Genomic DNA, 139,593 nt, shown 5'->3' with positions numbered 1-139,593 from the left:
CTCTGTTTACGCCCACAGTACGATCTGTACTGTAGGCAAGCCACAAGAGGGAGACGCTCTTCATTTCACGCTGCCCGAAATTAAAATTTCTGAGCTATATTCCAATGGCGTTTCAGCAAGAGAAAAAGCATAAGCAGCTGTCGAGGATTTACACGGTCAAACCAACCTGTGTTAATAAAAAGTCGACTTTGTCTAGGCGATGTCCAGACTAAGCGTTCAATCAAAATCTTCAATACTCCACAGCGGAGTGAGCTCTGAACCAAGCGTTAAGTTATTTATTTTTTGAAGTCTTCGTTAGACATCGCATTCAGGATACCAGTGGTTGTTCCTGGCCACTTAAATTGCGCCAGTTTCGTCCTGGAATACGCACACTCCGCAAAACAATACCCTTTTCACTCTTCTCTTGCGACGCCCCCAATATAAAACAACCCAGAAGTCAACGAGACACCGTTCACAGCGCTGAAGACCTCCAGTGGCTCACCGGTTGGGGTCACCATGGTGACTGCCTTCCGTCCGTAGTTGCCGACGTCAATGGGACTTCCCGGGAGAACATCGACTACAGGAAACAAAAATTACAAGGTCTTGTTCTTTGGTGCGTTTTTAAAACTTATGTTGAATAAGAGAGTAATTGCAAATTAGCATCCACCAAAGCGAAGCCATACGGCTGCAAAGAAGAGCTATGCACCTGTAACAAAAACTTCGTAGAGAAGAAAAATTTTTCCTGTCAGAGGATCGAACCTGGGACCACCACTTGTCCGGGCAGCCGCTTTACCAACCGAGCTAACCAGGACGGCTAGCAGTTGCCTGGGCGACACCCAGTTGATCAAGATCTCGAAATGAGAACGGTGTTATTCCAACGTTCAGGAAAAACTTTTGGCTGTGTTGATGACCGTCCGGTAGGAAAAGACGTATTTACTGCTGAAAAAAGGAGGTTCACAGGGGCAACAGAAAATGAAATGGCGAATTACAGTTGAAGAAAAATTTCAACAGTTAAATTTAATTTCATTCGTTTCATTTATTAATACTGTCAACCTCCTTAAGGGGCTATAACAGGAGTGGAAAACAAAACGAAACTGAACAGAAAGATAAGTAACACAGAGCATGTTGAAAACCATAGTTACACATTAGTTAGTCAAACAATCGTCTCTGAAATACACGCACAAAGAAAACCAAGAATGCATTACAAAGAAATCAGAACAACAGCCATCTTACACAGCAGCAATCTGACCTCATCGCCACGTGCTAGTGCCATAAATGAAATTTTCTAAGTGGCGTAGAAATTCACCTAATGATGACGACCGAATAGCAGAATCTGGAAGAGAGTTCCAGTCTTTACAAGTTCGGAGGAAATAACTAAACGTGAAACAATTATTTTTTTTTATAGTCGGAAATCGGATAAACTTACTATGACGATGCCTTGATGTTTCGTTAGTTTTGATCTCAATGTAATCTGATTTATTTATTTTAAGATAATTATTGATAATGAGGTAAAGAGTTTTTAGTCTTTCACATCTGGTTCTGGTTTCTAAGATATTATGTTTCTGTTATCACCACTGAACGATTTAACGATTTGTGTCTGAAGTAGCATTTCTTCACGGACGAAATCATTCGTAAAGGACTCCAACTAACCACGTCGTGTCACAAGAGCAAGCAAGCGTTTCAGAATGCCTTTAACTAATCAAGTTTTGATCATTCCGGCAACGTGAGGTAAGTGTTGCACTCACCAGGGCTGAAGATGAGCACGCACACGCACAGCACCATGAGAGCCAGCGCAGAAACGAAGAACACGTACGGCAAGGACGGCAACCGTGCACTGCCCCCTTTCGACGCCCTGCGTGGCAAAGACGTATACGTGATGCGAAAAATGGCGCTTACGTCACCACTGCCTCTTCACACAACGAAATAGACTAAAACGCGATGATCCAGCTTCTTAAGACAAAGTCGTTCTTCATAACCAGCTTCGTCCAGTAAAGGTTCCCACGTTTAAACTCCCAGAAAGTAATTCTTAGGCCTTATCGTTGATTTAGCGCTAAAGGATCCCTGAAGTAAGCATGCAAGACGTTTGTTACACTCTAAACACGAATGCAGCTGTATCGGAGTAAAAAGGAAGTACAGCTAAGCTGTCCTACTCTCTTTTCACTCCTTTTTTGTTTAAGTGCGCAACTGAACCATGTCTGACTGGCTCAGTCTAGCGACCTTTCCTCTTCCAACGAACACAGCAATTCAGACCGCCCATCCACGCAGCCCGCATACTATGCAGACAAGTACAAATAGCCCGCCTACCCGCGGTACAAGATTTACTTGCTGATGTAATGGTCGCTCACAAGCATCCGCTTAAACATTTAACGCGATAGCGTTAAGGAGCCTGTGTCGCGGAAAAGCCGGTGTCGTCGTCGGTGTCGTTGGCCGTGAGGGAAAAATACCCGGAGAACCAACTTAGGTGGCAGGTGGCCAACTTGCCACCTAATCATGAGCAAACTGTACACCGTAACAGGTGGCAGTTATGTTAATAATTGGTCGTGATAGTTTGCTCGGGAAGAACAACCTGAATCTCGAGCGCCACCGGTGGTACCACCGGCCATCTCAGGGTAACGGCGCATCGCTTAACCGCTGCACCACTGCACCAAGAGAGTTGTGAGGACTCCCAGGGATGTGAATGTAAAATATAGAATGACTAATTCCGCATATACGAGCATTAACACCGTTAACACAATCGCATCATGCCCTTAAGGCTGCGCTTCTTAACCCTTAAGTTGCAAATTACAGTTTTTGTTCACGTAACATGCAGCGCAACATAGATGAAACATGCCACCACATTTAGCACCAATTGAGATGATGCTAGTTTCCTGCAAGGTTTTCACGGGGGGTCACTGACTCGCATTAAGATTTAAAGGTTAACAAGACACATTTACAATAATGGGCCACTTGCAAATAAGTGGCGTGACGCACTAGTACGAACAATTGGTCACATGACCGACAATGACGCAGAGTTCCTTGCAGGCCCACAATAATGACGCAATTCAATGAGGACAACCAGATCTCTTCACAACAAGACTTTAGCCCCCCAGCCCACTTGGACGAGTCAGGCTCGACATGAGCCGACTGTCATTTCTGGGTTGCGACGAGACCAGCATGTCGCGTGTTTCCTGTAACTCTGTGTCCGGTAATAGGCCAGTATAGCTTGTCTAAAGATTTTTTTTGTATGCCGACCGATGGCAACATGTGTAAATGACCATTTTAGAACCATGGTTAAAAAAGTGCCTGTTGGAGAGTTAATAGCTGACGCAGTAACGATATTCTTTGAAGGAAGAACTCACAGGAAGTTTTGGTCCGTGTCCCCGAAGACTGTCAGGCTTCCTCGAGATCCGGTGCCCACTGGTCCTCTGCTTTGTTCCTTGTTGGATCCGCAGCTGCCGTGGGGGCGCAGACTAGAGCCAGGGCTGGCTGCCTCGAGCAACGATGAGTGGAGGCTACCGTGCGACTGCTCCACACCACTATGAACAGGGGACTGGCCTGGGTTGTCCGGGAAGCGTCCGATGTTGTCGATGGAGTACGCCTCCGCACGACGCCCCTGGCCCGCCTCGCGTCTCGGAGGAGCGGAGCTGTGCACAGTGCTGAGGTCAGCAGTCGTGTCCACCTGAACGGCCGCGTCAGCGACCTCACAGCGCACCGTTAAAGGTGGCTGCTGGGCACAAGAGACTCCGCGGTTCCAAGTCGGTGGATCCAGGCCTGTTGTCAAGTTCACCTGGTCCACTATGGCGCCTGCAATCCTGGTTGTAAGCGAACACCAGGTGAACGTGTGAGAAGCCGCATTCAGTGTGTCAGGGGGTAAGATGAAAGGAACGATAAAGAGGCGTTATGAAGTATTAGGAAGGCCGGTGTAACTTGTTTTTTCTTGTGTTATTTTTTCTGTGACCAGGTGCAAGACCTTTTTAAAGAATTACGTTAGTGGCAGAATATGCTTGAGACATTTTATGTTTCTTTTGCAGATGTAGATCTCTGCTAGTTATAATGTTTTAAACTTATGGATTACGCTTATTTGCCACAAAACCCAACACAAAACAAATTTGTGGATTAGCTAGCAGCATCATTTTGCTGTCAATGTAACAGTACAAGCGCCAAAGAGCCTTGGAACCTGGGTAGGCTCCGCAATTCCCACTTTTTAATCAAATGGATGGTCCTGTAATAAACAAGTTGGAAGCATGGGATTTGCACACAAAAGCTTCTGGAAGCTCCAGTTGCTAGCTGTTAATCTCGCCGTTTCGGCTTGGATTTCCACAGCTGGTGGCATTTCTTACCTGGCGCCTGGAACAGCAGCGGCCGAAATCGCCTTTGGACTCCAGGGAGTGATGGCCTCTCGGCAGCCAAGACAGTAGCGCTGGCCGCTCAATCCCGTCGGCCTTACCGGCGCACGCGCGTGCATGAGTCGACGAGACAGCCCGAGCGACGCTGATGGCAGTACTGGGCGCCTGATACGAGCCTGCGGGAGGATGGCTGTGCGGGTGGCTCGGTGAGGCACAGGGCACGCCGGGGTACGCCATCGTAGCGGCTGCGGCCGGGGCATGCCACGTGGTGTCGACGGAAGCCACGCTGGGTTCGGACTGCACTGGTATCCGGGAGGCACGAGGGGACGCTGTGAGCATTAGAGTAGATCGTGAGGGTACAATGAATGATGAGGAATAGAGTTAGAAAAACTAATTTTGAAGTCAGTACTAAAGCCCTGTGTAGAGAACTTTCGCTCCGCTCAGGCCCGATGGTGATCTACCGAGACCGTGTGCAGCCATTTACTCCAGGAGGCAAAGGGAGGGGAAATAATACATATTATGGTAGAGTTACAAGATCAAAGAACGTGTTCTGTGTCTGCCCTGATCTCTGGACAGTTGGATCAGTGAGATTTCTCAGGCCGTCCGGGGTTGCATGGGCATTAGTGGGGTGATGAGGCTGTTTGTCTCAACTTTCCACAGGGTGCGCGGTACTCGTACATTATGCGACGCCCCTGGAACGAAGATGCGAGAGCGACAGCTGCACCTTACACGTCGCGAGAGATTCCATCAGTGAATGCACTTTCCTCACATTTTCCCTGCCAAATCATGTATGTTCATTACGCAGCTCAGCGGAAACCAGATAACACCCCTAGATCTGCAGGTTAGTAATGAAGTTTTTCGAGAGGATCTACGACGTCATGAGCTTTAGCCCCAGAGAAAGTGCCTATACATCTAATAAATATATTGACAAAGCAACTCAATTGGCTCTGCGTCCAGGGCTAGGTCCCTGGGTATTTCAGTGTGCAGACTCAGTAGCAAAGTTAAATGAGAGACTAGCAGCTACACAAAGTGTGGACTCGGAATAATGCTCATGCTCATAGCCCCATCCGTAGCTTTTACGCAAATTAGGTGATAACAGTTCCATAACGCATCCAAACGTAAAGTCGAAGCATTCACAGAGTGAAAAAACTTCGATGGTAAGACGAAACTCTAGCGGCCAGCTCAAAACAGAGAGGATGGCTGATTCACCTCGCTACGGAATCCTGGTTACATGGATCCAAATTAGTGGTAATTTTTCCACAAGTGCCACACCATATCCGTTGAAATGGAGTAGAACCTTGGGCACAATTGCGCTTGTGACGAATACGTGAGGTCGAAAGCGACCAATTTGTTGGCAAAACATACCCTGAAAAACACGATGCCGAGCAGGCCCTTGAGCTTCTTCTTGGTCAAGGGAGTCCCGCGAGCAGGTTGGGCTTCCTTGGATTCCTCCTCATCTTTCCTGGTTTCGTCGTTGTTCTTGTCTTCATGATCTGTGAATTACAACCCAATGAAATGCATGAAACCCGCGTTAATTTCTGAATGCCAGATACTGTTACCAGAAGTTGGTCTAGATACCAGGCAGCTGTCTCGTTAACTGGTTTTTCAAGCCTGTTGCACATGAGTAAAATCTAACGCCTGATTTTTTTTTCTCGAAAACGTACACGGCGTAGCAGATGTTCTATATGAGAACATCCGTCTACCATTTACTTAATGGCTTAACGTATAATACAAGCATGTGAACGCATTCATTTACAGCATTACAACGCGGTATGGGGTAGCCGTTTTATAAAAATGGGAATTTTCTACAAGTTTTCCATTTCTGTCTTTCTTTTTTATTTGCAGAAACATGGCCCTTGATAATACAAAGCCCAGGCTTCGTACAAGTTTAAGCACCAGAAAAAAAAAACGCGACTTCAGCTGCTTCCCGAATTAAGTTTTTGCCACAAGGGCTCCCGATATTCGTCATTTCGATAGACACCCATTGTTTAAATTTTGATTTTTTTTTTCGGAACAGACGTAACTCAAGTCGTAGTGACGCCGCTGGCATTGACATGTAATGCTGATCACCTAGAAACTAAAACCTTTTCGAAAAGGCAGTTCGTTGCCTGCACGATTCGTTCTACCATAAAAATTTACTTTTCCAGTGAAACTAGTGTAGTACGTAAGGCTTCGCGGCACTTGCTATAGTTTTGATTACTCCATTAGAAAACTTCTTTATACAACTCGCGTGTACCAAAATCGGCTCACAGTGTGGTCTAGAGCTCAGACGTTATAACAAGTAATTGCAAAAGCAGCAGCAGACCCTAATTTGGTTTTAAGTTTTGATGTCTTATCAGTGCTACGCCTAAAATGTCTTTCCTTGGTTGTACAATCGAACGCCAAGGTCACTTAGCCAGCGAGACCAACTCGTACGGCGTCAGCTGCGATGCGTTGGAGATCCACATTTTCTTACATTGGTTCGTATCCATATTTCTTCGGTCGGCAGCGTAGAACGCACGGTGCGGCAGTTCTTGTTGAGCAGCTCGACCGCACGACACAGACAGGCTGCCCTTCTCCTTCTTCTTCCTCCTTTCTCGCTTGCACTGGTATTAGTTTTTCTCTTCATCTCCATTCGTATTCTGCTAAAATCTCGTACTTCTGTGCTCTTTTTCTCGTTCATGTTGAGCAGGAGGTACCCAATTAACTAATAAGATATGCTTAAGTGATGCCCTCGTAGTGTTCTTTGTTTTCATATCAAGCAAGGGGAAATTCTGGAGAGCCACTACTCACTTAGTCCACAACATGACCGCTTCCTTTGGGGCAAGAGTGGCTAACTGTAGAGGAGGAGATGGTACGAGTTGAAACAAAAGGGAATACTACAAATGGCACGCACCGGTCAATGAGGTAAATGTTGTAGCAAGTCAAAATATAAGAACGAGGAAGACAGCCGAGTACTAAGGAGGAGGCGGAGGAATAACAATTTATTGAAGAGGTTGTCAGAAAAAAATGAAGGAGACCCCTAATGTAGGGTCTCGTTGGCAGAGGCTGCAGCTGCGGCGCTGCGCTGCGCCAGCCATAGTGAGCGCTCCGGGCAGGTGTCCTACAGGGCAGCCCCCTCAAATTCCTCAGTGGAGGCGTGGAGCAGTGGTGGCAGAAAACGAGTGACCTAGCATGCCCACGCCACGAGGTAGAGAGCAGCACGCTCCCCACAGTACGGGCAGTTAGGGTGCCAAAGTACTGTGGCAGAGAAAAAAAAAGTCACAGGACAGTAGCCACGGTGCAATGAGAGACTCAGCGACAGCTTTTCCCGGTGCTGAACTTAATATTGATCATTCATAGGTAGTTGTCTTTTCTGCTGTAATGCGCGGGATGCCATCATGCTGTCTCTGGGGCCATCAGTCTAAGACTTCCCAGTGGGGCGCGTTGGTGCGACGTCATGCGCGACTCCGCAGCATGTAAATAAATCAGCGTGTTGCCAGGACGCGTTGAAGTGACGTCATGCGCGATTGTCACTGCACGCTGCTTACTCAGCGTAGCGCCCATAATGCGGAGGCCAAGTTTGCGAACTCGGCCGCTGGAGAAAGCCGGACACGCAGCCTGAGGGTCTGTGATAATGTGTGAGCCGCGCATATCTCCTGTGCTTTGATGGTTGCGATGGAAATAGTCTGCGCCTCTCCTGGGTCATAGGCCTCGAAGGATGCGGCAAGGTAGACTGAGGAGTGGTGGTCGTCCGCCGCGAAAGCATGTTTGGTAGTCCTTAAAACCCAGCTGTAGCTACGCCAGATTTGCGCGGACGCTGCATTAGCCTCAGCACATTCCTAATGTTTACTTCGTTGTTCGTTGTGCTAGCTGGCATTCAAGGGGCGCGCCCTACAATCATGGTATTCGCTTTGTTAGAAATCAAGATTATGGTAAGCTTAACGGCAGTTTCCTTATCTCAGTAACGTAATTCATCCCAATAACGTAATGCAACCAGATGGACTTGCCAAGAAGATCCCCCTCCTCCTTTCTCGCTCGCGCTGGTATTAGTTTTTCTCTTCATCTCCATTCGTATTCTTCTATCGGCAACACTATCAGAAATGCCGATAGTGTTGCCGATACTATCAACACTATCAGCAACGCCGATAGTGTTGATTTGGGCATTGGCGGGAGTCTGGGGTACCACTTATTAGTGCCACTGTATCCTATTCTTGAGCAGAACCAGGAACACAGCTTTGAGGGGAATAGAGGGTTTTCAGAATACAAGTCCCAGAACCTTGCAAGCGGCCAGTTTGAAGGACATTTACCGCGCGGCTTCTCGTTACACTCAACATAACTGTGCATAACGAAGATGCGCAAAGACAAGTGCAGGGCTAGTCTAAGGTTCCCGGTCCACAGGCTGTGCTTTTGAACATTCGCACGTCTCGCGCTTTGTGGGAGGTGGTTGCGTCAAAAGTAATAAACAGTTTAAACACGATGCAAAGCAGCAGTTGCCAGGATCTTGGCTTTTATATTCCCAGCGTGGTGGGCAAAGCAACTGGCGGCGCAGCCGGAGCCTGAGCCGCAGCCGCGGCAGCCGCCTCGCTGGCCTCCTTCCGAGTAACACTCAGGAAGATCTGCTCCAGCGATGTGTCAGTGATGAAGAAGTCCTGGAGCTTGAACTTCTTCTTGATCTTCGCCATGCGCGTGAACATCTCACTCCACAGCATGCGAACCCGAGACATCCGGAACTCCAGCTGACCCTGCGCAAAGTGACAGGTCTGGTCAGAACGAAGCGCTAACTGGACGACTGCCTTGCTATACATCTAGCAGAAGACAGTGCGAGTAGGGAACATTTAGTAAGCTTCCATTTACATGTTTGCTTTTCACAGCGCTTTGACATATGTATTTTATCCGAAGAGCAAATGCAAACCCTGGTCGCTGTCTCATATCACTGTTTCTACGTATGAATTTTTTCTAACTGAGCCAGGTACGGGTGATGACAGCTGCCTTGTAGAACCGTTAATGTGGAAGAATAGAAACGTCAGTTAACGGCTTCTAGCTAAGGTGACAGGACCAGGAGCACAGCATTGAGTGAAATAGAGCGTTTTATAGAAACCAACTGACATAACCTTGCAAGTGACGAGTTTCAAAGGCATTTACCGCGCTGCTTCTGGTTACACTCAGCATAACAGAGCTTAACGAAGGTGCTCAAAGACAAGTGCAGGGAGGTTTGTCAAAGGTTCCCGGGCCACAGGCTGTGCTTTTCAGTGGTGTACATGGTCACTTATGAGCTCAAATAGCTATGAAGGTTTTCAAGAGTGACGACCATATTGGGGATGTCACAAATGCATAACTGTAGGGCTTAAGTGTAGACCTTCTAGCCTAGGAACTTTTTGCCAACCCTGTACATGTTGGCGCCAGAGCGTGAGTCTGTCACGGACCTCATTTAATAAGTCGTGGTCTTTTCATCGCTCTAGCACTCATTAACAATAAAACAACTACATCAAAAGAACCAAAAATGCATGTATGAGTGCATTGTGGGGTTGGGGAGGCAAGTACCTCGTAGCTGTGTACAAGCTCAGCTTCTTTGAAGTTCTTGGCCACGTCCGCGGCCACCTCTTTCTGGTAGATGAAGTCTTGCTTGCGGTCGGGGTACGTCTTCACTGTGATGGTGTACCCCTTGCCGAATTTCTCCTTGAGGTGCGCCAGCGAGCCAAGGCACTGGAGACGGCCCGCGCCGAGGATGGCGATGCGGTTGCACAGGAACTCCACGTCGGCCATGCTGTGACGCGGTTTCATGGTTAAACGTGCTCAAAACAGGGAAAATGCGCTAAGAGTGTCTTCAAGCATTTACAGTGAAGCACCTGTAAACGATTCATTAACTTGTGGCATTCAGAAAGACCTTAAATAAACACACCATAAAAAGGTTAGATTTCGTGCTATGAAATTTTTTTAAAACTCACCTAAATATTCCCTAAAAACAATAGTTACAAAAAAAGAACCTAAAAAGAAACGTTCGCCACTTTGTTTCTAAATATTTAGTTCATTGTACGTTTTTCCCTCAGCCGCATTTAACTTACACATCCAGAACTACAATCCCTTACCTTTCAACACTTTTTTATTCAATAAGTGGACAACAAATTTATGCGAACCCCTTTTCTGCAGGTCCGGTTGTGTCCAGGTCACTACTGCTCTAGCCGCTGTGGTGGCTCACTGTGGTTATAGTGTTCGGCTGCCGATCCGCAATACACATGCAGGTTTGATCCCGGCCGCGGCGGTCGCATTTCGATGAAGGCAAAATTCTAGAGGTCCGTGTACTTTGCGATGTCAGGTTCAGGTGGTCGAACTTTTCCAGAGGCCTACACTACAGCGTTCTGATAGCCTGAGTCGCCTTGGGGCGTTCAACTCCACAAAACAAACAAGCTAACTACTTCTCTAGCTTCCGAAACCATTTCAGTGAGCTTGCCATCGTACGTAATGTCCACATTTATTTTAATTCAGTAAATGAACAACACAACTTTGCGAACTATTTTTGTCGTTACTGTTGCTACCGAAAACATTTCAGTGGAATAGGTATCATAGTTTATGAGCATAAGTTACAAGCACACAAAAAGAAACCATGCTTCGAGAAAACCGAAAGTCTGTGAAGAGTGATTGCTGCACTCGTCCTTTCGTTCTCTATTTCTCATCTTCAGTATTTGGATTCATCGTGGACCTGAACATGTAAGGGCATAGGTTCAGAGCAATTCAGAAGGAAGTCTGTTATTTCTTTTCTCCTCTATTTTAGCCCTCCCTCCAAGATCGCCAGTGATTCTTTGAATATTCAGATGGTTGCTGCTATAAGAGTGATACAAGCACCGGGATTCAACCAGTTCTTCGAGCGCAAATTTTGCAGCCTGTGCTGACTGCGCATGCGCATGTGCGTGCGTGTGCGCGCATTTGCGTGTGTGTTGTGCGCACGTACGCGCGCGTGCGAGATTTCTCAGGCTGATGCCACTGATAGCATTTGTACTCCAACTTGCATCGTCTATAAGTGTATCTTGCTTGACAGGCGCGTCAGAATGAATGCCTAACCGTACTCAAGTTGTCCCGGGCTCTCCGGCCGCATATTTTCCTTGTCACCAGCTGCCTCACCTGTGCGAGCTGAGCAAGATGGAGAACTTGGTGGTCCTCTGCAGCGCGCTGACGTAGCTGACGATGCGTTTGCGTGCAGTGGTGCCTATGCCGGCGTAGGGCTCGTCCAGAAGCAGCAGCCGGGGCACGCCCATCATGGCCACGCATAACGAGAGCTTGCGCCTGTTGCCAGCACTGCACGCAATTGAAGGTAATATGCAACTGAGAATACCCGAGAGCAGATAGTTTACGTTGCGTGAAGAGAGGCGCCGATGTGTTTTATTACCAAGTACCGTTAGCTCTAATGTAATCCAGAAGAGATTAAAAGTTTTTTAGTGATCCGCCCTTTGGGGACTAACTGCGCTGCGACAACTTTCAGTCCCTTAAAGAGCAGCCATTATTTCATGAAAAAATAAGCGTAAAAATGCAAGCGGACATTAACCAGATTTTGTTCCCACACGAACTAACCATCCTTAGAAATGGTTTGAGGGAGGTCTGAAGTCCGATTTTACGCATTTTGGCACAACTGAATGTTTTCGCGGACGTAAAGGCTTTGTGCAACTCGATCCAGGCAGAACCACGACCAGTACTCCCACATTCTAACTTTCTCGTGAACGAGGCTCTGTTCAGCATTTAAGGTGAGAGTGGCTGCGCTAGCTGTGTGTCTCATGCTGCACTAACGGCATTCAAAACTGCTCGCTAATATGCATGCTTATGTCACATCCCTTGTCGCTGAGTCGGCGATACGTGTACAAGCTGTGTCTTATCAGCTGCTCCCTCTAGATTCATCGAGATCGCCATCTATTCAAGAGGGTATCTGAAAGTAGAAACTTCCTAGGTTACTTTACGACGAAGAGAGCAACTGCAGGGGCTAGTTGGTGGTTCATCGTGTGGGAACCACGCTGGACTTAAGAAAACAAGACTCACTTAAAGGCCGACAGACGATGCGCGAACTTTGAAGTCAAGTTGAAAGAGTTGAAAGTTCCCGCTTCGTCTGTCGTCCTTAATGTGTGTCTTGTTTAAGTCCAGTGCGGTTCCCACACAACACTTTACGACAAGGCCTTCACAGCTCTCAATATGAAACGAAGAAAGTGGAGATGCAAGAGCACAAAAACCAAAAAAGTTACAGTTACTTATTCAACTAAAAAGCACGACAGCACTAAATAAAAGTGACAGCGATCAACCAATCTTCTTATCTGAAGAGAAAAAGCAAGTCCAACTACTAAGTCCACTGACCATAAAGAAGAAAAACCTGCAGCGCTGTAACGAGTACTGCGTGAGTTTTGAATGGGAATGAGTAAATAGACAGTTTTAGCTGTCCGTACGCAAGTGCTTGCGTACGCAAAGAGCTACGGCGCTGCGTGCGTTACGCTGTCTGCTCCGAAGTATAGTTTTAGCTGACCGTGCCGTAGCGTCCTTCAGGCGCACGTGGCGCCATCTAGTGACAAGAAGTCAAACCACATCAACGCTCGGTTGAAGAAATTAAATCCGTGATTACTGATAACTACTGTGAGTGCATTGGGAGCCTTTTTTGTTCCAAGAAGAAAAACTATGCAAACCGAAGAAAATGCAAGATCTGGCTAAAAGTTAGAAAACTGCTTCGCCAGGTGTCGTTGCTACGAGGTAAACACACTGAATATAGTTAGGCCTAGGAGCTTGAAGATTGCCAAATTATCTGAAAAACAGGCGCTAGTTATCGCTTATACCGCTACGTGTGGGCAAGATTAGGCGAAATAAAAGCGAACCGCTACCATTTGAGCGAGCTATTGCGTCGAAGAATCCAGCGGCGACATGTATTTATTCCGAAGCGGGCGAGCAGGGCGCCGCCATCTTGTCAAAGTTAGCGTACGCAAGCCACGCAAGCGCCGCAACGCAAACTCCGCTGGCTACCGTACGCAAGGCTACCGTACGCAAGACGCAAGGCTTGCGCTTGCGTTCTGCGCATGCGCACTACCGTCCCCGCAAACTCCTCGCGTACGCTAACTCTTTGCGTACGCACAGCTAAAACTGTCTAATGTGTCCATCATCTGACATTCTAGACTAAAATATAAGATATAACCACAGTGCGTTACCTTATCGTTACCAGAGCTAGACGCATCAGCTAAGCTAACGTATAATTTACCCACTTGTTTCGTCATTCACACCAACTGCGGTTCTCCTGAGTTCTTAAGAAATACCGCACCCACCTGAACGTGCAGATTAGTTGCTCCGCGAATTCACCGAGGTGGAAGATGTCCAGCAACACGCTGAGGTACTCGGCCGACATGGGGACACCCTTAAGCCGCCCGAACAGCACGAGCGTCTCGGTGCCTGTCAACATTTCCAGCAGGCCGTCCCGTTGAGGACAGTATCCCACGTAGCGCTGAGACTGCGGGTGTACGCATTCCATGTCAAGCTCACATTATTTATGTTGTCTGCTTTTCTTTTACCAATCAGTTGTGCCAACCGATATCATTGCGAATTACCAGTGTAGTTCCTACAGAGACAATACGAGTATTTCGTCAGTGTGTTGGCGAGAAACGTAGCACATTAATGTATTTTCTGCAAATCAGTTCAATGCACTCCCCGGGAAAATATACCGCGAGAGCTCTCCGTCATCATCTTGTTTGAGCCCTGCGTATGGGATAATGGTAAAAAGGACTCCGTGTGGTAAAGAAGATATATAGCGAAATCCGGGCGCTTCTTTTGTTTTCCGTGTGGTTTACATGTTAATTTTGTATGGTTTCCACGAGCTTTCCACATGATCGGCATGTTGTCAAGCGGAGTCCGCATGTATTTCAATTTTCCGGTATGCATCGCACATAGCGTCCTGGTGGAGTCCGTATATCCCGTATGGTTTCTATAGGAGGCATACGGAAAACGTACGGCATTGCGATAATTGTCGTACTGAGCGGTTTCATCACGCAGTGTCACGCAGACAACTGCGTGCGAAGATGAATGTCGCCTTCCAGTTTTTTAGAGCGATAGCTCTACCCAGCGCCTAAGTCGCTCACCATCCATGCCTGATTTGAACTTGGTTTAACCTTGAGAACTACAGTATTGCAACAGATTAACTTTGACGTATTGACCTTGGCCGATTTGGACCAAAACTGGTGTCCAACTGTAACTGAATATGCCAGACACAATAGCGACCTCGAAATTTTGCCCAAGTCATTTCCAAAAAATTGGCTCGGGCCACAACCCAAATTTGACCTTCTCCTATTTGTACCAAAATTGATGTGCAACTATAATTGACCATGCCCGACACGATGGCGACCTCCCAATTTGGCCCAGGCTATTACCAAAATGCTATCGCTCGATCTTTGGGTATAACCCTGGTTTCACCCTGCTTAACTTTTTATTCTTTCTGGTCGAAAGTTTCCTCCGAAACTTCGGATACGACGAAGGGCGAACGTGACTTTTTCTTCCCTGCAGTATTAGCAGGGTGTCGGCGTATACAAGATATTTACCTCTTATATCACCCCACTTGATCGCGTCTCACCTGCGCCGTGTTCCAGATGAGGGAAAATCCAGCCACGTAGGCGTCTCCTTCGTGCGGCAGCAGCTGACCCGTCAGGATCCGAAACGTCGTGGTCTTGCCCACACCGTTGACGCCCAGCAGGCCGAAGCACTCACCAGAGCGGACGGTGAAACTCAGTCCCTGCGCGCGACCTACTTTCACTGCGCGCCGCACAATGGTCTGCCTTGTATCAATTACGGGAGTTTGGAGTGCTCTATATGATGCTACTCATCTCGTTCGCAGGACTGTAGATGGCGCTAATCTGAGTGTGTACACACTCCGTCAGACATATATCGCATGCGGCCCCCCTGCACAACATTTTGCTCAGGCATTCGGTGGGATTTGAAGTCGCAACACTCAGCAACGCCGAGTCCATCGACCAAAGTCTTCTGTAACTGGCCGCTATTTTTTGGTGGTGTTTAAGGTTCATAATAGTAAACACTGATTCTTGAATATCGTTCACTTGTAAGCAATTTACCAGCCCGCCATTATCCCCAAAGCCTAAGAACGTGGACTACAGGACAAAGGCTTCTTTCATATCCCTTCAGTTAACAAAACTAACGCGTTACTAAAGAGCAAATCCAATGCTACGGCCATCCAGCCCTGTTCACTCTCTAAACGAATTTAACCAACACCCATTTATAAAATTAATCTCTCGAAGGCGAGATACGCTCGGTAAATACAGCAATCGACCAAGTCCAACATTGTTGGACAAAAATTTTGAATATTCCAAAATCGCAAGTATAGGTGTTATGAAAATCCACAAGTCAATGGTCCAATCTTTCGGTGTTTAGCTTAGGTGTTATGAAAATGCTCAAGTCAATGGTCCCATCTTCCGGTGTTTAGCTTAATGTTTTTCCATCGCTCGTACCGAACAGTTAAAAGTGCCATAAAAAACCAATGACAAACGCTTTCGACAATAGTAGAAACGTTGATAGCTAAAATGCAAACCTGCCGACCGGAGATCTGTCGATAAATTGATTTGTTACAGTAAAATCTTGCATTATATAAAGAAAAAATTGCGCTCATAAACTCTTTCCCGTTCAAAAATCCTTTTGTTCAGAATTGTTAGGAGCCACCGCGGTGGCTGAGTGGTTATGGCGCTCGGCTGCTGACCCGAAAGACGCGGGTTCGATCCCGGCCGCGGCGGTCGAATTTCGATGGAGGCGAAATTCTAGAGGCCCGTGTACTGTGCGATGTCAGTGCACGTTAAAGAACTCCAGGTGGTCGAAATTCCCGGAGCCCTTCACTACGGCATCTCTCATATCCTGGGTCTCTTTGAGAAGTTATACCCCCCTAAACCAAACGAGACCAGAATTGTTAGGTATGATTATAACAAGCCGGCCAGTCCCAAGAGCGCCCACCTGCAGAACAGAATTGCTGTCGATGTATCCGTAGGCCTTGTACAGGCGGTGCACGATCACGAAAGGCCGGACCTCGGCAGGCACTATCGCCTGTCCGGAGAGGAGGCCGTTTACGAGTTTGTCCTCCCGCATTACGTCCGTGTCCTCGTGCTGATCCGACGGCTGCAATGAGAATAGGGCGTAAGGTGCTTAGGCTTGACGCAGGCGTGCTTAAAGCGATTACTGAACACCATTAATTTGACCGCTTGACTGCCTTCCCTTTAGGTGGTCTATGGAGTACATACTTCTGATTGTATACTGGTCGTGAAATTGTGCCCTAAAAAATAAGAGATGTTTCTGGAATAGGTTGTTTATTTTGAAGAAAATGTTTCACAAATAAGGCACGAAAAAAAAAAAACCCTGAAACATAGGGAGAAACATATCCACGGCCGCAGAACTCGGCAAGCATATGCATGTTGTCTAATTGCTAGGAATGAAAATTAAATACAAACAATTTTGGAGGAACGTTACTAGCGATTTTAAATCGAAAGCTCTACTTCTCCCGTACAAAGCTGAAGGTCATGCGGCTATGAAATTTGACCTTCAAATCAGAAGGAGCAAAGGCTCGCCTCTGAAGATATGCCACGCCTCGCCACAGCTGCGCGCGTTGAACCAATGGCGCTCGCTGTCCTCGCAAATATCGAATCACGTGACTAGCTGCGCCGCGCCGCAGCTGCGTATGCGGAGCCGACGGCACTCTCGCAACTGCCGGATATCGCGTGACGCGCCGTTCGTTTTTTAAAAGCACGTGGCGTGTGCTTACCTTAACAGAGCTTTCGCTCGTCTTACTGAGGTTCATCCAGGTTGAACCACAGCTAATCTTTTTGTTTTACGATTAAACCGCAGTCCGTGCACGTGGTGTCAACTGTATCTGCGTTTCTGGACATGTGTACAGTTAAACTGCCCAGTGTTCATTTGTTCCTTGAAGAACCGATGTATCAAAACCATCTACAAAATCTGGCACTTGTAATCACCCAAAACAAAAAGCTAGCTTACAGTTGCATCACTTGCGGCAATCAGATGTGCTGCTTAAGGCTGCTAAATAGATCTGTTTGCCGGAGGAAGAGAAAACCGCAGCGCCACCAATAGATGGCAGTCCAACTAATAGGCGGCACCTCTATATTCCAACCTCACTAGTCTATGTTTCTTAACTAGTACAAATCAAGAGCTGTCGCTAGCCTAATAGAAGCTATAAAGGAGTGTTCATGCTGTACATTTAAGCTCTGCCATCAATGTGAATTCAGGGGAAAGCTGTTGTGCAAGAGAGAACTACAAGGTCCTTGCTAGACTACCACCCATTAATACACTCCAGGTTGGCCGGAAAATTCACGGAGTGCCAACATACAATAAGGGTTTTTGTGGAGATTTCGCGGTTAAGAACAGCACTCGGGATGAAAAAATTTAGAGCAGAACGCGTGCGGAAGATCTATAGGCCTCAATGTACATAAGTCTGATGCCGAGAACCAAAACAGGGCCGTAGCTACTGTGCTACCACTAATGTTTAGACGATGCTGGCCAATGACGTCACGGCACTCTCTACAGCTAGTTTTACCTCCTTTCACACTAGGATCTGCCCATGACAAAACGAAGCAATCAAAGCGGGACAAGCTTGCCTTCTTTGGTCCCCCGAGGCCCTGTCCGATGGGTGAGTGGATAGGCATGGGAGCGTACAAAGCGTCGTCCCGGTAGGCGGACGGCTCGAGCGAGCTCAGATAGCGGTCCAGCCGGGGCAGCCAATACTCGACGCAGAGCAGCAGTGCGAACACCGCCACGCCCTCCACGGAGAGGGTGAGCAGGTCGTAGAAGGCGGAGTAAGGATGCATGTCCAACGGCTGGATGGCGTAATCGTACGGGTCCGCAGAATCGGCGTCTATCACGCGTGCCGCAAGAAACACGGATTAATAAGTATACGCTGCAGCATGGCTGAGAGCAACGCTTGTAGTGCTATGAAGATTATTATTCAGTATGCTGCGGAGGTTTTATTGGTCCTCATCTTGGTTTGTTTAAGACTGACCATAGTCATCATCATAGTTAGGCAGGCTGCTTCAGTGAACAGGAAGAGCAAGGCCCCTGACGCTTATAGTTAGACCTGTCTTCAAGTTATATTAGCCGCATTTCCCGGCATTATCCCTTATCTCATATCATCAGCCGAGTTGAGTTTTGTTGTATGCTACAGGTGGGATTAGCCTTGCTTACTGCCGGATCATCAGTTGGCTCTCTGCCAGCGTAGTTGGGCCTTAACGTCCCCGGCGAGGAAGCAGCTCCGGAGCTCGAATTTAATCTCCCGTTCATGGTTAGCGCAGCAGCAAGATAACAGACATCTTTAGTATACCGGGTCACCGTTACCGTACCTCAGTGCCGGGAGCCCGCCCACCGCTGGTGACCACGTGATGATTGGTGCCGATGCTGTAGGCGCGCGCTCAGCTGCCGGGTACCTGGCGCCATCTGGAGCCGTCAAGGCGATTTGCGCATGCGCATTGGCTGCTCACGGGCTCCCTGTACTCCGCTACCAGTAACGGCAACACGGTACAAGGTATGCTTAAGGTGTCTAATAACTCTTTAGTCAAATGATTAATAATTCTTAACAGAATACTGCGCAGGGTCAGATGCCATGTGCAGCGTTTGATGCAAGCACCCCGAATCCTACAATGTGTGGCTCTCACGTTAACATGCCCTGGGCCAGTCTGGTTTTGCACGGTTTCGAGAATGCGTCCCATCTGCTATATTACCCTAAGGCACAAAGCGCCTAAGGACCGACCGGTGGCAAGGGAACAGTGCCCGAGTACACCAACTCACGCAGGCAGCATTCCCACAGCGACAGGTGGGCCTTGGCGTCACCGGCGTGACAGCGGCTCTGCAGCTCAATGCCGCCTCTGCGACAAAGGGCGTTCTCTTGGGCCAGCTGCAGGATCTTGGTCATGCCTCGTGAGTATGATTGCGAGGGCAGAAGCCGCAGGACCTGCAGCGCCACCTCGAGCACGGTGGTGAGGCCCGCACTCTCGATGTCGTCGCTGTAGTGCTCCTTGAACACCCATCCGACGCAGCCCGCGGACGCTACCGAAAGAGAGAAGGCAGGCCGTGCCATACGGAATCAATGTATTTCCCTGGAACTTCTATAATGACTTCGATAAACGGCAATAAGTTGCATAAATTCCATTCCATTCGAAAACGCGCTAACCAGTCAGCGCACGTTACAGAACTTTACTTCTCGTTACATTTTTATCTCTTTTGTAGGCTAGTATACGTATGGCAGGCAACCGAGTCAGTATTTCGTGTGTCTTTATTCTCTAAATTATTCCCGCACACAACTTGCTTATAATTTTCTATTTCGAGCTGCCACGTCCTAATCCAGCCTTGTCTAAATGCTGCTTTTCCTCCGTTATTTTTTTCCTGAAGGTCCTACGGTTCATCCATCGAGCAGGTACATCTATGCGAGTTCTGCAGCTATATTGCATAACAATGACAGGACAGGGTGTCACGTGCGCGGGCAAAATAGTATGTTACCCGTCTACTGCTAAACCGAAGTAAAGAAGCTACCATGAGTCAAGACGGACCAGGTGACAAGGCGACCGCCCTTACAAAATTTATTTAGCTAGTCTATAGACTGTCGATAAACTTCTGTCTAAGTATATAGACTTTCTATAGTCAAAACATACGGAGCAGTCTATAGGCAATACAAGTAGTATAGGTAGCCTACAGACAATCTGTAGCTTTACAGCCGTACACTTTTAGTAGACTGTCTATAGACAGTCCATAGACTATGAAAAGACAAAAAGAAATATCTATACGAAGGCAATAGAATCAATTAGAAGTCACTGTCTATATACCATTTTTATAAAAGCGCGCCCTGTGCCTTCGCAATTGACGCTCAAATTAACACATACAGTATTCCTGCATCGCTTTAATATATTCGATTCGATGCGAATTGTATTCTCATTCTCCTCGCCATCCGCCACTAGCTCCATATTAAACGTGGAACACAATCGAAGGAGAAAATATTATGACTGCCCTGAGGGCTCAGGCACGGCTCCTTCGTCATCGGCTGCCTGGTAGCTTTGCTGTACGCGTTATCAGCAGAGAAAGGTACTCACAGACGATGAAAGTGGAGATGGCAATCACTGAGAATCCGACTGTGGGACTGTCGAACAGGAAGGAGCACATGTAGATCATGGGGAGAGCCGCGTAGCCGTGGAGCAAGTTGAGCATGAAGATGAGCCCTGCGAAAGAAGATGCCGTTGGAAGCCCATGAATGGCGGTGCTCCATGCAATAGAATGTCAATACGTGTTTTCTCATTCATTCTTTTCGCATATAATGTTCCTTCATTCAGCTTCCTCCACATGCAAATATAATTGTACAAGTTTGTGTCTTGAAGCTGTTGTTTTGTTTCAATACGCCGTTAAAAATGAGGAGCTTACGAATGTCGCTGGCGGTGAGCTGGGTTTGCGGGATGTATGCCAGGGGCGGCAGAACCATCATGGCAGTACCGATGTAGAACATGAAGTCGAAGGCATAGTTTGTGAGCCAGTAGAGCAGCGGACCCATGCCCGAGATCATGTGCAGGTGCTTCACCTGCACACGTCATTCGCGAACCACTGAGCTCCCAAGCTTCAGCTTTTGTCAGCGAACACGGATCTCAATGGTGTAAAACGGCAGTGCTTTTCAATGACATGACAGTAGAACGAACATATTGTAGTGAGAGAATGTATAATGGGATGATCAAATGTTCAGAGACCTCACATTTGCAGAGGGCTGGTGACACTTAACTGGCTAGTAAAGGCGTAAATCAGAAGCTTGTGCTTCAGTAACCGTTACAAGACTTGTTTATCTTCAAACCATCATTTCTTGTTTGTTTTTAATCGCCAATGACTTCTTCATAACCTTCTGATCTATGCAGACGTGTAATTCCTTACTACGCTGGAATAAAAGCCGCTTCTCGGAAAGTAAGGCGCCCGATTTTTAACTGCTGAGAATAAACGAGCAAAATGCTCGTTTTTGAGGTACTTACACTACAAAAGTGGTTCCCATTACAGACGGAATTCTTCTGAAGATTAATGTCACAATATACTAATAGTTTCTTATAAATACCTCTTAGGAAACACTTGCCTGCAGTGCCCTCTCCGAGATGGGAAACAGGACGAAGTTGCTGCACATCAGGCTGGAGACGAGCGGGAAAAAGATGGAGCGCAGAATTTTAGGCACCAGCGTCCGGTACGTGTTCTGGCTGCGAATGCTTTCCGACTCCCTGCTGGCGTGCTCCACTGCTTCTCGCTCCTCCTCGATGCCTCGCGACGTGACGTCGAAGGTGAACTCGGCCGTCGTCACGTTAGTGATGTTCCGCAGGCGAGCCGTGTTGTACAGCCTTGTCACCAGGGGCGCCATGTGCTGTATCTCGCCGTTGTACCAGAGCACGTTCCTGCGAATGATTTGTTCCCAGAGAAGACCCGTTTTAGCCTCCAAAGCAAAAAAAAAAAAAAGATTACGCAGCGAGCCGCACTTCGCAGCTTCTGTTGCTAGTGATGCACGAAACATGGGGTGGAGAGCATTTGGCAGGTTCTCTCAGATCATGAATGGCAGTTTACCAAATAGCCCTCAAGAGAAGAGTATGAAACAGCTGTATCTTAGCGGTACTAGCCTATGGGGTAAAAGCGTGGAGGCTTACGAAAAGGGTTCCACTTCAAATTTGACGTATGATGCGCCTCCGGTCCGGACAGTTCAGCAGTTCGCAAAGACAGCGCAGTTCAGGACTGACGAAGGTGCAGTTTATCTACATGCCGAAAAATCACGATTCCAGACAACTTGCATTTTACTGTGCTTCAGTATTCACATGCTCAGCTTATAGATTTCATGTACCATAATTCTCATTCCGAATTGCATCGGCTGGCTGACCGACTGTCTTGTTTCTCCGGCTATAAGTATAATTTACCAGCTCAATTCCACAACTGGGGTTCTTGGCTCCTGAGTGCAAAGTACTGCATACTTTACGAGGGTGGCGCCTCGCGCTTGCGGCTTCTACTCTAGAGACACCGAAGGTTGTCCTCCAATCGCTATAGGGGCATCGAGTTGAAAGCCCTCACGTCACATACATCTAGGTGGAAACGATAGGTGGCCCTACCTGTTCAGCCGCACAGTGTCTGTTACGGCACCCGCTATGACGTTCACATATTGGAACAATGGCGCCGAGGCTCACCCAGCTTCCTCAGTCATCTGGAGGCCGAAGTGGGTGTTGAAGACGTAGGCGTAGAGAGACTCCTTGGATGCGCTCAGAAGAGCGGCCATGACGTCGACGCTCGTATCGAGCGACTTCATGTGAAAAGAGGAGTCCGACAGCGACTCGAACCACCGGTCGAAGAAATACTGCTGGGTGGAGTCTACCTGCAGGAAACCCTGCACCAGCACCAGGAATGTTCATCAGCACCATCGCAAGGAAACTTACTGTTCCTTTGCGATAGTAGTGTGATAGTGAGGTAGTGAGATATCTTACAGTAAGTAAGTGAGGTTTTCGGAATCGTTGGAGTGTATATACCATCGGGGGGGGGGGGGGGGGAGTAGCAGACCCTGCTCTTCCAAGTTCCGACTCACTCCACTCTGCGTAGGGGCGCCACCTGACAAAGCACTTCTGGTGTCGAAACGGGCCCACTGCGTGTGGTGCCCGCGTCCTATTTGGCCCGACCTCCCTACATCTCTAGCCGGACTTTCCTCCTTTTCCATTTCCTTGCCATTTCTCCGCTGGGCCCTGCTGCCGCTCCTTTAGCCTTTCAATCACCTTCCATTGCGCAGCTACTTGCGGTAAACCCTTTAAGGGAGAAGTTACAGGGCTGTGCAGTCCGTCCATTTCATTGACACCCAGCCCACTAGGACACTCCAGACAGTAATGATTTAACAAGAGAAAACTTACGTAAGCAGAACAAGGGTTAACAGCAGCAAATAGATGGGGGTCAGCAGTGGTAACAGAGTGGACATCAAAGCAAGTTAAAGCATCGTGGTTTACAGCGCTAGACACACGGACAGGGGACAGAAACAGAAAAGACGACGGCACAGGCGCTGATGTCCTGTACGTGTGTAAGCGCTGTAAACCACAATGGATCAGCACCAACTAGCCCGACAGCTCGTCCTATTCAAATTAAAACAGTCTGAAGCGGTGCAGAAGGTATACGAATGCCGGTTATGAAACTTTCAAGGAGAGTATGTTCAGCATTCTTGGAAAAAAAATTTAAAACTGCAGAACTGTAAGACGCAGTTATGACAATATTGAAGGTAATGGTCCATGCTTTCGATGTGTCGCAAAATATATTTTATCGTTTTTCTATAGCTCGCTTCGGGCAGTTAAGACTGCCATAGAAAACCAATGTGAATGATTTTGACGGTAGCAAAAACGATAATAGAAAACAAATGCAAGCCTTCCGACAAAAGCTCTATCGAGATATTGATTTTTATAGGGAAATCTTACAGTATATAAGAAATGGCGTTCGTAAACTCTTTCTAACTCAAAAATGTTTTCGTCCATAATGGTTGGGTATGCGCACGGCTGGCGCAGACTCTAGCGCTGACGGCACCATTTGCATACTAATGTGAAATGAATTTGTCTTGCTTTAAATGTACCGGTGCCCACAAATATTACGGGAACATGAAAATTTCTGCAGCGCAAAATATGAGAAGTTCCCGGGTTCGAACCCGACCGCGGAGGCTGGGTTTTTATGGAGGAAAAACGCTAAGGCGCCCGTGTGCTGTGCGATGGAAGTCCACGTTAAAGATCCCCAGGTGGTCGAAATTATTCCGGAGCCCTCCACTACGGCACCTCTCACTTCCTTTCTTCTTTCACTCCCTCCTTTCTCCCTTCTCTTACGGCGCGGTGCAGGTGTCCAACGATATATGAGGCAGATACAGCGCCATTTCCTTCCCCCAAAAACCAATTTAAAAAATGGCCAGGCTTAGCTTGGTTAAGCCAAGAATGCGTTGCATATCTCGATGGAGTTCCGTGCTGCTCCGTTGACTCGATAGGCTATTGACTCGATCGCCATTGAAACTGCCCGTGTAGCAGCGCTCGATCGCCTTTGAGTCGATAGACTATCGGTTCGAGGGCCCTCGAAATGCCCGTGTGACAGGGGTATAAGACTGTCTCGGCGAAGGAGCGCAACTCTTTTATACATATGCCGTGACGTCAATCATAGCGCAGCGCCCCTAGCGGGAGGAGCGGGAGTCAGGTGGTGGCTGCGGCCGCGCGCGACCGCGCGAGTTGGGGCCCAGCTTTTCCTCCGTGACGTCACGCGCCGGCGCAGCGCCCCTAGCGGGAGGAGCGGTAGTCAGGTGGTGGCTGCGGCCGCGCGCGACCGCGCGAGTTGGGGCCCAGCTTTTCCTCCGGCTGTCGTGACATCACGTCACGTGGTTTGGTGGCTGCCCGGCCGCGCCCAAGGGCTGAACTGAGTGATTGCAATATGCAACGCATAAAAATATGAGGGCATGGCGAGCGAGGAACACACAATACACCACGGGCGCAGGGTGTTCCTGGTTTCCTATGGCCTCATATTTTGCGCAGCTTTAACATTTCCGGAACTATGAACCAACCAGCCCACAAGAACGTCCTACTGAAAATTGCAAGGAAGCCTAACTGCTGAGCATCCTAAGCGTGCGGCCACGACCTAGAGGGTGCAGTTGCCTGCGCGGCCTGCACAATCTGCCCGCTGTACTTCTGATCGGCGAGAAAATCAAAGTTTTTCTTTATTTCTGTGTTTCGAGCACTTTCCTGGCCCCGGTACTTAGGCGATGATGATGGTTATTTAGTATACATGAGTGGTGCGGGCGAGGTCTTCTATCGATCTTAACCTATACAAGTAAAATGCTGACAACCTAAAACGGGGCCACTTTAAAGAAACTTTCCGGACAAAGCTACCGCAAGTAAACATTTAAAAAATCGAATTTAAAATGAATGGAACTAGTAAGATTTGTGTGGGCATACACTAAAGGTGTGGCATGGCGTAAATGAGATGATTTTGCTCACTTTAAGCCGCACAGTAATTCCCTCCAGAACCCAACACCGAAGACCGAGGTGATTCCCGCGTTGACGCCGTTGTTTCGTCCTTGGACACATACCGATTAGCTTACAGCTAAGTGGTACTCAAACAGCTTCCGCTACAAGAGTGCTATGCTGCGTAGCTTCACCTGAGGTTTGTCGACCACCTCCAGAAACTTGTACTGGAGCGTGGGACCCACGTGCTCCACGGCGCGACCGCTGCCTCTCAGGCTGACGTACTCGAGGAAAAACAGCAACGCCAGCAGCGTTTGTGGCATTATCCAGCTGAACAGCGGCATCTTCATCTGCCGCCACATGTAGATGGCGCGCTTGACGAGCAGGCCCCACACTTGCATAATCAAGGTTGGCTCGCTGGCCGTCGTGCTGGCCATTGTCTTCAGCAATGAACCTGCGCGGAGCGCAAAGCAATGAGTCGGATGTATTGATACCGGTTCCAAGGAAAAGCATCACCGTTTACTCAGGTCATGGCGCAGGAACATGGCTGGCAGAGCAACACTGTACGATATGAGGAAAGCCGAAGTGGAGAGTTCTGCAATGTCGACGACCTGAGGATATTCAAGTGGCTCCTAAATCTCACTACAAGAGAATTCACAACCGTAATGAAACCCCGGAAATTTCTTTATAGATATCTGTGGACAGGTGCAGCCTACCTCTTGCCTCCGCGCCATGGGAAAGAAGACATTCCATAATTTCATATGAACGCAACATCTCATTTCTTACGCTCTTAACTACAACCCAGGGAGCAAGACGTAGTGCGCCCTTCGTGGACGTAGTGTTGTGGGTATCCTACGACTGAACTGTTGGACCCGCAGGCATTCCACGCGTGGGGCACAGAAGGCTAAATGCTCGCAAATTTTCTGACTACCGCGCAACTTGCTTCAGCAATCGGCTGATGGGCAAAGCGACGGCCACTCAACCTTTTGTATCTATGAGCGACGCAACGTCGCTGGAAGCCTCCGGCAGCTTGTGGTGACGATGAATGTGATGGTCCTCGCCCACGCGAATCAGGACGTCCTCCAGGGAGGTCACCGTCAAGCCCACGGACGCGATGCCCAAGTCTTCGCTTCGCTGTTCGATGTCCTGCACAGGCAAAGCAGCGTTTAATTGAAGAAGCGTTCAGTGGGTCCCAACTCATCTCGGCTGTCGCGAGAACTTCGTTTCGCTTGAGCAAGAAGGGTAGATTACAACCGGTTTCCTCTAGAGCGTGAAGGTTATTCAGTTTGTTATGCGTAGGTTTAAAAGAGAACACTTGAATGCTGTCTTTTCAAGAGAACGGTAAAACTGAATGATCGAGCACTACAATTTCCTTTTCTTTTAAATCGGAAGGAGGAGTGTAAAGGAAAGTCAACAGCACACAGCGGAGACAAGTGTTAATAACATTGTGCAATACCTTTGCCTCCGTAATGTTTTCTGTGCCAGTGTTCACGTCGCCCGTGCATCTTCATTGAAGCTAGAAACGCAGAGTTATTTTAATCGGGCCCTGAAATATTTGTCCTCTTAGACCAGCTACTGTGTTTATTTCAACACGCTTCGACATTGACGTGTTGCGTCCGACTGGATTATATTAGGACACCAGCATAAAAAAAATACAACTGTTTTTTTTATTGGGTGAGCTGCATTAGCTTCATTGAAGCAGTAAACTCAGGCCGAAATTCTCGCGTTCATATGTTGGTGCATAAATTTACCTAGGTAGGATTGAAAGTGTGCTATGTGAAGGCCTGGTGTTCGCTCATCTGGGCTCACCATCAAGAGCCAAATGGGAACTGTGAAAAGCGTGATACCTGGTGTAAGGCCGCGCTTCACCAACGCGTACATTTTTTTTTATTCCCTTAGCTTGCGTTCACTGCGGGCCTCCGGTCTACGCGGAAAGCTCTCAGTGAAGCTCCGAGCTCCCCCCCCCCCCCCCTATCCGCGTGCCTTCCCCCCCCTCCTACCCCCGCAAGCAGTGGCAAAGGCGCAGAAGGCACTGGCTGCTTGACAGCACTGCTGTGACGGCCGGAGACACCTGGCTTTGTTAAGCGCGCCAAGAAAGCATGCGAGGCGCGCACAACGAGCACGTGGTGCCGCTTAGTCTTAGGCAGCATTACCACTGCGGCAGAATATGGACCACCTCGCAATCCGCGATGGGCCCTTTTTTCTTTTTTTTGCATTCTCGATGGCACCGAAGCGTCGCGGTTCTCCGCCGTCTGACATTCCTGCGGCGAGCCAGTGGATCAGTGGTCCCGCCATTTAGCTGAAAAAAACTTTTCATCCTTCGAGAGGCGACGCGCGGGTGCGGCAGGGAAGGGGAAAGCATCAAGCAATAAGATCGAGAACTCCCACCCGGGGAGAGGGTTTTCAGAATGTTTTCTGTGTGTGTGTTTCTTTTTTCTTTTCTTTTAGCCATGCCCCGGGCTCGAAGTTGGGTCCAACTTTCAGGGGCTGTGGCTACTACCTCCATTGGTTATCGAAGCTTAGTGCGGGCCTCGAAATACGCCCGTCCTAACTTCTTTGTTTAAAAAAGCTTTAAAATTGCATGTAAAATCATTGCAGGGCAGTCTTCTCTAGTTGAGCTAGAGGCTCCGTGCAGTGGCACTTAATTCTACAGACCTAGACTCTAACCTCGGGTCGATGAGTAAGGTCTTGTCGAGTTTCTCTGTGTGAGATAATCTCTTTTAAGTTAGTTTGTCTGTGTGACTCAACTTGTAACGCTGTTTGCCAATGTACATCCTGTAATATATTTTCTCTTTGTCTTCATCATCTGTCATCAATTATTGTCTGCTCCTCCAACACCATCGAATTCACGTTTAGAAAGGTCCTGTGGCCCTCCGAAGAAACGCTAAGAACCATCTTGAATTTACTCCTGGCATTCGAGAAGAGCTTGCGCATCGGCTAAAAAGGGTGCCTGAAAGTGTTGTATAAGTGGCTTACAATTTCAAGCGTTCCTAGAATGGCTGCGTTTGGCTCGGCCCTGTGACTTCTACCAGGCATGACATGATCACTGAAGAGGCACAGGACCCAGAGGGAGTTCGTCGAGCTTTGCTACAGCACCCCATGCTCCAGATTACTGGTCTATGCGGCTTCGCACTTGAGTGCCTAGATTCCCTGGGACTCAGTGGAAGTTAGCGGCCTCCAGCGGGACAGAATAGAAACAGTTATACTCAAAGCAAGCCCCTTGATTTTAAATTAAAAATACAACTGAAAGCATCTCGCGCCAAGGCCGGCTGTTGTGGTCATTCTTCTACTCGAAAGTTTTTCTCCCGCATTTAGAACCGAGCAGCGAGGCAGGGACATGCATGCAGAAGTAAGAGGGGACCTCACCTTGAACATCGTGACGATTTTCCGCGTGGCCACGATTTGGCCGAGGATAAAGACAGCCTCGTTGTCCGAGTCCGTCTGCCGCTTGGCTTTGGGCGCGTACTTCTTAAGCAGCAACTCGATGCCCAGGATGTCGCACTTTGGCAGCTTGTTGATCCGCATGTGGTAGCCGGTGCCGAAACGCTGCTTGAGGAAAGTGGGGGAGCCACCGCACCTGCAATGGGGAAGCCGCCAGAAACGTTTACCTCAGAACGTTCTGCACGAGCAGTTGCAGTTTCTATGTCGTTCGACTCATTAATTTCCCTCAGACATAACGCTGAAAAGAGCTTAATGTAGAGGCACATTCAAGGCTCCACGCAGATTGTGAACAGTCTTTTGCTGCGGTACTGTAGGAAGTTCCCTACTGAAAAGATCTATGCACAAAAATCCGTGTGCTTTCGGGATTCTATTCGCATGGTTTCTGCACTAAGTGCGCAAGGTTGTGTGTAGTCAAGGTGTATCGTCCTTGTAGCCCGTAGAGATTCCTTCAGCACCGTTTGAGTCGTGCAGGAAAAAAAAAACGAATTTCACGGTAGTGATCATGAATGTTGCATAAAATAAACAGATTTATGATAACTGCTTTAATCTATTCAATCTCTCTCTCCTTTTCATCTTTAACTTATTTCATTGTCTGTCTTTTGGTACTATGCTCCTTTTATCACCCGCGACAGATTAGCTTAGCGGTGCAGGCGAGGTATTCTTCTGTCGACCCCAGACTACACTGTCTCTCACATAGAACGTTTCGGTGGGAATACGTGTCCACTCGGCGTGGCCTACACAGCCACCGTCAGCGTGCCCTACCTGATGCGGCCGTTGGCCATGATGAATACGCGGTCCCCGAGCACGTCGGCCTCGTCCAGGTGCTGCGTCGTGAGGAAGACGGCGCAGCTGCGGCGAATCTTAAGCAGCAGCTCCCACATCTCTCGCCGACCGTCGGGGTCCATGTTGGACGTCGGCTCGTCCATGATGATAACCTGGGGGACGTTCGAGAATTGCGAACATCAGTCAATGTTAGCTGTCGGCACTAAGCATCCTGACAGCGTACAGCCCGCTTTATAGAAGATGTTGATTTTGAGCCAGTATTCCGAGTATTTGAGCCGAGATTTCCAGCAGTATTAAAATACGCAGTCCTTACTCTTTTCAGCAATGACGTAACGCAGGAAATAGTCGAAACGTTAATTAGTAGGTAATGTCTGATAGCTTAATTTTCAACTATAGCATGCGTCTCGTTAATAGAAGTTAGTACATTTGGATTCCTCCTGTTAAACTCATTAAAAAAATCGCTGAGGCTAAGCGGCCCACTGGAAGGGTTTATAAAAGTTGTATGGCTTTAGCAAACGCGTTAGACAGAAAGAGTGAGCCGACAATATTGCGCCCATCTTGAAATTAGATTTATCGGGAACAAACTTACAACGTATGTAACAAAACCCCAAACACGGGAGCAAAATTGAAGCCCGCTCCGCCCCACTTCTGTCTCCCCTGTCAGCTGAGCTTCGGCTTGAGTACCGGACACCCCTGAATTTCATATTTCACACAAATACGCGGTTCAATACATGCTGAAGAATTTTGCAGAATGCTACTCTCGGTGGACGCCAGAGCCGAGCTATGATGGGCGAGACGAAGGAACGATGTGAATGAAGACAGAGAAAAAAAGCACCTTAGCGAAGCACACGGCTTGGTTTTGATCACTTATACAGTCCAGCCTTCGTTATAAAGAAATGACGTACAGCAAAGCAATGAATATAACGAACGAATTATTACGCTTGGAAGCTCTCTCAACGCGGTCTATGAAGAAGTAATCGCCGGGAGTCTTCTATTTCGTTGTAACGGGGGCTCAACTGGAATTCCTAACGTGCACTTACGCAGCACAGCTCATGCATGTTTTTTTTTTGTTCGTTTTACACTTTTGCTCCATCAAAAAGCTACCATGGCCGGAATGCTACTTTTTCCCTCGTGTCGACTGGTATGCTAGTCTGTCATGCGCCACGCGTATGTAGTACGTGTGCATTCTGTACAAACCTATATGTCTCGTTCTTTGTACTCTGTCATGCGTACGTAGCACACACCTTCGGTTTTCCCAGGATGGCCAGAGCCGCGCACAGGCGCCGCTGGAGTCCCAGCGAGAGGTCCACGGATCGCACCTGGCGGTGATCCATGAGGTTCACGTCGTTGACCAGGGTGACCAGCTCGTAGCGAACCTTGTGCAGCGGTATGCCTTTCAGCTGCATTAGAACCGAACATGTGCCCTTTACTACACGATGAACACTGTGCATTTTCTCTGATGTTTTAGTATTAGAAGCACCATGATGAAGAAAAGGCGGCGTACGTCCGGCGGAGTGTTCTTCACAGGTGTACGCGGTTGGCAGGTGGTAAAGTGGAAAGAGCAGCGTCTCCCTCTCCACTTATATGGGAGAGGAATGAGAGCTCAGAAGGTGGCTGCCACGGAAAGGAATGACTTTGTGAAAATGATGCTAATTATTTTGTGAAAATGATAATGGCGGCAAAATGCTAAGGAGCCCGTGTGCTGCGCGATGTCAGTGCAGGTTAAAGATCCCCAGGCGGTCGACATTATTCCGGAGCCCACCACTACGGCATCTCTTTCCTCCTTTCTTCTTTCACTCTCTCCTTTATCCGTTCCCTTACGGCGCGGTTCAGGTGTCCAACGATATATGAGACAGATACTGCGCCATTTCCTTTCCCCAAAAACCAGCTATTTTTATATTAAAATGATAATAATAGCGAATAAAAATGACTCGATAAAAAATAAAAACTACGAGGAATAACTCAGCCAAGCGCAAAGCAAAGCTGCTCAGTAGTTTGCTCAGAAAGTTGAGCAAAGAACCTTTAATGAGCAAAGAAGTATATTGCAAAGTATCTAGCCACGCGGTTAGCTCACGGAATGGAACAAATCACTTTCGTGACTTGCGTCTGCCAAGAATTTCGGTCCTCGAATTGAGTGCAGCACCTCGCAGAAGTGACATGTATCGGCGCAGGACGGTTGTACTGCGTGAGCGGCGGGTAATGCGAGGACAAAAGGGGAGAGGAAGAAATAGAGAAAGAGGGAAGGGAATTAAGGCGTACTATTGCGAAGAACACAAGGTGCTCCTCGACGGTCATTTCGTCGATTAAGATGTTGTACTGGGCGCAGTAGCCGATGCTCTCGCGCGCTTCTCTGGTGCACCTCTTGATGTCGTAGCCGCCAACCAGAACGGCGCCCGAGCTGCAGTCCAGGAAGCCTGCGTCCAGGATGGAAGAGGCGAGGTGCGTTCAAGAGAGGCAATCGGAACATTTGTCAGAATCGCGTGGTCAAATGAAATAAAACGGTTTGTCCTAGCACTGAAGCCGCCCCTCTACTGAGGCTGTATATTTAGCGGCTGAAAGGTCGCACGGCTGCACTATGACAAGGCGCGCATTAGACCCCGTTAGATGCTGTTTTGCTTCACACACGGAGGCATCTGCTGGTGCGTATACTTCTAATATAGTAACTCCGTTTTTAACACACCATTCTGGGCATCTGTGTCCCACGTGAGTCGTTGGGGCTGGGGTTTCCCTTCTATTCTATGCGGAACTTGTGGGTAAGCCAAAATTTGGTTTGCCCCTATCGCGACTGCATCGAGCTAATCGACTCGCGAAATCAGCACTCGTACTCATGTGGTGACTAGAAGAATTCAAAATGGCACCGATGGGGAGCTCAGTGGGCTGCCGCCTTTGGCTTGCCTCAGTGTGTTGGCATTCAATTCCGGCTTCGCGCAGTTCATCAGTCCCTTTAAAGATTTTACTGTACTTTAACCAAATTATTGGAAATATCTGTCTAAACCCCAAAAAGGACCTCCTCACCGGTGATCAAGTTGAGCAAAGTCGTCTTTCCAGCGCCATTGTGACCCAGGAGTACGGTGATCTGGTTCTCGAAGACTCGCATGCTCACGTCCTGCACGGCCACCACGCCACTGTAGTCCTGCAACGCGAAAGCAGTCATTAGTGGTAACGAAAGCTGTGCTTACGTAAAGAAGGTGCCACTTGCGTACCGGTCAAAAGCTTAACCGGCAGCGTTTACAAGCGCGCACATGTGTAAGCTGTCACGACGGTGATGCCACGTGGAGTTGCATACGAAAGAGCATCCCAGTCTCTCGCTTCCTTGGACTATGTTTCGAGGCATGCATTTGTCAAGGTACAGCCTTGCGTATTTTTAATAGTATCGTGCAACTGTCCTTGGAAGGAATGTCAGCACCTTATAACAGCGACAAACAGAAATCTGCAGCCACTTAGAGCAAGCGCGTAAATTCCTCTCCAAAGCGAGCTCCATTTGCCACGCTCTTCTCATCAGGACACACGGCCTGTCACATTGCTGGCAAAAAACGCTATGAAGTAAGAGAGTTCTCTGAATCCTTCCCAATATAAGCCCAGGAATAATCTAGGCAACAGTGAGCTGCGATCAAGAGACGAGAAATGCCTCAATAGTTTCCTCCTTGGTCTTAACTTAAGGCGGTGGTGGTGGTGAAAAGCCTTTATTGAATGAAAGAGGTGAGGCTCTTTAAAGAGCCCCGCAATGTGTGAAGCCCTTATTCCGGGACCCCATTGGTCGAAGCCGCCAGCTTAGCCCTCTTGACTAAAGCCTTTTGGGCCCGAAGGTCCGAACAGCCAAGCAGGGCCGCCTCCCTTTCCTCTCTGGTATGGTTGGGGTTGGGGGAGAGAGCTGAGTTGCGCTGGCAAGCCCATACCATGTGGTAGGTGTCAGCCACCTCCCCACAATGTTTGCACCTGCCAGTGAAAAGCGGGATCGAAGAGTTTTAGTACTGCCGGGCACAGCATTGTGTTCGTGAATGATCGGAGTAAAATTTAAGGCGCAGCCTGTCATGATGGGTATGTACCGGCAAGCCCGGATCAATTGGCAGCTTGGATATAGGAGCCCGTACCTTGCTAACGTTCACAAGATCGATGGCGGCCAGTTCATTGGTGGGATCCGGTTCGAAATTTATCACTTCCAGGGCCGACCTTGCTGGTACAGGAACGAACGTCATAGACGGTATCCAGTAGCTGGCCTGTTGAGGACATGTGAAAGACGCAGATGAAGAAGTGATGAAAAAATAAAGAAAATATATCACTTTTGAAGCCGTTCACTGGTGTGAATTGACGCCAGTGCAAAATGACTCTCGGCAAACCGCGCCGTGGAATGCGTCATGATAAACTGTACATACTAGAAGGGTTCCGCTCAACAGGAGTTAACTCATGTGTGTTCATCGTGTTGTGTCTTCTGGTGCCGTTTTCTCGGGTGAACTTTCCTTCTGAGGGAGGGAGTAGAAGCCCTTCTTGAGGGAGCACTCACCTTGAAGGGGAACAGGAAGGACTTGGCTATTCCCGGGCCTATGGGCAGCACATTCTCCACGTACCACACGGCGGTCACGATGACGCAGTCGGTGAGTATGCCCACCAGGACAATCTCGGCCAGCGTCACGTTGTCCGGTGTGGCGGCGCGGTCATAGAAGTTCGTCCAGTTGGCGCCGTTCTCCACTGCGCAGGACGCCACGACCGGTGTTCTACACCCGATAGCTCACTCCAGGTGCAGTTTATAAAACGGCAATGCGATCACCGATGGAACTGATCTGACGATCAGTACTATCCTCGACAGTGACTGCTCTGACAGGATGGCTTGGCATCAATCTTGATTGGCTGGAGCTGTGCGCAGGGCGATCAGGATAACAAAAATGAAGGTGTGAAGACTGGTGTATGCGAACGCCCTCAGCGCATATAGTTTTACGGTTTCTCACACGGTGATTGGCTACCTGACAAATCGCTGGAACCTAAGCTAGTTGGTTCCGAATCATAATCTTGTCAGACAAGAAATGAGGCATACCTGGCAACTATAACCAAAACAAAACTGAGACTGTGCAGTCTTCGTTCACTTATTTAGTCTTCATTTCCCCACGCATGAGGATGCTCGCGTTTCGTCAAATTTTAGTTCGACCTCCAGAAATCAACCGCTCTCGCGTGATACCCACAACAGTTGTGTTAGATTTGTTAAGATACTAACAGTTCAAGAAAGACGTATTTTTTTATCTAACATCCCCTCAGGCCTCGGTTGTCTAATTCAATCGTGCTTCCTTCTAGATGACACAGTTCACGCAAACCATGTGTCCAGCTGTGGCCGTACCGAACTTCTCGAAGCGCTCGAGCACCCTGAAGCTCCAGTGGAGGCTCATGCCAGGAAAGATGGACGTCCACAGCTTGTGCTTGCGCTGGATGTAATGGTAGCCCTGGCCGCCGGCGTGCTCGAGCGTCAAGAAGGGCATGACGCAGCTGAAGGTCCAGTAGAGCATGGCGCCAGCCACGGCCGTGTGGGCTGCACCACGCAGGCATTGAAGCGTTGCATTAAGGCACTGCTCGTTAGTGCAGGCACCCTCACTACGAAGGCTACCACAAACGTTTAGATACCACGCTCCTATTCAGTCCCGGGCTTATACATGCCGGGCTGATAGGTATCCTTGCCAGGGCTATTATGGTCTCCTCGGCACTCGACCAACATTTCAGATTAAAGGTAGCAAGGTCGTCCAAACAGTGAGACTATAAAGGATACTGTGAGCCCGTTTAGAATCCGAAATTGACATTCGAGGACATATATACCTTACTGCAATGAAGAGGGCAGACGATCTCCTTTTCAAATAATTTGAAGTACGTCTACTAGTGCTAGTGTTGGCATAAGATTGGCCGGAAGACGTGTTATGGCATTGTTTGTCGACAGGAGCACAACAGAGGCTGCTGTCGGGCTCCATTTTATGTGCAAAGACTCATTGATGCTGTGCAGATCTATCGAGGCAGGCATGGCCGCTTCACGAGTTACGAAGCATTGAAACTTAAAAAAGCGTTTTAGAATAAGACAGGGTACGCGCTAGAATAGAAAAAAAAATATATTTTATTGAAGACATCACTATATACGAAGAGAAAATGTCGTGTGACAGTACAAGGCACATTGTCGGGAAAATTCTAAAAAAATACAAATATATACAGCGCGATTTCAGTAACTCAGCTGCAAGTAACGTCACGTTTCCAGGTTCTTCTCCTGTCCCTTGTCAAGTTTCGCGTTTTACCAGTGAATTATAGCTGCCCTCCTGATGTGTTGGACTTAATGAAGACTTTAAACAATATGTCAAAGACATCGCTTTTAAGTCACTGACTTCACACCAGCTTATCACCACAGTTGACATCATAGGACTCGCCCCATATTCTCCGCACCTGTAGTCATTGATGTGCTCAAGGCAGTACATGAAGGGGTACGCCATACGGTCTTAAAAACCAATGCCAGCGTCACAGATAGCAAACTTTTTCGGGTTATATGCTTGATCATCATATTTCCTGTCTGCATACTTTCGCACCCGATCAGCTGTAACATGAACAAAGCTGGTGCGTTTCTTAGCACAGTATCCAACAGCATCCAAGGGCGAATAAGCTGTGTGTTTAACCTTACCGGTCTCCTGTTAACCCAAGTCAAACCATTCACTGCGACAGGCTCTACTTTCTTGTCCATTAAGCATCTTCATAAGTCACGTCAGCTTTTGTCTCTTCGTGAAGAACACAATGACCACCAAGACGAAATCCAAAGCTTCAATTTTTGAGCGCACTGTGGTCGAAGCGTTTACTTTAGGTATACCGAGCATTTGTAACTGCGCAAACCATGCGAACAGTGTTCGTGCAAAAATACATTTCAGCGGCGCACGCCAGGGTGCGCCACTTACGGCTGGCGAAGAACAGGGAAAGGAATATGGCGTGCATGAGGCACGAGCTGCAGAACTCCATGAGGATGACGAAGAGTAGGGACGGGTCGCTGAACTGGATGAAGGCCCGTCCTTCTTCGTTCCTCTTGACGCTGACGAAGAGCATCATCAGCGTCACCGTGATGAGGTGCATGAAGAACCCGCTGACGTAGTGGCTGATCCAGTAGACCCAGTCATTGAGCCCCATCACCCGCAGCATCTCCTTCATCCCTGCGGGATAATCGGACATGCGAGTGAACACAGTGCTCCTGAAAAAAAAATTATGGGTACACTTAACTCTTCACAAGAGCGCCAAGCGATAGCATTGTGTTCTGGCTCCAATACAAAGACGTGTAACTGGAGCTCTCGGACGCACTTCGACACTCAACCAGCAGAAGCTGTTAACTGACGCAGGGACCAACATGCCTTGATTTCCCCTTAGCTATTGCGTTCAAATTGGCCGCGTTCAAATCTGTGCTTGCTCTTGCAGGTGCCCGCGTGCGCTTGGTTATGTACCTGCGCTCGGATGGAAGTTGATGGAGATGACACCTAAAGCACAGCGCGAGAGACTGGCAATTAAGCACGCGGGCTTTTCTGCTGCGGCGATGGTTACCGAAGGCGATGTGCTCTCGCCGCCGCGGATTCCAATCCTACTAGCGTTCATGAAGTGTTTTATTTATTTGTTTATTAAGCGACCCACCCACAATAAGGCTACCCAGCCCCCAACAAACGACGCCCCCTACTACGCTTGCCCTCTCTAGTAGCAATTTCGATACTGTCACTCCTCCGGTGGTGCTGCATTTTCGAATTGTGCGGAGCGCTGTTATTGGTCCTTTATAGCCACGGGACCACTGTGCCATCATCACTGTCTCAACTAAACAGGGAATTTTGTCACGGGCATCTGCGGGGTTTGTGTGTGACGGTAACATTAATGCTATCGAATCAATCTCTTTTCTCCTAGAAAACGTGTGAAAGATTCGGCGCCCGAAACATACTTCTAGTATTGTTCTAGTGTACTACACAGAGGACGAATTGGTCCTGCAGTGTACGTTACCTGGTTGATGACGATGGATTGGGAGGAGGTGCATCGCTCACTCACCCGTGGCCCTCTCATCGCTGAGCCTGGCGACGAACACCGAGAAGGGGATGAGCATGCCGATGCAGAAGCGGGTGAGCACCAGCGCGTAGTTCTTGGTGTCCCGGTACTCGAGGTACGTCGGGTACGGGAAGCGCTGCAGCTTCACCTTCTCCACCGGGTGCGGGTACGCAAAACGCTTGGCCTGCAGTTCCAGGTGGCGCTGCTGCAGCGCCCCCACTATGGGCAGCAGCGTGTTCATCTCCGCAAACTGCTCCTGGCGCACGGGGCCTTCGGGTTCCGAAATGAGAAACTGCGCGTAGCGCACCTGCGAGGAAGCGAGGAAAAGTCATGTTTCAATACGCACAGCCCGTGGAAATGAGCCACTAGTTCGCGTTCCTCTCACCAGGTGCCGCAAGTGGTTCCAACAAAGCAGACTGACAAAAATTTAACTCCAACAACAAATGCTTTCGCTCACACGCAGAGAACTGCACGAATTAAACCAAAGCGAAAACAGTGATGGTGCCCACAACCTTCATCAATCAATCTATCAATGTGTCTTTATTTCAGTTTGCGTACATATAAACTGGAGGCTCTGAGTTAGAAAATTGCTTTTTTCGCAATAGCATTGTCAGCCGTGTAGTACATCAGAATACAGTTACGACGTGCTAACTAGCATGCTGGTTAACTAATATTGAATACTTAACTTTGACTATTGCTGTTAAGCTTCTTAATTATTGAGAGGCGTGTAGCCCACCATAAGTAATACTCATACAAGTTTATTTTTTTGTTTTTTTTTAATTTCGAAAACGCACTTACTCTCGGCGCGGTTGTCCAGCAAATTTCGGTACATCGCGCCAAATACAACCGCTTTCGAGAAGCTGGCGAAGCAGCCTCTCCAGTGCACATAACTCGTCGAAATAGTCAAAATTTGCTGGGCCACAGCGCCGAGAGTAACCGCGTTTTCCAAATTCTAAAAACTGATATAGGCATTACTTACAGCCTCTCAATAATTAAGGAGCCTGACAGTAATAGTTAAAAAGTTAACTATTCAGTATTAGTCCATCAGCCTGCTAGTTAGCATGTCTTAGCTGTATTCTGATATACTACCACCGCTGAAAACTCTGTGACGAAAAAGCGCTCTTCTAACTCGAAATTTTTTTTTGCCGAAATACCCTGTATAAGAGACATGCGTGATAATACCTCCAGTGAAATGGCGGGTAAGGACAAAGTGTTGGTGAAGCAGCATGCAGTAAGTGATCAAACGCTTCGAAGAGACGCGCAGAAATAGAAGCTCTGTGATGCCACATGGAACAAGGAGGCAAATAAAGGAAAGAAACCTGCGATGCGAAAAGTCTGAACTCATACACAGTGAAACGTCCCGCATTGGTCCAGCTCTTCAAATCACCTGCCGCGAAGCGCAATACAGTGTGAAGTGCAGCGCGTCTTTCTCGCAGGTGTGTTACACGTGATGTATCAGGTACCATAATGGTGTCTCGAGCATAGCTTCCACAGTGCAGCTGGAAGAATGTGGCGATCAGAGGATCAGAAAAAACTCACAGGACAGTTACGACTGTGCAACACGATGTTCAGCGATAGCTGTTTAGGCGTTTAGTTTTGGGGGTATATTCCTGTCGCACTGGTGTGGTGGTCAAGCGATGCACCCCTGCACTGGCAGGCGGCTGTTCCTAACAGGGCCACCCGTAGGCCTATGCGACCCAGGTCGACCGTGACATAAGGTCACGTGGCATTAACGCACCCACCGGTTACGCCGACTACGACGCCCAAGCCAGGGATGGTCGCCTAACAGCTATCGCTGTAAAACAAGAAGGCTTCCGCTGTTCTAATGTCCTTAAAGATGGCGGCCACGGGTGCAGCCACCACGGGCGCCGTTGAGGTGCACCTGAAGGTCGAAGGGCAGGCGTCCCGCGAAGAGGGACACATGCAGGCTCACAGGCTCGTGGCTCGTGTTGTTGACGTCGACTCCAGAGTACAGCAGCGCCACCTGGCGGGCTGGCAGCGAACTATTGGCTGCTTTTCGCGCCGCATTCAGGAGCTGCTGTTCGGAGCCGACCGCCACCACGTTCTGGACGCCCAAGTCTGCCATCGCCGAGTGCGTGAGCTGGTCCAGGTACCTGTTCATAGGCGCGAAGAACACCTGTGCGCGAAGCAGGCTTGACGTTAGTGCTGTGAGGATTTGGGTTAGATGATGCACGTCGGTGTTCACTTTCAGGTTGCAATACTAAAAAAATGGCTGTGTTTTAGCTCTGGTTAAACCTGTAGTGACGCGATAGCTACAGCTGGCCGAGTGGACCTTGGTCACGTGACCAACCACGTGACGAACCAAGTGATCAGCTACGGCGCCGCCGGTAGCTGGTCCGCACCACGCCACCAACCACGTGACAGCGTGGCGGCGCCGCCACGCTAAAGGCTCAAAATGCTACCGTAATGTAGTTATCGCTAAAAAATCGTTTTCATGCGTAAACTAATCACACATTCACTAATCGCACAGGGCTTCCGACTGACTATCATCAGGTGCTGTCGGCACTGCGTTTGAATTTGTGTCGGTGCAGACGCGACTGCTCTTGAGGCCTTCCTTTCTCCTGCGTTCGTGAGCTGCTTCATACTCCTCGTTCATACTCCAGGCATCTCGACTTCGAGAAGCAGACACTCTGCCGGTGCCGAGAATGCGCACAAAAGTTTCTACTGAGCAGTAACACTGCCCGCACTACACTGAATCCGGAGTGCCGAACAGCTCTTGAGCACAAAATTAAAAAAATGCGCTCATGTTGTACCAGAACAAATCTGCCTAAGTGGTCGTAACAAGAACATTGCGCGTTTGGATCATCTTTGTAGCCTGCTTGCAAAAAACGGTGCATCCCTATGTATTTCTGCGTTCTGGTGTGCTTGGGTTCGTCTGTACGAAGCGCGTTCTTCAGCAGAGATGGTTTCGGAGCGAATCCGACGAAGTATTTTCAACTTTTGCGGAACTAAATAAGTTTGCCTAACTGAATACGGAGGGTACGACTATGTAGAACAGCAACGATCTATATTCAGTAGTGCTTTCTTGAATGAAATATATATCACGTGTATGCAGCGCAGTCGTGTGTACTATAGAGAATTAAGTGCATAATGCGTACTTAATCCGGCAGTCGTACATTTGCTGCAGGGTTTTCAAAGCAAGGCGGCAGAGAAGAGGGTCCGCCAGCGCCCTCTACGTTCTGTAAAGGAAGCGCCTCATTTTGATGACGTAAGCCCATTGATACCCAACTCCGCATCGTAAGTCATTGTTGGCACGGTTTCACTTTTCCTAGAGGAAAAAGCGGTTTAACCAGTAGTAATTGGGGCTAGACTACAGTCTTTGCAGAGAAGAAAGGCATGTAAGACCATCTGCAGGCTACTTGCGCATATATCGACCTATGCAGGACTGAACAGGCGGCGCTTGAGGGCGATCAGTGCGGAATTGCTGACTGCGCACGACTGTCCCACGTTATGGGTGTCTGTGTGACTAATTCTGACCCTCTGCATTAGGCTATTGAACTCGTTTCATTTCAAGGAGCGCTTAGATCTGCAACAGGCTGCAGGAATAGGTAACCATTTCATTAGAGTAACAGCTGCAATGCACAGGTTCCCAGGGCTTCACGTTCCAGTTGCAGCACAATACTCTGTCTCAACAGAACTTCCACTCTTATCGTACTGCTCCGTGGCGAAGAAGCTGCTGTGGTAGCTGTGCCACACCTCTCACATTTGCATGCGCCCGGATTGGAGTTACACGAAACAGTTGACCTCAAATCGCGTCACGTCCTCGGTAGTGCCATCTGCAAGGTACGTCGGAGCCGGCGGCGATGCCGCTTACGCCAGGGAATGTCCCGAATATTGCTATTTCTATAAAACTCGCTAACGTCACTATCATCGCCGCACACTCAAGTACTGACTGAAGATATACCACTACCGCCTTTGCCTGTTTAGAATGATAATTATTCAGCTATGTTCACGTGATACGGCGTGGCCCTCACAGCGTACCTCCTCAATGGAGGTTTTAAAAGGGGGTACAGATAATCCACTTTGTATCGCGTCGCCTTCATAAGCGCGCTTCGCGAGAGAGGGGTAGCCCACCGTGTCTATGCTGGCCGTGTCTCGCTGCGTGTTCCAGAACTCGGAGGTGCGGTGTGCCACGTACACGGTGTCCCCTCGGCGCAGGAAGGGTTCTCTGGACACCGAGTCCTCCTGGATACCCAGCAGCAGGACGACGTGCAGCGCCACCTCCAGCACCGTCGTCGGGTAGTGGCGGCACAGGCGCGTCACGTAGATGTTCTTCCACAGGATGATGTACAGCTGGCGCGCCCACAGGAAGGAGCGGCCGTCCTTTCCACGAGTCGCAGTGTCCACTGAAAAGGCACGATAAGCACCTACTTGCAAGAGGAGTCGTACGGATGATACAGGAAAGCACATTTCTCTGTTATATCATTCCAAGGTGAGGCTCCAATGAGACTCAACAACGTTGTGTGTAAAACTCACTCACGTAATTTAGTGCGGCAAACATAAGCATTGCCGTGCAATCGATTCATTTTCTGAACATCGATGATGACTTGAAGCGGTATACAGACGCTTGAATACCATAGCACACGACAAACCGATGATTTTCAAATGACATGAGCGGAGTTTTACGTCTCTGCAAATAGCTTGCGACCTTACAGCCGCACCCAATAAGGCTTTCAATGCGATGGTGGCAGCGAGATTGCGCGTTTGGAGTTCGTAGCTGTTGGTAAGCGCAGCAGCCGGTAGGAAACGCTAAGTGCATTTTCAATTCGCGGCTTACCACAAGGCTTACAGGCACTAACTGTCAGTTCACGGATAGCCTAACTTAAATTAGACCTGACACGCTGCAGACTATACTGCTCTTGACCAAGGACCAAATCACACTACTCTAAGTGGTCACGCAGCCGCTCTGAAATGCGCGTGCGATGCCTGGCGGTAGTCGCTATAGGTTCGATATCGTTTGGCCAAGGCTCCACTATTTAGAGTCTGCATGTGTTGGTGGCTGATCGAGACAGAGGACTGCGTGATTGGCTGGTCATGAGCGGCGAGGCTCAATCACTTCAAGACCATTTCCGCTAGGCTGTAACCACATCTTATTACCTCCTAATTGTCAGCGGTGCAAGACGGACTCGCGCAATGCGATACCACCGCGTAGTACAAGCGCACGTGTTTAGCATGCGAGACCGCCATTGAAAGCTGGCGCAGCGTTGACCAATTACAACTGCAAAACATACCCGCAAGTCACGCGGGCCTGCATCTTGGTCAGCCACAAATGCCGTATACATGATTTGGCACTATTGGTAAGCCGATCTCAAATGCCGCGGCTACCACCAGGAGCCGCGCGCGCAATTCGGAGTGGCCGGTTCAGAATGTGACCTGAGGTTGCGTCTTGGGTCCAGCAAGACTATTCAGTTATAGCATGCTCGCCCAGCCATCAATCGATTCTTCCATGGAATCCTTTCCTGTTCGCCGCTGTAATGCGGTTAGGCTTCGTAGTCGGCCATGGATTGATTCTCAAGCCCATATCCGACCCGCGAAGCTAGTCGCGTAAGCGTAGCTGAGTTCGCAAGTGCCGCTGGTGAAGGAGGCTACCAGAACAAGGGACGTGGGACCAGGACTCACTCTCTAGCTGTGTATGTTGGCGGCGGTTCCGCGGTTGAGGCTGCAGGTCTCGAACGAGAACAGCTTCGAATAGCGTCGAACGGGCGTCGGCTCTGGCGTTCTTCTCGTGACGGCGCTGCTCGTGGAGCTCGCACAAGCACGAGGCGTGGGTGGACGAAGAGCTCGCTTCGTCTTCGCACGAGGTGAATCGAAATAGCGGTTGTCTTTCTTTTTTTTCTACTATTTTCATGGGCCTCATTTTGGTGTATTTTAACCATGCAGTTTTAATTTCACATGAGCACCCAGTGTGTCATCTGTGTACGCAAAATTCAAACCGGAAGAGTTTTATTACGCTGTGGCAGGCGTACGCGCAGATGTTTTGGTATGATGCAGTTGCACTCGTATTGCGAGTTTTAGCACTTTGTGTGCGTCGTGTCCGAGCAGTAAGGACAAGGCGGGCTTAGACATAACTGGGTTTATTACATCGCAGCGCCGGGAAGCACGTCTTCTGCGTATCGGCGTCGGCCGTCGAGTCCCCTACGCGTTCCAGTCCCTTGCGCGTTGCGACTGCTCGCGCATGTGGCGCCATCTGTCAGTCCTGTCACTCACCACAGTGTGCGGCACTTAATTGCGGTTACGAACTGTCAGCGTCTGAAGGTGTTGCCTGTAGGTGAATTACAGTCGAGTGTGTGTTGACGTTAATACAACAACACCAACAAGAAATCCGGGCACATGGTAGAACAGGAACGAATTGATAGTATAAAGGGACGAAGTTTACGTTATTAAGATTGCACTGTACTTTTGTTTACCCTAAATTTCTATTTGTAACTTCCATTCGTTCCAGCTCTTTTCTCAATCTTTTAACTAAGAGACCTTCTAAACTTCTTTCGTCTCGCGTCACGTGGCTAATGCCTTCGATTTATTTTCGATTTATTCCTCGATTTGACCTCGATTTATTCTGTGCATTAAACATTTTCTCACTCACTCTCCCAGCCTAAATAGTGGCAGCACTGGGTCTTTTCTGCTCTATCGGTTATACGTAATGCCCGTTCTCGATACAACTGGAGACATTTTCTATAAAGACTTTTCTTAATCGCAATCTATTTATCGTATTATCGTAGTATTGTATTAGACGGCGATGTAGAAGAGGCCAGAACCGTTTCTCTACTCTTTTGGCATAATAACAACTTATTTTATATGTCTCGATGACTTCACTGGGTGTTAAAACAAAGAAGTATCAAAATACCTAAGGTCGAATAGACTTCATTCACTCATCAGGTTGTCTGTGTAAAAGTGGCAACATGTTTATAATCATTTCAGTATTGTTTGGATTGATTGCGAAGCAGGCTTTTCGATACCGGATTCCTCCGCCTGTAGTCCTGAAAACAGTCGTCATTCCCCTAACGAAACGAGGAATTGACATTTAATTACCGCACCTGAAACTCGGATTATTCCCCGCCTTCCTGTAGGGCTGAGCGAAGAGTCGTTGGCCTCACAAAAGATAGCACATAGCCACATTCGGGGATAAGCCAAGGATCGATAAGCTTAGATTGGTCTTCACCTGTACACTTACGGGGACTAAAGAAAGAAATGTTAATAAACAAACAAAATAAATAAAATCAACTGAACCGCACTAGGGAGTGCAGCACTGGTGGGTTCTAACGCAAGTAGGGCATAAAGTGAAAAGAAAAAGAGTTTGAATTAAAAGAAAAAGAAACTGAATAACTCAAAATGCACTAACACAAAAGAGGGAATCTATTGTGAGGTTCAGCAAGGCAGTCGAGACACCAGCAAGAAATTTTGAATTGCGGAACAAACAGGTTTTTGGCTGAACCCATGTGTGTTGGCAAGGGTGGTTAGTTGTTGATCATCGGCGATCGTTGACACTGAGGCCACAGCCCTCTAAATCGAGCATAATAGAAAAATGACCGCATCCAAGAAGTAAGGGGAGTTAAAATGACAGGTCACGTAAGTTTTGGGTAAGTGGTCACCAGAGGTCAACAGTCGACGAACTCGATACAGCAATACGCGGGCTGGAAAAAGTAATGCCTCACACAGATCGAAGGGTAACGGAGTAGATTCCAAGAGAAGGCAAGCGGAGCAGGGGTGGCAGATAGGTGGGCTGATGAGGTTAAGAAGTTTGTGGTGATAAGGAGGCCGCAGCTGGCAAAGGCCGTAGACTTGGATTGGATTGGATTTGGGGCTTATTGTATTGGATGGGATTGGATTTTGGGGCTTATTCCTTTGACGATGAAGAAGATGACCCGACCTAATCGAAGAAGAACAAGATGAGACAGCCGAACCGGTATCAAACATCGTTCCCCCTACAGTACCCCAGAAATCGGCCGGCTGGATCAGTACGGCCCACGCTCGCGTCCTACCCGGGTTTCTCGACGTACGGAGAACTTCGGAGTCCCACTTGGGCTTCGCGACCCGCTCCACCTATTGCGCCTCGGCCGGCTTATTACCCGGACGGAGCGTACAACCAACGCTGGCCTCCAACTCCCCGTGCTCAACAACCCGGGGACGCCGGTCCGCAGGGATGGCATGCTCTCGGAGGCAATGCGCCGGTCGATGTCGCGCTACCCGCCTACGGTGAGCCCGGACACCCTGTCCCCGAGTTCTTCGAGACAAGCCAGAACGAGACCAAGACGTTGTGAGTTTGGAAACGAAAGCTTCACTACGCTAGTTGTTAGTGGCTATTTATTAATAAAATAACAATGGAATGAGAAGATGTTGCTAGCCGCGGCATCTGCCATCGAAACCTGAAGCTCCTGAGCTGCGACTATTGGGAATAAAAGGACAGGGAGGGGGAAAAGAAAGGGGGGGAGTAACAGTGAGAAAAGGTAGTGCTAGGGGGTAGAAATACACTATGTACAAATACAAAATAAGAAGTAAACTACGCTAGGTAAAGCCGATTTCGGCCGTGCGCTGCCGATTGGCCTTCAAGTGAACCAGAGGTCAAGTGTGGCTATAGGCCTTACCATATGTGGTCTACCATGGTGTTGCACCACTTGAGCTTTGACATTTTACCTTTGATCTTTCGATTCGCTGACAGTAGGCGGTATAATAGGCCGTAGCGCTCATTGGGTGAGCAACCATTAACCTAACTGCCACCTGCCAGGGTGGCAGGGTGGGTGCGCTGTCTATACAGTGTACGGAACGCACTCAACGTTACAGACGCCAAGCCTCGCCTACTTGCCCGATACACCACAGCTTTCGCTCTGCGAACTGTGGTGCTCCGAATCAATAGAGAAGATATAAGTACACTAACATTAGCACAACTGAGTGTTCTGGGCTTTAAGATCATATGAAAGTGGCCGTATTTCGAACCTTACCTCCGTTCTGATCTGGCTTGCCTGTAATGGCTGCATTAAATATATTTACTGCTAAAATTCAGAAAAAGGCGAAATATAATAACTACCTGGGTTAACCAAAAGTTGCACGACGTAAGGCCCATCTTCAGGCACCAAGATTTGTTTCGCTGATGGCGCCAAAACTAACGTTTTAAATCCTGGGAGACCTTCCAGAAAAAAACATTTCCATAAGTTTTACGAAGAAATCTTTTCACGCGAACTTTTGCCTGGAAGAGATACTTCAAAAAAAATACTTAAGGCATGCCAACAATGTAACTGAACTAACACACAACCATTATAAACACGAACAGCATGCTGTACGTCCAAAGCATCATGCTTTGAGCACTGTTTGTAGCATGAGAGCCTTACTCCAATAAACCTAGCTGGCCAAGGTATTGGCCAACAATGAATCCAAAATATGTCCTGACTGATGGGAAAACAGACGAATCTAGGTTAATAACAGTGCTAAGTGCCTTTCCTTAAGACTTCTTCGTGAAGATCATGCTCAAAAAAAGAATTCTGCCCCATTCCTTTCAACAAGTGGTCCGCCAAACCTTTTGTTTCAACTTATTTGAAGGTCTGCTACAGAAGTTTTGCTGTCGTTATCAAAATGCATCATAGCTCTTTAGTTAGTACTCTCACTTACTCTCACCTTGGTGAACCGAAGCCGGATATCCACCTGAAGAATGCTTAGGGAACTTAGAATGCTTGTAAGTTGCAGAGTCAACGCAGTCACCCGAATTTCGAGGTTTCATGAGTTTAATAAAGTTCTGTTGGTTTCAGAGTGACGCGGTTTTGGGTCAGAGGATGAAAGCAAAACATTTTGATGTTTTAAATTCCTTTTCTCACCTGCAAGCTGAAGCCCTGTCTAGACTATTATAAGCGCCAAATTATGGACCTTTCGCTATAGTCATATTTTTACGCGCTGTTATAAACAAACAGGAGAAAAATGACTTCCTGTTTTGAAACATCACATTAGTCCTAAATTACAAGCCTACACCCATGCCAGGAATCCTACTGTAGCAGATGACACTGAATTATACCTGGCCAGCTGAGATCAATTTTTTTTTCCAGATTTTTCCAAAGAAGGGTGTCAATTTTTCAAGTATGGCAACTCTTCGTGATGTGGATGGCCGTTACTGGGGTGGTGGTATTCATCGCCAGCCTTATAGGCTTCCGGGAAGGTTAGTACTTACAGCATGAAAAAAATTGTTTTAACGCTAGTCCTCTTGTTCGATGACGATTACCACGAACTCGTTAAGGTTGTTAAAAGTATGTTTAAAATCACTGTTCACATAAACTATGCTTAAGCTGTCGTTTCGTTTCTTCATTTTACTTTCAGTTTTGATCAACCACATATACAGTAAGTAAATCAACTTACTCTTGAGACTATGGCGGCCGTCATTTTACGCTTTTCGGTCCTGTGCACAAACCGCAAAGTCCTAACCAGGCTATAGTATGCCATACCCCTGTCCGCATTTTAGTCTCCCCGTCGCCGTGATATGTTAAATGAGGAGTACAGATATCAAATTACTTCATCTCCTGCCGAACCGAACAACACTTTTGGTACTATCGTGACAAAACAATTATTTGTATACACTACTGCAGAGATTGGTTTCATAATTTATAATACCACCCTAAACTTCTAATTATTTAATACCCCATTTGACGGATTTATTTCATTCCTAAATAATGCTGAAAGCGGTACTGATAGTTTTCGTTCTCTATTTGTGTCCTGTAGAGTGCGTAAGTGCCAGAGGTTCTACCAGTAAGCTTGATTTAGCTTCAAATGTACTCCGCAGGCACTGCTACTAGCAGCCCTCGTTATACAAGAGGCATCAGTCCTTTTCGTAAGTACTGCATTTGACTTGCCTTTCTACTATTCGTGGGCTATGGATTAAGACCAACATTTCAGCTCATGTGCCCCTGCCGTGACAAAGGTGAAGACAGAAAAAACTCAACAGGAATTGAAAAATGCAAGTGTGCAGCATGTGAACAGGTCAGGCGCGACTTCTGTACGCCTTGTCTTACTCAGAGGGACCCACCCGAACCGCGCTGTAAGAGAAGAGGTGAAGGAAGGTTTAAAAGAGCGAGTGAAAAAGATCCGCTGCAATGGAAGGCTAAGAATAAATTTCGACCCCGTAAGATTATTTTATATTCAGTGACAATGATCGAAGCATTGGCGTCTGTTGCATTTCGTCTATCTAAAAAAGCGACTCGCAAGGCTGAGATTTCGATCCAAGCAAAATGTATAAAAAAAATTGCTCTTTCGTTGTCCGATGTCAGCGCACACTTTAATAGCGAAATGTGGACGACTAAAGCAAAGTTTTGGTCTAATAAAAAATTATTCTGTGGCTTTTGTCTGGCAGGAAACGGAGCATTCACTGAAGGAAAATGATTTGCATTTAAAAATTTTCATGCCACTCGATACAAACTCATGACGTTAAGACAGCAAAAAGACTGCGTAATCACCGTTTGGCGAAAGTAGCTGTGCAACCTAGCCTCAAGAATCCGCGCTGGAAAATCTGCACTGATCCACCGCACTTCACTGTGAAAACAGCCGTTGGTGGCGACCCCTGCATTTATTTTCTTTTACTATAAATAACCTATACCTGCAGGCAAACTTCGACTTGCGTTCGATGTCTCTTTGCAGCGAAAAATGTGAACGACACATGCGACGACTTCACTCCATGCCGGGGTGCGGCCAAGTGCGTGTTGGGCCGATGCATCTGCGAGGCTCCCGACTTCATCGTGATCGACGACGCCTGCATCGCCGCCAACGGCTGAGCCGGCAATACAAGCGCTCAAAACTGAGTTTAAGGCACCTGCTCATCAGGCTCAAATTTATCCTTTGCCGTTCGATTCGTTTTTTATGCGATGACATTTACTTTGTCGAGCATGTGCTAAGCGTGTACGCCACTGAGAAAACTGGGCGTCCGCAAAAGATCACCCAATTGACGTCACTACCCAGAGTGCACTTGGTAATGTCGCCACTCTCTTTCCTCCTTTCCCCCGTTACTCTTTTCGCTTGCACCACGCGCCATCTGCAGGTAGGTAGCGTCGGCTTATGACACACTCATGTGTGTGGCAGTAAGGTGTAACCACGTGAGGGGCAGACGGAGCTACTATATGCCCTCACGCCCTACAGTTTCACGGAGTGGTAGAAAAAGAAATCATTAAATAAATTGGTTTGTTTGCGATGTCAGTGCACGTTAAAGATCCCCAGGCGGTCGAAATTATTCCGGAGCCCTCCACTACGGCATCTCTTTCTTCCTTTCTTCTTTCACTCCCTCCTTTATCCCTTCCCTTACGGCGCGGTTCGGGTGTCCAACGATATATGAGACAGATACTGCGCCATTTCCTTTCCCCCAAAACCAATTATTATTATTATTAGGAAAGTTAACAGGCATTAACTGTCTTACACTGGGGTGGACACCACAAATGCGCTGTGGGGGAAGGAAGTAGGAAGGTATGTTGAAAGAATGAGAGGAGCGCTGCGGGTTAATTTTGACGACCCGGGATTCTTCAGCGCACGCGCGTCTTGTGCATTTCACTTTCAGAGAAGGGAATCGATCCCGCGACCTTTTATTTACAGACAACCAACCATAAGCACTGATGCACCGTAGCCGGTTAATAGAAAAAAAGACACAACATAGGACACACATTCAGTGTACTCAATGCGTCAGCATTCGAACTTGGGCCGAAAAATAACAGCACGTGTGAGCAGCACATGCGGCACCAAAAGAAAAAAATAAGCGCATTGTATCTTTCCTGCCTTGTACTGGCCCGCTTTCATATAAGGCGCGAAACTTTATGCGTAGTTTGACTGTATCCTCCATTTTAACGCCTATGCGCAGAAACACTTGAGAGAGTGTCTTGCAGCTCTGCCTCTTGAAGCAATGCCACATCTACCTGCACTTCACGGTGACCTCATTTTATCCGAAGCTGATGGCAGCAAGGGCGGCTTCTCTAGTGGCCCGTTGGACCAGCTTGGACGTATACGGACTGTTTCCCTCCTATCTCGGATCGCAAAGCGCATGCAATTACACGCGACACCCAACCAGAAGGAATTACCCGTCGCATTACTTCATAAAAACATAATAAACGCATGAAGACTTATTGAAATGGTATGGCATGGTGTGGCGTAAAATTTGTCTCTCAGATGCTGAGGCTTTAACCCTCTGCTGCTGCATATATATGCCGTTTTGAAATGCAATTCATACCGAATAGAAACTGGGCTGCCTTTGCGGTCTTGCACCGGTGAGTGACTCCGAGGACAGTGAAGCTTTGGTAGTGAATGTTCAGCCAAATTAAAAAGGCCGAGTGCCTGTACGGAAACAGTATTTGGCCAGCCTAGTGCGTAGTACTTGGCCGCCATCTTCTCTAGACACCGTTAAGTTAACCTTCGGCCCTCTGTCCCCGGCGACTGTTGGGCAACTGACAAGGGCGGCGGTCAAATCTATCCGGGGTTGCCGGGAGTTGCCGAATACGCTGCGATCTGCTAGGGGCGCTCATGGTGGATGCTTTCTATACACACACAGCAATCACTAAAAAACCAACACAGGCCACGGCTTCTTCGCCGAAGCGAGCAAACCTTGAAATACCACCTCAAACAAGGTTCGTGCTCGGTACTCCGTGAACAGTGAGTGAGTAAGAAGCGTCAGTGCTAAGATCGCATGCGGGAGGTGCGGGGTTCGATCCCCAGTACCGCCGGATACCAACCGGTGATACAATGAGTACCAGCTTCCCCTGGCCTGGTGCTCAGTTTAGTGAGGGTGAAATAGTTGGGAAATGGCTCTTTCCCCCCCCCCCTTGTGTAAACGAAAATATTTTATGCCATGGCGCTCTTTGGCCGCAGATGCCCTTGAGCCATAAAAATTCACTATCTTCGTCATGCGTTTGATCTGAGACCAGTCTGGGCTCTAGCCGAATTTTGTTAAACCGTAGCCTAGATTACCCGATCTTTTTTTTTCTCTAATTTCCCCAAAAGCTTTACTTCCACTCCATGCGGCCATGCACTCAGCATGGCATCTCCTGTAGATGCTCCGCTGCAGTCGTAAGTTGCAATCTGATGTGCGATTACAACAATGCCTGTGAAAGCAATTGCGAGCGTACACTTCGAGATGTCGCTACTGCTGTGCTAGAACGTGGTGTGTGGTGTGCACATTTGATACACTCCCACCTGTCGTTTATCTCGCTCCCCTTTGTGGCAAACGACACTATTAATTTCCTGGATGCACACTAATGCAAGGCGTAGCAAAGCGTTTTGCAGGTGAGAATTTTTCTGTGCGGGGTGTTCTTCGAGGGTAGGGCTGTCGTCGAAAATAGCGAATGTGCCAAAAAAAAAAAACGAATGCGGGGCCATTAGGGCAGGAAAAGGACCATCAAATTTCCTATTCAATTCGTCAATGCTTGGCAGAACAACTGCGGACGTGCGGTGTCGTGTCGATGTGGCAACAAGCGGTGAGCACCTGTTGGCCGCCTGCTGAATCTATGCACTGCCACCACTTTACTCTTTTCTTTGTTTTGCGCTACTCATTAGTACATCTACTTTAGGACAAAGACCCCTTCCATAACTGTCCAATGAGCCCAGTACTGCGACAATCGTGGCTACTTTATCCCAGCAAGCTTCCTAATCACATCAGCCCACCTGCCAATTTGCCACCCCCTGCAGTGATTGTCTTCTCCTAAAGAACACCTCGCTACTTTATTCCCTGCCAGTGCTCATTTCTTGATTTCAACTACGATATCATTCTCTCCACTTTTTCCCTGGTCAACTCTGCTCCTGTATTTTAACATACTCATGTAGTCCCTTTCCAGTGCTCGCCGCGTGGTCCTCATATATAGTAGTCGCCTTTTCATTCTGCCCCATAGCTGTTCACTGGCGAGAAGAAACTCTTATATAGTTCATAATAACTGTATTTATTAATCACCTGTATGCACAGTTTTCTTTCGTATCTATGTGAACGTATTCAAAACTAGCCTTTGGCTATGTATCCGCTCAACTCTGTGCATTGAAATATTGTTCCTACCAATGACAATAAATTGAAAATTGAAATTGATCACTGTGCATTTAAGCTTGTGGAATCTTTCCTCGCTTGAAAGCTTTTATAAAATATAAGTTAACTGTATCCTTCTATACAGCGCGAGGAGAGGACAGCGCAAAGGCAGATTAGTGTTTCACTACGGGACCAAGCTTCGTGCGGCCAGGCGATTTTCTTTTGTAGAGAGGGTTTTTTCTTTATTCATTTTAATAGGTTCTCATGCTTCTTGCCATTGTAGATGTTTACTTTGCAATTGAATACTAGGTGTCCTGTGTTCTCATGAAATAAAGGGTATTTGTTTACCACTCACCTAGTGATCTTCGTACACGCACAAATAAGCACACGGAATTTCCCTCACTTATAAATCTGCCGCTCCAAACACAAAAACATTGAATCCCAAACCAGATGGGACAATCGATATGAATCATTTTATGGGCCTCAACAGGCCACGAATAGCAGGGCGCCCGCCCATCGTTCGCCACATATACGCAATGGCGTGCCGCACGCAGCCTGCACCTATACTACTGCTACTGCAGCTTCATGCACGCGTCGTAGTCGCCGTCAGCGTTGAACTTCTCGTTGAAGAAGTGCAGCAGCTTCTTGAGGAAACGCAGCCGCGAGTACGACCCCTTGCCGCACACGTTGGCCGGGTCGTCCATGTCGGCGTCGTACGCGGCGATGCCGTACTTCTCTTTCACGATCTGCTTCTTGCCCTTGCATAGCTGCGTTCCAGCACGAAAAGGCGAAGAGACAGTTCACCCATCGTCAACATCATCATCGTCATCATCATCATCACAGCAACGACGTTCCCCGAAGAACAACGACGCAAGTCCAAGTGACCTTCCAAGTGGCTACCAGTTCGCCCTGTACTCTACCGTCTGCGAGCGCTCTATCACCCGTAAGAACATGTAAGAACTAAGTACGAACTAACTACAAACTACGGCGGAGATAAAAGTCTGCTTTGCTCCTCGAATTTCTTGCTCAGTTCTAATTTGTTGATAATGATTTCAATTAGGGAGTAATTACTCGATAATATTGACCCGATCGTAGCCATACGACTACTAGGGAACAAGAAGCTTCCCCGGAAGTTTCTGAGAAAGCTGTATAGCTTTCCTTTGCAGCCGTATGCCTGAGCACAGGTGGAGAATAAAGAGTTATTGCTCATTGATATCCACACCACATTCAGGGATTCTCCTAATTACTATGGGCTAATAATGACGCTCTAATTGCTGTTGTTCTGCTGCTGTCGTTACTGCAGCTGTTGCTGTTGTTGTTGCTGCCGCTATTTTCTTTCTCCTGGCGCCGAATAAAACACGTGCGCACCACGGAAAAAACAAGTGTCGAGTGGCAGATGGTAACTAGTCAACAAACAATTATGTTTACAAGAATAGCACCGCACAGACAAAAGACGACACATGTGCACAAGAAAATATACAGGCAGTCATGAACCTATCCAACAGCAAGCCTTGATTACAATGCAGTAAGGAAACTTTACGGAATAAATTCTTTAGTACGGAGAGCAGAATGTGTCGACACCTTCGCTTACGTGAACCCATTTGGAACCCTGCTGTAGAGAAAGATTTGCTGGACCATATTTTTTTTTCTAAGTGTGATCTCGCTAAAGTTCTGCCCCAAAACAGACTGGGGTCCTGAATGCCGTCTATTTGTGCTGGAAGACAGTGGAATAGGACCCTTTTGTTACATTCCAGGCTGAATCAGTCTGAACAGCTGCTCTGGCATAGCGAGCCTGCTTGTAGAGGGCTCTGAAGTATGTCCAGCCAGAAATATTAAACTCATATATTAGACCCCTCGAAAAAGGTGACCAAATGAACAGACCAGGCGGGGATTACTAAGATTCCTTTGCAAACATCAGCTCTCATGATGTAATCTAGGCTGAATTATTCATTAGGCCTTGCTTCGAATAAAGCTGTAAACTATATATACAGACAGGCCAGTTTTCCCCACTTTTTCACGGAGCTCCATTGTATACTGCACACAATAAGACAAGCACCCATCTAAAACAAACTTGCGGGTGTGCTGAGATAACACCACGAAACCGAAATACACGTGCTTATCAAAACCAAAGTGTGCAGGTTCTTCACACGTACACAACACTTCTGGATAAAAGCATTTTTGAATGGAAGGCAGTTTATGAACGCTATTTTTTCATCTATTTTAAGATTTCAATATAACAATCAATATATTCGCAGGTCTCCCGTCGGCAGGCTAGATTTTTTTACTACTAACGTTTTTGCTGTTGTCAAAAGCGCTTGCCTTAGGTTTCATATGGCAGCCTTAACTGCTCGATTCGAGTGATGGAAACTCTAAAAAAAAAGACTTTGCTACATATCGGAAGGATGAACCATTACCTTCAATATTTTCACAACAATACCTCACAGCATTTCAATATTCAAAATTTTTGCCAAGAATGTTGGACATGACACTTAGTGTGTCGCACTGCAATCGTCCACCTTCCAATTTGTAAGCCTAATTTTAGAGCGACGGTTCAGAAACGCTTACCTTCGCACGAAACGACTTCTGATCATCGTACGTCACCACCCTGTCGATCTTGCTGTTGTCGTAGTAGCCACCCATGGGGCTCTCTTCACGGTAGCCTGCCACCCAGTCTTTGTCCTTGCACACCTAGTGGCCCCCAAGGGAAGGCAAGAGAGTTGAGTCGTTGTGTCACCATACTTAAGTTACCATATCGGGGCCAACCCTTACAAAAACTTCCTTAGGCAGTCTATAGACTGTCCATAGACTTTTGTCTACAAAGTTTATAGGCTGCCTATAGACAAGTCTTAGAGAATAGTCTAAAGACAGTGCGTATCCTCTAGACAGTCTGTATCCTAGAAAATAGTCTAAAGACAGTGCGTATCCTCTAGACAGTCTGTATAAAAACTATAGATACACTTTTACTAAACTTTTGTCTATTGATAGTCTTCAGACTGTGAATATAAAAATAAAATATCTATAGGAAGGCACTAGAGTCTACAAGAAGTCTATAGACTGTCTATTGACCAATTTTACAAGTGAAGAGCGCATAGCCTCGGCGTATAATTAATACGCGTATACTTAAACAGAGACACTGAGTACAAACTTAAGTTCGCTTATATCGATAGACTATGGCATTCCAACGACAAGACCACTCTTTCCGAAAAGACAGCTTCGAAGTGCAAGAAAATATTAAAAAACTAAATATAGGTGACGCCATCACCTGCCGATCTCTCAAGTGAGCTGCATGCGTCAACACCGAATTTTCCTCTCGGATCCCGGAGGCCACGCTACACCAGATTTCATTTAGAAGTGGCGGCAACAGTGGACGTCACGAGTATGAGTCGAGCAGCGGGGAAATTAGTGAATTTAATTTGTTCAACCACCATTGCCTTTTTTACAGCCGGACAAGCGTTAACATATGAAGAAAGAGCCACGAGATAAATTTTTACTGGGAACAATAACTCGATACAGATGTCCTTATTGTCCCTTTAGGACAGTATTGTCGTTCGGCGCCTTCGCTCCCATTTCAATGGCTATACCGTGATCATCCAGCGCGCTGTCGGCGGCCAACCACGTACCAATACAACGGAGGGCAATACTCGTTAGCCCTGACAATAGTTTCCTCGTCGACTGCTTCATTGGAGTGACCGCCATGCAACGCCTAGCTGAGCCATACCGGGAAAACAGGAACTGCGTACTGTTAATTTAGCTGACCTGCTAGATCCACTATTCGCGCACTCTTGGTATACAACTGCGCTCAGTATAACCTGCAACACGGTGTGGTTTTGGCAAATAATGTGCTATGAAGCATAGCCAAGCATATTCCAGGACGCTACAAATGGGCGACTGTTCCTATCTCTTCCTATCGGTGACTTAATGTTTTTCTCTGCTTGCTTCTCAGAAACAGTGAAGTGAGCTCGAACCGAATGTATCATGTATCAAGTCGTGCTTCGGTGCTTAATTGCATGGAGTTTCGTTTACGTAGCCCATTTTACGTAGAACTCTTAACAAAAAGTTATCATGGTGTGGCCCCATGACTTAACCGCGAAATGAAACTGTGGTGCAAACTCGATCGATAACATGAGCTTAAAGAGGCGCACCGAATAAACTGAAGTCATCCTGTACCGGAGCTTTTACGAGCTAGAAAAGGTCTAAAAATAAAGCGCAGATTACGCCCCCACCGGCCGTTTTAACAAGCAACCTTCGCTGAAGTGAACCAATTTCTACAACACGAATCTCTGAGGCAAGATCGTACCGCTATCCACTTCCATTTGGCGATCACTGAGACCAGTTTCAACTCTTGCAAAAGAGGACCTTTTACTGGCGAACGAATCCACCGATCAAGCCAAAAATGGAACAATCTATATCTGCTAAGAGATGCCCTAACCTTAGAAGCACAGGGTATCGGCCCAACATTGGGAATATATTGGCAACTGATGGTACTTTGCAGGACCGCTCTTCGCCAATGTGTATCCAGCATTGGGCCGATGCTCTGTGCTGCATGGGAGTTTTTCTTTGACGGCGGGAATCTGGGTTTCTTCATGTGCTGGGCCCCGCCGCGGTGGCTCAGTGGTTAGGGCGCTCGACTACTGATCCGGAGTTCCCGGGTTCGAATCCGACCGCGGCGGCTGCGTTTTTATGGAGAAAAAACGCTAAGGCGCCCGTGTGCTGTGCGATGTCAGTGCACGTTAAAGATCCCCAGGTGGTCGAAATTATTCCGGAGCCCTCCACTACGGCACCTCTCTCTTCCTTTCTTCTTTCACTCCCTCCTTTACCCTTTCCTTACGGCGCGGTTCAGGTGTCCAAAGATATATGAGACAGATACTGCGCCATTTCCTTTCCCCCCAAAACCAATTATTATTATTATTATTATTCATGTGCTGGCATCATTTGCCGGCATCTGTGTCAGCTGCCCAAGATGGCCGCCTCACAGGGGCGGCAAGGTTTGTAACCAAGAGCGAATAGGGTAAAATGGGGTGGCGAGTAGCCCCCCACTCTTCAGTTACGACGCCGTATGGGAGATACGTCGACAGCACACCTTGCCAATGTCGATGAGCATCGGGTCTTTGGTGAGGTATCCGTTCTTGGCCAGGATCTCGTGCCTCTCGCCTTTGGTGGGCGTGTAGTAGCGGCCACCCAGCGATACCGACAGGAAGAACTGCGTGTAGGCCAGCTTCTTGTACGGCAGCTGGGAGAGCGCCTGGTGAGCCGTGTCCTGCGAATAATCGTGTGCAGCGTATAAATACGTACAAAGCATAAGCTGCCTCTGCGAGATGTCCCGCAGGCCCAGGAAATGATCGCCATTTATAGGACCTCAACGAGCTGTGTCTACGAAGATAAACACGAGGATCAGCATTAGCATACACAGGGTAAGTGCACCGAGTATGCAAAATGATAACAACAATAACGTCATACCGATCTTGATGCAGGAGACTTGGTATGAGACCAATGGAAGATATATAAAACGCGGCATGCATGTACTAAAAGGTGGTCATTTATTCTGAAGAGGCCAGGCAGTAAATAAATAAATATTGCAATAGTAATTTATTAATTCAGTGGTTGGAAGCACGCGCAGACTGTTGACATCTTAAGATTTTTGCTACTCCGTGGCCAAAATACGAGTATATTGTTAAAGCATTCCCGATGGCATGCTCATACCTAACAATTGTAGACAAAAGCATTTTTGAGCTGGAAACCTTTCATGAACGCAATTTTTTTTCATATAATGCAAGATTTAACTATAACAATCAATATATCCGGTGATCACCTGTCGGCAGTCTTGAATTTTTTTCTATTCACGTGTTTGCTATGGTCTTGGCGGAGTACTAGCACTGTCAAGGGTATTCACGTTCACTTTGTTTAAGGTCTTCCACTTAATCAAAGTCCGCATGCCGAAGTCTACCGAAAGGGAAGAATTTCTACCAAAGCACTTCAAATCCTCGCCGTAGCGGTAGCACTCCACATCCTAGACGCCTGTATCATATGGACTCCGGGAGACATCCACCTGGCATGAAACCAGCCTGCCAAAGCCTCAGCTCGAGGACAGGCTAACCGGGATTTCGGAAAACCCGGGATGTACCCAAGAAATATACAGTGATCCTCCTGTACTACAGACTTGTTAGATTAACATATTACCTACTCTGCCCGATACTATAACAAGACAAGAAGCAGTCACGTTCCGAAAAATCCAAACCAACACTCATGTCCACGGCACCTTACTACACAGAATCTCGCCCATCACCCACAGCTATGAATGCGCATTATGCAAAGTACCGAACATCCTAACACATATGGTGTGAGAATGCAAGCGACCGCATGGAATCATCGGTGCCAAAGATCTAGCTGAAGAGCAATGGGAGACTCAGCTGGCAAGCCCCAGCCTGGATGACCAGTGCTTGTCTGGTCGACCAGACTCGGGAGATGGCTCAGGCCCACTGTTTCCTGGACTGAGGAGGCTGCCCCCTAGCGCGAAGACTACTCGCCTGCTCTAAATAAAAGTCTATTGCTCTTTCTCTCTTTCCTTAATTTTTTTACGAAGGCGTATATACCCAGCAATTCTGGATAAAAGCACTTTTGAGAGGTAAAACGTTTATGAACGCAATTTTTTCACATAATGGAAGATTTGACTATAACAATAAATATATCCGCAGATCACCCGACGGAAGTCTTGCAATTTTTTCTTCTATTCACGGCTTTGCCATCGTCAAAAGCATTCGCCATTGGTTTTCTATGGTAGTCTTAATGCAATCGATGCGATCGATGGAAACACTTTAAAAGAAAGATTTCGCTACACGTCAGAATAATGGTTCATTACCTTCAATATTTCCACAAACGTGCCTTACAACTCAAGAAAGCTGGGCGTGGTTTGAAAATGCACACAGAACTAGTCACGGTTATCGCTGCGCCTTTTTCATCGCGAAGGACGGCGAAAGGTCTGCAGTTTTTCCCAACTTAATCCCCTGCGAAGAACTGTTCAGTAGCCTTCTGCCAGTAATGGTCTGTTCTGTGAAACTACTTTTTTTTTGTTTCACTAGCTAGCGATGATGGCGCATGGAAGGAGCGACGCTTACCAAATTATACTTGTAGACTTGCACGGCCTCTATGCTCGTCCAGTTCCAGAAGGACGGCGGCAGGATCTGGCCCGTACCACGGTCGTCTTCGATGAGGTGGCCGTACACGACGGCGCCATGGACGTGCATCCTTTCCCTATGGACAAACGGTTGGAGAGGAAAAAATCGTATAAAAATTACGGGAGCGTTTCGTTATCATTATTCGATGTCAATGTGTAAACATTAGGCCTTCTATGCGGTATTGATTGGTTCTCTTCTACTTCTTATCTTCTGGCTCTCAGTTTACCTCCTCTCGAAAAACGAAGAATGCTTTGTACTACATCAAGCCAGCTCATCGCATATTTCCACGCATTGATCACCAACTGAAAGTCGAACCCGTCTTTGCTAGAACTAATCTCTTCTTTCATTCCCCTCTCCTCCTCGCCATCCGTCAATGGAATATGCTCTCCGGCACCACTGCATCTCCCAATGATTCCGAAGCGTTTGTGACCGCCCCAAAAACCCCACTTCAAGCTGTAACCTTCATCCTTCCATTCTTTTTTTTTTGCATTCTTTTTCAAGCACTGCTTTCCAAGAAACTGGAATGTTTGTTGCCATGTGTATTTATATTTTGTGTGTTTGATGTGGTTTTCAACATAGTTTTCCCGGCTAAATAATTTTGTACTTACCGCAATTTTTTTTGCTGCTTTGTTTTCACTGTTGTTCTCCCTTATGTAATGCCGGCTCGGGCCTTTAGGGTATGTGAATAAATAAATAAATAAATAAATAAATAAATAAATAAATAAATAAATATTCCCTCAATACTTTTATTGCCAGGTATTTTTTTTTGCTCATTATATGTTATGCGCCTTACTTTTCTCATAAAACTACTGAGAAACTTTGCCGTGTTCGTTGTTGAGTAATTCGTAGCCATTTTAACTTTTGCTGCGTCCTACATAGCCGTTATTTATCCTCATCAGTTTTACCAAGCAATTTCCTTTTTGTTATTCCAGTTGCAGGCACCTTCCTGCTCTACCCAACAAATAGAGAGGGGTTTTGCCTTTCCACAACTTTGCCACCTTCCAGCCGTAGCAGGTGGTGGCAGGTGATTTTTGCCATTTGGCAGGTGGTGGGTGCCAAATGTGCACAATACGACACAGCCAGGCGATGCCGAACACTTTTTCTTCGCGATGGAGCTTCTAATTCTAACACATTAAAAAAGGATGCTTACTACTAAACTGCAGTTCAGACACTTCGCGAAGCCGATCATCGTTTTTGTGCCGATATCGAGCAGTCACTCCCAACAGCTTTCGTTGTCATGCGCGTTACGTAACAGCCCAAACAGGTTGATTCTAGTTCACTTAAAAGGAATGCAGTCAAAAATTTGGCACGGCGATTGCCTCTTCTATCGATGCCTCTGAGCAACCATTTCAAAAACAGGCTTCTAACCAAATCTCGAAAATCTCGTTCAAACCTGATAACCATTAGCGGCCAATTCTCTGAAGCCAGCCGGGTAGATCCCAGCAGTCTCACTGCATTTGATGCAGACGCTCCGCAACATTTTATTCGTTTCACGCTATAACTTTTAAAACCAAAAGGCTCCACTCTTCACGAACCTGCCGCCTGCACTAGTCATCATGATGGATTTTGAAAGACGCCTGCTATTGAAAGCCTCTATACATTGACCCGAGAAAAAAGGTTTGGGTAAAAGGGACCTGAAACAGTACCACAGCTCCTCTTCTCTATCTCTATAGCCCCCCCCCCCCCCCCTCTTCTTCTTTTCAGTGATGCAGCTCGCTTGGAGCTACCGAGGCATGTGTGGTGTCGTATAAGCTCTCATTTTTTTTTTTCAGTTTTCGAAAATATTCATGCGAATATTTTCTGATCCTCACTTACAATATCAGCCAAAGATGCTGTTGAAGAGAGGCAACATAGGCTACCTTAAGGAGATACGAGCCGTGGGCAAGAGAAATAAATGAATCCCAAGCTTATGCTAAGAATACTGTTTCACGGGTAAGAGGAGAGAGAGCGTTAAAATTTTTACTTCACGTAAACTCGCAAGAAGTAGAGAGTACGAAACTTCAGACTCACTAAGGACAAGCCACTTACCTGATATTATTAAATCCGTGATTCATCCAAGGTTCGGTAGAGAACGTCTCGGCGATAAGGAAGTAGCTCGGCCGTGCTGGCGCAGAATTTCGCTGAAGGATGTCTTTGACTTTCTGTGTGGCACATTTGCGTGGGGAAAAAAAAAGGTAAGTTAGATTGTGAGTCCAAGTACCTGCAAATGGGTTCTCCAAAGAGTGAGCCAACCAGTGGTCACCATCCGGACTGAGCAAATAGATTCCTAGGACGTCCCTGACGTACAAAATCATTGGTCTGTTGCGTAAACGTTTCAATTGAAGTGAATTTTCGTACCAGATATTTATACACAAACCGGCTTAAGGCAGAAGTAGATCTCAGGGTCACAAACAAGGGAGGGATATCCCATTAGTGCGACCGAAAAAACTGCAGTTCAGAGCACAACAGTGGCGGAGAAAGAAAAAATGAAGGGACACTTAATTACAGTATGTGTTGGCAATGTGATACCATCAGATGCTGTTCGTGCTTTTAAAGCAAGTGGTTTAACTTCCGGTCTGGTAACATCACTTTCTCCAGCCAATGGACAAACTTTATGACAGACACATTTTTTCCTTACGAGGCTTTCACTGATATCACATTAAAAAAAATTCAATGCATCTAAATAAAATAGAGAGAAATCTTAAATCCGAATTATGGCGTATTACAGATACAAGCAGGGAACAATCGAAATAACATAAAAAGCCGGCAGAAACACTTAAGACTGGTTACGTGTGATAGCTGGGCGTAAGCCCGCCGCTCACTTTGTGAACGCAGTCGCCGTGCTCTGCGGCGTGATGCAACCCGATGTCAAGCAGCTGGCAATTCTACCTCTGCATGGCTCTGCGTAGCAACCGCACCCCTTCTGATCTGAGCGCTAACTTCATAAAGGCAGCCGTCGCCGTACCGGCCCGCGCTCTGCGTTATAAGTATGACGCGATAGCTAATGGGATAATGTCAACATATGCAGAATTGGTCTTCCTGTCCTTAACATTCATAGATCCCTGGGGGTCCTCATACCACTCCTGGCGCAGTGGTGCATCAGTTAGGCGGTGCGCCACTATCCTGGGATGGCAAGTGCTGCCACCTGTGGGACTTGTACGATCCAGGTTGTTCCAGGCAACCTCGCTTGACCAACCATTAATTTAACCGCCACCTGCCAGGATTCATGAGGACGCCATCTTTAATGGGTTCCATCGAGTGTTCATACGCACACGCACGCGTTCTCGCTCAATGGGGCAAGTAATGCTTAGGACTTAAATAATCAGGATGCAAGGATATTTTACCGTTAATTAGAAAACAAACGCAGGCTGTTCCTAAAACTATAAATTTTTGCATTGTATTCGGTGACTTCTATTCAGTTCTTTTTTTTTTTGGAATGGTCAAAAACCTCGCAGGTTTACAGATTACAAACGCAGGCTGTTCCTAAAACTATAAACTGTTGCAAGTTTTCGGTGACTTCTATTCATTTTTTTTGGAATGGTCAAAAACCTCGCAGGTTTACAGATTACAAACGCAGGCTGTTCCTAAAACTATAAACTGTTGCAAGTTTTCGGTGACTTCTATTCATTTTTTTTGGAATGGTCAAAAACCTCGCAGGTTTACAGATTACAAACGCAGGCTGTTCCTAAAACTATAAACTGTTGCAAGTTTTCGGTGACTTCTATTCATTTTTTTTTTTGGAATGGTCAAAAACCTCGCAGGTTAACAGATTACAAACGCAGGCTGTTCCTAAAACTATAAACTGTTGCAAGTTTTCGGTGACTTCCATTCATTTTTTTTTGGAATGGTCAAAAACCTCGCAGGTTTACAGATTACAAACGCAGGCTGTTCCTAAAACTATAAACTGTTGCAAGTTTTCGGTGACTTCTATTCATTTTTTTTTGGAATGGTCAAAAACCTCGCAGGTTTACAGATTACAAACGCAGGCTGTTCCTAAAACTATAAACTGTTGCAAGTTTTCGGTGACTTCTATTCATTTTTTTTTTGGAATGGTCAAAAACCTCGCAGGTTTACAGATTACAAACGCAGGCTGTTCCTAAAACTATAAACTGTTGCAAGTTTTCGGTGACTTCTATTCATTTTTTTTTTGGAATGGTCAAAAACCTCGCAGGTTTACAGATTACAAACGCAGGCTGTTCCTAAAACTATAAACTGTTGCAATTTTTGTGACTTCTATTCATTTTTTTTTTGGAATGGTCAAAAACCTCGCAGGCTTACAGATTACAAACGCAGGCTGTTCCTAAAACTATAAACTGTTGCAAGTTTTCGGTGACTTCTATTCATTTTTTTTTTTTGGAATGGTCAAAAACCTCGCAGGTTTACAGATTACAAACGCAGGCTGTTCCTAAAACTATAAACTGTTGCAAGTTTTCGGTGACTTCTATTCATTTTTTTTTTTGGAATGGTCAAAAACCTCGCAGGTTTACAGATTACAAACGCAGGCTGTTCCTAAAACTATAAACTGTTGCAAGTTTTCGGTGACTTCTATTCATTTTTTTTTTGGAATGGTCAAAAACCTCGCAGGTTTACAGATTCTATAACCTAGTTTATTGCGAGAACTATCTCGTGCATACAGTAATTCGGCAGTGTTATTTCTATAAACACATGACAACTTTTATGTCCTCCTTTCGTCCCTTACGAGACTTGATATAGAGTTGTTAAACCTACGCTATGCAAACGTAGCCTGCCCGCGACCTCACCTGGAGGTTGTGGAATACTTTTCTGTATGATTTCACCTCCAGCGTAGAATACGAAAGCAGGAGGAAAGCGTAGTGGTATATTTTTTTCTTCCACAGATCATCCAGCGTCTTTCTGGCGACGTCTTCAGCGAGCAGTTTTTCCGTCGCTTCCATGTGGCTGAAATGATTAACGAACCGGAAAGTGTTTGAGTACGAATGAGTTGAACATAAACGTAAAATAATTGTAATCTTCATAAATATGCCACTCTGTAAGTTAGCGCCCTCTCTCGAGGGTGAAGAGGTTTAGGACGTTATCACAGAAGTTGTTGCACTGCAACGTCAATTCACTTTATCATGTCACACCTAATGTCTATCTTACCCCTGATATTCTCCGATCAACCAGGAGTCATCACAGCCCTAATGCTAAGCCATACTTCGCCTGTACTAATATTTTTTTTCAAACACGCTTTTTTCCTCGTACAATTTAGCATTGGAGCTTAAATTACTGGCATAATGCGGTTTCTTTCATTACACTCATATTTAACAGCTATCGGTGCCACATGATATTTTCTTTTGTTTTATGTTCATTGTGCATTGCTTCAGTTTGTTAGTTACAGCCTATCACATTGTTCGCGCTATCTATGCAAACATGTTAGATGTAGTTTTTTTGTATGTGTGTTTGTTGTACCTTGCTGTTTTCACGTGAATTGTTGACCCCACTCCTGCAATAGCCCCATTATGGGCTGCAGTATGTAAAAATAGATAAATACCCCTGCCCTGCCACCGTAAGTGTACCCTACCCACCAGTGTCTTCCTAGTTATCTATATCCAAAATGCTTCGGAGCTAGACTATCTAAGCTCAGCTAGACTAAAGTCATGCCTATATGGCTATCGCTAGCGTTGGCAGAGGATTTTTTTCTGCCACAACCCCTCGCTTGATCTTTCACCACGCCCGATCAAGCTTCCCAACCCTGGTATTCACACTTTCTTTCATATTATTGGCCGCATATAATTAACACATTACTCGAGCACCTGCAGTACCATCAAACATTTTTTCCTTAATCCATGCCTCCCTCCTCCTATCTCAGCAGTGCGAATAGGTGTGTCATCTAGTGTGACTAGAATGTTAGGGGTGTCCTGTTGTTTTAGGTCCATGACTAGGAGTTGAGATTTAGCCGCCGAGCAGCTTAGGCCAGTGCTGCTGGCACGCGTAGCAACAGTGTCAGCGGCCAGCTGGAGCTTGGATTCGATTTCACCATGGTTGCCGGTATTGACCCAGACGGTGATGTCATCCGCGTACAAGGAGTGGTAAACCGAAGAAATTTTGGCAATATCCTCACTTGGTTCCTTCATGAACCAATAAAGTTGTTACCTATCTACCCTCATCAGCAGTGGAAACTTCCCGCAGTTCGCTACGGTTGGTATACTAGAAATCCGCATGAAGAGATTGTTCCCCAACACTTGCGAGGGATCTGCAGGCGTACTCACAAGAAGTCGAAGCTGAGCCCGTATTCGGTCTTCGTGTGCTGAGCGGCCGCCTGGAAGATCAGTTCGAGGCTGGCGGCGAACGGACCCCCGGGACCCTTGAGGATGGCGTGCTCTGTCTCGTTCGCCTGGTAGAAGGCCAAATCACACAAACCGTCCTCCGGCAGCTCGGGCACTTTCTTCTGGCTCATGTTGGCGTTCAAGGTGCAGATCAGGGAGTTGTAAGGCATGGGCTTCACTGTGCGTAAACAAAAAAAAAAGCGGTGAGTTTAAGCTTTGACGACGCTCTTGTCAACCAGACGAAAATAAACAAAAGCGTGGGCAGTTTTGTGTAGGCCTTTAGTGAGCGGAGCAAGGTATTAGCTCGTGTGAAACACCTGGTCCTCCTAAGCTCTATACACCCGAGAATCCAGGTGCACTCACTTTGAATGAAATGCCTGCAGTGTGTGAACCCACCCCTTATGTAACACCCCATTAGGGGTCTTTTAGGAAAATAAAGTGACGTGTTGTGATGTGATGTGATGCGATAAGCACAAGCTAGGAGAGAGAGCGAAAACATTATTCCCGTTTATAGGCATGCGCATAAAAAAACAGCACTGTTGCGAATTACTGCGCTCCGGCAAGGCACTCGTTGCCGTAATACACTTTCGATAAAATAATGCACTCTCCGGTTGAGTGCAGGTAAGAAACAGCCTATGGCTGACCGTACGTGCACTGTTGGCGCTTACCAGTTGTCGTGGTTGTCGCTGAAAAGTGAAGCAAAAGTTAGGGTTAGGAGGATGAGTATATGGCGCAGGTACAGGATTATAATATTCCAAAGAATAAAACGACGACGTTGTAAACGAAGCACAAACAGACATCGGATATAGATGAGAGATAACTCTCCAAATGGAGAGCAAAGTCTCTCATCTGTATCCGAGTCTTTTTAAGCTTCATTTGTAGCATGAAACAGCAGTCATCTCTTCAAATCCTGATGTTTAACTTACGACTAGGATTTTCTTATTGTTTACGAATACTTGTTTACAAATGAGCCCGCTGTGGCAGGGATTCTATCCTTCGTCCTTGGGCTCAGCAGCTGGACGCTCTGGCCGCTGAGTCACCGCGGTGGAACGACTGGGGAGTATTCACTTCTGGACAACAACTTAGTTGATTGCTGTTCTTTCGACACCATTTCCTGGGCATTACAGGCGTTCTCAGAATATAAAGAATAACTTTATAGCTGATGAATCCATCCTGGTCTGGAACTCAAAGGTGTGGCTACCAAACGTTCAGATGCTTACAGATTAGATCAACAAAAAAGCGTGCCCACTAATTCTTGCAGCGTTTGGATTACACTGCCACCTGAAATAGAGTACGGCATTCCTTCGTGCAGTAGAATGCCACCTCCTTAATGGACTGCGAAATGAGTCCATGTATTTTTGGGACTGTCATCTACTCTCGCAAATACATAGGTGCTCCATTTCCATCCGAATGAGCTTAAAACCTTCCTGTAGAGTGAACTGAGACATCTAGCATGGCATATACGTATTAGCGTAGATGTATACAGGCTTACCAGAAGCCGGCTGCGTACGCGCAGTGGTCCCGCCTATCCACGCCCCTACCACTGCACGTGTGCAGCCGGCGTCCGGTAAGCCTGTATACGTTTATGCTAGTACGTCCCTGCAATGCTAAAGTTTATTTATTTATTATTATTATTATTCTTATTATTATTATTATTATTATTATTATTATTATTATTATTATTATTATTATTATTATTATTATTATTATTATTATTATTATTATTATTATTATTATTATTATTATTATTATTATTATTATTATTATTATTATTATTATTATTATTATTATTATTATTGCCTCTTTATTGATCAAATAACAAAGCAGCAAGGAAAAGATGTTAGCCTCGGCATCTGCCATCGAAACCTGAAGCACCTGACCTGCGGCTAGCATGAGAAAAAGAGAGGGAAAGGCAAAAAAATGGGAAGCGACAGAAAAAAATGATAAGAGTATTGCGTACACTGTGTAGAAATAAAGATGTACAAATTGGTAGAAGTCTCTAATCTCTCCTTTGAAGTCCACATATTTGCAGCATTGGCTGTATAAGGGACGTCGCTCCCTTTTATGTAGAGCGAGGCGAGGGTTAGTAGACTTTAGCGAAGGTGTGCACCCGTGTACCGGAGTGAACGGAGGCACAAACAAAACTAAGCGGAGTCAGGAGACCGGACAAGAAAAAGACGAGATGTAATCGTATAATGCAGTTCATGCATTAAACCTACAGCAGGAAGCTTATTATTCACAATGTACACGATCAAGCTACATAATAGGGAACATGCGAGTGTGTGTCGATTTCACCAAGTGGCGCGCGTCAGGAAATGAGGGCACGCTCGACGCCCTTCCAGTGGGTTAACCTCCGGGTTTATAAATATTTATAAATTTATAAATACTTACCATCCAGCTAAATCGCTAACGGTGGCTTTTTCCCATTCAAATAATTTGACCATGCTTCTTCAAGGGTTTGTTCGATTCATAGGAAATTGTAATTGGCAAGGTTTTCACTACTCACTCGTCTCTTCCAATGTGTCGGCCGTTGCCGTGGCTTTGGATGAACAAACAAACAAAAAACAAGCAGCAACGTGAGTAACGCACTTCGTTCAGAAGCGTCGTAGAGGCGGAAACTGCACAGTTCAGGCTGTTTGTGTATATCGAGGAGGGTTACCGTTTCCGGCTATGAGTGAACAATTTTTAGAGGTTTCAAACTTTGCTATCTCTAAATATTAATATAAATTAATATTTTTTTCAATCAATCTATCAGCTTCTTAAATGTCTGAATATAGATGTAAGCGTACAAAAAAAAATATCTTAATGTTCATAACTTCCATCCTGCGCTCCCATTGCATTGCCATGACAGTGTTACGTCGAGGTAAAGTTAAATATAGTTTACTATATCGATTTGTTGCCGGATTTCATTGATAGTCTACTGTGACTAAAAAGAGAGCTTTTAGAGGCTAGAAAAAAATATAACATATTTTTGACCATATCAGCCGTTTTCTGAAGAAAATTGCTTTGACGCTAATAATTATAATGTGAATCTCTAAGGCTAGACAGCACCATCATTCTCTTCCCACCAGCAATTACGGAGTCTATATAAGTCTGGATAGTCTGGATTTCATCATTCTGCTACGAAAAAGAACCGGATGAATTTGTGGCTTCTCTTTAACGTAGATTTGTCAGAACTATCTTCGCAAGATGCTCGCTCTATAACATCATGGTTTAAAACTGGGTCTGGCTGTTCCGGCGTTGGGGCCACGATAATACGTCTAAGAGATGTTCGGAACTCTGTCTTCTTTACTGTTAACGCGGACTAAAAAGCCGCAGACAAACTCGGTGAATACCTGTAGTCGCCACCGTCGTGGTGGTATTCGCTGTTGCAGGCGAACTTACTGCTGCAGGCGGAGTTGCTGCTGCTTTCGTTGCTGCAATGTGAAAAAGAAGCACCGAGTTATGTGACTTTGTCCATTGCACCGCATTGAAAACACCCCAATATGCGATACATGCGGAATATAGTTGGTGAGAAATCAGCCTTTTTAAAAAGAAGTGAAGCCTTCTAGGGAGTGTCGAAAATTCGTCTGCTATGGGAGGCGCGATGCGGTTCCGCGAGGAGCCAGCTGCGTGTTTGACAGCTCCTGCCATCTGTCGGACGCGCCTGTCGCTAACATGAGCTGCGCATGCGCAGTAGGAGCAGGTTGTTTCATTCGCAGCCAGTGGAGCTAGAGGAGAATAGACGCGCATGCGCAGAGGGGCCTTGTGAAAAGGGCGGATTGCAGGCGCTGCCACCGATCTTGCTTTTGCACGTTCGGCTATCTCTGCCAGCCTGAGGCCGATTGCCAGGAGTGCGTGGATAATGGCTTCGTGCTCTTTGACTTCTGTATGACCAATTTTCCGCTCTTATTTCCCTTAACTGAGCTACCGAGGCAATAGTCGTGCAAAGCTTGAGGAACTATCAGCAACAAATGAAACGCGATCCGCGAAATGACCTGCCGAGGTGGCTCAGTGGTCAGGGCGCTCGGCTAGTGAGCCGAAGTACCCGGTTTTGAACTCGACCACGGCTGCCGCGTTTTGATGGAGGCGAAACGCAATTGGCACCCGTGGACTGTGCGACGTCAGTGCACTCTCAAGAACCCCAGGAGGTCGAAATTATACCGGAGCCGTCCACTACTCTTTCTCTCTTTCTTCTTTTACTCCCACCTTCCTCCCTTCTCTTGCGGCGTAGTTCGGGTGTCCATCGAGATTTGTGAGCCAATTACTGCGTCATTTCCTTTCCTAAAGATATATATATATATATATATATATATATATATATATATATATATATATATATATATATATATATATATATATATATATATATATTCAAATACGCGAAATTAAATGCCAACACAAAAGCAAAAATATATTAGCTCCTTTACAGGCAATACAAGCGAGGTTGATTAATATTTCTTCATGACAGTCTCTGCTGCTTCAAATTGAAATTCATCTGCGCTATTTAGTGTTGAGATTCCCTGGGCTGAGAACTTCTCATTTTGAAGTTCGTGTTTAAATTGCCTTTTCGAATTTCATTTGTTGCTGACAGTACGCACTTTCTGACAAGAGCTTTGAGCATATTTGCAGTTGACCCTCTTCACGGCGGCTTTGGCATAGGTATCCGTGATTCCAAGCACAAATATTGTTCTCGCGTCTAGAAACTGGTTCCCTGACACAGCTTACCTTGCTGTAGTGACTGGCTGAGCCGCGAAAAGCTTTGTTGTGATAACAATGTCATTACCCAGCGTCGTCTTGACAGCGTATCACCGCACAATTGAAAAGGTGGCTTCGCCACGTTATATATAATTGTGCGACAAAGCCAACTTGATAAGCTAGTGGGAAACGGTTCGCAAGTTTCACGTAGCATGTATGCTGGTATAAAAACGTACTGCATAATGTTTTTAGAATAAAACCGGATTGCTGCTGCTAATCCTAGCAGTAGCCATCCGGTCTCAGTCAGTCGACGTGTTTATGAGTACTGTTATTAACTAGTGGCGTTAAGTACTGAGGTAACCAAAAGACGCAAAACTTTTCGGTTAGCAACAAACGGCAAAGAACACGTCTGGCGAAAAAAAAAAAAACGATTGCATTACAATCGCTCTCGACGTGTTGTAGGTTATGCTGAGCACGACTGTACACGACCTTTTCTGCAAGTTAAAGAAGTAGGAGGCACGCAGCCGAGGCTCGAGACGTGTCCGAAGCCCGGAAAAGGGTCATCAGCATGTGATTATTCATTTCACGCTATCCACAGAATTATTAAAAATTTGCGGCGTGAAGTGTTTAAAGGACGTTTTCATGTTGCAACCACAATCCTCGATGTTCCAAGCAGTGAAACACCAGATTCTTCAACTTACTCTCTTCTGTCTTCTTTTCCGTGTGCTCAGCTGTAGAACAAATTGTTTGTGATAATTAGTCATTTGCGGGAGGCGCTCATCAAGAAACAAGGAAAAATATTGTTTAATTTATTACGGCCACGTTTGACGTACTTCACGATAGCAGGCACGCTCATTGCATTTTTATTAGCTCTGCTTACACCCGGTTCTCTGGTCATATCAAAACAAGGCTTACATCTAAACTTCCTTATTTGTAACAACTTTTTTTTTCATGGCTGGAGTGTCTTGCGGCAATCATTCACTTCTAATGCACGCCGATTCACACGTAGCATCAATCGTGTCAGGATGGGTCGCGTTTGCGATTCAAAAACACCGGCATTGGTCTAGTTGCCACCGCGAAGCAGTTGGTCACAGCACGTAACATTGAGTACGGAGTTAACAGAGGACCCCACAACCCCTGAGCGAAGCAACCGTTATCGTGCGATGCCAGGAGACAAGAGCATCAGCACGAAAGAAAAATAACTCAATAGGGAGTGTCACGTGGTCATCTTGAAGCCTACCCATAAAAATGAACAGTAGCAAGTCGGCCTCACGTGACAGTCCGTGGCACGTTTTATTCGCCAGGGCCGAATCACAGACCTCGCATGGCGCCGGCTATGCATGGGAGGAGGAGGAGGAGGAGGAGGAGGAGGAGGAGGAGGAGGAGGAGGAGGAGGAGGAGGAGGAGGAGGAGGAGGAGGAGGAGGAGGAGGAGGAGGAGGAGGAGGAGGAGGAGGAGGAGGAATGATTTCAAGAGGGCTTGGCTTGCGGATGCAGGCCGCGCATGACGTAACTTTCCCTCCCACCTTCTCTTTCCTCGACTTTCGCGGTACTGTTCTTGGTTATTTTAATGAGAAGGAAAGACTCACCGGGTGGCTTAGTTTCCTCTTTCTTGGTGTGGTCTTCTCTCCCTTTGTCATCTCCTCTCGTCGTGCTCTTAGTCTTCTTTTTTTCACCTTCACCCGCACCTGAAATTTCCACGGCATGTTGAACTCCATGACAGCAGTCTACTTAGCGAGGAAGTTTTCCGAAACTACCACCGTGGCATGATTAGTAGTATCAGACAGTATTAAGCCGCAGTCAAAGCAGTATTAGGCTGCTTGTTCCGACCGATAAATTTCGGCGGATATTTCATAGCGCTGCTTATCGACTCATTACGATGCGAGTCGATGCGGATGATCATGTGCATGACGTATCAGAGATTTAAGTGCAGATTTAAAGCAGTACTGATAAATAATCTCGGCGCTCTAGATATCAGAACGCTTTAGGATCGTCGATCGGTAAGCACGCCAAAGACGGTAACTACGACCGTGCGGAAAATGTGGATCTGACAAGCATCTGGAACGGCGATTCAGCTAAGGCGCCCGTGTGCTGTGCGATGTCCGTGCACGTTAAAGATCCCCAGGTGGTCGAAATTAATCCGGAGCCCTCCACTACGGCACCTATTTCTTCCTTTCTTCTTTTACTCCCTCCCTTATCCCTTCCCATACGGCGCGGTTCAGGTGTCCAACGATATATGAGACAGATACTGCGCCATTTCCTTTCCCCCAAAAAACCAATTATTATTATTATTATTATATTATTATTATTATTATTATTATTATTATTATTATTATTATTATTATTATTATTTATATTATTATTATTATTATTATTATTATTATTATTATTATTATTATTATTATTATTATTATTATTATTATTATTATTATTATTATTATTATTATTATTATTATTATTATTATTATTATTATTATTATTATTATTACAAACGTCAACACGTGACGAAACGAGGCTACTCGGTGACCAGCGTGTGTTCATGACGTTCAGCAAGAATTGCTGACGTCATGCTGCGCACCTAGTGGGCAGTCGGATTGGCAAGTGGGCGCATTCGCCAAATGAAAGGCTTGTGCGCCGACGTGATCAATGTTTTTCTTTGCCTCAGAGCACTTCATGGAAGCGTACTGAGCACTCATGAAGCGCACACTGCAAAGCAGCCACTAAACACTGGACCATATGTAGGTTGTAGATTTTCTGCCACGTTCGCATAGAGTACTCCGGTTTTTGAGAAATTAAGTGCCCAAAAATAATCTATTCTAACTGATTATGCACTGCATTTTCCCCGCCTAGTGGGGTAAAAACGGTTTTAAGTTTTGTTCGAATCCTGAGATTCTTTCTTCTAGAAGGACGAGTCAAAAACTCACCAGACTCCGGAGTTAGGGATACTGGGTGTGGTTGATCTACGATCACGGTTAAAAAGAAACAGTTAGCAACCAAACATTCCTACAAGATCCAGCGCGTATTTGTGAAGTAAAAGCGTAAAAAAAACAAAGCCAAAATGATGAGAGTGGCAGCAGAGGTAATGCTACAATGAGAAAAGGGCGGCATGGTGGGCGTGGAACGTTAGAGGTTCTGTATTTCATTCTACCGAAAGGCCCGACACGTCGGTAGCATCAGTGGAACTAACATACAGTGACAACAGGATAAAAGGGAAGCGATATGCATATCATACTAATGAGCTTTTCAAATAACTATCCTTAGATTTCTTTCTTTTCTGCCCGGACGAAGGAGAGGGAAGTAGAGTGAGGGATTACGCTAAACAATGTCTTAATTACTCAGCATCACCGGTAGTTGACGCCGCGACAGAGAATGCTACTAGAAAACATTTGTAGGCTTTCAACGCCATTTTCGCTCGTCCTATTCTAGTTCCTACTCGAACTGCAACACCCAGGAGCGCGCAGCCTCCGACAACGCCATTCCCGGTCCTGTAAATTCAGCTCAACGAAACTGTCAGGCATGTCGAATGTTTCTTAGCTGGCGAAATCTTGACGCATGCTACGCATGTCATGCATCTTATGGCACAATGCGTCCCGGATGCAATAGCGCAAACTCGTCCTCAAGTTAAAACATGAAGACATGCATAGCTTCAGGCATGCGAATATGGATCGACCAGTCGTACAGAGGGAGAAACAATTCTTTTGAACGCCTGAACTGCGTTCTCCTAAAGTCGCTGCGCATTGATAACGTATAGCGACATTCCTCCTCTCCTGCCGATTTTCTCCTCCAACCGCACTGGTGGTTAAATTCACCACCTTTACTTAATATTGTTTGCAGCTCTCCCAACGAGGGTCGAAACCAAACATTTTCTAAATATTACTTAAATTCAGAAAATTTAAGGTCAAAACTTTTCTGTGGATTGCAAGAATTCGATGTTTTCACTCTTCTGCCACGATTACGATCAGTTGGCGTGAACGCTTGCACCAATGAGTGCGCAATCATTCGTACAGTCGCTCGCGAAATCAACTATTACACGCCCACGCCTGCACATGGACTTAAGTTTGGCCCCTTTTTCAAAGCAAAGTAAAATCCAAAGCTAGCCGTGCAATGCAACACATGGTCGCACTTGGCCGATCGCAGATGTGGAAGGCAAAGAAATTAATAATTAATTATAAATTAATTACAATTGTAAAAAGTGTAGAGATCGGTCTTGTATGGTGGCACGTACCTGCACATGCCCCCTGTCTCGAACCAGACGCCGTCGATAGATGTCGCGCGCAATCCGGAGCACTAAATTAGTGCGTTCTAAAAAAGTGTTGCGCTTTCTGTACCGTTCAAGCCTTGATCCTGCTCGCTGCCTCGGCAAAGCATTTTCTACGACTCACGCTAGTTCAACGAAGACCTTGCTGTGATTTATCTATGCGTAATGACAGGTCCGTGTTGGCAGTGACATTTCAATGCTTACGAGTAATACCAGCAGGTATTGTATAATGTGGAGGGAAGAAAAAAAAATTGCGGTATTTTTCCGACTACAAACGCAAAAAAAAGCTACGTGATCATTGTGGAAGGTTCGCAAAGCAATAAACCACTCACCTGTAATCTCTGGCTCCTCTGTAATTTTCTCATCTATAAAAAAACAACCACAAATACATTATTAAATTATCGAAGTCCTAAGGAACTCTTCGAAAACCAATTAGGGTAAAACATATGCATTATCCTGACAAAACTTGTTGGTCGTCTACTTAGTTTAGTTCATGTTTAGTAAATGTGTGCTGTTAAACGCAGTTCAGCCAGGCAGCTGGATGACGAGGAATTTAAATGGAAAATGCGTCGAAACCGGAGACAAACACGTAAGCAGGATGACAAGACATGATTCTTTTTCTCTTTCCGAACCCCTGCGAGCTCTGGAAAAAGGAAAGATAACAATCATCGGGCTATTTTGTCCTATCAAAAAAAAAAGAATGGCGTCGGAGGACAGTCAGATAAGAAGGACATTGGTTTTAGCCCGAGACGAAGGAGCGAAGCTTGAAATTTATATTTACATTCTGCTCTCTGTGTACGAAAAAGAAAAACAGGACATTTGCGAACAAAAAGAAAAAACATTGGTGCCGAGGAACATACGCCAAATAAAAGCGGGTAAGACCTGTAACCCGTGAATAGCCTTGCCTTTTATCCCCAGCCGAGTGCATGTGCGCGCGCAGGGGCATACACGGTGAGTTGGGATACAACAGTCCCGGGCACAGGTGTATTGTACAGTCGGGGATATAAGTATCTGGACCGCGTGATCTGCAAACGAAGCTGACAGCTGTATTATTAGTCGCCGTCTAGAGTGCACTCTTGGAGAGGTGAAGCTGAGGATTTGGACGTTCACCTCCGCAAGTGCGGTCTACAACCAGCGGCTAATAATAGAGCTATTGGTTTCGTTAGCGGATCACGCGGTCCAAAGACTTTTATCCCTGACTGTAACTACCAGCGCATGAGCGCTGTATTGTAGTGCACTTTTTGTCTGTCTAGTCGTGGGACGGTTCAGGTGTATGTACATAACACAGTTACAACGCCTATTTGTTCACAAATTGACAACTAGACAATCCCCGCATCCCCTTCCTCCGATTTCCTCGAACGGTGGAGGAGGAAGCTCCGAGGACTTAATACCCATTGTCCATTCTTCTCCTCTGCACCGGCGCGACGGCCCAGTGCGGTTACAGCGTTCGGTTTCTGGACCCGAAGATGCGGATAAAGCCCAGTCAGCGGCGACCGTGTTTCGTTGGAGGCGAAACGCAAAAGGTGCCCGTGTACCGTGCGATGCCAGTGTATGTTAAAGAACCGCTGATGTTTGAACTTAATCCAGAGTGCCCAACAACGGCGTACCCCGTAGCCCATGTTGCTTTGGGACGTTAACCCCATACCACATAACATACCATTCCATCCCGTCCTGCCACCTATCAACTGCTTAGATTAACATAACATGATCGCTAGTGCGACAACCCTGATCTCGTATTGGACTCGGATTGTTTTTGTGGAAGTAAAGGCACACGAACTGTGTCATTGTAGGTGGACACCTCAACAGCGACTTGGGGAAGGAATGTACGAGGGGGGTGAAAGAAGGAAATAAGTCCAGCTTTCACGGGCAAAAATTTTGAAAAATTGCTAATTGTAAGACACTGTTATGGAAATATTGAAAGTAATGGTCCATTATTCTGATATGTAGCAAAATCTTTCTTTTTAAGTGTTTCCAGCGATCGCATTGAGCAGTTAAGACTGCTATAAAAAACCAATGTTGAACGTTTTTGATGATAGCAAGGACTTGAACAGAAAAAAAAATACAAGACTGCCATCGGGTGATCTGCGGATATAATTTTTGTTATAGTGAAATCTTACATTATATGAAAAAAATGCGTTCATAAACGGTTTCCCGCTCAAAATTGCTTTTGTCCAGAATTGCTAGATATGAGTGAACAAGACTCCGTAGACGGAGAGCTTCCAATAAATCGCGACCATCAATTCTTTGACGTCCACCGACATCGCGCAACAGACGGGTGTGTTTTTTGTCTCGCCTCCATGAAACGCGTCCACCACGACCGCGGTTTCTCACGTACTCAGGCTCGACAGCCGGATGCTGTAACCACTGAGGCACCGTGGCGGGAGCGCTAAGAATTGGGAATTGTAACGACGCCCTGCCTTGGGCATTTCGAGATTAAGAAAAGCCTGCAAGAAAGACGTCGTATCCTTTATGAGGGTGGACGGTGCCGCCTTCATAGTTGACAGACTTGGCTGTGTCTGTGAACATCACATACCTCCTTCTTCGGTCGTTTTTCCGGCTTTGTCGCCGCTCGGTGGCGGAGTACCACTGCCCGTTGAGTTGGTGTCGCTCGCGTTGTGGACCACGACACTGGTGTTGATCAACGGCTCCTTCCGCGGGAGAGAATCTAGGAGCGCGCAAAGACAAACATGGTCTGAAAAACACGGTCACGTGTCGAAGAGTTAGTACTGCATTTTTTCCGGAAAACATCATCTAAGGGATACATGAAATTCCAAAATGTGATATACAATCTGGACCATTTTTCTGATGCGTGGTCATCCAGGGGCACAGTGGTGCTTGGATCACAGGACGTTTACATTTCCGTCAGAACTGCAACTCAAAATCCTGCTTACGCCCTAATCGTGGAAAACATTTCAATGCTTACCTCCCGTGGGCATCATAAGGATGGCCGCCACAAGGATTAAGAATGTGATGACGATGGCGATGCTGAAGATGGTGCAGAGCACGGCCCCGATCCTGGGCCTGCGATTGCCGTCAGGAAGCAAGAAAAGAAAACTTTCATTTGTACACTAAGCAAGCGAAGGTTACGTGAAATACTACTGCCAGTACTGGACTGCCCATGGGCTTGCGGCGCATGTGCAGTCGCAAGGACAGAGCGTTTCCTTGCCACTGCGCATGCACCAGGCTGGTGTGGCGTAAATCTACGCTAGTAAGTCTTCTCTATGCTAAAACCCTCCGTGATAGAAGAAACACCTGTAAATATTGCGAGGCACGTGCACAGGCCTTATGCCTTATACACAGGTCAACGGACTACATTTTTTTTGCATAAATAATAATAATAATTGGTTTTGGGGGAAAGGAAATGGCGCAGTATCTGTCTCATATATCGTTGGACACCTGAACCACGCCGTAAGGGAAGGGATAAATGAGGGAGTGAAAGAAGAAAGGAAGAAGAGGTGCCGTAGTGGAGGGCTCCGGAATAATTTCGACCACCTGGGGATCTTTAATGTGCACTGACATCGCACAGCACAGCGTTTTGCCTCCATAAAAACGCAGCCGCCGCGGTCGGGTTCGAACCCGGGAACTCCGGATCTGATGTTTAAAATGCCACGTTAGCATTTTTCTTGCGGTCGTTTAGGAGCCCGTGTAAGCGTAATTCCTATCGTTCTTATTCATTAAGAGCACCCCGGCCACTAGCGACCTGTTCCGAGGACCTTCGATTATGATGACGTCTTTTATATTCAAGCTCGTTGAATTTGCAGTTAACTTTAAGAACTTTTTTTAAAAGCAGGGCTGCGACATCAGCCAAGTCCACATGCAGCAAGAATGCAATTAGAATCGCGTGCGCTTACCTTTCATCGACGCCTACAAGGAATTGAGTTGATGTAGTTTAACACGAAACAAGCAGCTTGCGCAGTAGTTATAACGAATGTGGCTCAAGCTATTTTACCTTCATCTTCGGGTGTGGTCCCAGCTTCGGTTGCCTTTTTCGCTAAGGACGAATCATTCACAATAAGGCCGCGATATCACAAGAGAGGCTCGTGAAAAGGCACGTTCACTTGGCTTTTCAGTACTTACAACTGGGCTCCTCGCCTTCGAACGGGTGTTCCTCTTCGTCGTTTTCGTCACCTGAACAAGGCACGACCAATTCTGCAGCGTTACGTCGGTTTTCTTGATACGGGAACGTTTAAGCCTGGTATCATGGAGTGCTTCTTGGATCTTAGATGGTCTGAGCCTTTTGTTTCTATGCTCACAGCACATCAAACGACGATACTCTTAGTTAATATGCATTGTTGAGTTTGCGTTCCTCACTTGCAACTTGAGAAGGAAGCGTTTTTGTTCATTTTCTATTTCAGGTTTAGTGTTTTGCGTCAGACATGTGAGAGCGAAGGCTGTCAATAAGGGGCCGGTCCTGATGAGATTTGGTATAGTTCCTTTAAAAGATTTTAGGGTACGGTATTTGGGATTTACCGTCTTGAAGAGACATATGGGCTATGAGGGACGCCGTCGTGGAATGCTCAATGGTGCAATCCCCTTTGGACTCCGGCTTCTGCTGCACATTACACCACAGGGCCATCACCATAAGCTCAAGTTCCTGGCAGCAGGATGATCGATAGCTTTGAATTAGGTTGTCGGTGTGTCACGCAGTATCCGTAAAACGAAGAAAGGAAAGTGAAATCTGTTGAATAATAATAATAATAATAATAATAATAATAATAATAATTGATTTTTTGGGGAAAGGAAATGGCGCAGTATCTGTCTCATATATCGTTGGACACCTGAACCACGCCGTAAGGGAAGGGACAAAGGAGGGAGTGAAAGAAGAAAGGAAGAAGAGGTGCCGTAGTGGAGGGCTCCGGAATAATTTCGACCACCTGGGGATCTTTAACGTGCACTGACATCGCACAGCACACGGGTGCATTAGCGTTTTTCCTCCATAAAAACACAGCCGCCGCGGTCGCGTTCGAACCCGGGAACTTTGGATCAGTAGTCGAGCGCCCTAACCGAAATCTGTTGGGGCAAATAATAATAATTGGGTTTTGGGGAAAGGAAATGGCGCAGTGTATCATATATGCTTGGAAACCTGAACCGCGCCGTAAGGGAAGGAATAAAGGAGGGAGTGAAAGAAGGAAGAAAGAGGTGCCGTAGTGGAGGGCTCCCGAATAATTTCGACCACCTGGGGGTCTTTAACGTGCACTGACATCGCACAGCACACGGGCGCCTTAGCGTTTTGCCTCCATAAAAACGCAGCCGCTGCGGTCGGGTTCGATCCCGGGATCTCCGGATCAGTAGCCGAGCGCGCTAACCACTGAGCCACCGCGGCGGGTGTTCGGGCTGCTGCCAAGTGCGATGCTTGAATTTTTTTTTCCTGGTTTTTTGCAGCACATTTGGAACGTGTTTGCAAACATTAACCTCTAAAAAACCAATAAATGAACCAAATAAAGTCCAGCTAGTTTCAGTCGTTACCTGATTTGGTGCCGGAGCACAGATCCTCCCATGCACGGAAACGGACAACACGTGAGTGCGTTATCTCGATTTAGCTTATCCGGTTCGGGACCACAGCCACAAGGTGTGGCTGCCTTGCGGATATTCTTCAGAGTGCGGGTATATTTAGGGCCACTTAGAACATCGGGAGTAGTTAAATGTCACGTCTACGAAAAATGACGAATTTTTATGCGCTTAAGTCAGCATGTACTTTAAGTCACCATTTCAATCACCGGCGTTTTCCCCATGTGCACCGAAGTCCTAGTGAATGGGTGTTATTTCATTTCGCGCACATTAAGATATAGCAGCTGCGTCCGAGAGGTCAGTGAACCCGTGACCTTGGGCTGAGTAGCCGACCGCCATATCCTTTGACCCACCGTGAGGATTTGAGGGAAGAGAACCAATCTGACGATGATTCTTCAGCAAGTGCCGTTCCAAGCAGAGAATCCGATCAATACCTCGTAAAGGTCATTAGTTTCCCCACGTCCAAGTAATCAGAATTCCAGCTTGCGCGTATGGTCCCATCGCAGCGTTATCAGTATTAGTCATAGTTTCGAGTTGTCACCTTGATGGGTACTCACCCATAATACAGCTACGGCCGAGTATATGCGACGCAAGAAAAGACGGCGAGTGGAGCTTGGCCTATTGAGCAAACGATGATGCTTCTTCTTCCACGGGACCACGTGGCACGTTCGATCGCTCACCTCGTGCACTCCACAGGATCATGTTCGATGATGATAGACCACTGCGTCTGCTTCACTTCACCGTCCGGAAGTTTCTCGGATCAAACTGTATAGATCCTTATCGTGAACTGAGAGGGGAGCTTACTGCAGGTTTCAACTATCCGACCACTTCTGCGTCATGAAAGAAAAAGCTCAGGAGAAAAGCCAGAGGGCTTCTTGAATTAGGGTCCACCCAAACATTCTATGCATTAAACTTTTTTTTCTCTCTCTCTCCTGCAGAAGGACTCAGCCGCCAATTTTGACGTCATTCTTTCTCTCTTCGGGCACGCTAAAGTTGGCTTCACGTTAGGACTGAGATCCGACCCTGGGCAATGAAACGCACAGCAACCTAGTTACGTGGGAGCCAACTTCATCCTCTTCTATTATTTCTTTTTGTTATGCTTCAAAACTCTCACGTGATACTCGGTCCTGAGTTTTTCTTCCGTTTTCTGCTTTCTTATGAGTTGATGAGGACGTACGAGCGATGACAACACAAAATAAAAGCGAAGGTTCATATGTCATATTGCGCGCTAACAGAAGTGAGCGCCAATAAAAGGAAGTGACCACGCAACAACCGAAGTACTTGATGTTGGGCTAGTTGGTTCATCATAAAGTTGAATGGCGCATGGGAACGAACACAGGAAGACACAGAGACTGAAAGAGCACCTACTACCTTCAAGCAACAACCTCCTGAAAAGGCGTTTTTCTGTCGCAGTTTTCACATTTCTATACACAGATTCAGAAAACGAATGGGAGGAACACCCAGGATGATCGGCGTTACCACCCGCCCGTCATAGCTCGCCAAAATATCCAATCTATGGCACAATAGCGTATGTATTTTGAGGTGTCGTGAAAGGACCTCAGCCCTTTCTCGACACCTGGCAAAATAAATTTGCGTCACTACTTACATCGGCCATAGTGTAGACGGCTTACACTTGCGTCACAGGGGCCGAGATGTTGATCAGCAGGAGAGCAGCGAACATCAACGCTTTTTACAGCGAAAGCTGTTAACGTAACGTTTCCCCGTTCAGCGGCGTCGTTGGCGTAGCACGGAGTCCAAGGAGGATAGAGAGGGACAGCGAGGATCGTGCACCGCGCGCATGCTGTGACGTCATGTATGACGCCACTGCAACGCGAAGAGATCCCGACACTGTGAATCATGCATGACTGCATAATATGGCGCAATACACGCTCTACCAGAGGAGAAGACAAACAATATTATATTCGCATATAATGCTGCACAGCTATCGCTGAATCTCGCGTTGCTAAGTGGTGACCTTCCGGCGAGTTTTTTCTGGTCCTCGTGTTGCCACCTTCCCGCACTTGCGGTATATATGGAAGATATGCTTGATGCTCAAATATGACATCTATGACATCATGTTGTCACCGCCGCTGCAAACGGCGTTTTTCATATAATAACTATAATAAGTTTTATGATCACTAACAAGTGCATAGTTTCACAATGTGAATAGCAACAGAGCAGAACTGTCGTCCCCGCAGAATGCTTTTGTTCCCGGATTTCGCAAATGAAAAGAATCGCTTGGGCGCCCATTCTCAATCCTTTGGATTTTATATATTTGTACAGTGGTTAAAACCTTTCCTATATGGGCCTATACTTGGACTGCAGTATGCCCAAAATAAATAAATAAAAGCGTATCCTCACTCAGAATTAGAACGCTGTCGTTCAAGCGCCGAGAAAGCACGTAAACTGTAGACTTGCTGGTGTCTGCTTTGGATTTACGTAGTCTACAGACATCAATGAATAATGCAGCGGGAGAAGGAAGCTATTTGAGAACTTAGATAATTACCTTTAATGCTCCTAGCACGACTTTTTTTTGTATTTAATGGCACAAGACAATTGTCAGAAGGTGCATGATTACCATGTTTCTAGATGGGCACGAGGCGGGACTTGGGCCCATTTTTACAGCAGAGCTGTCAGTGACTCACTTCTGGTGTGAGAACCCGTTGGCGTAACACATCACTTTACCAGCTTGGCTCACGTGGGCATGAAGTTGCCGTCAAGCTAGCAACATATCTGGCAAAGGAGCCGTCCAAACGCGCTTGCTGACGTGTTGGTGGTCTCATTTAAACGCAAATCGCAAAAGCTCGACCTGCGGCGCTGCTCAGACGAATTAATGAGAAAGCATAATCGTCGAAAAACTTTTTAAAGCACTGCACCCGAGAAAGGCCGCGAGCACCAGGCCAGGGGAAAGCGTCTACTCACAGGAAAACCGGTGTGGACCCAGAATTTGCCCAGAGTACTGTAGCCAAGGCCACTGATGCTCCCGCACTGATCCCACCTAGCATCAGCAGCTCCCGTATAGAAACGAGGTGGATGCTCAAGTGGCAAGTTCGTATAACTTCACATGAAAAAACTGAGTGAAAATATTTATACATTTCCAGCAAGACGGTGCAGACAAACCACCAATCATTGTTTTAAAAGAATATTGAACATATTGTGATAATGCAGGAATGCTTGAGCCACACCTGGATGAATTAGCATTCAGAACTGGCCAGTAATCATTTCCGAAGCATGTAAATGTGATTGTATCAATATGTGCAGCAATTTGTTCTTAGAAATTACTCAAAAATGTAAGGTAACCTCATTTTCCCAAGGGCAGAAACTTGGGCGAGTCGGTAGCGGTGATCCATGGTCCCGTTTCGCGCTACTCACATAACATGTATCAGCCTCATTTTCATTGCAACCTGGACATTTTAAACGTGAAGGCTCGAGTGACAAGCGCATGCAGCGTTGCCGCCCCTGTCAACATTCTTAGAGCAACCGTTGGCCCCTGTCAGCACCCCTCCCTCCAACCCCACGATGCAGCTACACCCCATCTGCCCGCAATCTAGGAACACTAATCCGCATCGTACCCCTCTGCCCTTTGTAGCACCCCAGCACCTGAGGGCATGGTTGGTTTCTCACTATTTAATGCAACAAAACGCGGTTACTTCACAACACCAGAAACGCGGAAACTGGGAAAAAGGAACGCCAGGACAGCCTAAAGCAATTTATTCAGGTTCAGCTTGGTCTTGGGGCGGGGGCGAGGGCAACGGCTCCCGTTCAGGGTGATAGTGGTGGTCGTCAATGAGCTTGCGGAAGGCACGCTCGAAGGCCTTCTCAGGCAGGCCGAGCGTGTAGAGCGACGGTAGCGGCGCATGGCGGGCGGCCAGCCACTGCAGTCGCCGGCGCAGCTTGCTGACGCTCGAACTGAGCACGCGCGGGGACTGGCACACCTGCTCGGTGCTGTAGCCGCTGGAGAACAGCAGGTCCAGTACCTGCGCCACACGCGCAGCAAGTCTCGATATCCTATATCCAACAAATAGCGCATGTGCGCGATCATTCACCACTGCGAACGTGAACACGTCAAGACACCTGCATCCATACTGGTACATTTGTATCTGCCTTGTTATTGACAGACCTGGACTGCCAGGACTGTGAGGTCTGTGGTAGGTCACCATCATAATCATCATCGTCAGTATAACTACCATACACTGAAGGATAAGGCCATCGGTCTTTATTTAATCCTCTCCTAGTGCCAGCTGCAGCCACGTTGTCCTTGCAAACTTCCTAACCTCATATGCCCGCCTGACTATCTGCTGCCCCTATTGCCTTCTTTTCGTGTTATATGCCTGCCCTGCCCTTGCATATTTGTTCTAGATCTCAGCTATGACACCACTAACTCAAGGCTGTTATTTGACCCCCTCTAATCTCTTCCAGTCAACGTTATTGTGATAATTTTACTTCCCATAGCTTCCTGCAATGTCCTTAACTTAATTTCAACCCTTTTCGTAAGCCTCCAAGTTTCTGCAACATAGATGATCGTTATCCTAGCACAACACATCTATTGGTCTTTTTCTCGCTCCCCACAATAACGCTTCCTATTCCTTATGCTCCTTCCACATGGGTGAGCTGGACTGCTCTAGTGCCAAATCTCTGACCCACTATCTGGCCTCCCATCATATCACCCAAATGCTAGGCTCTACAACTGCCATTGCTGACAACTCAAGTGTGGATTGTCCAAAATAAAATGCTTCACTCATTCTTCTCTACAAAGGAGGTCTGGGTACAGAGTCATGTGTGGATACCCTATCCACTGTGCTACTAACAGATATAGCAAAAGTTTTGTACCTTATTCTTACTTGCCTCTTAAATTGAAGGCACTTTACATGAACTGACACCAGAGAAAAAATTTCGGTTCAGTCTATTGTAATTTAGTAAGTCAAGTACACCCTAAATGCACTACTGTACATACATAAATGCAAAAAGCTGAGGGAGCGTAATCTTTTTCATTATTAGAGGTAAGGAGCAGACTTCAGGCGCCACACAAATGTCTCTTTCTAATGCCGTAAATTCGTAGCACATGTCCTAACTGTCTTCTATTTTCTGCTTTTCGTGAAGTCTGCACACAAGCTGCTGACCTCCTTGAGCTTTGGTGGTCGGATGCTGAGCAGGCGTGGATGGCGGCGCACCAACTCCTCGAGGTGGGTGCAGTGCAGCCTGTCGACCAGGTACTCGGGCGTGTCCGGGTGGGTGCCCAGTGCCCGCCTTGAGGCTCTCCATAGCTGCAGGTGGCGCTCAAGCACGTCCTCGGGGCACCGAAGCAGCCACGTGCGCACCGGCACGCCCAGAGCACGACAACGTTCCGCCCTTGACGTCATCAGGGCCTCACTGTGCCGGAACACCCAAGGGTCCTGCAATACACAAATGGGGGGATGGTGTCCACGGTCCACAGGAGGCACTCAGTGTTACCACCGCCCCGCAGGCAGCACACAGTCTTTGTTAAAAATGTGCAGCACAGGAAGTTCACTTCTAAGTAGAGGTGTAAGGATATTGAGATTTTCAAATATGAATCAAATATAAATATGAAGAAAAAATGGCTTCCAATATCAAACAGAACTTGAGTTCAGTATCAATCAATCAATCAGACTTCTTTCTCTAGAACAGAAGACAACTGACACCAGAAGAAAAGGCTCTGAGGAACTCGAATGGCTTCTCAGTCCATTGTAAAAATGTGCAACTGTAGAAGCTAAAATAATAGAAAGAGAAACACCGATGAACTCACAGGCAGAGAAAAGAAATCACGAAGATGAATAAATCAGATTGATGGTAGTTAAGAATAATGGTAATAAATAATTTGTCACATGAGCTCAAAAAGCATTGGGGCAGAAAGCAAACAACATTCAGCAGTGCAAGCATTACAGTGCAACTCTGAGAGTGTAGTACAAATGCATGTCCACAGTTTTTGCAAGATCTATGTTGACCAACAAAGTCATCATACAGGTGGTATCGCATCATGGGTACAAGGCATTAAGAATGTAACAAAGAAAGAAAGGATGGATAACCTTGGAGTGAATTCAGCAGATCAGCTTTAGAACAGGAGAAGATTTCAAGCCCGCTGTCAGCTACTCCATTCAAAAGTAACGGGAGCAAATAACACAGCATCTGAAGGCTGTAGTTAAGTTTGTGGGGTACGTATGAAACCAGCTTGGTCCAACACAGTGAGTGCATTGTTATAACCATTACAAGGTCCACCAGATTAGATAAAAAGAAAATGTTCTGTTTGATTTCTTGTTCGTAGCGTTGAGCTAGGCGTAAGCTGTAGAGATGTTTATTACATTCAAGAAGTTAGAGAGCTCTTTTGCGGGGTAGCCAAGAACTCATCAAATACCACTCAAATAGCTTTTTTTTTTGTAGACGGTGAAGTATCTGGAGGTTAGCCAACGTACCCCATATAAGGTGAAAATAATGCATGTGGAACATGAATAGACATTTAAATAGCAATAGTTTGGCTGGGACCAGAAGAATGAAAAAAATACTTCAAAAAATTATAAAAAGGTAAATGATAATTTTTTCAATATAGTGTATGATCCTCGCAACTGAAATAAACAAAATTAGATCGATCTAGCACGATAGAAAAAATTGATATGCACAGAAATGTATACTGCTTGATTGGACAGCATAACAGCACCGAACCTGTAATGTGGTCATGCAACATGAAACCCATAAAATGACGCACGAAAACTCTATTTTAAAGCAAAAAATAAAAGAAAGTTCTCAAGGCTAGGCTCCTACTTGTCCAAGAGTCCATATGCCTGGGCTTCACGGAGAGCTCCGTCCACTTGCCAGCTGGTTGGTCAACTTGCATGGCACGGGTGGAGGCCTCATATGAGGTCCCCTGGTAACGAACTTTAAAACCTCACAATAATGTGTCCCTTCATAATTTTGTGTCATGCTTCTGCCAGTTATTTTGTTTTTTTCTAACAGAGTCAGTCTCCTACACTCTCAGCAAACTGCCCCACACCTTAAGTAGGCACACATGATTTGAAACTTCAATGCGAGCCTTCTGGGTTTTATGCCCTAAACTGCACACAGCTTTTATGACACTGCAGTTATAACAGTACAAAAACTGTACACTCAATAAATAAGTGTGCCTACCTAAGTGTCAAAACTATCACATGCTAGAGCTGGAGAGTTACTGTTTCCCAAACTATCCACACTTCCTCAAAACAGCAGTGCAGAGAGCAATTAACTTTGATGGGAGATCTTCCCACATCAATACCCTCATATCACCCTGTGAAGTTTCTTCTTGGAGAACTAACAGCTCTGTGCCATCCCTCACAATATTTTTTTTTTATTTCCAACCTTTACCGCCTTAGTAAACAGAATTTGAGTGTGGCTATGCTCATAACAGGTTCATTAAATTTACTACAAAAAACATGCCCTTTGCCACCTGCAAATGCTTGAGGGCTAACCGCAGAAAACACAAATTTCAGAATATATCAGCAGCACTGTATCAAAAAAATTGCGCTGTTTAAAGAAAAAGAAGGTCGTAACGGCAGGAGCAAGAAATAGCCCTGCTTCATCACAAGAGTTGCAAAGCAAATGCAGTGCTGGACCTGACCTTGAGCAAAGCGTCCCGGGAAAGTCCACACTCCTCCAGGAAACTCAGCATCCGCTCAAGACGGCCAGGTTCGTGGCTGAGTAGACAGGGCAGCTTTGCAAAAAGCAGCAAGCCTTCTTTCTCGGAAAGGGACAGGGCTTCACACAGTACACGCACACGGTCTTTCAGTGTTGCGCACACACCCCATTTTTGGGACACAAAGGACAGTAGGGACTCCTTATATGTCAGCAGCGTCAACTTGGCCTCCACACTCAGCTCTGTGCTTTCCGCCTGTACCAGAAAAAAGAAAGGGAATTCTAAATTTATTCACAGAGACTTGATTTGCTTAGACAAGGAAGCAATATAGGCATGAGCAGCAAGAACAATATTCTATTTAATGCACTTCACTTTCTCAGAAAGCAATTCGGAAACTTTTGCATAGCTGGAAAGTTGCTGGCAGGAGCTGGATTGGGCCCAGAAAACCGTCCATCCACAACTGAAACATTTAATCTAAAGCAACCACAGGCAATACTGAATAGAATAAAAAACAACAGTATAAGAGTACAAGTTCTGAACTTTTCCATATGTGCAAGTAGGAAATGTGCACGTAAGTACCAATTTAACCTTTTAAGGCGCTTTGTTCACAAATGTGTACATGCAACTCACAGTTTTTTTTTATGAGAGTGTACTCCACCTAGCAGTGATTTCTTTGTTTCATGCAAATGTTGCAACCTTCTTGTCACAAATAAGATGGCTTTTTATGCCGTGCAGCGAACGCGATAAACAATATTTCACGAAATAGCAAGTGAAGTAGCACATCGTCCACCAATTTTATGGAGGCAAATTTTGCCACCAGCCAGATCACAAATTTTTTTGCGCAATTTTAAGCGTAATGTGCATGTTCAAAACAAAGATTGATTCCACGATCCTTTGGGTGTCCCTTTGACAAGTCTTGGCATTTCAATTTTGATATTTCCATCAATTACGACACTTTGCACGAAACTTTACATTGGTATTTTGCACTGGAAAGCTAACCCATTGTCTTTGTTGCAGCCTGAATGTAATTTAGGTGAAAAATATTTGTTTTCGAATGATAGAAAAAATGGTGCTTAATATATATGTGACAGTGATCAATAGAACAAATACAGTCTAGCACTTTTAATCACTATGCAAAACACAATTGCATGGCTTGATCTGTTAACTGCACAGGAAGCAAACATGCCCATGCACGATAATTACTGCTGGTTATATAAAATGAAATTTTTTCTGTATATATGTATGCCAACCCTTTGGACATGATTTTATAAACCTAAAGTCAAAAAAAATTAAAAGCTGTGCTCTCTGGCTAACGCAGAAATGGCTGGAAATCCTGCATGTAAACATGGGCAAGGATTTTGCATTGGTTCTTAACTATGCGCTCCTCAACAAATCCATGAGCCTCAACAATGGCGTCCGTCACATATATGCAAAATTTTCACTATCGGCTCTTTGGTTGCACCGCTGAAGAACTGTGTGGAACTCGAGACCAAAGATAACGAGGTGCCGTATTACAACCGCCGGTCACCACAGAAATCACTCCGATGACGTGTTATTGTTAACCTGTCGCCACTTCGTGACATTCAAGAAGCACGCGTTCTATCAAGACGCTGACATGACAACTGCGCCTTCAAGTAACCACTTTCACCTCTGTGTTCCCCCCAAGAATATTCCAAGCTGGGATCACTGTTGCGCCATACTTACAAAGCTCGATAAACCAAGTTGACTTGATCTGACGAAAAATACAGAGCCCTTCTTCAGACCAAAAAAAAAAAAATGGCGTATTTAGCAACGCACTCTTTTAACACAAGTCTTGTGTCTTGTCATGCAGGAGTTATTGAACTGTAAAGTTTGCGGAGAACTTATCATCCCCGTTATCTACTGACTATATGGAAACACCCCACCTACCACAGTCCCGCTCTGCAACACCACCCTATTCCAGCACTCTTCATCTTTGTTCGTGTGTTCATTCGCAAAACGCGCGACCGTGGCACGTTTTCCACGCGTTGGCCCTACCTCTCGTTCGACGACGGCCAAACGTCGTTTCAGTGTTGTTGTCGAGACCCTGAGCAGAGTAGACCAGTCGCGCAGAGAGCTCGGGTCGATGCGCCTGTCCAGCAGCCATTGGCAGACCGCCAGCATCCGCCGTTCGGGCACGCTGGACAACAGCTGTTCGTGTTCGCGACGCCAAGCGCGGTACTCGGAGTCGTTCCCGAAGCCCAGCAGTGAACACAACGGGTCATGGCGATCTTGTTGTTGCGAAGCTTGCGTGCACAATCGCAGGCAGCGCAATACCGTGCATGCCTCTGGAACCCAGCAGTGCTCCAACGCACGGGTTGTCTTTGAGCTTAGTAAGCACTTTACTGAAGATGACAACGGGAAACGGTGGGGACACCGGCGCCCGATGACGAGCAAACGAAACCAAACAATCCCGCACGCCGCCATGCCGACATTACTGTCCACTCAGGATTGGATTGGACTTGTGTGCTAATCTCAAGTCAAAATTTTCACGTAAGATAAATAATTAAAAATATTAAAAACATTTTTATTTAAAAATAGTAAAAATATTTTAGGTTGTTTTTGGTTTAATACTTTTTTTTACTTTAATAATCGCGAAGGTGGATGGGAGACTGCGGCGGCGTTAAAGCCTGTTAAATCCGACCTGAATGTAAATATGGCAGCCGTGTTAATTGTTGCGGAAGAACTGTCTCGAACTGGCCTTGCTGGTGGTCAGACAAGCTGTCACCGCTGAGTCCGCTCTAATGATTCCCTGTTAGGTGCGCGAGCTCGGCGGGATCGCAGTGCAAGTGGCACCTGAAGGTCGACGCCCGTTTGCGCGAGGTGTTCGAGATCGCCGCAATGACGTCGCCGCGGAAACCTTGGGAGACGTGCTCTGCGGGTCGTCCGTCTTCCTCAACGATCGCAGGGCCAGTAAACAATTCGTCCTGGTGAGTGACCCGACAGCGCTTCTGCTTTTTAAAGAAACATAAATGTGACGGGAGCCCCGTTCTGCGGGTAGAAGCACAGATTTGTTTCGATCATGCTACATATCTCTCAAAAGCTTTGCGGCTGTTGAATCGTAATGGGCTCCTTGGCCGCTGACGTTGGAGGAAAAAAAAGAGCAGGTAATTTAATGAGATCCTCGCCTGAACGCGGTGTTGCGTAGCTGCCTCGGTATTATGCTGAGTCGTTGAAAGTAGCACGTGCACTACGAAGAAGCTGGAAGTGTTTGCAACGAAATCTGTGGTGTTTGACGAGCGAGGTGCTAGCCGTGCCACGGTTTAAGTTTCGGCAGGTGCTATGCGTGTGGACTTTAGGAGGAAGGCTGGAGAGGGGGTGCGATTCTGTGTCGCCTTGCGTGAGGCCTTTTGAACGACCTCACGCGCGTTCTATACGTAGAGGCCGCTTCCGGATCTGCTGAAGTGGAACCGAGCACCGACATACATGGGTTGCATTGTAGCGAAGCTGCGACGATTGTTGTTGTTGTGCCTACGCCGCAATAAACAGCGCAGTTTGCGGTATTAGGAATGGATGCACCGGTCTTGCGATTGCGTCTTCATACACGCCTGTATCCTCCCCTCTTGCACGTTGTACGGGCGCTGTCATAAGCTCCGTTACGGTCCTCCGTGCTTGCGTCGTGAGAGAGGCGCTGCCCTTGGCACAAGGTTGTGGGTTCGATTCCCAGCATATCTGTGAGGAGGAGGTAGCAGTCAACAGTGTGTATACATACACGTAGTAGTGAAAACGACGCGCCCAGTCTGTTTTGTTGTGGTCGAATTCCAAGTAACTTTGTCGAATCGGTTTTCGGTAACTGTGTCTCTGCGACACCGAGAGAGGACCACTAAAATTTTGAGGCGCGGTGGGAAAGAAGAAATGAAAATTTCTTATGCGTAAGCAGCCTGTGCCTTGCACTTCTCTTGCCACTTCATTCGGCCTTTGTGCTACACTTTTGTAACCTTTGTGTGCTTCTTCCACACACGATCGCTTCACTCTTGAGCTTACTGATTAATACTTTTTTCTCACCTAGTCTAGCAACATAACCTTGGCACTGGCAGTGAGGAAAGGGAACTGACTGTGTCTGTGCACTTATGCAAAGAAGTGGAGCGGCTGTGTCAGTGCACTTCACATAGATAAGGCAGGCAATGCCCAAGGTCACTGATACTTTAGGATAGAATCAAATGCACTCCCCAGTTTATGCAGGGGTGCTACACAGTGTTGTGCTACAACTTAAGAGGTCCTGCTCTGCTTTCTCCTTCTGTTCTAAAGTGGGAAAAGCTGCAAATAGTTATCATTGTGCGCATAAGCTTTGCAGGTGGTCATCCGCAGGTGTCAAACCGTTTGCAACAAACTCTTCCTGTAGCGACACTTTATTTTTCATTCTTTTTATTGTCCAATAATTTTTGTCTTTCCAGTGTCTGAAAAAACGTAAAAAGCACTGGACGGTTAGTAGCTGGCAGGGCAGGAGTAGCTGAAAGTCGTTGAGGGGCCCGAGGTAGCTGACCCCGGGTTAGGTTCTCCTGTCTCCGCCGGTCGGAGCCCATTGCGTTTGGTGGGTGGTCGGGCATCCCGTGAGCGGGGCCGCACCATTGGGAAATCTTGATGCCCTCCCTGTCCTGGCCAGGCAGGCCAGCAATGGAGTCAAGACATTCAAAGGATCAGAGCAAAAAACTCACTGTCCCCATTCCTATCCCTATGCCCATAACCCCTTTCCCGGCAACCATACAACCTATCTATTTCACCCATGCTCTCCGCTACCTCCCAGGGGAGTCCCCCTGGGCCCGCTCCCCCCCGCCTCATTTTTTCTATTTTTCCTACCTACGGGTGGTAAAATTACCATTGCACTTGGGCCTTTTCTTTTATCTTCAAATTGGATTAAGCCCGTTATACGTCATTGGTGCATGCAGGGGCTTATTATTTTTCAATCTTTTTAGGTTGCTGCAACCTAATATATGTCCTGCTACAACTCCGGAGGTATTTTTTGTGAAAAATGTCGCATCAAATTCTTAGATAATTTCAAAACGCACCTCTTTTCGAACTAAGACAGCGTAAGAACTTGCTTCTTTGAGTATTGGTCCCGACTTCAATAGCTCAATCGTTTCTCTCGAAGTGATGGTAATAAAAGAACTAAAAATTTGACAACTCTTTCTAGCGATATACACCTTTAAATGTTGCAAGTGGTGGTTCAGTTTTGGAACCAAGCATCTTGATGGGCAAAGTTACTAGTATTGAAATTCTCATGTAAATTCTTCTCCCATTCTCAAACATCACTGCTGTTAGAATTTAAGCTTCTTAAAGGTTATCTGCCTGAACCTGCACACAGCCATGCATTGCGAGTTGGGAAGATGTGCTTTGAAAAAAATTCACTTAATTAGAACGTAAAATGCATGCATATCACCCAGTCCGAATAATTTATATATGCCAAAATTTTAACAAATTAAAAGGAGCTGGATATTTTTTGACATAAAATGTTAACTTCACTTCAGAATTCAGTGATCCTTTTTTGCTGACAGAAATATTTTCTCAACACAACACTTTTGTGCTGTCCTACAAGTAGGACACTATAAGGAAATGCAGCAGCAGTTGCATGCAGTAAGACCTGAACCACTAGACATTGACTGTATGCCACATTTTTTCTTGTGCGTAGTAATGGTTTTGTCATGACAATGCACGAATATTGTTTGCTTTTCTTGCGGAATCACATTGTGTTCGATGCGGTCCAGTCTGCTCATTGCTTCCAAATCAGACTGGCGTCACTTTCTGAACACACGCAAGGCACAAAACTTTTATACAGCGATAATTTAGAGTTACTGCAGAAAAAAATGATGCCCTACATATAGCACACTAGGCTTGTGTGAGCTAGTAAGTGCTTTGTGCTTTGATTCATCTGGGTTACTCAATGCCGGTGAGTGGCAAGTGGAAGTTAATGTACTGATATTAACCATGCATTAAATGCAATGACAGGGTGAACGGTACAGCGCCATGGGTAGCCATGTGGTTGCATGGTATGTAACATGCAGCTCAGGGAGAGAGTGAAGCACATTTCTTGACAAACTGTCGCGCACATTTTTTGTGGTCGTCGAGACTGGTTCTTTTTCTTGTTTTCTTCTACTGTGAAGTACCTCTGACTGACCGTGTGCTAGGTACGTGACTCTAAAACAAAGCAGTGAATCGTCAGGTGTTTGACTTTCTGTTGACACGTGAGTGACATTGACTTAATGTCCCTTGACGTGTACTAGGCTCTGCTTTTGCTTGTAGGGCACAGCTACAGTGACGTGCTTCTATGGCGCCACATACATCAGCCATGCATATGTCTATTGAGGCAAAAGCGTTTCTTGGCTCATGAGTGTGCGCAAGACCTGTCCGCAGGAAACGTGTACAAGAAGTGTCTGCTCCTCCTGTCAATAAAACAAAATGAAAAAATACAAATAGAATTGGAAATAAATTAAAGCAAAAATAATAAAAAAAACTGAAATAAAAATCTAGGAATGAAACATAAAATACAAATAAAACAAAATATATATGCATATAAAAATGAAAAATGAGGGAGAAAGAGAGGACAGGGAAAGAATTTTGCATTTCCGCTCACTAGCAGACTTAAGTGCAAATGAATTTTTTTTTTTCTTACAGTCGGTGTTTCTTTTTACATAGGCAGCAGCTGCAGCATCATAAGCCAGTGTTGGCATGTGTAGAGTTCATTTATTTGAAGTACAGAGCACTGTGTGTTTTAGAATCCTGGGCTTGTTCAGCTCAGAAGGTAAAGGCAATTCAGGTCCTTAAAGGTGAAGTTGCGCAATTTTGAAATTGAAAATTGGTTTTTGGGGAAAGGAAATGGCGCAGCGTCTGTCTCACATATCGGCGGACACCTGAACCGTGCCGTAAGGGAAGGGATAACGGAGGGACTACGAGAAGAAAGGGAAAAACAGGTGCCGAAGTGGAGGGTTCCGGAATAATTTCGACCACCTAGGGATCTTTAACGTGCACTTACATCGTAGAGCACACGGGCGCCTTAGAGTTTCGCCTCCATCGAAACTCTGCCGCTGCGGTCGGGTTCGAACCCCAGTACTCCGGATCAGTAGCCGAACGCCCGGGCCTCTTCGATTATCCGCCTCTGGCAGCCCGTAGCGCGGCACCATGCGCTCGATTTTCTCGGGCTGCTCTGCGCACTTCCGGTGGCTGCCCAGAACGCGTTCGTTTTTCTCTGGCTTGGCGGTTTCGGGCTGCCAGCGGGCAGCCAGGCTCGCCAGGACGATTTTGTGCTGGCAGCGCTCGGGCAACTAGCAGACGACGGAGCGGTGGTATGGTAGCGGGAAGCGCGCGCGGCCATTTTGATATGGACTAGAATGACCTCGGTTCTTCATGCCATGTTTTGCGCGATGCGTGCGCTTGTCTCGACTAGACCACGGTGCATATCGTCCGTGTTGTCAGCAATGGCACCTTTTGCGGAAGTTCTCGCTGTTTATCTATTTGTTTTGCGTACATGTGCGTGATCGCAGTTCGATCGTCTCACCACCTCACAAGCACAAATGATCGCTTTATATTACGATCGTATATACTTCTAATTTACAAAATATTTCGGCTGTTAATTTCGTGTGCCCGGCTGATGTTGCGATGGTGTTCGAGGCCTTTCACGAGAGCGGCCGCGGATTCCAGCTCCGAGCATGCGCTCAGACGCGCGCATATATGCATGTGCCGAGCGTGTTTGGCGAGGTGTTAGTTGCGCGCGATACAAGAAAGCTTGGTCTTCATTACGTTCTGTGTAGTGGGAAGGTGGATATAGTTTGAGAAACGCTTGATTGATTGGAACATGTCCTTTATTGAAAGCCCTCACGAGCACATTGCTCGAGTGATACAGGCAGACGATCGAGGAGAATGCCGATTCTGCCGTCGCCAACTGTCGTACAGCTTGACGCTTGGACCTTCTGCCACAAACACTTCAAATATCTGAGAAGTACCCTACGCATGCATCTCCTCGCGGTTGGCTCATTAAAGAGATAAAAAGGATTTCCCAGCGCGGATAATCATGCACGCATGCACACGCAGTACGTGAGGCGCCGGCACTGTCTCAGCTGAAAGACGTTAGATTGCGATTGCTCATCGCATGATTTTGAGGATTTCTCGAAGCTCACACAGCACACTGTGCACCGAAGGCACACGGTAGCGTTGTCGTCGCCGACGTTTACGGTTGCGACCACGATCAGTTGTTTGTTCTGCAGTCTGCGGCAGCCCTCAATAACTTCAGGTCGTTGTTTTTGGTCTCAAGGAGCCTATTTCTGCCGTACGCGCGCGTAGCAACGAGACGCAGCAGAACGCGAAGCTATGCAGAGCATCTGTCCTCCGTGATCCGTGTCAAGCTTGTCGCTGTGATTGCCGGCAGGCTAGTTCCGTTGGCGCGTGTTTCCAAAGACCCGAAGCTGCGCGCGTGGCCGCCAGGCCATGTGACCATGATGCGCTTTCCTGTATGGGCGAACTTGCTGGCTGCCAGAGCGCGGTAAATCGAAGAGGCCCCCTTGGCACTCAGCTGAATTTCACCGACATGCCACTGTCGATCGCACTAGGTTTGACAGTTTCCGAAACCGAAACTACGCGGTGTGAAAAGGTCATCTTATTATTTCGCACGCTAGTTAGTGATTGCGTGGGCTCGTTCCCACCGAAAAAATGCCATCACAAATTTCATATTTGTACCCATTCAAAGTATAGCGGTACTTGCTTCTTAGTTGCGTTTTTACTGCTGAAGAAAAGCCTAATTTGGGATGCTGATTGCGATAGATTTGCGCTCAAGTCAGTCGAGCTGCCGTTTGCTTGGTTTGGTGCTGGAACCTGAAAGCTCAGCTCCTGTGAGCAGATGTGAAAAGGCCTTTTAGCACGCGTTAGTGTCAAACGTGACGGCGGCTTTTCAGTGAGTTTTGTTCTTGCGGTCGCCGTCGCATGCGGCCGGAGAGAGATTCGAGCACGCTCGAGGGCCAGGAACCGGAAGTATCGGCATTTCTCCTTCGGTGGGTGTAATTCAGCTATTGCCCGTTTGTTTTTACAAATCTAGAGCGCATATTTCGTGTCCGCCTAGGAACGAATGATCGCCACCATAGGGTTTCTTACTATTAAAAGTAAGAAACTTATTACTAATAATAAGAAACTCTATGCTTGCCACCATCCTCATCATCATAATCATTAGTAGAGACATGGAGGAAGTTCTTTCCTTCCTCCTTGAGTAGAGATTTCTAATGTATATGGTGGAGACACACAACGGCGGGCCCTGGTATTATCGTCGTCTTTGTTGTCTTTGTTGTTCAAGACACTGACGACGATGGATGATCCCGAAACGCCTTGCGACTTCACCTTAGGATACAAATTGCAGTTTCCGAATGCAGCAGGCACGTTTTATTTGGTTCCCGCACAGGGGTAAGTGGCACCACGGTTGAGATTTCTGAATATTCGGGCCTAACGGTAATCCATCAGAACCACTATCGTGTCACGTCGAAGCGGCGCGTGTTTTGCGCGCGCAAAGCGTCACTACCGCCCGTGATGCCAGTTGGCCGTTTCGACTTCGGACCCGCGCAGACTGTTTCTGACAGCCATAGAAAGTTCACCGTATTGACTGGCATCACCCGATGACCGTGATACGCGGAATATCGCGCCTCCACTTGACGAGTCTCGTTCGCCTGTCAGTATATTGAGGTCGTCTCACGCCGTTAGAGGTGACACGATGCGTGTCTGTACCCAAGTGCTCCAGTTAGAGCTAGTTTGCGTTGGTCTCAAGCGCTGCGCCAGCATACACTCATTTTTCAATTTCGTTTTGGCCTTTCGAAGTTCGGAGACAAATCCCGAAGCCGCCATTTTCAGCTTTCAAGATAGGCTTAACGGTTGGTGCTTCGTTAAGCCTTGAGCAAATGAAGCTCCGTTGTGGCACGTGTATTGTAGGTAATTTTAAGGAACTCTCTGGGTCTTTGCATTGCGCTTTTCATTACCAATGATTTTTCTCCTGAAATTGTTTCTTAGCTTCTTATTTATCTGTTCATTTGCCACTGCTATATTGTCAGCGGTCAGCAACCTCCTTTAGTGTTTCTAGTCATCGTTTTTTGTACCATATTTGTTGTATATGCGTGCTAAAAAATTGTGCGACATTGGGTGACGTTTGTGTGCTATCCCATGCATTTTATATCATCCCTCCATATGTAATGGCCTTTTGGCCTTTAAGGATATAATGAATTATGATGGTACTTGTAGTGCTCAATACCTACAGAGCCGTGTCTGCTGTTTCCACAAACTTGCTGTACAGCTAACTGAAAGGAATGAGCTTTGCAGGGACGACAACCTCAGCGGCGATGGCGCTCTGCCAAATGGTCCCATTGGCCAGCCTAGCCTGGGCACCTCTGTGCCACCAGCCATACCACCGAGAGTAAGCCAGCAGCCACTCAGAGTTGGCTCCGGATTTGGTTATGGCTCGCCTTATGGGTCACAAATCTCTCCGTGAGTTCTTTTCCTGCCTCTTTAGTGCTAGCAATCTTCTTCGGATGCCTCAGACTGGTTTTCATGGACACCCCATTCCCCTTGTGCAGATTGTATAATCGGTATGGATATGGAGGTGGTGGCTATGGATATGGCAGCGGCTACTTCGGGACTGGTGGCCTGTATGGAACAGGTGGCTTGTACGGGACAAGTGGTTCATATGGAGCCGGACCCCTGCAGCAGCTGGCCGAGGAAAGCACCAGGGGTGCCTTCCACTCAGTCGAAGCAGTAGTTCAGGTGAGGTCCTCTGACTTGGCGAACCACCCAGAATGCCAACGTTGTTTAGTAAGCGGGCCCAAAGGTTGAAACACACAGAATGCCGGCTGTTAGTGAATAAAGTGTGAAGTGCTGCTTTTGGATTTATTTTGCATCATGGGCTTCACAACAGGATTTAAAAAGCTATGACATGAAATTTTGGAGTGAATATATTATTATGATTGGCTTGCTACATGTGTCATTGACTTCCTCTATATCAACATCAGCTATTGTCTCGAACATGTTTTGCCTTGATATTCAGGCTTGTAGGCCAGCAGATCTTTAACTATGTTAGCCAGCTCTCTGGCACTGCTGTTTCAGGCTCTTGATATAGAGCCTTGCCTTGAGTTTTGTTTTTGTTTTTTTTTTTGAAGATTTGCTTTGGAACTGAAGCTTTGATTTCTAGGGTGTGTGCGTCGTCTGTTTTTCAACTCGTCGCAGGCATTCGCCTCAGTGAGCCTTCTGCTGGAATCAACATACCAGGCGTTGCACAGCTCGTTTAGGGCCGTGGTAGGTGTGGCGGACCAGTTTGGAAGGCTTCGGCTGCACCTGGCTCAAACGCTGTCGGCCCTGGCCCTGGTGCGCTCCTTGCGATGGCTGTTTCTCCGGGCCTGGGCACTGTTAAGAGGCAAGTGTCCTGCTAGTACCACTGCTGCATTGATGAGATTTTTTTTTCTATCAGTTTTACCTTTTTATGCAGCCATGAACCCACCCACCTTGCACTGGTGTGGGGGTGTGCTAGGCTTATTGGGTGGTCAGCATAGCATGGCAGGTAGATGGGTCACTGCAGGTGGTGACTGATGGATAGCAGGTGCTGTTATTACAGGATGAGTGCAAATATATGCATGTGATATGAAATTAGAGGGTGTTGCTTGCTTTTCAATAGAGTTCTGAGGTCAACTGACGGTGCCTACTGTGGGTGCTATATGGATCCTGTCTCAGTTCCTCCTCCATTTGCTGCGTCCTGCAGTTTCAGTCGGGTTTGCTGAGCTGTTGCCATGTGCCCTTGCAGGGCGCCGTGGTGACCTGGCTGAGACTGCCTGGAGCCAGGCGAGCAGTGCCGGCGGGCCATTACCTGTACCGTCGGCCCCTCCCTCAGGGGATGGCTCAGGCTCTTCTTGGCCCATCGTGGCATTCTTCGGCTTTGTTGTTGGTGCACCATGGCTCCTCTGGAGGATCTTTGCGGCAGCTGCCCGCAGGGGTAAGCAAACGTCTGCCATGCTCTGAGAGACTTGTTCCCACCAGGTGTTGTTATTTACTTGTTTATTAATCAATTATACCTCAAAGGCCCCGTAACCTGGGCATCACATAAGGTTGAGCGTAAGCATGGCTGAAATGTTGCTAGATGGGAAGACATGGATGATGGACTTCTGTTTCGTGCTGACGATGTATACACCTTTTCTTTTTTTATGTTTATTTACCACATTTGCAGATTTTGTAAACAAGGTTGTCACTTTTGCAAGCATAGTCACCAGACAGACCCCCTGTGCCAGCTCACCTATTTTTGCTACTGAGATTCAAAGGACAGTGAATTGATTGCATTTGTTTAGGTGTAAACAAGTCTGATTTGAAGCTTTTATTTTTTTTGCATGTCTTGAAGCCAGCCTGTTTTCTAGCAGCTTTTAGCCCTGGAATCTCTAGGATCTACGATTGTTCCTGGAAAAATAAAGTGAATTAAATGTGCTGTGCACATCTCATTTTGATATTTCAGAATTTTCATTGCATACAATCTACAGCCTTGTAGTATGGCTTGGGAGCTCAGTGCATGTTGCCTCTTTCCTTTTGTGTGCATCTGGCTCTGATGTCTTTTTCATGACAAACTGCTTCTGAAAATGTGCTCATTGCCAAATGCCACATTTTTGAGCTATTTTTACCTGTTCCACGCTTCTGTCTGCTGGTTGTCTTGAGAGTGTGTTTGGTTGCTGGAAATGATTCATTTTAACTCGGTTTGTTTGAAATGCCAGATAATTTGTAGAATTTCTGTGGCCCCATAATTTGTAATGTAAATTTTCCCAGCTAATTGGAACCAGTAGCTTGCATAGGCTCAGTCAATTCGAAGACCAGCATGACAGAATTTCGGGTGGCTGGCAGGGACGTCATAACGATGAGTCCAAACGAGTTCCCGCTGTAGGAAGTTACTCGTTAAACACCTGCAGCTTGTTGAGTGCAATGGCGGTGATGGAAATGTGCTGGAAGTGGTCGAACAGTGTGTAGCACTTGCCTTTCTAGTTTTGCTCTGAATTTGAAAACCCGCTTGACTTGAATATTTCATGCGATCCAACTTCGAAATAATAAGGCTCTACTGTATGCAACTTTGAAGAATAGCGAACATGCATCTTGAGTAGCACATGTTTCATACACACACGACGTAGAACAAACTACACCCGTTGATGGCACTGTTGATCAGTGTGCCCTCGTTTCTCTTCGCTGCAGAGACACGGTGGGCACTCGGTGTAGACGACCACTTTGTGGGCGTGGCCCAGTACGACTTCCAGGCTGAGGGACCCAACGAGCTTGACCTCACTGCTGGACAGGAACTGCGCCTCGCTCCCAAGGGTGAGGAGGGGGAGATACCAATATCCTTTAGCCAATCCTTACCTGCAGCTATTAGCATTTTGGTCTCATACTGGTTTTAACACTTAGTGTGGAAGGAACACGGCACCAAGTTCATCTTCTTATGAATTCTCGCAAACAAACCAAGGGTGGGAAGGGACATGCAAGAGTGATGCAAAGTCTGTACATTTCGATGATGCTTGACCTTGATGATTCAAGACTGTGGTTATCTGTGGTTATATAGGTCTTTACTTATTCTATTACTCATACAGTGCTATTTTTACTGCATTAGTAGTATAGGCCTCTTTCGTTGAAAAATCCGCAGTCTGTCTCTCTCTCTCTCCTTGTGTATGTGTGTGTGCGTGAAGCCTCCACCCAGGCACCCATAAAAATGCATCTCCCATCTACGAATCACCTCTGTCTAGAAGCCCATGCAGTAACAGAACGAAAAAGCGGCAGTGAAATCAAACTCAAAGGCACAGTGGGAAGAAAAGCAAAATGTATAACCAGTACTGCTAATTCAGGTTTGTTGCATGACATCGCATGATCGCCACTGCATTTTTTTAGTATCCAGTACAAACAAGCGAAATAAGGCTGCTAAAGAAAAAAGTATAGTGTGATTTAGTGAAACACAGTAAAGACAAAGTATAATTAACAGTGCAAAAAAAAAAACTGAGTTTCCCCTCAGGAGCCCCACACTAATTTTCACAAGTGGGTGTTCCCACATATGACAGTTTACCAAAAGGAGATGGCTGGGCTCGCACTAGAAGAGTTGGTAGGCTAGAGGATGAGTGCCACGGATGTGGGCATTAGGTATGTAACCCATTGGTCGCATAAAAAGCCATGCACTGTTGCTTGTAATTGTTCAAAGCAGGTGGTTGGCCATCTTGTTCTCATCACGTGTGATATGTCGGAAAGCACACTTGCGGAACTTCAAGCGAGGTCTGAGCTTAGCAGCATCTGAATGTCATCAGTTCACGCAGTAAACTATGAAGAAAATGGAGAGGACGGCTTTTGTACTGTACTTAAAATTCGGTCTGCAGATGATCCGCTCAGATACTGCGGTTTTGCAACAGTCGGATTTATGAGTCGGCACAGCATTCAGTCACTGCCGATTGTTCAGAAATGCTCGAATAGTATCAATTTAACATATCGAAAATGAACCGACTAACAAACATATTTAATTCATATTTGAAGTTTAGAATGTTCACACACCTCTAGTTCTCAGTCATTCTCATGGTGCTTCAACAAGCTGCATTATGCTAAGATATTCATAGTATGAAAATCTATGCTACACAGTGTTTGCAATCTTACTGCAGTCGAGAGAAATCTGTCTGGTCAGCCATGACAATGTGATGAAACAAAGAAAGCAGCCACTGACCATAGTTGAAATTATAAGAGGTGTTCCAAGACTGCTGCGAGTTTCTTGTTCATAACAGGGTACCAGGACTGGTTACATATTTATGTGCAAAGGATATGTAATGATTTGACAGTGGTGGTTATTATGGCATATTCTTCGCATATAAAAGTTATGGTGTGCACTTAACTCTCCTTACGCGTGGAAATGCAAAAGTTGTGCGCGGTCCGCCATCTGAATTTGCATCTTGGGGCATGGCTGAGCTGGCGTCCACAGCGGCGCTATGCATGCGCCATCTGCTGAGTTAGTGTCATACATTGCAAAGGGGGTTTAAGGTGGATGCCTCATGATGGAGCTATGACACGCCACGCAAGAAGTAAATTTACCAGAAATGCACTTTCGTGCTTGGTTATTTGCAACATCTGTAATTTATCTGCTCATAATTGCTCGTGTACGCCTCAGATACGTTTCTAAGACAACTCTGCATTCACTAGACGCACCTTTATTCCGCTGCAAACGTTGAACCATCGCGGTGCAGTTGAAATGTCCCATCTCGCACGTCCGGGTTCGATTCCCGCCTAGACCTTAATTTCCTGTTCTTACGTTTTTTCATTGACAGTTCGTGCCTTGTTGGATTCTGGTTGGAACTAGGGATTGGATTGTGGATTAGGGTTTGGTTTATTGAATTATGTTTTTGATTATGGACTAGCTTGTTGGATGGCTATGGAGTGGTGAAAGTGTGGTGCACTCATGAGGCAAGAAATGCCTTCTCTTTAATATGGAAGCTGTCTTATCTTCCTTTTTGTGAGCAAGAAACCCACAGTTGTTTTCAAATGTGTCAAGTGTTGACTATGCTCAACGACTGCTTCTTCATTTCAATGTGCGTATAACCGTGGTGACTTTATTTCTAACATGTGCCGCAGAGCTGCAGCCCCGGGTACGTGGCTGGCTGCTGGCCAGTGTAGATGGTAGCCGTGTTGGCCTCGTGCCAGCAAACTACGTCAAAGTGCTCGGACAACGGTCGCCCAGCAAGGACACAACTGCAGCAGCAGCAGTCTGAGCCACCACCTCCCTGATTTCCACTTCGATGTCACTCTTCCACTGTTGTCTTTTTCTCTCTGTACATAGCATACAGGTGTTTAAAAATGAGTAGAAACAAGTGGTTTCTGCTATTTTGTCAAATGTTCGATATTAAATAAAGGGACGATGAAACTGTTCTGAAGATTTCCAGTATAAATGTGTTCGATGAATAGAATGAATTCTTTCGAGCATTCACACTAGGTAACAGTCCTTGGAAGCCAGCAATATATTAATTTTTAAAATCCACAGATTGATTGACGACTACATATTGGCGGGTTTTAAATAACTATTTTTCAAGAATGTATATGTCGTGGGTGTCGGTGATGTCATGGTGAGCGACAGGCCACCAGATGCTGCCATTCGCTGCATTCACGACATAACTGGTGTAGTACTTCTATTATGGGGACGTCATCTTCGTTGTCGCCGGGCTGAAGGAGAGAACAACGTATGTGTGCCACCACCTCAGGTGAGCCCGTGCGCTGGTCGAGTCCGATGAGCCCGCTAATGAGTCACTGCTGCCGTTGCCAGCATTCAGCAGCAGGTTTCAACATATCTTGCTTGTAGGGTTCGAAGCCCATCGCGGTGGTCACTTTTAAGAAATGCCTTGAGCTTGGACTCCACGATGCGCTCGCAATGACAGCGGTAAAAGGGACACAAGCGATTATACTGACGGGCAGGTAAATTAGTGCGGCCATCAGAAGTAGAAAAACCGGGCTTGAATGCATGATGTATTATGGGTGAGGCACAATCCCAATCTGTTTTCAGAGAAAGAGCATCATTTTTAATCGGTGTATGCTAGTTCAGAAATTGCAGTGAGGTGACTAGTGATGGAATACCGTACCTGTCGCTCGTCGGCTTTACTTAACCTCGCTAAATATTTCAAAGTCCCTCTAAGCCAATCTAATAGTGAACTGAAGGATGTGGATAGGTGTCCCACATTCAGTTGTGTTTTCATCACTAAGCTTAGCACTTCGGGCATCAGACTTCTAAGTGATGCACCCAGACCCAACAGTGGGTTGTTGCGCTCCATGTAAGACTTTCTCATGAGCTAGCCTGTACATGAACTTTGGATTAAGTGTATGCTTGACTGATGTAGACGGAGAAAGCACACAGGTGACAGGATGGGTGCAACTTGTAACTTAAATGATGACACATGAAGCCAGGCATTCATCAAAGAGGCTGGTGCAGGCATGCAAAAGGAAACTCCCAAGATCCTTTACTGCACTATAGCAGGGTCTTGGAGGTATAAACAACCATGAGGAATAAACCTTTTATGCTTCATTTATAACCTGCTGCTAAGCTGACTTCCCACTGGAAATGAAGTTGTGGTCTAATATATAGGCCAGCTGACTCAACCTTCTCTTTGTAACCTGCTTACTCTGCCCGCTACAATTGCGACATGCTCACTACCCAACAGATTAGAAATTCACAGAGTAAAACAAATATGCCCAAAATGAGACCTATGGCAAGCTGGAGAGCGCACTTCCAAAGGGACAGGCCGTTGTTCAAGGTCATTTCGTGTAAAAGCACCAATGTAACTAAATTGTGGGGTTCGATGTCCTGCAGTGACACATGGCCTACGAGGGATGCTGTAGTGGAGGTCTCTGGATTAATGTGACCACCTGGGGTCCTATAATGTGCACTGACATTGCACAGCACATATTGCGTCTCCATCGAAACACAGCCGCTGTGGCTGGAATTGAACCCAAATCCTCCGGCTCGGTGGCCGAGCACCCTAGCCACTCAGTCACTGCGCCATCGGCATCAAATAAAAAGGTAACGAAACAACTGAACTAGGAACAGGAAAACAAAAATGTTGACTGCCGGGAAGGAAATACAGGCAATGTTCACACCTTTGAGAAATGGTCATCGCACTTCAAAGCGAACATCGTCGGTCCTCCTCAACCAAGGCCCTGTTTTGCAGTTCAAGTTTCACTTGGTGCTGATGATAGTACTTAATAAGCTGCACTGCTGCAGACGTGCACAAACTATCTTGTGTATGTTTAAGAAAAAATCTGCACGGTGTACACTGCACTGTCGCTGCCAGTGCACAGTATACCCGCAGTCTTGCACAGAAACAAGCACTCGCCTAGATGCGGCAAAAAAAAAAAGAATATCGCTTTATTCGCTGCTCTTACGCCCCGTGTAAATAGATGCTGGTTCATCCAGCATACCCGTGTGTGTTCGGGAAGTTGTGCCTCTGGCGCCAGAAGTCTCGACCCCGGTGCCAGCCGTGCGCCAGCAAGGCAGCGAGCAGCGCCCGCGCACGCCCAGGCCAGAGCGGGTGCAACTGCCGTGACCAACGCTCGGCCAGCTCATCGGCCACAGCCACCGTGCTGCAACCACGCTCCGCTGACTCGCGTAGGACGTGTCGCACCAGATTCCCGATCTGCAACGTGTGGGGAATGTAGACTTTAAATCAGCACCTTGTTGTGGCTGTCACAGGCAGCCTTCGAATAACAGGGAATCTCTAAGTGGTAGCTCATCATGCCAGTAAGTAGGCCTACTGCATAATTCCTTCTGTCACAATTTATTAGCCCGTTGTGCCTCAGGCGATGCGGGCTGGGCAATGTTTTCTTTTTTTTTGTGCCCGCACTAATATATGTCACAATTTATTATACAGTATGCAGGGAAAAAATTTTCGAAATTTCAGATTTTTTATTCGAGAAGTGCATGACTGCACTGAAGAAAATTCAATGCTGCATGATGATTAATAACGCCATTTGTGATAGGTCCTGAAACGTTTGCATTGTAACTTACACTGAATTCAGTGTCTCAAGCTCCCATTGGCTCAGTTCTGTAAGGAGAATTCATTATGCAAATAATTCAGCTTTCTTTATAGCCCTTATAAAATACACACACATCAAAAAAAGCTGAAAAAAAAAAGTCTTCCATTTCGGATCTCTGATTTGAGATGGTTCTGTGCAGCTTGCCACAGAAAGGCTTGTATGTTTGAAATGTAACTAATAATACCTCGATAGTAACGCGTAGAATAAAAAGTTAAAATACACTATGGCCACGAAGAAGTGGACACTACCTAAAGAGTAAAGCATGTCTTCCAGTAAAGCCAGCATACCCAGTAGATGCCATGGTTCACTGAACAGCACAAAGCTGCCACATAATCTGCTGTTGCTAGCCTACAAGAGTAGCCTACAAAGTGCAGTATACTCCATGTGTTCACTTGTACAGTAATTATAAGACTAATTTTAGTTAACACCAAACTGTTAGCCTCATTTGTAGGATTTCTGAAATCCATTTTGTCAATGCCATTTCTTGCCTCGGGGGGTTTCAATTCTCGCCACTGCTAGCAGGCAGGTACAGGGGCATGCCACATACGATTTCCCAAATGGTTAACACAATGTCACCGTGCTGCAGCTTATGCTCTTTTTCTTTTTCCTAACATATTACATAAGTTCACAAGGAGTTGTCTTGCATATAATTAAATTACACATTTGGAATCCGCATGCAAAGATGCATGTTCCCTGAAGATTTACGATTTTGATTTCTTTAAAATTCCCCTCTAATCATTCCCCTTTAATCATTAAAGAGACAGCAGTAACAACTCCATCCAACATTTTTTATTTGTAAAAACTGATTCTATGGCTCTTTCTAATTGCATTTATGTTTGTCCGACAGAAAATTTAAACGTAGTCCCACCATGTGATTCAAAACTTCTGACATCAAGATTGAAAAGCAGCCTGTGACCACTGTTCAGAGCAGATGGTGGTGTAGCTCAAGCCTCCGGAATCCATGTTAGGAAAAAAAAAAATTTTTGACTTCACTGCAGTTTGCTTTTGGAAGCGGCCGATGGTGGCGACACCTCTATTACTTTTTTTCTGGCCTTCTATAACTTACAAAAGTTCTGTTTTTAGTCTAAGCAGCGTCGTCGTCACAGCGTAGTTATTTATCGATGCACACCAACTTAAATTTGTCCACTACCCCCCTTTAACGATGCAGAAGAGGCTATTAAGACAATAAATTAAGTCAGAAAGGGACAGGAAGAAATACAGGTAGGAGCTGACTATAGTCTGAATCAAAATGTGTGAATGTGTGCAAGTGTGAATGCAAATGTACAGAGTGGACGCCAGTTACGGGGTCTTGTACTTCAGCCTCACCGAGTGCTCCCAGCTGCGGCCAAAGTGTTTCTCCATCTCGGGGTCGGGCTGCATGCGTCCGTACATCTCGTATGCCGAGCTCACCACCGCCTGCAAAAACAAGGAAGGCATCAGTGTTTAACTTCGACAGAACTGCCCCTCAAGTCTTTCACTCCTACAGGGTGCCGAACACCAGTCTGCTTTGTGCATGGCACTGTCACGCATGGAATGACAATCAACTTCATACTAGCCGTAACTTGGACGGCAGGTAAAAATAACACTTAACTGGACTCTTAGAATGGGTTCATTTGTGCAGTGTGACCTCCTTTGAATGAAACCGGTTAGAGTTCTTTGCTTAGCGGCCTGTCATTAGATCCTATCAAACTAGACTGGAGGTAAAAAATGGTTGACAGCTGCTGAGCTAGTTGAAGCGAAACATCCATTTAAAAGGCAAGTGAATATCTAGGAACTGGGAGAAAGAGAATTGCGATTTAGGTCGTTAATCTCCTTATTATAAATAAGTGCTAAAATTACTGCATTTCTATTTTTCTTTAATTAACAGACAGTTGCGACTGTGTAACGCAAATGTTTGGTGCACTTTTAAAGTCTGTGCTGTGGATGGCGCTGACACTGATGGCACAAAATCTGGGAATGAGCTAAGAGGATAACGCGGGGTGGGGGATTCTATAAGGCCAACCATCGGACTCGAAATCGGGAGTTTGGCGGAAGCCCATTTATGGCCAGGATGGCGCATGACCAGGATATGAAATGTTGCCAGCCAAAAGACAAAAATTGATTAAGATATCAGCTCCCACATGGGAGCTTTATTCACAGTCGGCAAACATGAATCAATATGTTCGATGTCACTATTTGTCAACTATAAGTCTCTAAAAGTACCAGAAGCTGACAGTTTTTACAGTGCAATCTTCTATGCTCTGTGACTATATCATGAGTAAGAGTTTCGGAACACTCGCATAATCAATGTAACAGTACCATATCCAGTGTACCTCGAGGTGCTCATTTTGTTTGCTTTAAAGACTAGAAATGGCACAACTGACTGAATTTTCAGATATACAATAGAGTTTCAGTGATACAAATTCATAACATTCCCCAGCCAGTGTGCTTTGTGTACAATGTGCGGAATTCTGGACGTTCCGACCTCTCTCCTCCACCACTACGGATGATACGAGTGCAGGAGCCATGACCATACCTTCGAGCAGCACTAATTGCTGCATGTACATCACCAACGGTATGATCGCTAACCATGCGGTGCGCACTGCTAGCAGTGAGCGACGGTGCGTGGCCCACGAATCGCCGACGTCACGGTCGCCAGTCGTGCTGTACGCACCACAAGTAGCGAGCTGTGGCTGAACGGCTGCGCATAAATCCTGGCAGCCATAAACAGATCTGCGTGAACACATTTTCTATGCTTCTGCATAGAAAATGCTTGGATGATACAAATTTTTTCGCGACCTCCGTGGGATTTGTATCACTGACATTCTACTGTATTTCCATGTAGATATAAAAATAAAATTTTGAAGACTACAAGCCTGTACTATTAAAGAAACGAGTGCCTCAATCGAAATTCTTCCTCTTAACAATGCCCAGCTATTTTAAATAGCCTTGCAAACAAGAGACGAAAAACTGATTGTTCTTTTTCAAGGCAAAAATAACTACAAATGCTCGTATAGTCAGCCATTCTAAGAGGCAACTGAAGAGTACCTAACTTGCACTTAACTGCCACAGGCGGTTGCATTTTGACAGACATGACTTTTCATGTCTATGCAAGGCCACAAACACAAGTGGCAAGCTGTGTGAGTAAGCAGCACACTGTAATCCTCTTATAAGGAGGGAATGGCCGATGCTAACTGCACAAGAGTAGAGATGGTCCATTATCTTGATTTCTTTAAAACACAGCGGTAATCATTCCACAAAACGCTCGAATGTAGTAAAGCTGTGAAGTTATTCACTGTCAATTAAAATTTAGTCTCATCAGCCTTATCACATCACAAGAACATACCGTATTTGCACGATTGTAAGTCGGCCTATTTTTCAAAGTTTGAAAATCCAAAGTGTGTGTGGGGGGGGGGGGGGGGGACTTAAAATCGAAACCAAGGCATCTCACCATAAATAAAGGCGAGACAAACGAGATATCAGGCATGGTACAGAGTGGCTGAATTTTTGCTGTGCAGCTCCGTCGCATCACTCTTCGTGCTGGCCTTGAGCAGCTGCTAAGTCAATGCGCAAAACCAGCATCCCCAACCCGCGCGAGGCGGCCGATGGTGGAAGTCGATAAGCAGCAAACCAGCACCAGCGCACTGCCCATACGTGGCCGCAGATTGTGTCTGCTGATAACCGGCGGCGGCCGATAACACATTCACGTTCTACTCTTAACAAGCATCGTCCAAGTTTTTTTTTTTTGGTGTACTTTCAACAGCGCACTCAGTGCTCCCTTGAGCGCCGATAGTTGATGGAAGGGCAGCTGTTCCAGTGGCGGCGGCACCCCCACTCAGAAACGCAGCGGTGCCAGGTAGTGTAGACAGCCGACAGAAAAGCCGACACCGCTCACGCGTAGTTTCTCTTTGGCTCTGACGCATTTGACTACTGCCGACCGCGTTTCACAAGTGATTAATGTAGTGCTTCGCCATTCGTCATTTGTGCTCCGGGTCCGGTAAGCAAACGGCGCTCGTTCACAGCTACATTCGAGATGGCTGTCATTCTTTACGCTGAAGAAACGAACAACTGGGTGCCGGGCTGCAAGTTCGACATTCGCAACGCGTGATCAGGTGTGGCAGCTGCAGAGAGGCAAAATTTTCAGTTGTTCCACGCAATGCCGTGATGTGGCTGTTTGCGAAGTGCGGGATTTCGCTGCACGAGAACGACGAACTGTGGGACCGTGGCAGCGATCACGATGGCAGTGCTAGTGAGGACGACGGCGCAAGTGTGGACAAGTAGTCCAGTGACTAATACATTTTTGTTTATGAATGTGCCCACAGGCGCTGCTGCGCGCGGCAGCCGATAAGCAGAGGCCGCAGGATAGTGCTATCACATTCTATTATTAAAGGCCAAGTGTAAACGTTCTTTTTTTTTTTTTCAGAAATATGAAGTGGTGGGGTCGACTTATATTCGAGTCAAGTTACTGTCGTGTAAATACGGTAAATCAAAGAGCCACAGTTTTTCGATGCCAGTACCAACATCATGAAGCCACCTATTGCAGGCAGTGGGTGTCAAATGTCCGATCTAGCAAGCAGCCACAATTCAAGACAGTTCCACATTGGAAACTCGTAATGTACAGAGACAACAGATGAACGATAAGAGAGCTGACTCAGCTTTGGCAAGCTTTCAATATGAAAAACCAAATGGCTCAATAGTGGCACACATAACTCCACCGAACACATGCAGTAAGGACATGTGTCAGTAATAATTTCTGTGAAGAGGTAAACGGAAGATAAGATGCTGAATCTTGGAAGACATGCCATCTGCATGACAAGCTCACATGAGCAGATACTCCGTCACTTTGTAAAGCACAGACGCATGCACCTCTCAAGTTCGAGCTACTTGCACGTTTTGTGAAACCTATTTGCCTTTTTTTACCTTCACGCAGCCTCAGCACAAGCATCCACAGACGCAAACAACTGATAAAGCACCTGCCAGAAACGACACCTTGCAACATGGCCAAGCCTTTCACATTGCACTCCTGCAAGGCTGCAGCCATGAGCCATTGTGAAGTGCCTTTGGTTGCTGACAAAGTGAACTTAATTTTTCAGCAGCATGCAAGTCCACAATACAATAAACCATTTATGGAAACGAGCTCCTGCTTCCACAGTAAGATATAAAAATTTGGCAACCAAGAAACCTCAAATTTTAACTGCTTTACCAACATGCAGCAAGGTTATAAAATTAAGACCTCTCAGTTAAATGAATTTAGCCGCAAATGTCGGTCATAATTGAGAAAAGCATGAAAGTCTAAAAATTAAAACTAGGTCCAGTAACTAAAAGGTGTCACATGAATCAGGCGCTCAGAACAAGCCGATGCATTAGAGCAAACTGGCAGCTGAACTCCTACGAACAAGTACACTTTCTGCAAGCTTAGCACAGTGTCAGCAGATGCATCAATGACCATGGAATTGGCAAGCACGAGTTAGCTCACATGTGAGTCAACGAATTAGACACAGCGCTGCAAATAAACAAGTAGTGAGCAAAGCGAGGGGGATGCGCACCATGCGGTTGAAGAGGTACTCCGGCACATACAGGACGCCGTGCTCGTCCAAGAGGTCGCAGTCGGCGTCCGAGAGCCGCTGTTCATTCACAGGACCACACACGATCTTGGCTTCCACCCGGGGGATGCTTTCCGGTGTCAGGATCTGAAATGAGACTTCACTGTGCAACTCGACGCCTTGACTGTTGTCTTCCATCACGATTAAAGCTGTGGATAGTGACACAGACAACCTGACAAATGAAAGTCTCGCGCTGACAAAACAACTGAACAGAAAAGGCACAGAAACCCACACCTTGCCTCAGCACTTTTTTTCCGGATTCAACATTTTCATAAAGATATTGGTTTTTGAAGACAGGAAATGATGCAGTAACTGACTGAGCTGTAAGGGAAGGGATGAAGAAGGGAGTGAAGGAAGAAAGAGGTGCTGCCACAGTGGAGGTCTCCAGAATATATATATCTATCGTAAAGGACTGAAGCTGAGATGCAGCCGTCCCTCGGATGCCTAGCCTTTAATGTCACTTCCTTGTCCTCTTCTCCCAGCTCCAGTCTTTTACAATATATAAAAAAATATTAAATTTGGTGGCACCCATCACCTCGGTTCAAAGGGATGCTCCAAACACTCATCCATGTTATGCGACATTGCCACATTTGCATATAATTGCTCTTTGGCTTTCACAAAAATGTAACCAAACAGCATGACAGCATTACGGAAAATGGCACATTCAGTGGAGGCAATTCATGGCATGGGATAGAAGCTTCCTGCGCAGTTTTTACAGCACAGCCTCCCTTTGTCACCCTAACTTATTACTTCAGACTTTAGGGGTTTCCCTGAAGTCACTGGACAAATACTCTTGACAATTCCACAGAAGCATGCAAGTCCCACTTTTAAGGCCAAGTACAGACCAGCCAGGCGTATTCCAAGGGGCCTGGCACATCATATTTGACGGTACTTGCTAGTAGCAGAAACATGGGAATATATAATCAGATGCCGTTTGCACCAACAAGGCAACTGCACTTGATGCTGCATCACACGAAAGCGAAAGTACACAATCGCTCGAGAATATAGTGGTGCGGTAGGTCATGCAATACCTACATGGGGCACAGCGCAGGGCACGAAAATGTCACAAGGCTCGGACAGCAGGCTCAGATCTCCAAGGGGTACACGTGATACTTGTAGCCGGTTGCCAAGCTGCGTAAAGAAGAGGACAAATTGTACAGCATTAAGGAAAGGATGAAATTAATGAAATGATAACAGTCGCAAACTCTCTTCACAAATCAGTGCCTATTTCCTTTGTCATTCTCTATAATCTGCACTATGAGGGAAAGGGACCTGAATATTCTAAGAATCAAAATGCACCTTGTTTTTCACATTCTATTACCTGGATGGCCAAGCTACAATTGCATTTACTGCCATTAAGTGGTTAAGTTTTTCTAAACTACAAAAATGACTAAGACAAAAGCAGCCGAGAGTAATGCTGCCTCCGCATGTACTATTTCATGGAGGCAGTCAATCCTGCATTGGCTACGGCTACGTAAAACTGAGCTGTTGGTGCTGATATTTACAATGTGGTTAAATGCTTATCCAGTTAAGGGTGCCAGACACCAGATGGGCATTATACCTTGGAGCTCCTTCATCGTGGTGAAGAACAAGACACAAAATCCTTTGCAAAGCAACCTCGAGGAACAGTGTTGTTGCACCTACCTTTGGCGTAAGTAGGTCGGCGATGTCATCGCAGCGTTTCTGGTAGACGTCAGTGACATGAAGCTGCGCCAACCCGTGGTCCGCGAGGTTGAGCGCCACTTCACGTCCTGTAACCACAGAATCCAACGCTTACCTACAGTGAGCAAAACCCACAGACAGCAACTGACGGTAAGCCTTGATCATAAGATGCTTCTCGATGGTGCCATTGTAGATCGAATATTTTCAACACTTCTCATAGAACGCTGAAAATTACACAATAGCATGGTTAAAGCACACAGAAATGTTGTAACTGCAGAAAGGATCGGCTGATGCATAGGCAGCTTAGCTAAAACATTTGGTGAGTGCAGTGATATCGCTCCATTCTCCCCACTTTCTTCTCTGCTAGGCCTTGGCTTGGCTCTTAGTTTGGCTTGCCTTGGCTAGCGGATTACTACAACAGCTACTACAATGGGCTTCGATTACATGATCACTTATGGTGTCTTCGACTGGTCGCTTTAGATCGCTCTAGAGCGCTCTGAGAGGCGACCGCACATTTGGCTGGTCGAAACCGGCTGCTCCGACTACATTCGGCTGGTTCTTTGTGAGCGCTCGCCTCCAGCTCAGAGCGCTCCGATGCGCTCCAAGATGTGTCCCCGTGACAGAGCCACTTCCGCCATTTCGCGAAAGCTGTGCGAGGCCTCGGCGTTCCCTACGCGTAGGCAGAAGCAAGTGTAGGCTTCTGACGCAGTCACGCTTGCTGCGTTGTGTTTTGCGGGTGCCGCGCTGTGTGAGGCAAAATGTTCAAGGAACGCCGGATAAGCATATACGCTAGGAACGCGATCTGTGTTGCTGTCGCATGACAACAGCGATTGCAGCAGCAGCTCAGATGAGGACGACAGCGCTATCCACAAGGCGATGTTCGAAAAATGAGCGTCCCGTGGGACGGAAAGCCGGGGTAGCGATCAATACAGGCTAAGCGGCGACCGCGATGCAAACTATGTGCGACCACGTGCGGCTAAATGTAATCAAGGGACCTTACGTGCAGCTACTGTTGACATCAGCAGCGCTGCCACGTAGTGGTTCCGGAAGTTACGTCCCCCTTCTGCCTCCTGTGCTTCTGCTTTAAAAACTCGCTGACCATTCAGCTTGACTACTCTCGCTATGCGCTCAGAGCGAGAGCGGCTCCCACTCTGCCAGATCCTAACCAGATCGCGGGAGCGAGCAGTCGAAGACACCATTAGGGTGGGGTCCCAGCAACAGCTCTTGCCATAAAAACACTGAAAACAAAAGCCAACTACGACATTACCGTGGGCCATACTTAGTAGCGACTCTTTTCCTGTTTCCTTCTTTTGAACTTCTACCATTTGTCGTTACAAGCTAGTGATCATGATCGATAGCTAAATAAGCAGTGTCATTTGCTGGCTTCAGTGTCAAAGGTATGCCTGACAGACCACTGATAGGGAAGCAATAGAATGAACTAAGAAAAAGGAATTGCTAAAAAATACAGCCCCAGGAGTGACTCTGTTCGACACACACTACAGGATACACCACTGCACAGACACGACAACACACGACCATTTAAAAAACATGAAACTTCCCCAAAAACCAATTATTATTATTCACCTAAACTGCAACATGCAATTTATTATCTGGAAACAAGTCAAAATTCCATTCCAGCAACTGTTCCTACACCTTTGGTAGCCATGCAGCTCGCCATGTAGGTGAAGTTGATGCCTTAATGTTGGACATGTACACATAAAAGCATGCTCAACAAGCCACAGTGGGAAAGAGCACTTACCAATGCTTCCAGCACCCTGAATACAGACACGCTTTCCCCGTAGAGTACCCATTTGGGCATGCTCCAACATGGCCTCCAGGGCACAGATGACACCTGTGAAAACCAGCATAGAAGACGGCAATTTGTTCACTCTCACAAAGAAGAAAGCCAGGGCACTAATTTCTGTGATTGGAGGAACCACAGCGTTCACTTGCTGTGCTTACAATGACTGCTCTCACTGGCTACCACTTACTCTATTCTGAGCACAACACATGCAAAAACACACCGCTCCAAGCTGCAGAGGAGTGATGGCTATTATGGATGAGATGTCTGCAATAACCTGACATACAAGCATGTGCATATGATCAGATGCAGAGCTGAGCATGACAAAACAGACTGTTGTCATCAAATAAATCTGTTAGAAGTCATCAATAAACGGAACAGCCAAAAGCCAGCTGCTCAAAGTCTTCACAGACTAACACTGCTGAATGAACTCTGAACAGGGAACATCAAAATTTTGTGATAGCTTTGCACAAACATGTCCATATCACTGAAGTGAACTGGACAGCATGCATTTCTAGAAAAAAAAAATATTGCTGGCAAACATCACCGCTTCAAAGTGGAATGATACAGACACAAGTGTCATTACTGCAAACCTAAGCCCATCTTCCTGAGCTGTGACATGAGCTATGTTGCTAGCTGTCCTTGTCATTTCAGCTGGTAGAGTGACTGTCGCAGATTAGTAGCGGTTATGGTTTTATCCCCTGACCAAGACGAATTCTTCGTTCAGACATGAGAGAGCTGTACAGCCTTTCTTTACACCTGTATGACCATCCTTCTGTGGATGTCAATTGGTAATTAATTTATGGTTTATGGGGGTTTAACGTCCCAAAGTGACTCAGGCTATGAGAGACACCGTAGTGAAGGGCTCCAGAAATTTCGACCACCTGGGGTTCTTTAACGTGCACTGACATCGCACAGCACACAGGCCTCTAGGATTTCGCCTCCATCAAAATTCGACCGCCGCGGCCGGGATCGAACCCGCGTCTTTCAGGCCAGCAGCCGAGCGCCATAACCACTCAGCCACCGCGGCGGCAATTGGTAATTACTTCTTCACATCTACCTGTATACCTACACCATAGACTTTTACTTCTGTATTTTAATATTTTCAACAGCCTACTTTCTGTTGTTGCCCCACTAGAATAACGCACTGTGGGAGATGTAGGTATCTGCAACAATAAAACAAGCAAGTGGTGTTGCCCATAATCACGCGAAAGTGAAGCTTCACCTCGGGCCAGCAGTGGTGAAGCGTTGGCAGATCCACCCATGTCTCCTGGCACGTTGACAGCCCAATGGGTGCGCACATGTACATTAGCCATGTCCTGGCTATTTACGCCGACATCCAGGCCTGCCACTGCACACAAAGATTCTAAGCTCAAATGGACATTTCTAATTATTAACTCTACGCGACAGTAATGATAGCTGCTTGAAAAGGCAACATGAGTAGTTTCTGAATACACATACAACGACCGCGCTTTTACAATCGACTCTCAACAATTCAAACTCAAAAGGATAAAAAGTTTTTTGGAATTAACGGGCAGAGTTGAAGGGTAGCCCTTTTTAATGCGCTTCATGTTGATGGCACCAAGGATTCAGTTCAAATAATCAAACGTCTGGAATTAAGAAAGTTTGAATTCGTAAGAGGAGTCTGCTGCATAAACACATAGAATGCATCGAAAAGTGCGTAGCGTCATGCCCCTACAGGCACGTCTTTTCTGATCACTTCCATTGAGAACCCCTTTTACTAGGGGTTACCTGCTAGAGAAAGAATCAAAACCACATTAGCCGCATGACCTTCAGCACAGCAGTTCTTTCCGCAGTTGTGCAAGACAGCAAGAGCACACTGGAAGGGACAACACACCATAGCAGCCGTTAAGGGAGGAAAGAAAGTCCCCGTAGTCGAAGAAGAGCGCCTGCCGGAAATCGGGTTGAACATGTTGCCGGTTCTCTGGCTGCGGAATGATGCCTTTGCCGCCACCCAGCCTGCACAACAAACGCCGATATTAATGCGCAGCACGTGCTACACAGAACCCCATTTGAAAAAGCAGCAGAAGTTGGCAGCTAGAAAACACACATTAGAGTGGGCAGAAAAGAATAATGAAAATAAAAGTTCCCTGCCCAAACCACCAATTGGCACACCCAGCTAGAGGACAGGGAGGAAAATGTCTGTGTGGCCAACTTCCTTGTCAACCAAATAAGGAAGTAGCCGGTCATTATCCTCCACCCAAGCACAACCACATGGGTAAATCTATTCCACCTTGGGAATTCTGGTAAACACTCTAGATTAACATCCTTGTCAATCCATAATTATGACAGGGAAAAAAAACAAGACTTCCAGGAACTATGGCACTACCATTTCAAACACATGTGCACATAAAAAATAAATATTAGTAACATGCACCCTGTAGCTGGACACTTGAATACAGAATGAACTCTGCAAGAATTTCAGTGCGGAGTGTCACACAATCATTTCAGGAGCATAGCTTGAGACCTCTCAGAGTAGCATTTGCGGCATTGGTTTTGCATACCCTTTTCATACACTGAAGCTAAACATTAAGATGCTACACCATTATGCAGGAGATACATGCTCCTCTAAATAAAGGTCTATGTTTTGGAGAAGTTAGACTTTGGAAAAAGCAAGGCAAGAGAGATATCAGCAATATAAGGAGGTATGCTTGAAACCAGGGATATGTTCAAAACTTATGGGTGTTATCTCCCTTCTGTTCTCCTTGTCGAGTCAGTGCAACCTTTTCGTAGGATCAAGTACCAACTCAGTTTTACTGCATTACTGTGAATCTGAACCTGGCTGGCTGACTGATACCTTTAAACTTTGCAGAAAGCTCTAGCTTTCATGGTGGTCATAATAACAAAAGTGCTTGAAACATGACCATGTCATGATTGGAAGCCTGCACACAATGCAAGTCTTCCTCGTAAACAGCTTGCATGCAAGCAAACAACAGCATCACACTGATTCCATATCCGAATGGAAAGGAAGACTTTCAATAGCTTTCTCGCCACTATGGCGACCGTAGACTCTACAAGCAGCATGGAATATTTGTACAACAATCTAGCTAGGACCACTATCACATCGACAACTCAAGGCAGCGTAGACGGCAACACACCAGACGCCGGCCAGGGCAGCTTTTATTCCAAGCAAGGTGGACTGACGCAGACCATCCCGTAGCAGTTGCTCAACGCTTGAATATGGTTGCAGCCGGATGCCTCCATACTGGAATTGCACAACAGATGCTCTTTTTTAACTTGCCACAAATAATGGAATGCTGGGATGATAACATGATGAGTCATGTGTGCCAACTAATAGTATGCAAAAAAGAAGAAAGCTTTACAGTGGAAAGCCAAGCATAATCTGGTGCTTTGTGACAAAACTTAGTCATGTATGCCCAATGATTTTGGATCTCATTGCCTGAATTGTCTTCAGTTCATAACCTGCAATGCAGGCAGTTCATGTTGTGGCTTTATCATTCTTTCATGAGTCTGATGTATAGGTCAAAGTTCCACTGAGAAGTTCCCCCTGGTTTTGTCAAATTTGATTTTGGAGTCCACGGAACATGACTTGTAAGCACTTTATACTTGAAGTTAGTCTATGGAAACTTTGGTGGTGGAATACTATATGAAGAGAAAAGCAAACTCAGGAAAGGCACTCTATTTAATTGCAGCACCTACATGGTGCAAGAAGAGAGTGTATCGGCAAATGCCATGTACAGCAGTAAAAGCATGCGAAAACAGAGTAGAAAATTAACCACTGTCTATGCAGAATAGTTTTGGAGCACGGACAAAAAAGAAGTTAATGGAGATAGCACTCCGAAGTCTAAAATGTTAGGCACCCGTTTCATTCCGTACCTGAAATTTGCTACGTCAGGAAAAATGTGCAAATGCTATCCCCAAGAAGTATGAAAAGCAAAAAGTACACCGTACATAAAAAACGTATATACACCAAACCAATGCCTAACCCTGCCTTACAGTCCTAACAGGTTTTAAAATCTAATTAAAGAATTTGGTATTATATTTCAAGCTTGTTCTGCCCATTTGTTCTGATGCATTATTTTTGCTCTCAGCTACAAACACAGCAGTGCCAGGTCACTATTGACCATAGTATTAGAAGTGGTCACTTTCCAATAAAGCAGTTCTTAAAACATAAGAAAATAAAAGCAGGCTTGTTTTCCTAGACACTTGCACAAACCCACATTAGAGTAATAAACTACTTCGGCATGCCAACAGCAATCTTTCTGCAATGGCATGATATTCATGAAGCAACAGCAGCATCGCACTGAAGGTCATATCTGCGAGTGAGGTGCCGTTAGTTAACTCGCACAGCATTTTGGAATATGTCCAGGTATTTTGCCTACGAGCAGGAAGTAGGTTGACGCTTAGAAAATAGACGATCACAAGACATTATACGACTCCATTTACCCTAATGGTCATTAGATGCCACAGCAGCACCTCAAGTGCTTCATTAAAAACACATTAACAATTTCCTCTTGCTTTCACAAGTAAACACGTGAATCCTCAACCTGAATACGCAAGGCCATGTCTGAAATTTTATCCTCATTATCGTGCAACTCCTTTACCCAGCGCCTTTAAATGGCCTGCAAATATTATAAGCAAATAAATCAGTGTGTAATGGTGCACTATCCAGCTTAAATAAAGCAAGCAAAAGCTCCAAAGTGCCTGACTTAAGCACATTGGCTATAATGGAAACTGTCACAGGCCACCTGCACTGGCGAACCGCAAATACACTGTCAGGGGCTTCAGGCAAACTGAAAAACACAGCGGCTGACGCCAATACTGACATTTAGGGCATAAGCGACGCGACCTGTACCACTTCAGAGCTCTACACGGTAGCATGTTGGCGCGCCTGGAAAACTTGTTTTCCTAAGCTCTCACTATGTGGAAATACGACGTGGGCGGCATACAGACCGAATTCATTAAACCGCTTTACCAAACCGCCTTATGGCAGGCCAGAATCGCAAAACCGCTCGTGCACACGTTAGGTTCGTATTTGTCAGTGACCCCGCGCTGGTGGAAAGCAGCCAACGGAAACGCAGTCGAGGCACCGGCTGCCCAATCACAAATCGATCGTACAAATTCCATTCAAATCACGAGCGTGCTCTGCAATTCCGCCTCTAGGCGCATCAAACGAACAAGAAGGGTCATATTGACTAACTAGCCCACACTTGGCGAGCCTATGCCACGCCTTTGACGGAGCCGGACAACGATCAGAGAGCATTCGGTTAGGGGAAAATTAGAAGCACGGCGCACAGCCTGTCCACGGTCGGTGCGCCAGAGGAAAGCCGTCAGCAGGCAGCCGGTGCGAATGCCGAGCTGCATGAGGACCGCCTCGTGGCCACGGAACTGCGGCTCGGAGCCCGAACTGAGCCAGTCGGCCAGCTCCTGCAGTTCGGGATGCGACACGGTCACCCGACCTCCGTCGCCGCACACGGCATAGCAGCGCTGGATGCCCCGGGAACGCAGGAATTCGACCAGCTCCGCAGGGCGCAGGGACAACAAGTCGCCCCGACTCTTGGATGCCGGCGCCGGGTGTCCCGAAGACGTCGAGCTGCAGTGGCCGCGCTGCTGCCGCCGCAGCAAGCGCCGCAGAAGCAGCTGCGGGCCTCGCAACATTGGATCGGCCGATAGCTGCCTCACATGCCCCGCACCAAACTGTCCAAGGTGCCCGATCCACGGGGAGAAACCGGTGCGGACTGCTCGAACTTGGCTCTCGGCGACGATTGTTTACGGTCCGGAGCTAGCTATCCCCTCGCCTGCTGCGTATCACGATTTAATAAGGAACCACTGCGGAGAGGACAGCGCTGCGCTGCGATTGGTCGCTTTTCGACGAGTGTTTTCCTGCTTTTCTTTAGTTCGGTTTCGGTTTCGCATTTGCAAGCTTGCGTCGAACTGCGGCACGTGTTCGAGTACGGGACGCTACAGGCACCCTTGAGCTTCTTTATGTTGACAGCTGCATTATATGGGCGGGTGTTGTTTGGGTGATAAGCGTGCAAGACGAGCTGAAAGTGGTGTCAAATGATATTCGATCGATTTGCGTGACGAGAGCGGCTACTGCGAGTAGGATCCATGCATTTGCCGACACAGAATAAGATAGACAGAGTTTTCGTGTGAGGACGGCCGTGATTTCCTGAGCCATTTGTATTTTATACAAACCATGCTGACATGCTCTTAAGGAAGTTGTCATTAATTGTTGTTATCCAGGAGTCTCCACGCGAAGGCACACTCGCACTGGGCGATATATGCCAACAATAGAGAAATGCATGTTTTCTTCCTTCTACTTGCTATTCTGGCAACATCACTTCCTGCAGATTAGCCATTACATGAAATGTCAGGGCCTACCTGTACCTCAGACCCGTCTCTGTTTTTCCTACTTTCCGCCCGTATCGATCGGCGCCTCCTGTATTTATATTTGATTGCGCTGTGTTTCTGGTCTTTTGTTTTGTAGACGGCAGGAAGGGGCGCTGACTATTCTACACAGCTAAAGGAGTAAAAAGCGCTTTGGAAGTCAAGCAGGTACGCTAACAATGTACCAATCAAATCTCGCGCTCTTTGTTGTGTTTTTGCTTTCTTCCCCTCGCCCAGTCACGTTGCTGCATTGTATGCAATATAAGTATTCTACTGAACTTTATACATTTATTATTGCGTTAAAAATAATGCGTTTTACTAGGTAGCTTCAACTTTTTTTTTAAAATGACGAAAGGCGGGAAGAGGATTTTTATTAGTCAACTAGCGCTACGCAAGGAATGAGTGGTCAGAATTTTGACGACAATGCCAAGTCTGAAAGATCAAAACATATGGTCACGTGACTAAAAAGCGCCAGCCATCTTTCATGACGCCGCGTCCCTTATCCTGTGATGCGCCTAATGTGTGTGGAAAGCTGTGGCGTCTCGAGTGGACGACTGCCTCCGAGTCCCATCGTACTGAAAGCGTGTCACCGCCATTCGAAGCAATGGAGCGTCAACAGTTATTTCTACGTTCGTCCTTGCTAGCCCACCAAAACCTGTGCAACCATCACTGCCCAGCCAACCGAAGGAGCGCGGTCTAGGCCCCTAGGCCATGGACTCAAAGAAGAGTCCCAATCGGTGAGTGTGCTGTTTCAAGCTCCAACCAGCCGTCCTAATTAAAAGCGGGATCGAACGTAACTGGTGCACATACTGTACCTGGCTAGCGGACGAGCCCACGGCGGAGCTTGATTGGAGGCCATCGCTCGTCACACCGTCAGAAAAAAAAAAAAGCCTGTTTGTGCGCAAGGCCCCGCTGGCTCGTCGTCATAAGTTAGGATGCGTTCTTTCCTCGTATTTTTTCTCTTTGTTTTTCTGTGTTTCGCCGTGATATATTACAGGCCGAGACTGGGTAGACTGCTTGCGGACATCCAAGTCGGCCTTAATGCTTCGTGAATGAACGCGCTAGTTTGTATTTCTGCCAACTGGGCAAAGGTCGTAATTCATTCTATCGCCGCGACGCTGCTCATTTCTTGCGTGCCGGAGCGGGTGTGTGATAGTTGGTTCGATGGTCGTTGCCCACAGCCGTGTCTCGCTTACGATCCGTGTAATTGAGATAAGCCACTCGCGCGGCTTTCAAGCTCCCTAAAGTCGTATATTCATCGCATCGTTTACGACACGCACCTAATCTAACAGAGTCGCGCGCGTCTTGTTTCTAATGTTGAGCTCTTGACAAGGCCTTCTGTGGCGCCAGCGCGCGCTGTCAGACATTTGGGAAAAGATCGCTGCAGTGTAACGCATGAGACGTTTACAGCCGTATATACCTGTCTTGTAAAATAACCACAAGGCAAACCACCACTCAGTGTGACATGGAGCATTGAATTGCCCTTATCCTGTTCTCAAGACTAGCCGAGGTGTGTAAGGGACCATTGAGCTTAAATCTTAATTGAAAAAGTCGATAAGAGTTCAACTGTGGTGGAGATTTTTTTTAAACAAGGCGCTACACGAACAACACATAAAAGAGGGGACAGTGAGCACAAGCACCACTTCTAACTTTATTTACAACACCGAAGCACACCTTGGTGTGTATTTATAACACGAAAAGACACACCAATGTGTAAGCACTACATTGACAAACTTGTATTAGGCTGAGTTTGATTTCCTGCAAAGACACGATAAGATGGTATTATGTGTTTCAGCAACAACTAAGTGCAAAAAGTTCTGAATGTGGGCTTGCCTCGGTGTTATATGTAATACATGTGCTCCATGTCTCAGAAAGCAGTTGGAATGTGTGCCTATGCTCGTCATTCTTTCTTTGTGTGTTGCTCATGTGGCACCTTATTTAAAAATTAGCATGCAAGACCAACTAGCCCAGCAACATACATTACTGTTGGGGAGAGCGTAAGATATTGGCGGTGATTGCATTTGCCGGTTTACAAAACCTCACTGGTGACAACATGCTCTGTGGTCAGCTTTTTAAGCCATGATTTACATAAGCAGCTACTTGTGGTGGGCTCTTCTGTAGCACTTCTAAGGTTCGAAAGACTTTGACGCAGTATAAACTAGCCGTGTACGCCGAGTGAAATTGTATGGAAGAGTATGCAAGAGTGAAATTTCCAAGCACATAGGTACTAGGGTAAACCAGCTGTGAAGTAACGGGTTACAGTCCAGGGTAAACGACGACTTTGCCCTCAGTGCTGACTGCAACTAGTGCTGATTTACTTAACGAGCCATTGGAGTTGTCGAGAATTTGGACTTGTTGCACAAGTCAGAATACTGCAACACAAAGTTCAGCAAGTTGATGGAGAGATCACTATTGGCTCGGAGAGCAGTATGGGACTATTTTTTCATCCAGGGGTCTACACAGTTGTATCATCATATCTGTTGTTGTGGAGGGATTCTACTGATTGACACAGAATCACGTGAGTGTATCCATTCTGGCCAAACACCTCTATCTACGCTGTGTCCCATGCTTTGAAAGGTATATCTATACAGCCGCTAGGCTCATGCGGCTCAGCTGCGAAGTTGAAAACCATTGCTGACAGTTTTTTTACTAGGGTATCTTCACTACACACTACGTCAAACCGGGAAGAACTACGTTGGTGCATGTCAAATTTTAGTCGTGCACGAGGACTGCAGGCTGCTCACTTGGTGTCTGTTGCTGAGCATGCCTGCTAAATCCAAAGATATGTCCAGGGTAAGAACATCTGTCCAAGCTGTTAGGTGTTGTCAACTGCTTTATTCACCAAGTTATAACTGCATAGTCCGTTCAACTGGACAGGTGACATTGTGTAGTTGTTGAAATGCAAGACTGAGTCCTAGCAGTACTAATGCACACTGAAAACAACTTCATAACCTTTTTTTTTCGGAATCTTGGCACATTTAGACTGCATGTGAAATCATCAGTAAGCCACTGGGGTTGTTGCCAACTGCGTATACAAACAGGGCTGACCCCATGTGGCTGACTTGTACAGTGGGGCACTGCACTTGAGTGTCATTGGTTTCAGCCATTCAGATCATCTCTGAGGCCCCTGAAGAAGAGACTCATAACAGGACCTTCTTTCTTTAAAAGTTTTTCTAGAATGACTCTCATCTGTACGGCTGCTGGCCCGAAAGATGTGGGTTCAATCCCAACCGCAGTGGTCAAATTTCGATGGAGGCGAAATTCTAGAGGCCCGTGTACTGTGCGATGTCAGTGCACTTTAAAGAACCCCAGGTGGTCGAAATCTCCGGTGCCCTTCACTACGGGGTCTCTCATAGTCTGAGTCGCTTTGGGATGTTAAACCACTATAAACCAACCAAACCAACTCTCATCCATATACCATGGTTCCAGTTCTGAGCGTTGCGTCACCTTTAAAACCAAAATTCCATACTGCCACTTGCATGGTGAATAGTAGGGGGTGCTTATGAGCGCATATTTACTTTAGTCATTGCAGGACCCCTTGTGCAAGGGTTAGCAGGTGTAATTGTTTTAGTCCCATCCTGGATCACCCACATGAAAAGCAAGCTACAGGAGCTTCACTTAGTGATGCATGTGAAGGATTGTGTTGGAACAGCTTGCAATAGCCTGCATCATTTTCCTTGTGGCATACAGTCCAGCTCCTCTGCATGCGGTCAGCTTTCCGTGAAAACTTTTGGATAAAGTTGCAGTCAATGTCAGACCTCCCGGGTAAACTGCCGTTGACTGTTGGATTAACTGCTGCAGGTAGTGTAGTGGCAAGACATGCTATTGTGAGCCTTGCTTGGTGATGACAGCCAAGAAGCTTTCGCTTTACATATTTTCATAAGAATATTACCCAAACCATGCAATGACACTCACTTCGGCAGAGTTGGAATTCTGAGTTTTGTCAAACATGCAGAATACGGAGTTGGTCCACCTCTGTTTGCTAACCTTGAGGGAATGATTTTCTGTGTGCTTCAACCACGTCCTTGAGTGGAGTGCTTTGGTGGTGGTACTGGAACATGGCCTCTACACAGCCATTTTAGATTAACCAGGTGTTTACCAATCCATTCGTCATGGTTCCACAAAGTTGCACATGTTGGCATTCATACTATCTGTAGTGATTGAACCTTTTAACTCCCAGTGTCACAAATTAGTGACACACCACTTGCCCACCATGCATGTACTTATTACTGCATGGAGCTTGCGTACGAATTTTGAAGCCAGCATGGTCTCAGTAGCCAGTGCTTTCTGGTCAGTATGTTGGACGTCACTTTAAGGAAGCAGTGTGAAGAGAAGGGAAGTGTGAATGAGAGACTTCCGGCTATGTTTATCAATTTCTCGTCTTATTTTCTGACATATGTTGCAGGGAGAATAGGTAGACGTTTGTTGGATGAAAAGTTGACATTTCTCACAGGGCCTTCAAGTTTGTTTGAAGGCTTCAATTTAGTCTTCTACACAACTTGGTCTAGGCACGCAAAGTGGGTCAAATGCTAATCATTGCTAATTGGCAACATACCGATTTCTCATATTTTAGTGATGGTAACAAACAATTTTCTTGTGGGCTTTTGAATGCGGGTCCGTTAGCTAACATAATGTGGAGGTGAGGATTTTTTTCTTTGATTTCTTCATAATTCAAGCATTAAACGATCGAGATACTTCGTTGCATGTGCAACATTTGGTAGCTTTTTCCAGGCCAAGGACTTGGAAAATACTGCTAAATTAAAATCAGCATTAATTAAGTGTGTTCCGCATTTTTTAAGTGCTGGTATATATAGCAATGCTTGGTTTTCATTTACACTGCAGGGGTTTTCGTCATATTTGCCAATGCCCATTAGTAGATGAGTGATATGTATTCAGGGCCAAACTACTGAGGTGGCTTCCAACTGCATTTCATGTTACTGCTGTTTGCATGCAAAGTGCCAAAGTCTCCACGCCACATTTCGGTTTGGTGTAGGCGCCCCAAGCGACAGGCGCCACCGTCCAAGGAGGACCAGGTGTGGGACTGCAGCGTCTGCACATACCGAAACACTGCGGAAGCTTTCAAGTGTCTCATGTGTGACGTTCGCAAGGGAACATCCACAAGGTGGGTGAATCTTATGCCGTGCATTCCTCTCTTCATTGGTTTGCTTGTTTCAGCCATCCTCATGGTCCTGATGGTCAAAAGAGGGGTATGACAACATTGCAGAGATAAAATAATGTAGTCCTACGAGAAAGGGTGAGAGTAAAAATGACAAGTTATGGCACCATGACAAAGTGGTGTAAGTGTGTAGGAACAGTGCAGAATCCAAACAGTTATTGTTCTGAATAAAAATTTATTCTGTGGCTCTTTCTGGCTCTGTTTCCGTTCGTCCGGCGGCAAAAGACCCATGTGTTAGCGAGATGATTGGATCTGTAAACCTTCCCGCCTGTCGCTTTTAACTTCTGATGTCCTTGTCGATAAAGTCTGGTTGCCGCCATTTTGGACTGAATGGTGGTGTAGCATAGCCTCTGGGACATGCACCCAAAAATCAGTGTTGACGCATGCAACTTACTTGCGAAATTGGCCGGTGGTGGTGCCACCTGTATTTTTGTTTATTGGACTATTCTAGCTAATTAGAGCTCTGTTTTAGTGAGAGTGATTCATTTTTTATTTAATTAGCTCCACGGCACGATTTTGCTGCCTGGTAAAAGGCAGGCAGGTGGTGCCTGGTAAAAGGCAGGCACACGAGTGTGAGGCAGAGAATGAGATGGGCAAGCTAGGTCAAGCAAGTTTGCAGGGATGAGGCGGCCACAGCTTGTTCAGGACTAAGTTTATTGTAGGGAAATGGGAGGGACCGTTGTCCTGCAGTGGACATAGGCTGCTGCTGATGATGATGTGTCCCTTCTTGATCTGCAGAAAGCCGCGCCTGAACGCGCAGCTTGTGGCGCAGCAGCTGGGTCCCAGTAGTGGCCGCCGGGGCTCAAGCAGCCGCCGAGGCTCTGGTGGTCCCGGGGGCGGCTCCAGCGGCCGCTCCCACGGCACAGCACGGCCGCGCCTGAAGAACGTCGACCGCTCCTCAGGCCAGCAGCGAGCGGTGACAGTCAACAACGTCACGGTCATAATCACTGAATTCCAGCCAAAGCGGCTCTCGGACGCCTCCTCTTCCACCGATGGGGCTCACTCGGATGGGCACGTCGAGGGACGCTAGTAGGGACCCCCATCAGGTCAGGAAAACTTGCTGTGGCTTCGAAATTCCTCGCTTTTGATACTTTTGACCGTGTAGTTGCATTTACGTCTCTGTGTTGCAGAGCACAGGAAATGCAGAAAAAAAAAAAACTTGTTTCTTGAAATTGTCAGCAGAACTTGGTGCTGAGCTAGTTTAATGAACACTTTCAAGCAAAATAGCACAGACTAGAGAAAACAAAATATGACGCACAACATAGGACAACACTTGAAACAGAACATCAGAACAAGCCATTTGTTATGTTCTTCTGTGGCTCTGTGTTAGTGCTACTTATTCGAAATTGTCAAGAGCCGAACGGGACTCTTCGGCCACATACTGGTTTCAGTATCTGTGGGCTGTCATGTAACGAAAGTAAAGCAGCTGTCATGGACATAAAATAGGCCGCCACAGTCTGGAAGACTAATTAACGCTGTTAGTTAGCTGTTTGGTTTACTGGAATTGATATGAACGAGATTAAAGGGAGGTACGCCAATAGAAATACGAATATGGCTGCCCAGCGTTCTCGGGCGTATCCGAATATGTCTGTTCTATTGGACTTATTTCCCAGATCTTCTTCGGCCACGATGTAAGATGTTGACGGCTTGGGATCATCCATGTCCTCCTTCAAACACATTGTGGTAGTGAGCGTATCGGCAAAACTAGCGCATCTGAGCGGAGCTCCCTAGGGAGACGGCTCATTACGGATGGATGGATGGAACATAAGAGCGCCCCCTTTGAAACTGTGTGGATTGCCACCATGCTCGGCTACGCGTGCACGCGCGCCGCCTAGCGTCATCTATTAGAGAAATTACGATGCACGTCTTACCTGTTGTCGAGTTACACCCCCTCAAAATGCATCCCAAACGGAATTTGCTTCGTTTGGGGAATCAAGGTGGGCCTAGAGTTTGGCTTGGTGTGTGATATGGTAACGCTTCAATTTGTGATTGCATGTATACAATGTTTACCTATTATTTAATTGTGGTTTTATTTATATACCACAACCCATAGGGCTTTATTTGCCTACCAAATTCGGTACATGTTTGTCTTTGGATGGGTGCCCCTTGTTGTCGGTGTATATATGGCGGAACAAATGTATACATATATAGTGGTCCCGTAACGGAACAGTTTTGCTACCCCTTATAGGATATTTGTTGGGATGGGAGAGCACAACCAATTTTAATGACCGCAATCCTGGATTTTAGAAACTGAAACTGCCGCCGTTTCGTCCCCTCACGTCATACTGACATAGTTCCACCTCTATCCACTATAATTGGCCATGACATCATCATTGGCACGCGGCAGGTGGTTGTTTCTACAATGCTACTGTAGATGGCGCTACAAGTCTCAGTGCGAGATGTGCGCTTTTCTAGTTGCTGCCACAGATGGCGCTGTGATCTCAGGGTAATGTGGTCCTGTGCATGAGACCAGATGTTCAAGCAAGGTTATAAATTAAACAACGTGGCGTAGGGAGGCTAGCTTTGGGAGCACATGGCAATACACCAAATCAAGGGGTACAGGGTGATATGGGATGGGTGTCGTTGAGAGCATAGAAGCTAGCAGTAAGATAGCATTTGTGGAGCGATTGAGAAATATGGGGGAAAAGCAGTGGGCTAGGAAAGTTTTCAGATACCTGTATATAAAGAATGTTGACACGAAATGGAGGAAGTGAACTAGAAAATTGGCGAGCAAATATCTGGACAGCAGTAAGGGGGCAAATCAGCAATTACCGGTTAAGAAAAAGGTTAAAGAAACAGAGAAAGCTCTGTGGAAAACAGAGATGCTGACGAAATCAGCACTGGGAACATACAGGATTTTTAAGCAGGAAATTGCCAAAGAAAATATCTATGATAACTGTAGGGGAAGCTCTTTGTTGTTTGAGGCCAGGATGGGAGTTTTGCGGGCTAAGGCATATAGTCAGGTAGCTCGAGATAAGTTGTGCATTGCATGCGGAGAGGAGGAGGAAATGGCTGAACACTTGATACTTTTCTGTAAGGGCTTCACCCTGCAGTGGAAAGCAGCAGGGCTGATTTATCCAAGGCATTGGGGTTTAAGGACAATGAAAGGAAAGTAGATTTTAAGCGGGTAGAAGTAACCAGGCAAAGGTTATCTGTCTGGTGGCTAAAATCAAGACAAGAGTAAAATTTCATAAGTCATGGCTAGGTGGCTTGAGCCACCGCCCGATTTAAAGGGTTCAGCCGTATCCATCCATCCATCCATCCATGTTGCAGACTCCACGAAATCTCGAAACGGGATGAGTAGCTGCTGCCACAGATGGCGCTGTGATCTTGTCTTGGTAGCAGAACCCACAAAATCTCGAAACGTAATGAGTAAGAGCTAACGCTGTTAAAACTGTTAACGTGTTGTTTGCAGTTCCCTGTTCCCAGCGTTGTCCTGTGTTCTTCTCCTGGTGTCTCGTACTTTCGCTGGTGAAATTATGTCTTAAATACACCAACTGGCTCACATGGTCACCTTGTTACTGTGTTCTTCTTCTCCTGGTGTCTCGTACTTTCGCTGGTGAAATTATGTCTTCTCACTGACTTTGCTGTTTGAGACAGGAGAATGTGCTTAGAACGTTGGTAGTGTGGCAGTGGCGTAAACATCGGCCAGCCTTGCGTGCAAGGGGCCCATGGCTCGGTCCTAGCGCTGCTGCAATTCTTCATCGGTGAATGCGACTGTTGAGGAAGCTGCCTTTGCCTGGCTGTTCCTCCTACAACCTTCACGGTGCGAGGTGGTGGAGCTGCCTCGCTACTCCATCACACCCATAAAAAATGTCATTATTGCATGTGAGGAGGCTTAATCACACAAACAATGGCATGTGATGAGCATTCACTTTTGGCGCACTGGAACGGCAGAACAACATGGGCAGAAGCGAAGAAAACGGCTCAACGAAGCCCAAGCGGCGAGTGAAAAAAAAAAGGGAGGGGGGGGGGGGGGGGGAGGGAAATCTAATCACTAATCAGCGCCCAAATTGTTCTCAGCTGCGTTAGGTTGGCTGGTTGGTTTAGGTGCCCTCACTGCAGGCTGGCGTGAAGCTCAGAAAAGCGAAATTGAAATTAAACGGTTGGACTGTTCTCGGATATGGGCCATCCGTTTTTCGTCACATCGGCCGTCTCATGCATGTCAGAGGTGCGAGAGCGACTATGCATCTTGGAGCTCAGGTTATGAGTAGGGCTGCTTTGATGATCCCTTGTCGTGCCTGTTTGGCCTTTCGGGAGCCCGTTCTGATTAATTGGTGCAAGAGAACATAGCGTTCAAGTTAGATTGTCCGGCAGCACAGATTTGCAGTGGCATTGGCCGAGTCCGAGCCAGCAGTTCGAATCAAATAAAATCAGATCAAATTTATTTTCAACATTGGTACAATGTTGATGGCTTTCCTGACATAAAGCTGTGAACAGAGATTGACAAGGTCAGGGAGCCATTTTGGCAGCAGCGACTTCACATACACACTACAATGGTTCAAATACAAGTGAAAGTTGCAATAGAATACACACAATGACCTTACACAGGACAATAGTTAAAATGCAAGTGAATGTTACAATAGAATACATGCACTCCATTCATCAACATAGTGTAGCTACAAAAGAGAAAACAATCTGCACAACAATAAAACTGCGCTACAGACAAATGGAATTAGTACTATGAAGCGTTTTACATGTGAGATCCCGATGAGAAGACAAACAACACACTCACTCCGTATGCCCAATCACACAATTTCCACGGCAAAATCAGAACTGAGTACTAAGAAAATTTCCCATAAACAAATATGTCACGCAATGCTCTACGAGTTAGGTCAGTGGAACCAGAAAAATGTGTTTTCAGCTTGTTTAGTGGAAATGGTGCATTGTACGTTAATGTTTGCAGAAGATAATTTGTGTGCTGCCGCGACACTGCCGCAGTTCCTTCAGGAACTGCTGGTAAGGTATTCTTGAAAAGCGCAGCAGGTATAGTAGACGGTAATTGTAAATTTGTTCGATACTAACCAACTTGAACTGAGCAAACAGGTCATGAGTGGGGTGACAGTATTAAACATTAGCAATGCGGCGGACAGCTTTCTTTTCGAGCCTGTGTAGTACAGTTATGTTTTTTTTAGTAGTCGTGGCCCAAATTAGCGTGCAGTAGTTAATGATCTGGATTTCTGAATTAATGGGGGCCAAATTATAGCTCTTACTATATATATGGGTCCGTATTACTGTACAAATGCTTGAATGGGCCCATAAAGTAAAAACACACCAATTAGGTAATGAGCGGCATTTATTGTACATTCAGTCGTCACTTGTAGAGGCTTCAGTCTCCGAGCTGGTGGTGCGTTCTGGCGCATGCTTATTCTAACCACAAGAAGTCGTACAGCATGCCCGTTGTCATTGCATATCCATTGTTCCACACTTCCATCACATCACAGAGCAGCTCTTCTTCTAGATCGGGAAACTTGCATGGCTTGCCTCGGAAAGCGCACTTTTTGTAGCTTGTGCTCCTTAATGCACCCTTTTGGTTGCATCACCATCGGACGCACTTCTCGTCCACGTCGAATTTCCTGCCCACCGCACACTTGTCATGGTAAACTCCCAGCCATGTAGCTATTAAGGTGCTTGCCTATTGTGCTAAAATTGCAACGCTCGGCAGCAGCACATGAAAACCACATCTATAGCGAATTATCATGCTACCACAACTCCCGTGCTTTTGACAGCCACAAAAAGCTGAAGCTGGCGACATTGATGCTAATATGGATAGCCGGGGCTCACAGCAGAGGAAAAAGTTGACTGTGATGATGATGACCCATGGCCTGTGGTGTCATCTGTGGGCTGCACCTGGAAACTCCTGTGAACGTGCATTTCCAAGGCTATTCTCACATGGGTCCTGGAAAGTTTGGGTGTGACCCTTGCATGGATCCTTTTCTTTTTTAATATTTCCTTGGGGAAAACAGCGTGCAGCCCTTACACAGGTTTATATGGTATGAATGGGTTTTCAAGGTAATTTGTAGATTACAAGTACCTTCCGTAAACTGGAGGGCTGGAAGTGGACATGGAAGAGCCCAAGTTGGGAAATAAAATGAAATTAGTAACATAACCCTTGCTCATGCTGGCATCGTGCTGGATTTGGAGGTGCTTGGCAATATGAGGTGTAGCAGCTATAGGATGGTAAGGTCTAGAGGTAGTGTAGACTTGAATACGGAATGGTGAAATGTGGTCAGGAAGAAGCACTTCCATCAATTAGAGGCAAGAGGGATTTTTTTATTTTCTGATCTCCCTGTTGCCATCCTAGCAGCAGATGGTTTTTTTGCCAGTGAGTAAGACTTGCCGAATGGTGGCCACAGCATTGCGGAAATGGTAGCTGTTAACACTGTGTAACTTTGATTCAACCATGCACGCAGGTGTTGCCAAACGGAACGTTGCCGGCCACTCGTGTGTTCTTCAGCTACTCTCCATCATGTCAAGCCCCCACCCCACACCAAGCCAACCAGCTTTGGTGGTGCTCCATGCGTGAAACTTGCTCCGGTGACTTAGTGTGAATGACTACTGGTGCTGCGACCTTTTAGTTTGTGGCCGTGCTTATGACAAGGAACTTGCAGGTGTATCAAGGTAGACTGGTGCTTGGAACGGGACACTTGTGCCGTGGAAACTCCAGGATCATCACCTCAACAAATGGAACAAACGGCTGTTGGAGTAGTGTTCGAGTTAATGACACGCACTGCCGTGCACGTGTCGTGCTTCGTGTGACCCGCAGTCCACAAGTGCCAGGAGGAGGATGCTTGCAGGGACTTGCTGATTGGTGTTATGTGTTATCGTTATCTGAGAAGAGGAGGCTGACGTCACCATGCCTACATTGACCGACTACCGTTACATTTCTGCATAGACTGGTTGATGGAGGGTGTGGGTTCATCGTAGGGCATCGATGCACTCTGTCACTGTGAACCACAACACTGGTCAGCACCGAGATGCATCCTGAGAGCACGTGCAGCGCTGAAGGTTGCGGGTCATGCCGAGCGGCGATGGTGCACTCCTTCAGTAATTATATCCAGCTATAATCGGTTTCCCAGTGTTTCCCATTTCCGCAATGTGTGCACGCTCGACCATTGGTGGCTGAGGAGGATCGCTACGACTTCCAACTGGAAAATAGAGTTCTGTGGGGATCAAGGTGACTGTGTATGCTGACAGCCCATGACCGTCACTGCGTAGCAAGTGTTGATGCGGTTTTCTCATACATGGCATCGTCATGCTGTTGCTCACCCCGTATCAAAGGCTAGAAAAATGCAGGTATTCTATCCCTCATTATCTATGAGGATTGGCAAGGACTTATTGATGCTTTTGAACTGGTTATAAAACTTCTGCCTAACACTATGTGGAAGTTTCATATGACTCTTGGAGTAGTAAGGGAATAATTACTCCTTGGCATCCATCCAAGCGCATCCATACGACTACAAAGGAAAGCTAAACAGCTCTCTCAGAAACCTCGCAGTTAAAGAAAAATTCGTCCTGGTCCGGGGTTCGAACCCGGGACCACAGCTTCGCCGGAGCAGTCGCTCTGTCAACTGAGATAACAGGGAGGGCAAGCTTATGGTAGGGCGAGAGCGAATTGATCAATAACTCCAAGTGGGAACAGTGTTGCTGAAGTAAGTAATTACTCCCTTTTTACAAATTTACTCCACCTTGGGGGATTCCCGTAAACAATTGAGCAACACTGTTCCCACTTCGAGTTATTGATCAATACGCTCTCGCCCTACCATAAGCTTGCTGTCCCGGTTAGCTCAGTTGGTAGAGCGACTGCTCCGGTAATCCCGGGTTTGAACCCCAGACCAGGACGAATTTTTCTTTAACTGCGAGGTTTCTGAGAAAGCTGTTTAGCTTTCCTTTGTAGCCGTATGGCTATGCTTGGGTAGATGCCAATAAGTAATTACTCCCTTATTTCAAGTTTACTCCACCTTGGGGGATTCCTCTATAAACATTTGAGCAACTCTTCGAGTAACTTGCCACATTGACTGAAATGTGCACTTTTTTATTTGAATAGATTTACTTCAGTGACCACTGAGTTTTGTCATCCAGTGAATGAAACACTGGCAAATGCTGTATAAAAGGGCGGAACATTAATCTAAATTGGTGTCTTTCTTGTGCAGAAAAGAAGCTGTTCTCATCTACATAACTGTGTACCCCTATTAGCTTGGCTGTGCTAGCATAGCTCTCTTCTTTTGTATGCAATGGTTTCGTCAAAGGGTCAGGTTGCACCTCCAATGGTGGCCACATCTGTCCCTAAGCCGCCGTGGTGGCTGAGTGGTTATGGCGCTCGGCTGCTGGCCCGGAAGACGCGGGTTCGATCCCGGCCACGGCGGTCGGATTTCGATGGAGGCGAAATTCTAGAGGCCCGTGTACTGTGCGATGTCAGTGCACGTTAAAGAACCCCAGGTGGTCGAAATTTCCGGAGCCCTTCCCTACGGCGTCTCTCATAGCCTGAGTCGCTTTGGGACATTAAAACCCCCTTAAACCTAAACATCTGTCCCTACATGAAAGTTTGGCAGAAGTTTTATGACCTCTTAAACCCGCTATCAAAAGACCCTGGCATTTTTTTATTACGTATGTGATCGCTTGGGCTCTCCATTTCGGCAGGCTGGCTAGCACTGCCGAAAGGTTGGCAGTCGCAAAATGCTTGCACTACATTCGGCCTCTCGCCAGCGGCACATTTAGCAGCTCCAGCCACTTTCCTTACACTGCCCAAGTATTCCAATCTCATTTTTCTAATCCTGTCCCTATCCCGTTCAGTACCGTTTCATTCCATTTTTTTTTTTTTAGCAGCAGAAGGTTAATGCTACTCTTGTTCATCTGCTCATCACTTTGTCATCTTGCCGTTGTCGCGTTTCCTTGAGGCGTGGGTGATTTGTGCCACTCATGAGCTCCTCTATGGACTCGCTCGTGTCTGTTGACATTTCATCCTTGCTCTGTAGCTGCACCACCACTGCTGCGACCACTGCTAGGCTTGGCTTGCATGACAGTGCATATGTTGGGCATGAAATGACAGCAATTCAGTGTGTTCAAGTAGTTATAAAGGTGCAATTAACAAGGCAAAATTAGGCATGTCAATGGATCTCGTGTAAACAGAGGTGCTACCGAGATCTCTTTATGTGCCCTGTGTCGGCTGTGTGTGCTGCACAGCATGCCACTGTCTCGCATTGCAGCATGTGTGGCCCGCTCAAGATTGTGCATTGCGAGAAATAAAAGGCTATATGCCTCGCAGTGCCCTTTTCTGGTCATGGGGGTAAAAACTCGTCGAGGTATTCTGTCGAGAGCCCTGCTGCAGTGCAGGAAATTATTTATTGCCTCGGGACAGGACCTCTCCGGCTGTACACAGTGCACTAGGGCTGTGCTGAGCGCTCTATCAGCGTGCCACTGAAGCGACATCTGACAGCTGCTGGATTTGAAGTACAGTGCCCATGTCTGTACAGTGTGTTGCGACTGCATGGTTGTGTTTGCTCACAAGTGCTGCCGTGAAGTTCAGAATCTAATGCCGGCTGTAGTTTGCTTTGCATTGCAGAGTGCTTTCGACCAGACTGGTGCACTCTGTACGGCTTATGAGCTTGTTTCACTGTGGACCTCGGGGCTCCATCACAGATTGTACAGGGCGAGAGTTTTTAGAAGCAGAAAATAAAGATTTTTTTACACTGCCCGTCCTGCTGCCTCGCATTCGCACTCTGTGTGCTGTTTGACTGCTCTGAGCATATTTCTGTTCAGCCAACGTAAACTGCTTAATGGAGGCTTTGAATAGTGGCTAGGCTTGTCAAATGGAAGTTCCGCTCTGAACCATGTCTAGTGAAGGTATTCTGAAATTTAAGCTGCTGTCACCTTCTTTTCGCGCAGACACCCTTACAGCATGTGGGGGTAGTGGTCTCGGTCACAGAGGAGATGCCGTCGACTCAGCATGGCAAGCTCAGCCGGAGACCAGCTACCAAGTGACAAGGGGGGTGGTCGTTTGGTGCCCAGCTTTCGCCGGTCCCAAGCCAGAGAATGATTTGGAGCCAAAAGTTCACAAACTAAACAGTTTATACAGTAAAAAGACATTACAGAGAATTTTACTGTCACTCGTACGAGCACATACTAAGTGGTTTACAATACAATGCAACTCTTGCAAAGTAACACTCGAGAGGGATTACAATAGAGTAAAACTCCTTGCACCTAAAGTGCACCAATACAGGAGAGACAACACAATTTGTTCACTGGGCACTGCGACAGTCCGGCGACCTGCCTAACACGGCGGAGCCATCCCGCAGGTTGGCACACGCTGCCTTGCTGGTTCGTGGCTGGGCAAGTGGCGTTCTCTCGGGAGTTGAGCGGGCGTGCTTCTCTGAAGCTTAAACGGTGGCTTGGGCTGGCAGACAGCGCTCAACGCCCTTCATTTATAGGCGCGCACATACAATATCAACTGTACAATTTCCCTTTGGCGCCGGGTGTGCGACCCCATTGGTCAAGCGCGGAAACCGGATTCGAGAACATTGCAGGGCCTTCTCGTGACGCGCCGCCACCTGCTTGAGAGGGAAGGGGAGAGGGCATCACTTAGCACGGTCAGGGCTACGCCGACAATGAGTAGAAATTACTCGGACGTTCTGGAAAAATCGACGACTCGCGTGACCATGTTCCCTTTGGCGCCGCGCCGGCGAGCAAAGTGGAAACGGGGATTTCTGTCTCCAGTTTTCCAGCTGATGCCTCCCTTTCTTGTCTGACGGTAGGTTTCGAACCAACCACCTCCCGCCTCCGAGGCGGGCGACCAAGGCACTAGGCCACCCGTCGCCTCCCACACCCGCCCCTAAAAGTGGAAAGGGTCACACCTGTCAACCGAGGCAGGTGGTGCCAACTGCATCAAATAAGAGCTAGCGCTCTAACATTTGTATGAAGGGCGACTGTGAAGACCGGACTCCGATAGCTTCTGCGGGCCTGCGCGACTGGCTCTTTTCAGTTTTTCGCAAGAAAATGCCTCCACTTGCAAGAGCGTAGCCCTTTCGTGGGGGCTACAATGCATGGCTGATAAGCTAAGCGCGTGTTAATGCAAGGAAAAGGTTTGGTAGTGCGGCACCGGGATTAGACGTACAGTATTGTGCATACCAGGGTGAGCGCTTAGTATGGTCTATTTCATTTTTTAGTCTCGCCATTGCGGCTCTTCAACGTTCACTTAATTCCTGTTCTTTCGTTTCCGTATATTATTTCTCTCTACGAATTCTACTAACAACTCTCCCCTGCTATTCCTGGACCCTATGCCATAGCTGCCCACCGCGTGGTCTCCGGCCTGTTTCTTGCCTACTTTCGCATTGGAGTCGCCCACTGGTGCAGTATACTGTGCTTTTACTTCTTTCATTGGCGATTCCAAGTCTTCAACGAGGCTTTCAACGATCTTGTCATCATGGCTGGGTGTAGGCACGTAGGCCTGCACCACCTTCAGTTTGCACCTCTCATTAAGTCTATATAGTTACGATAGATCATTGCTGCCATCCTCCTGTTAATACTATAGAACTCCTCTCTGTTACCAGCTGTATCCTGATTGATGAGGAAACCCGCATTTAGTTCTCATCTGTCCACTAATCCACGATAACACAGTATGCGCCTGCCCCTTCATCTGTCCTAACCTCACTAAGCCATGTGAGATCCCATCTGATACCCTCTAGTTTCTCGAACAGCACTGCTAGGCTAACCTCACTGGATTAGGTTCAATAGTTCAATGCTGCCAGGCTCAGATTTCAATGGCGGCTTGTCCGGAGCCAGTGCTTCTCAGCACCCTCCGCTGTTTCACAGGTCTGACCGCCGCCCTGGTCAGTTGTTCCGCAGCCGCTGGGGACTGACGAGGGCCGAGCGTTAATTGGTTTGTTCATTGAAGGTTGTGGCCAAGTAATACACCAGGGTGGCCAAATCCTGCTTTGCTTAAGGAGGGAGTGGGTTGTCGGTCCTGGTCACCAAGATCAGGCAGTTCACCTGGTGGATAATTGCACGTGAGGCGGATTCTATATACCTGTACCATATATATACCATGTTTTTTTGCGAACATTTATTACTGCCCCGGTCCACTTTGTCGTTCCTAAACCCTGGTGTTTCAGGACGTGCCGCAGTCGTGTAGCGCCATCTAGCCGAGTGCCAGTATACTCCGAGGGGTTCTGCGCCGCCAGCCCAGTGATTCTTACACCGTCTGCACGATCATCATCATCAGCCTGACTACGCCCACTACAGGGCAAAGGCCTCTCCCATGTCTCTCCAATTGACCCTGTCCTTTGCCAGCTGTGTCCACCGTATCCCCGCAAACTTCTTTATCTCATCCGCCCACCTAACTTTCTGCCGCGCCCTGCTACACTTGCCGTCTCTTGGAATCCCCTCCGTTACCCTTGGACCAACGGTTATCCTGCCTTCGCGTTACATGCTCTGCCCAAGCCCATTTCTCTCTCTTGATTTCGACCTAGATGGCATTAACCCACGTTGGTTACTTCACCCACTCTACCCGCTTCTAGTCTCTTAACGTACG

At 46.7% G+C, this 139,593-nt stretch overlaps 9 protein-coding genes and 3 long non-coding RNA genes across 14 annotated transcripts; 3 read left to right on the top strand and 9 right to left on the bottom strand.

Annotated features, from left to right (window-relative positions):
• Positions 1-8,773: 8,773 nt before the first annotated feature.
• LOC144108116 (ATP-binding cassette sub-family A member 7-like) lies at positions 8,774-20,831 on the bottom strand. Its single transcript, XM_077641397.1, has 10 exons — positions 20,679-20,831; positions 20,354-20,479; positions 19,059-19,316; positions 17,876-18,132; positions 16,224-16,373; positions 14,842-15,000; positions 13,547-13,728; positions 11,382-11,555; positions 9,807-10,029; positions 8,774-9,007 (listed from the first exon to the last, which is right to left on the bottom strand). Exons 1-10 carry the CDS (start codon positions 20,815-20,817, stop codon positions 8,774-8,776), a joined length of 1,902 nt encoding a protein of 633 aa, XP_077497523.1. The 5' UTR covers positions 20,818-20,831.
• A 520-nt stretch (positions 20,832-21,351) lies between these two features.
• On the bottom strand, positions 21,352-30,843 carry LOC144108115 (phospholipid-transporting ATPase ABCA3-like). The gene is made up of 7 exons (XM_077641396.1): positions 30,694-30,843; positions 29,429-29,601; positions 28,592-28,802; positions 26,209-26,371; positions 25,402-25,679; positions 22,451-22,647; positions 21,352-21,676 (listed from the first exon to the last, which is right to left on the bottom strand). Exons 1-7 carry the CDS (start codon positions 30,781-30,783, stop codon positions 21,352-21,354), a joined length of 1,437 nt encoding a protein of 478 aa, XP_077497522.1. The 5' UTR covers positions 30,784-30,843.
• Positions 30,844-31,448: 605 nt separating this feature from the next.
• LOC144108114 (phospholipid-transporting ATPase ABCA3-like) lies at positions 31,449-43,676 on the bottom strand. The gene is made up of 11 exons (XM_077641395.1): positions 43,571-43,676; positions 41,564-41,835; positions 39,351-39,605; positions 37,472-37,775; positions 36,355-36,603; positions 34,776-34,964; positions 33,951-34,135; positions 33,541-33,666; positions 32,465-32,582; positions 31,709-31,863; positions 31,449-31,469 (listed from the first exon to the last, which is right to left on the bottom strand). The coding sequence occupies exons 1-11, from the start codon at positions 43,674-43,676 to the stop codon at positions 31,449-31,451; spliced, it is 1,980 nt and encodes a 659-aa protein (XP_077497521.1).
• A 3,852-nt stretch (positions 43,677-47,528) lies between these two features.
• Positions 47,529-49,262, top strand: LOC144107655 (uncharacterized). The gene is made up of 4 exons (XR_013309349.1): positions 47,529-47,627; positions 47,786-47,806; positions 48,246-48,293; positions 49,097-49,262. It is a non-coding gene; the product is annotated as an uncharacterized LOC144107655 (long non-coding RNA).
• Positions 49,263-52,970: 3,708 nt separating this feature from the next.
• On the bottom strand, positions 52,971-66,053 carry LOC144108113 (uncharacterized). Its single transcript, XM_077641394.1, has 7 exons — positions 65,821-66,053; positions 64,354-64,510; positions 61,643-61,755; positions 59,555-59,690; positions 57,523-57,699; positions 55,008-55,130; positions 52,971-53,209 (listed from the first exon to the last, which is right to left on the bottom strand). Exons 1-7 carry the CDS (start codon positions 66,045-66,047, stop codon positions 53,015-53,017), a joined length of 1,128 nt encoding a protein of 375 aa, XP_077497520.1. The 5' UTR covers positions 66,048-66,053; the 3' UTR covers positions 52,971-53,014.
• A 3,159-nt stretch (positions 66,054-69,212) lies between these two features.
• LOC144107097 (uncharacterized) lies at positions 69,213-73,515 on the bottom strand. The gene is made up of 4 exons (XR_013309216.1): positions 73,478-73,515; positions 72,143-72,241; positions 71,256-71,285; positions 69,213-69,293 (listed from the first exon to the last, which is right to left on the bottom strand). It is a non-coding gene; the product is annotated as an uncharacterized LOC144107097 (long non-coding RNA).
• Positions 73,516-74,579: 1,064 nt separating this feature from the next.
• On the bottom strand, positions 74,580-77,987 carry LOC144108112 (uncharacterized). Its single transcript, XM_077641393.1, has 5 exons — positions 77,920-77,987; positions 77,735-77,832; positions 77,345-77,476; positions 75,144-75,176; positions 74,580-74,593 (listed from the first exon to the last, which is right to left on the bottom strand). The coding sequence occupies exons 1-5, from the start codon at positions 77,985-77,987 to the stop codon at positions 74,580-74,582; spliced, it is 345 nt and encodes a 114-aa protein (XP_077497519.1).
• Positions 77,988-78,723: 736 nt separating this feature from the next.
• LOC144107503 (uncharacterized) lies at positions 78,724-80,948 on the bottom strand. The gene is made up of 3 exons (XR_013309291.1): positions 80,877-80,948; positions 78,889-78,939; positions 78,724-78,802 (listed from the first exon to the last, which is right to left on the bottom strand). It is a non-coding gene; the product is annotated as an uncharacterized LOC144107503 (long non-coding RNA).
• A 3,065-nt stretch (positions 80,949-84,013) lies between these two features.
• Positions 84,014-90,392, bottom strand: mTTF (mitochondrial transcription termination factor). Its single transcript, XM_077639581.1, has 4 exons — positions 89,954-90,392; positions 87,923-88,192; positions 85,440-85,712; positions 84,014-84,296 (listed from the first exon to the last, which is right to left on the bottom strand). Exons 1-4 carry the CDS (start codon positions 90,380-90,382, stop codon positions 84,030-84,032), a joined length of 1,239 nt encoding a protein of 412 aa, XP_077495707.1. The 5' UTR covers positions 90,383-90,392; the 3' UTR covers positions 84,014-84,029.
• A 213-nt stretch (positions 90,393-90,605) lies between these two features.
• Pex13 (peroxisomal biogenesis factor 13) lies at positions 90,606-103,829 on the top strand. 2 transcript variants are annotated; one of them, XM_077639580.1, is made up of 7 exons: positions 90,606-90,885; positions 98,237-98,401; positions 98,491-98,677; positions 99,137-99,323; positions 99,708-99,896; positions 101,129-101,251; positions 103,529-103,829. In XM_077639580.1, the coding sequence occupies exons 1-7, from the start codon at positions 90,797-90,799 to the stop codon at positions 103,663-103,665; spliced, it is 1,077 nt and encodes a 358-aa protein (XP_077495706.1). In that variant the 5' UTR covers positions 90,606-90,796; the 3' UTR covers positions 103,666-103,829. The 2 variants fall into 2 exon arrangements, with proteins under 2 accessions (XP_077495706.1, XP_077495705.1); XM_077639579.1 differs by lacking the exon at positions 90,606-90,885 and adding an exon at positions 97,213-97,333.
• A 1,952-nt stretch (positions 103,830-105,781) lies between these two features.
• Positions 105,782-121,328, bottom strand: LOC144106731 (phenylalanine dehydrogenase-like). Its single transcript, XM_077639577.1, has 10 exons — positions 120,797-121,328; positions 118,639-118,745; positions 117,378-117,499; positions 116,745-116,870; positions 115,478-115,570; positions 113,701-113,807; positions 113,092-113,187; positions 112,000-112,143; positions 107,801-107,890; positions 105,782-106,074 (listed from the first exon to the last, which is right to left on the bottom strand). The coding sequence occupies exons 1-10, from the start codon at positions 121,157-121,159 to the stop codon at positions 105,847-105,849; spliced, it is 1,476 nt and encodes a 491-aa protein (XP_077495703.1). The 5' UTR covers positions 121,160-121,328; the 3' UTR covers positions 105,782-105,846.
• Positions 121,329-122,354: 1,026 nt separating this feature from the next.
• Positions 122,355-136,761, top strand: RYBP (ring and YY1 binding protein). Of its 2 annotated transcripts, XR_013309101.1 has the most exons (5): positions 122,355-122,628; positions 126,885-127,013; positions 127,806-128,113; positions 133,481-134,564; positions 134,902-136,761. XR_013309101.1 is itself a non-coding variant. In XM_077639578.1 (4 exons), the coding sequence occupies exons 1-3, from the start codon at positions 122,603-122,605 to the stop codon at positions 128,095-128,097; spliced, it is 447 nt and encodes a 148-aa protein (XP_077495704.1). In that variant the 5' UTR covers positions 122,355-122,602; the 3' UTR covers positions 128,098-128,113; positions 133,481-136,761. The 2 variants fall into 2 exon arrangements, 1 of the variants encoding a protein (XP_077495704.1); XM_077639578.1 differs by having other exon boundaries at positions 133,481-136,761.
• The last annotated feature ends 2,832 nt before the right edge of the window (positions 136,762-139,593 follow it).

Source organism: Amblyomma americanum, chromosome 10, assembly GCF_052857255.1.
Source record: "Amblyomma americanum isolate KBUSLIRL-KWMA chromosome 10, ASM5285725v1, whole genome shotgun sequence".
Classification (NCBI taxonomy): domain Eukaryota; kingdom Metazoa; phylum Arthropoda; class Arachnida; order Ixodida; family Ixodidae; genus Amblyomma; species Amblyomma americanum.
Note: the sequence above shows the minus strand (reverse complement) of the source record. Positions and strands in the feature narration are given on the sequence as shown.

Bases quoted from the DNA above. Each gene is read 5' to 3' on its own strand.
- LOC144108116 (XM_077641397.1), bottom strand. From the start codon at position 20,817: ATGATCTCGGGCATGGGTCCGCTGCTCTACTGGCTCACAAACTATGCC. The intron at 19,317-20,353 runs GTGAGTACCTTT...CTCTTTCGGTAG, and splicing joins CATCTCCACTTTCATCGTCT to CGTCCGCGGGCTGCGTCGGA. The intron at 9,008-9,806 runs GTACTTGCCTCC...CACTTTGCGCAG, and splicing joins AGCTTGTACACAGCTACGAG to GGTCAGCTGGAGTTCCGGAT.
- LOC144108115 (XM_077641396.1), bottom strand. From the start codon at position 30,783: ATGGATCACCGCCAGGTGCGATCCGTGGACCTCTCGCTGGGACTCCAG. The intron at 28,803-29,428 runs GTAGGGCACGCT...TCCCCATTGCAG, and splicing joins ATGGCCAACGGCCGCATCAG to GTGCGGTGGCTCCCCCACTT. The intron at 21,677-22,450 runs GTGAGCCTCGGC...AATCATTCGCAG, and splicing joins CAGATGACTGAGGAAGCTGG to GAACGTGCTCTGGTACAACG.
- LOC144108114 (XM_077641395.1), bottom strand. From the start codon at position 43,676: ATGGCGCCACATGCGCGAGCAGTCGCAACGCGCAAGGGACTGGAACGC. The intron at 39,606-41,563 runs GTGGGCTACCCC...CTTCGCGCACAG, and splicing joins ACACGGCCAGCATAGACACG to GTGTTCTTCGCGCCTATGAA. The intron at 33,667-33,950 runs GTGAGTGCTCCC...TGTCCTCAACAG, and splicing joins CCTTCCTGTTCCCCTTCAAG to GCCAGCTACTGGATACCGTC.
- LOC144108113 (XM_077641394.1), bottom strand. From the start codon at position 66,047: ATGCCTTACAACTCCCTGATCTGCACCTTGAACGCCAACATGAGCCAG. The intron at 64,511-65,820 runs GTGAGTACGCCT...TAATCATTTCAG, and splicing joins GGGCTCAGCTTCGACTTCTT to CCACATGGAAGCGACGGAAA. The intron at 55,131-57,522 runs GTGTGCTGTCGA...GGGGGCCACTAG, and splicing joins TGCTCATCGACATTGGCAAG to GTGTGCAAGGACAAAGACTG.
- LOC144108112 (XM_077641393.1), bottom strand. From the start codon at position 77,987: ATGCGCAGTGGCAAGGAAACGCTCTGTCCTTGCGACTGCACATGCGCC. The intron at 77,833-77,919 runs GTACTGGCAGTA...CGGCAATCGCAG, and splicing joins GCAAGCCCATGGGCAGTCCA to GCCCAGGATCGGGGCCGTGC. The intron at 75,177-77,344 runs GTATGTGATGTT...GTTTTTTTATAG, and splicing joins AAAAACGACCGAAGAAGGAG to ATGAGAAAATTACAGAGGAG.
- mTTF (XM_077639581.1), bottom strand. From the start codon at position 90,382: ATGGCGGCGTGCGGGATTGTTTGGTTTCGTTTGCTCGTCATCGGGCGC. The intron at 85,713-87,922 runs GTCAGGTCCAGC...TGTGTATTGCAG, and splicing joins CCCGGGACGCTTTGCTCAAG to GACCCTTGGGTGTTCCGGCA. The intron at 84,297-85,439 runs GTCAGCAGCTTG...CGTGTGGCGCAG, and splicing joins GACCACCAAAGCTCAAGGAG to GTACTGGACCTGCTGTTCTC.
- Pex13 (XM_077639579.1), top strand. From the start codon at position 97,239: ATGGATGATCCCGAAACGCCTTGCGACTTCACCTTAGGATACAAATTG. The intron at 99,897-101,128 runs GTAAGCAAACGT...TCTTCGCTGCAG, and splicing joins TGCGGCAGCTGCCCGCAGGG to AGACACGGTGGGCACTCGGT. The intron at 101,252-103,528 runs GTGAGGAGGGGG...CATGTGCCGCAG, and splicing joins ACTGCGCCTCGCTCCCAAGG to AGCTGCAGCCCCGGGTACGT.
- LOC144106731 (XM_077639577.1), bottom strand. From the start codon at position 121,159: ATGTTGCGAGGCCCGCAGCTGCTTCTGCGGCGCTTGCTGCGGCGGCAG. The intron at 113,808-115,477 runs GTAAGTGCTCTT...CTGTGGTTACAG, and splicing joins TCAGGGTGCTGGAAGCATTG to GACGTGAAGTGGCGCTCAAC. The intron at 112,144-113,091 runs GTAGGTATTGCA...GTCTCATTTCAG, and splicing joins TGCCCTGCGCTGTGCCCCAT to ATCCTGACACCGGAAAGCAT.
- RYBP (XM_077639578.1), top strand. From the start codon at position 122,603: ATGGACTCAAAGAAGAGTCCCAATCG. The intron at 122,629-126,884 runs GTGAGTGTGCTG...GGTTTGGTGTAG, and splicing joins TCAAAGAAGAGTCCCAATCG to GCGCCCCAAGCGACAGGCGC. The intron at 127,014-127,805 runs GTGGGTGAATCT...CTTGATCTGCAG, and splicing joins CGCAAGGGAACATCCACAAG to AAAGCCGCGCCTGAACGCGC.